The sequence below is a fragment of the Bubalus kerabau genome, chromosome 4 (genome assembly GCF_029407905.1).
Source record: "Bubalus kerabau isolate K-KA32 ecotype Philippines breed swamp buffalo chromosome 4, PCC_UOA_SB_1v2, whole genome shotgun sequence".
Classification (NCBI taxonomy): Eukaryota; Metazoa; Chordata; class Mammalia; order Artiodactyla; family Bovidae; genus Bubalus; species Bubalus kerabau.
This window is the reverse complement of record NC_073627.1, coordinates 7,858,471-7,994,751: the sequence shown is the minus strand read 5'-3', so window position 1 is coordinate 7,994,751 and position 136,281 is coordinate 7,858,471. Positions and strand designations below refer to the sequence as shown.

At 52.0% G+C, this 136,281-nt stretch overlaps 9 protein-coding genes and 6 non-coding genes across 33 annotated transcripts in view; 5 read left to right on the top strand and 10 right to left on the bottom strand.

The window, feature by feature from the left end:
- The window catches only part of JPT1 (Jupiter microtubule associated homolog 1), a 13,596-nt gene extending 5,415 nt beyond the window's left edge, over nt 1-8,181 (top strand). Inside the window, exons 2-7 of one of the 3 annotated variants that reach the window (XM_055575108.1) lie at nt 956-1,098; nt 1,430-1,527; nt 3,160-3,178; nt 4,797-4,845; nt 7,381-7,475; nt 7,914-8,035. In XM_055575108.1, the coding sequence (XP_055431083.1) occupies nt 956-1,098; nt 1,430-1,527; nt 3,160-3,178; nt 4,797-4,845; nt 7,381-7,441 (370 nt within the window). In that variant the 3' untranslated portion in view covers nt 7,442-7,475; nt 7,914-8,035. Of the gene's footprint in view, nt 1-955; nt 1,099-1,429; nt 1,528-3,159; nt 3,179-4,796; nt 4,846-7,380; nt 7,476-7,913 lie in introns of all 3 variants that reach the window. The other 2 variants (XM_055575105.1, XM_055575106.1) reach the window with 2 other exon arrangements.
- Nucleotides 8,182-11,292: 3,111 nt separating this feature from the next.
- NT5C (5', 3'-nucleotidase, cytosolic) lies at nt 11,293-13,293 on the top strand. Of its 3 annotated transcripts, none has more exons than XM_055575097.1 (5): nt 11,293-11,841; nt 12,124-12,224; nt 12,304-12,364; nt 12,709-12,823; nt 12,935-13,293. In XM_055575097.1, exons 1-5 carry the CDS (start codon nt 11,557-11,559, stop codon nt 13,114-13,116), a joined length of 744 nt encoding a protein of 247 aa, XP_055431072.1. In that variant the 5' UTR covers nt 11,293-11,556; the 3' UTR covers nt 13,117-13,293. The 3 variants fall into 3 exon arrangements, with proteins under 3 accessions (XP_055431072.1, XP_055431075.1, XP_055431074.1); XM_055575100.1 differs by having other exon boundaries at nt 11,293-11,748; nt 12,935-13,292; XM_055575099.1 differs by having other exon boundaries at nt 11,293-11,748; nt 12,301-12,364; nt 12,935-13,292.
- Nucleotides 11,738-31,525, bottom strand: ARMC7 (armadillo repeat containing 7). 5 transcript variants are annotated; one of them, XM_055575103.1, is made up of 4 exons: nt 28,459-31,525; nt 28,236-28,379; nt 24,843-24,886; nt 22,015-24,533 (listed from the first exon to the last, which is right to left on the bottom strand). In XM_055575103.1, the coding sequence occupies exons 1-3, from the start codon at nt 28,547-28,549 to the stop codon at nt 24,852-24,854; spliced, it is 270 nt and encodes an 89-aa protein (XP_055431078.1). In that variant the 5' UTR covers nt 28,550-31,525; the 3' UTR covers nt 22,015-24,533; nt 24,843-24,851. The 5 variants fall into 5 exon arrangements, 4 of the variants coding, with proteins under 4 accessions (XP_055431079.1, XP_055431076.1, XP_055431077.1 ...); XR_008712807.1 differs by lacking the exons at nt 22,015-24,533; nt 24,843-24,886 and adding exons at nt 26,634-26,976; nt 27,247-27,425; XM_055575104.1 differs by lacking the exons at nt 22,015-24,533; nt 24,843-24,886 and adding an exon at nt 11,738-11,877.
- Nucleotides 31,526-31,534: 9 nt separating this feature from the next.
- Nucleotides 31,535-47,031, bottom strand: SLC16A5 (solute carrier family 16 member 5). 10 transcript variants are annotated; one of them, XM_055575094.1, is made up of 7 exons: nt 45,496-45,608; nt 45,217-45,370; nt 44,660-44,708; nt 41,295-41,541; nt 38,011-38,154; nt 34,159-34,968; nt 31,536-32,833 (listed from the first exon to the last, which is right to left on the bottom strand). In XM_055575094.1, exons 4-7 carry the CDS (start codon nt 41,491-41,493, stop codon nt 32,586-32,588), a joined length of 1,401 nt encoding a protein of 466 aa, XP_055431069.1. In that variant the 5' UTR covers nt 41,494-41,541; nt 44,660-44,708; nt 45,217-45,370; nt 45,496-45,608; the 3' UTR covers nt 31,536-32,585. The 10 variants fall into 10 exon arrangements, with proteins under 10 accessions (XP_055431070.1, XP_055431071.1, XP_055431069.1 ...); XM_055575090.1 differs by lacking the exons at nt 44,660-44,708; nt 45,496-45,608 and adding an exon at nt 46,920-47,031; XM_055575088.1 differs by lacking the exons at nt 44,660-44,708; nt 45,496-45,608 and adding an exon at nt 46,580-46,694.
- A 16,363-nt stretch (nt 47,032-63,394) lies between these two features.
- On the bottom strand, nt 63,395-71,031 carry LOC129650777 (E3 ubiquitin-protein ligase TRIM47-like). Its single transcript, XM_055579583.1, has 8 exons — nt 70,960-71,031; nt 69,589-69,631; nt 68,639-69,306; nt 65,946-66,041; nt 65,511-65,744; nt 65,112-65,274; nt 64,828-64,890; nt 63,395-63,954 (listed from the first exon to the last, which is right to left on the bottom strand). The coding sequence occupies exons 1-8, from the start codon at nt 71,029-71,031 to the stop codon at nt 63,395-63,397; spliced, it is 1,899 nt and encodes a 632-aa protein (XP_055435558.1).
- A 3,548-nt stretch (nt 71,032-74,579) lies between these two features.
- Nucleotides 74,580-74,652, bottom strand: TRNAG-UCC (transfer RNA glycine (anticodon UCC)). The gene has a single exon. It is a non-coding gene; the product is annotated as a tRNA-Gly (tRNA).
- A 1,234-nt stretch (nt 74,653-75,886) lies between these two features.
- Nucleotides 75,887-90,608, bottom strand: KCTD2 (potassium channel tetramerization domain containing 2). The gene is made up of 6 exons (XM_055575084.1): nt 90,132-90,608; nt 88,352-88,460; nt 86,108-86,199; nt 81,390-81,485; nt 79,879-80,004; nt 75,887-78,504 (listed from the first exon to the last, which is right to left on the bottom strand). The coding sequence occupies exons 1-6, from the start codon at nt 90,471-90,473 to the stop codon at nt 78,475-78,477; spliced, it is 795 nt and encodes a 264-aa protein (XP_055431059.1). The 5' UTR covers nt 90,474-90,608; the 3' UTR covers nt 75,887-78,474.
- Nucleotides 90,609-90,680: 72 nt separating this feature from the next.
- ATP5PD (ATP synthase peripheral stalk subunit d) lies at nt 90,681-95,492 on the top strand. The gene is made up of 6 exons (XM_055575085.1): nt 90,681-90,810; nt 92,222-92,352; nt 92,628-92,724; nt 94,147-94,218; nt 95,080-95,142; nt 95,293-95,492. The coding sequence occupies exons 2-6, from the start codon at nt 92,231-92,233 to the stop codon at nt 95,422-95,424; spliced, it is 486 nt and encodes a 161-aa protein (XP_055431060.1). The 5' UTR covers nt 90,681-90,810; nt 92,222-92,230; the 3' UTR covers nt 95,425-95,492.
- Nucleotides 95,493-99,439: 3,947 nt separating this feature from the next.
- Nucleotides 99,440-99,512, bottom strand: TRNAR-CCU (transfer RNA arginine (anticodon CCU)). Its single transcript has one exon. It is a non-coding gene; the product is annotated as a tRNA-Arg (tRNA).
- A 471-nt stretch (nt 99,513-99,983) lies between these two features.
- Nucleotides 99,984-100,056, top strand: TRNAR-UCG (transfer RNA arginine (anticodon UCG)). The gene has a single exon. It is a non-coding gene; the product is annotated as a tRNA-Arg (tRNA).
- Nucleotides 100,057-100,382: 326 nt separating this feature from the next.
- On the top strand, nt 100,383-100,455 carry TRNAR-CCU (transfer RNA arginine (anticodon CCU)). The gene has a single exon. It is a non-coding gene; the product is annotated as a tRNA-Arg (tRNA).
- A 413-nt stretch (nt 100,456-100,868) lies between these two features.
- On the bottom strand, nt 100,869-100,941 carry TRNAR-CCU (transfer RNA arginine (anticodon CCU)). The gene has a single exon. It is a non-coding gene; the product is annotated as a tRNA-Arg (tRNA).
- Nucleotides 100,942-107,503: 6,562 nt separating this feature from the next.
- Nucleotides 107,504-114,581, bottom strand: MRPL58 (mitochondrial ribosomal protein L58). Of its 2 annotated transcripts, XM_055575082.1 has the most exons (6): nt 114,319-114,577; nt 111,502-111,538; nt 109,356-109,415; nt 108,308-108,390; nt 108,046-108,215; nt 107,504-107,821 (listed from the first exon to the last, which is right to left on the bottom strand). In XM_055575082.1, exons 1-6 carry the CDS (start codon nt 114,502-114,504, stop codon nt 107,737-107,739), a joined length of 621 nt encoding a protein of 206 aa, XP_055431057.1. In that variant the 5' UTR covers nt 114,505-114,577; the 3' UTR covers nt 107,504-107,736. The 2 variants fall into 2 exon arrangements, with proteins under 2 accessions (XP_055431057.1, XP_055431058.1); XM_055575083.1 differs by lacking the exon at nt 109,356-109,415 and having other exon boundaries at nt 114,319-114,581.
- A 1,968-nt stretch (nt 114,582-116,549) lies between these two features.
- CDR2L (cerebellar degeneration related protein 2 like) lies at nt 116,550-130,166 on the bottom strand. Its single transcript, XM_055575081.1, has 5 exons — nt 129,676-130,166; nt 124,050-124,162; nt 123,583-123,731; nt 121,931-122,095; nt 116,550-120,867 (listed from the first exon to the last, which is right to left on the bottom strand). The coding sequence occupies exons 1-5, from the start codon at nt 129,752-129,754 to the stop codon at nt 119,979-119,981; spliced, it is 1,395 nt and encodes a 464-aa protein (XP_055431056.1). The 5' UTR covers nt 129,755-130,166; the 3' UTR covers nt 116,550-119,978.
- A 4,770-nt stretch (nt 130,167-134,936) lies between these two features.
- Nucleotides 134,937-135,009, bottom strand: TRNAG-CCC (transfer RNA glycine (anticodon CCC)). The gene has a single exon. It is a non-coding gene; the product is annotated as a tRNA-Gly (tRNA).
- Between the last annotated feature and the right edge of the window lie 1,272 nt (nt 135,010-136,281).

The following is a 136,281-nucleotide window of genomic DNA, read 5'->3' as shown; positions in this document are numbered from 1 at the left end:
TTTTTCCTATCCTTTCAAATATAAGGAGCTGAGTTTACAAATGACAACTGGATTTATCTGGAAACTTGAATGAAACGGACATCTTCCTAGAGAAATGTTTCTTACTCAAAATGACTTAAGAAATAGAAAAATAGACCACTCCCATCACCATAAAGGAACTGAGTCTATGGTTAGGACATCTTCCCATGAAACCATCTCCATTTTCTATGTTTTGAGTAGTGACAGGACAAATGAGTGTTTTCATGGAGGGGACAAATTGGTCAACCTGTGTCCAGAAGATCTGGAAATGGGCAAGTGCCATATTTCCCTGTCAAACACAAGAGCTGTATAGATGGTGTCTAGAGGTTCATGGGTGTAGAGCATGTCACGGTTAACACTTAACTCTTGATTGACTCTCCTTGTGACTGGTCACTCACGATGCTTAGTGAGAATAGTGAGGTGCGCGTGTATAAACAGGGCTTATGAATGATGCTGAGACGGGAGAGACGATTACGAGCTTTCCTTGGGCTTCTAAATTGGTCAAGTTTATTTTTATATGTATTTTCTTCCATTTAAACATTTTTGTTGGAAATAAAAATGGAAACTTTTTTTTAAAATAAATAACAAGATGTGCTTCTAAACTTCTTTGCAAATGTGTCCAGCTGGGCCCAGCAGACAGGATCCATTAGGCTCAGGCCTTTTCCTAAAAGGGGATGCCAACCAGCCTGCTGCTGGTGCTTTAGGACTGTTTCAGCTGCCTGGTGCGGTGCACAACCTCACCACCTTAAGGTCCATCGTTGAATTTATACCACGTTGGAATCAATTCCTATTTTCCCATTAACAGTTCTCTTTTGTGTGTGTGTGGGGGGGGTTGTGGAATGAATGGGTGGGGGAAGTGCAATGAAAGGTGTTTGAAAACATGTACCAGGAAACGTCTTGATCTGATCTGAAACTGACATTTCACCATCATTTCTAGGGTTTTGCGGCCTCCTGGCGGTGGATCCAATTTTTCATTAGGTTTTGATGAACCAACAGAACAGCCTGTGAGGAGGAACAAAATGGCCTCCAGCATCTTTGGGACACCTGAGGAGAATCCCCCTTCCTGGGCCAAGTCGGCAGGTACTGCTAGTCTCTGTGATCAGTAGTCAAGGGGTGGACCCAGCAGGACCACTGCAGCTGGTTTTGTGCTGCTGAGTAACATCTAGCTTAATCATGGGAAACAACAATTAAAGCTTGTCGTGGGAGGAGAGACGGGGGAGATGCTGGGAGTCGGTGTGGTGGCCAAGAACAAGGGGAGCCGTCAGGCTGGCTTATGTGGCCCCTCAGCGTTTTACTAGCCATCACTCCCTGACCCTGTTGGCTCGTGTTGTCATGTGACGCAAACACATTAAATAGTGGCGTGCTTTAGGTCTTTCCCTGGTATTCCTCATGAAAGTATATTTTGATTCAGGTGCCAAGTCTAGTGGGGGCAGGGAAGATTCTGAGTCATCTGGACCCCAGAGAAGGAATTCTTCTGAAGCGAACTCGGGAGACTTCTTAGATCTGAAGGTCAGTGCAGCAATACAGGGGACACGGGCTGTGAGGTTTATGCCCTTTAGAAATGAAATCTCACATCACCCCCCACCCTTCCTCTGCTGTACTAAGACTTGCCATTGGAGTTTTGGGGTTTGTTTTTTGTTTTTGCCTTAACCACTAAATTTTTATTGAATTTTTATTATAACATCAAAAAATACAATATTAGTAAATGGAAATACAGAGTAAAGAGAAAACAGCATAAATGGGGAGGGGTGGGGAGGTGGGGCAGGGGTAAGGAGGCCACTGACAGGGGCATAAGCATTGTTCTTAGTCATCACTTTCCTGTAACTTCCATGAATCTTTCCCATCCATCATCATCAATATCACTCCAGCAACATAGCAAAGGGCATCTGTCTATCCTAACTCTCTAAAGGCTTTGCTTATGATCTCAATTCCTGGAGTTAATACCCAGGACAAAGAGCCTCTATTAAATTATTTATCCAATCATCCCTGAACTTTTTCTCCCACTAGGTTTTTATCAACTGGAGTTTTATTATGTAGAGAGGTAATTAGGGAAGGGACTGACTGTACTGCTGATGGAAGGTTGATAGAGTAGATCAGTAAAATGAGTTCATGTGACCTTGGTCTGTTCATGTGTCTCTGCTACCAGTTGGGTTAGTGTTTATCCTTCAGTAGTGATTTTTGAAACCGCATCACTCGCACTTCCTGTGTATCTCACACATAGTAGGATATCTGAGCTCAAGGATGTTTCAGTTGTTGGCACATGTTGCCTGTTGTTTTGAGCTGAACTGCAGGAGTCTGTCGGAGAAGGCAATGGCACCCCACTCCAGTACTCTTGCCTGGAAAATCCCATGGATGGAGGAGCCTGGCAGGCTGCAGTCCATGGGGTCGCTAGAGTCGGACATGACTGAGCTTTCACTTTTCACTTTCAAGCATTGGAGAAGGAAATGGCAACCCACTCCAGTGTTCTTGCCTGGAGAATCCCAGGGACGGGGAAGCCTGGTGGGCTGCCGTCTATGGGGTCGCACAGAGTCAGACACGTCTGAAGTGACTTAGCAGCAGCAGCAGCAGCAGGAGGCTGTAGCACGGTGTTACCATCGGTAGTCTGCAGCTGAGCACGGCCCCTAGGCCCCAGGTGCGTGTCTGGAAAGCCTGGTGGGATGTCCCCGAGTGGGGACCTCAGGGCACATGGAGACGGCAGCCGCCTGAATGAGGGGAGACCGGTAGAAGGGCTTTGGAATTGATGAAGGCCCTTCAACAGCTAGATTAGGAAGAAAGGAAAGGGGGTGGAAAGATAGGTTTACCAGTTTCCCGTTCTGATATAAGCTCCTCTGAAATGCCAACTGATATTAGGTCATGAACGTCAGTGTTAAGGTTTTTTGACCATGTTACTAGCACTGGGGCAATTTATCCAGTAGCATTTTTGGGGTTTTTTTGGTCCAGTAGCGTTTTTGTGTCGCATTGTTCCAAGTTGAATAAAGGCTGCTTATTGTAAAGGGCACCTTGACCTTGAACTTGACTACATCAAAACAAAATTTGACATCTGTCTTCAGACAGACAGTAGCTTCTCTGAACTATGATTGTTTTATTTGTGTGTGGCCAAATTAAAATCTGAAGTAAATTTTTAACTTTTTTCTTTGCCAGGGAGAAGGTGATGTTCATGGTGAGTATGTCTGAAAAAAGTATGCCAGTTTCTGGCTCTGTAAATGTTAGAATAGACTGGAATTTTGACTCAAGTCATGTCCTGGGGAAAGAGGCTGGCTGGAGAGTGAACCTGGCTGAGGCCCAGGGGCCAGCGTCCATCCTCTAAGGGGAGAGGAAAGCAAAACGGAAGCTAGCAAGCACGGCCAGCAGCGAGAACAAGGCTGGAAACCTCCCAAAGCTTTCAGAACAGACGGATGTCAATCAGGTTGGTATTTGTTACACTCAGTGAGAGCTTCTTAGTAACCGTCTCTGGCATCGCAAGCTCAGACCTCAGCATTAAATTTACAGTTTGATTTTCTACTGAGGTGCTTACTCAGCAAGACACCGGTAACCCTGTGATCTTGTGAATGATGACTTTAGCGGGCAGGTGTAAATTTTCAGTTAGCATCCACATCATCAAATTATAAGTGGAAAAGAGCTGTAATCATTTAATCATTTAAAATCTTTGAAGTATTTATTGGCACTTCTTTAACAAGTGCCAGAGAATCGCTGGTGCCTGTGATGTGAGGTTTACGTGTGTTTGGCCTGCAGCCGTCAGGTTGAAGGGGACCCGACGACATGCAGCCGGCCCGGGACGAAGCCGCTCCTGCAAGGCTTTTTTCTGCCATTACAGTTGGCGAGTCAGTCTTCCAGGAAAACAGAAATTCCTGTTCGGTTGTCTCGTTGTCTCTCGCTGGGCGTGAGGGGAGGAGAATCTTCTGAACCGTTGTGAACTTTACCTGGGTTTTCCTTCCGCAGACAGATTGCTTCTTATTGGACTGAAGGTGTATTGGTTTTTGTTTCTGTCTAGCTTATTCCATTTTAAAAGATTGTTCTGGAGGTTCAAAGAAAAAAAAAAATCTAGACTTTTTGATTCCGCTGCTTTTTGTATTCAGAAATACTTCCAATGTCAGACCTTATTTAGCAAGAATAATAAGTTATCTTTTTTAAAATATAATTTTATTTATTTTTGGCTATGTTGGGTCTTGGTTGCTGCACAGGTTTTTATCTGGTTTCAGGGGGAGACTGTTGTCTAGTTGAGGTGATCAGGCTGCTCATTGCGGTAGCTTCTTGTTTTGGAGCTCAGTAGTTGTGAGCTCTCAATTTGGAGCTCTCTTGTTTGGGCTCAATAGTTATGGCACGGGCTTAGTTGTTCCACATTGTGTGGGATCTTCCCCGACCAGGGATCAGAGCCTTGTCTCCTCTTTACCACTGAGCCACCAGGGAGGCCCAAGAAGCAGCTAATCTTTATTCACTAATTTTGATCAATGAATAGAATTACAAATTTGGGGAGCCCAGAGCAGTATGTGAGAGCCTCAAGTTATGAAAATACATGTTATTTGTCCTGCTAATAATGAATTCTCTCAGCCTCTCCTTTGGAGTTGGCCTGCCTTCACACCTTGAGGGTGTACTATGCTTTGTTTGCTGAATAAAACTCTTGAGCTGTAACTGAAAAAAAAAGAAAAAGTTCTCTCCCCCACCCCCAGCTCAGTGTTACAGGTCCTTCAGGTGAGTAGCACAGCAAGTTGAACAGTATGACAAGTCCTTCGTCAGTTTGGCACCTGATTATTCTCTCTCCTGACTGCTGCTACTTTTAGCTCGTCTGCCAGAAAATGACAAGGGGCATGACGATTCAGACCATGTCTGGTGAGTAAAAATCAACCCCAGTTCTGTCGGCAACTTCACTGCAAGGCCGATCAGTTCTGCTCAGTTAAATCAGATCTTGCTTGGATATACTGCCTTCATCTTTTGGATAATTAAACACAGGAATGTCTATACTGAGGACTTTGGAAATCTTGAAGAAAGAGGGAGAAGGTCCAGGAAGCTTGGGCAGAAGTCCTTACTTGCCTTCGGGCAAGTCTGTTGTGTTTTCTAGAGGTTCTAGTTTTGTGATCCTTAGATATCTGAGTCGTTTTTTTCTCTTCTGACATTGCTGTCTGATCAGTTACCTTACTGGTATGCCAGAGAAGACAGACAAGTAAGGAGTATATATGATATATATTATGGCAGAAGCCATAATTTTGTTTAAAAAAACAAAAACATCTTTTAAATTATTGGATTCAGTAGACAAAAGATCTCTGTCAAGTCCCATAGAAGTTTCTAAAGCCTTTACTCTCAATTCCTATACTTATCACAGACTCAAGGAAGTAACAAGCCAGCCTCCATCTTCTCTGGCCAGAGTATTTCTGACTGGACAAATGAGCATATAGGGTAAGGCCTGCGGTTATGTAGTCTCCATGGGTGCTTTTTTCCCTCCCTTTTCTCTCTTGGCTTCTTGTTCCCCAGTTGTGAAAGACAGAGCGGCTCCGTTCATAATGATAAAGGCAACCGTGAGATTGGTAGGAATGAGCTTGTTTATCTAAAAATCATTTTATGGAAATCAGCTACCCTGCAGGGTAACATTGGTGTCCGTCTGAAGGGTTCCTCAGCTGGGTGGCCCGGATGGTGGAGAATTCAGTTGGATCCTGTCCAGTGGGGAGGCTGTGTCCTTGCAGCAGAAATGAAACAGCTTGGATTGATATGCTGGTTCAGGCAGAGTTCGTGGTCTGTATTAGTCTATCTTGGATGGCTTTAAAACATGGGCTCTTGGGTTTTGTTTGTATTTGCAGTAGATTGGACATACTTCCCTGGGTTATTTAAGGGCGCCTGTCTGAGGACTTGGGCACTGTGTGGTGATGCATTTCGTCCTGTCTCTTGTGCAACAGGAAGCTAAGGGCTAACCCTTTCTCGCCAAGCTTTGGTTCATAACTGAGTGCGATCATCCTGGAAAGCGCATACTACATTTTTACCTGTAGTTGAATAGTATAGAACATTATACGCCTTAGAAGTCAGTTCTATTAAACAGTCCAAAAATACATGAAATGAAATGTTTAAAGCAGCAGTAGCATACTTCTGAGATGTTATGTTTCTGACCTGAGACTTCCTCCTTGAACTTCTCTGTTTCAGTCGGCTGAGTGAAAACTTAGTACAAGTGGATCTTTAATGTTCAGTCTGACGAGGAACTTTTTTTTTAATGAGTAATTTTTTTGGAGTTAGTACTTTGCGTTGGTGTCTAATATGAGTGCTTACAAAATTCTTACATAGCATATGTCATAACCAGTATTTCTGCTTTGCTGCTCCAGGGTTTTGGAACTTCTAATCTAGGAGGAAATAAATGTCTTTAAACCTTAAGGTAGTTTTTCTTCCAATTCTTATAAATATCTTACATTTTTATACTAAAGGTGCCTCTGTGTGATTATTGCAAGGTAGGTGTTAGAATATGCAACAGAATTTAAGATTTAACACTGAAATGAAGAGAGCTGGCTTTTTTTTTTTTAATTAAAAATAAGTCTGACATGCCTTAAACTATTAAACTCTTCATAAAAATTACCTTTTGCAGAAAATAACGCATTTTTTTTCTTTTGCAATCACTCTTGAATCTGAATCCGTGGCAACAACCTGGTTAAGGATTCCTATATGCTGGTTGAGGATTTCACAAGTCAGTCTGGGAATCAGTCAAGCAGTATCTAGGACTGGATGTGTTGGATGATAATAACACTGGTTCTTAAGACTTTAATGAGGAAAGGGCAGGGTTGATATGATGGGAGTAACTGGATTAAGATAATGAACCATCAGTGGGTTGGGTGGAGTCTTTAATAAATGTCTGTACAGCTGGTTATTATATGGTTTTTAAAAAGTCAGCCTCACTCGTTAATCATGGATATGTTAATATATGACAGAATTAAATAATATTTTTTCACCCATCACTTAGCAGATATAAAGGTGAGGTGGTTATCAAGTGGGGGAAGTGGGCAGATGTGAGGAGAGGATGCTCTGGCGTGGGCGGTAGAGTGGACCTGGGAAGGAGTGGACCTGGAAGGAGGCGCCCAGCCTCTGTTCACACTGAAGACGACCACGTGTGTCCCCTGGGCCCGTGTTCCAGAGTACACGCGTTGCGGTTTCAGAATGGTCAGACTGGTTTCACTTTTTGGCTGTCAGCAGAGGATTAATCATATATACTGTATTTATACTAGAAAGCAGTGAATTGAGCAAGATGAAGTGTGACCATGTGTATGTGGTTTAGTTGCTCAGTCGGGTCTGACTCTTGTGACCCCATAGACTGTAGCCCTCCCAGGCTCCTCTGTCCATGGGATTTCTCCGACAAGATTACTGGAGTGAAGTGGTTGCCATTTCCTCCTCCAGGGGAATCTTCTCGCCCCAGGGACTGAACCTGAGTCTCCTGCATTGCAGGCGGATTCTTTAGCACTGAGCCACCAGGGAAGCGCCTGACCATGTGTGTAAGTGGGGGTAAATTTCCAAAAGGTACAAGTTGATATCAGTTATGTTAAATACAATAAAAACAAGATCGTCTGTGATATGCTGGAAATAAAATACACAAAGCTTACGTAAAATAAATGGACTAGAGGAATGCACACTAGTAGTAGGGCCTCTGGAAATAGGGAGAGGAGACCCACCCAGAAGTGGAGTGGTGGACCTGGAGCTCATCTGTAATGTTCACACTTAAAACATTTATGTTGCCATGTATTTATGTAATTTAGGGGGACACGTGGCAGAACACTAACAGTGGCTGGTTCTGGATAGCGGCCACGTGCCAATTGTTTTTTTCTTTATAGCTCTAGGCATGGTTTGAACCATCCTCCAAAGCCCCTCCAAAAAGCTTAGACTCATCTTCACGGGGAATAGTTATTAGTCTTAATTTCATTCTGTTTTCCTAGAAAACGTGGACACAGACTTGCAGGCCAGCCTGGGGCAGAGCGAGGAGAAGCCTGTGCCCGCCGCCCCTGTGCCCAGCCCAGTGGCGCCGGCACCTGTGCCATCCCGGAGAAACCCCCCTGGCGGCAAGTCCAGCCTCGTCCTGGGTTAGCTCCGTCTGCCCCGAACTCTGTCGTTCTGTTCCTTTGTTTTTTCCATGCTTGTGAACTGCACAACTTGAGCCTGACTGTACATCTTTTGGATTTGTTTCATTAAAAAAGAAGCACTTTATGTACTGCTGTCTTTTTATTTTATTTTTATTTTTTGGAAGAACAGGTTCTCTGTCTGTCCTGATTCCTCTGGGTCTGTAGGCCTTGGCATGAGTGTTTTCTAGTAGTAGATTGGAGGGAAAGCTTTGTGACACTTAGTACCGTGTTTTTAAGAACAAACCATTTGGTTTCAAATGTGTTAGAGGATCTTTTGTACTGAGGTTTTTAAAACCCTTTTTTGGTCAGCTTTACTTGGGTTTACCAAGCCTGGATGGGACAGACCAGTGAACAGTCCACAGGCGCTGTCCCTTCAGGCCCCCAAGCAAAGTTGTCTTGATGCCGAAACCTACCTGGTGTTGCCCTGTCAGTGCCCTTTGCTAAAAAGCATCTTCCTGTGCCATACGGAGCGATAAAAGGCCTGCGCCCTATGCCTTGCCGCCTGCAAAGCAAAAAAAAGTAAAACAAAAAAATTGCCTTTTATTTCTGAACCTTAAGATATATTTAAGCCAGATACTTAACATGACGGGCTGAGCAAAGCCTGCTGCTCCCACGCAGAGGAAGGCTTGATGTTCACTCAGACTGATGAATTCCAGGTGGTGAAGCAGGGGCGGGGTCTTCATGGGGCAGGGACCCGCTGGGGGCAGTGCTCTTCTTAGATAACTTGAAGCTGTGTGCATGATGCTGGTGCTTGACCATGAAACGAAAGTCTCATCCTTAAAATGTGTGTTGTACTTCACAATCCTGGACTGTTGCTTAAAGTAAACGATGTACAAATTTTGAAACACTGTGTCCTGTGTCGTCTTTTTGAGATTGTTTCCGCAATTCTACCTGCTTAGTTGCTTTTTTCTTTGTTACTAACAATCCTGCTAGCCAATGATTTGATGAGCCCTTCGAATTAAAACAGAGGTAAGGAAGGCCTAGAGAGAAGTGGGCTTCTCTAAAGAAAACAGGTTTAAAGTCAGTGTGAGTTCAGAATGCCAAAATGAACATTAAGTAACATCTGGTAGTAAAAGACAGGAATAATACAGATACCTGGCTTCCAGAACAATTATTAGCCAGTACACTTTGGACTCCTCTACCACTTATCCTCCTTTGCTGGGTGATAACATTAACATTTTAAGTTCTCTCATGCCTACCGGATGCCTCTTCATGGTGGGTGATCAAAGAAGAGGGCTCCAAAGAAAAGGGTCATGTAGCCAGAAGGGGACAAGGTCATCTGAGTCCTGTCAAGTGATACAGGAGATTGGAGAAGGCACACTGGGTTCTAGGGAGAAGGTTCCAGATTGAGGTATTAAACGTCCAAACCGGGCACTGTCCGATGGCTTTCTCGGTGTACCTGTGCCGCTCATCGGCAGCGTTCCTTGGGCTTGTCATTTGGAAGCTCGATTCCTAACTTTAAGAGTTTTGGGTACTTCCTTGGTGGCCCAGTGGCTAAGACTCCATGCTTTTAAGGGGGCACTGGTTGGGGAACTAAGATCCTAGGGGCGTGCCCAAAAAGTTAAAAAAAAAAAAAAAATTTGAAACAGGTCACCTTTAGCCACCCCCCACCATGGTTGAAATGGCTTAAGCTTGGTGTGTAACCACCAGCTCATTTGACTTAATAAGCATCTCTTTGGGAAGAAAAAGGGTAATCATAGGTTGTGGGGGTGTTGTTTTTCTTCCTTATTATTTTGCAAAACGGGCAGCTGTGCTATACAATTTTTCCAGTTTCACTAAAACAGATTAATCCTACAAATAACCTGAGATAAGGTTTCTGTTGGAACTAAAGAGGCAGGAAACCTGCACCCTTCTCTCTCAGTAACTAGACAGACCTGGGAAAGACAGCTCCCTGATTTGTGTCAGAACTGTAACTTGGCTTTAGTTCTCTGCTATGAAGGTGAGTGCCTAGTCCAAAAGTGTTGTGAAGGAGCTCTGCCAGTCATTTTGGTACTAATACAGGTTTTTTAAATTCTTCATAAACATGTTTGCTAAGGGTGTTGAATTTTTCCCCTTAGAAAGCTTATGGTTTAGAAAGTGAAGTTGAACTTAAAATGATGATGGCAGAAGAGTCAGCATTTTGATGACAGTCTCGGTTTTTACACAGTTATGTGACTTAAGTGGCTTGGTATTTATTGCTAATACCTAGTCTCCTTCCTCGGAGAAGGCAATGGCACCCCACTCCAGTACTCTTGCCTGGAAAATCCCATGGACAGAGGAGCCTGGTGGGCTGCAGTCCTGGGGTTGCTAAGAGTCGGACATGACCACTGCGACTTGGCAGCAGCAGCAGCAGCAGTCTACTTCTTAAGTGTTTTAAAATTAGATCACCAGGCTTCCCTTCCTGATGCTTCTGTTCCATTTAGAAGTACTGGGGTGTTCAGACCCAATGGAACAGAAGCATCAGGAAGGGGAGGGGTGTTCAGGTGGGGAGCCACAGGAAGATGGGTCAGTCACTCAAATCTGAATCTAGTTTGTAGTAAATATATTTACATGTGAGCTTCCCTGGTGACTCAGATGGTAAAGAATCCGCCTGCAATGCGGGAGACTTGGGTTTGATCCTGGGTTGGGAAGATATCCTGGAGGAGGACATGGCAACTCACTCCAGTATTCTTGCCCAGAAAACCCCATGGACAGAAGAGCCTGGCGGGCTACAGTCGATAGGGTCGCAGAGTTGGACTCGACTGAGTAACTAAGCACAGCATATTTACATGAATTCAGGAAATAAATTACATGAAATCTACAAAAAATTGAGAGTCAACAGAAGTTAGCAGTGACCAGCATTTTCGCAGAGGAGGATATAACAGGAGGATTCTAGAGAAAAATCAATTCCACAGAAAGGATGGTCCCGATTACCTGAGCCTGGTGGAAAGTCACCTCTTCCAGGTAGAACAGGTTTGAAGTAGATGCTCCCATGTTTCAAGCCAACTCTGGTTTGTGAATTCATCTCTGAGGAGCTGTCCCAAGAGCCTGTTGTCTTCAGATTCACTCACTTCAGCTACTGGGAGTCCCCGAGTTTCTGGCCTTGGGTTGGTGCTGCCTTGACGCAGCGGGAGGAAGCTCTCCTCCTGTCCCCGCGGGGTGAGCAGGTGTGGGTTCTGAGAAAGCCGGAGCCGGCCCACAGGTTTAAGACGACGCTCCCCAGTATTCAGGACAGTCCAGGGGACCCCCGGAAGGTCTGGCCTAGTAACGTTTGGGGTGAGGGAGGGCGGCTGATGTCCACGCAGTCGCACCCTCAGACCAGAGGCGTGGCTCTGGCACCGCCACGCCCGGTCGCGGGCGCTGGGGAAGGCCCGGGGCTCCGGCAGGCGGGCGGGGCACCCGGGCGCCTAAGCAAATAGGCCCGGCCCCGCCCCGCTCGCCGCGGCTCCGGAAGCGGCCGGTTCCGCGTTTCCCCCGGGTCCCCTGCCTCGCGGCGCTGGCGATGAGGATGCCGGCGGGGCGCGCGCGGCCCGTGCGGGTGCTGGTGGACATGGACGGCGTGCTGGCGGACTTCGAGGCCGGCCTGCTGCGGGGCTTCCTCCAACGGTTCCCCGGGGAGCCGCACGTGCCGCTGGAGGAGCGCCGCGGCTTCTTCGCGAACGAGCAGTACCGGGCGCTGCGCCCGGACCTGGCGGTAGGGAGAGGGTGGACAGGAAGGGTGCGGCGCGAGGGGAGCGGGGAGCCCGGACCCCACAGGACATCCGGGGACGGGGGGCCTCTCCCCTGGGTCAGTACTGTCTCTGCTCCGTGTCCAGACACCTTCCTGTTTAAAATGAACAAAGCTCACTTCAGAATCCACACTTCACTTGGGACTAGACAGTCTGGGGGTTGGGGTTGTTTCCTTACTGCTAAACAAAATCCTCCACCCGGGACTCTGATTTGGGGACCAAAGACCCCCGGGAACCTCACCTGTGAGCCCTTGCTTGTGTGTGCGCGGGGGAGGTGTGTGTGTAGGGGGGAGGGGTTGAGGTCTGGAGCAGAGCCAGGATGGGAACGCTGTATCTTTCAGGACAAAGTAACCAGTGTGTATGAAGCCCCAGGCTTTTTCCTAGACTTGGAGCCCATCCCTGGAGCCTTGGAAGCCATGCGGGAGATGAATGACATGCAGGAGTGAGGAAGGGCGGCGAGGGAGTGGGGGCTGGGGGGCAGGGGCGGGCACCACCCGTCTAATCGTGCCCCCTCCCAGCAGCACCCAGGTCTTCATCTGCACAAGCCCTCTGATGAAGTACGACCACTGTGTGCAGGAGAAGGTGCGGCTGCCCCAGCGCTCCATGGGCAACCTTAGCTTCCTAAATTATGATTTTTTTAAAAGAAACCATCGGGGGACTTCACTAGCAGTTCAGAGATTAAGACTCTGTGCTGCCAATGCAAGGAGGCACGGGTTCAATCCCTGGTCGGTCAACTGAGATCCCGCATGCTGCATGGCCTAGCCAAAAAAAAAAAAAAAAACCCAACACACCAGCAGAAACACAGAAAATTGGGGGGGGGGGGGCAGTGGAGGGGGTATTTCACAAGCTGTAGACCCTCCCTCACACCTACTGGCCCTGAGTTCAGGGGCCCATCTTGCCCTACTGACCCTGTGCCCACCTCACAGTACCGCTGGGTGGAGAAGCACCTGGGACCCCAGTTTGTGGAGCGCATTATCTTGACGAGGGACAAGACAGTGATCTCGGGGGACCTACTCATTGATGACAAGGAGGTCATTCAAGGTGGGGAGCCTTTTTCCTTAGCAGTCTCCAGACATCTGGCCTGCTGGGATTAGGGGGAGGGAGTACAGATAACCAGATTAGGGACTTCGGGTTCTCTGCCTCCCTGCCCAGGCCACGAGGAGACCCCCAGCTGGGAGCACATCCTGTTCACCTGCTGCCACAACCAGCACCTGGCCCTGCCCCCGCCTCGGAGACGGCTGCGCTCCTGGAGCGACAACTGGAGGGAGATTATAGACAGCAAGCGGCGAGCCCTGCCTCCGGACCCCGACGGCCTGGGGCTTCCCCAACAATGAGGCCGGAGTAGGGCGAGGCAGACGGGCAGGGAAGCCGGGCAGAACCGAGTCCCCGTGCAGCCTTGAGGCGGTGACCCCTAAGCACCGCGCCGGCCAGAAACGCGCTGGGAGAACACACATCTTTTAAATAAAACGCTTTGGCTCGCTGCTCTCTTAAGGCCTTTTATTTGGGAAAGGGAAGAGTCGGGACTCTCCGGCGGGGGGAGGGGCGGGGGTGGGGGAGGATACAGGCCGATGAGGAGGTCTTCACCTCCCTCCCTCTGGGCTCCTTAGTCCATTAGTCCCATAATCCGCCCACCTCCACGTCCACCTGGACACCGTTCCTCTCGGAGCCGCCATTCCTTGGTCATGTAAGAGGTCAACCTTAAGGGGGGCCAGGACCTTCCCCTGCTCCCGAACCCCAGCTTTCCACGGGGACCCACACCCCTTCCCCCATGCTGAGCGGTGTCCACTGGACTCTAAGCCCTGCACTGTATGCCAGCAGCTGGTCCCCTCTCCCTTCAGCAGCCCTCTTGCATCCCCTAGGCCCGACTGAGCCCCAGACGTGCTTCCAGGCACAGCATCCCCCCTCACTAACCCTGATGGCAGAGAAGGCGGGCCAGGGCTTCCAAGCAGGGACCGTGGGGTGGGGAGGGGAGGAGACACCGCTCGAAGAGTCCGTGCCTGTCCTCTGACGTGTCATCACCCTCACGGCCACGGTAACAGTCACTGGGCTGGACTCTCAACAGCACGGGGCACGCTCTGGTCTTTGAGGCGCCCTACCGTGGTGTCTGGCTGACAGGTCTGTGCAGATCAACAGTTAAGCCAGAGAGTTAGGGCTAGCATCCGCCAGGCCAAACGCCCGGCTTGGAGACCTTGTGGGGCAGGTACCCAGCCTCCACAGACAGGGGCACAACACCGCCCTCAGCTTCCTGGAGCCGCAATATACTTTGAACAACAAGGCTTCTCATTTCTGCGTTTCAAAATGACTCCAGACACCTCTCTGTTAGGGGAGAATGCTTCCTTCCTCAAGCTCAGACAATTCTCCTAAGCTCCAGGCCCAGCTGTTCCTCAGGATAAACATCTTCTGCGAAGCCTCCGAGTCCAGGGACCGCGCTGCTTCCTCCTGGAGGGTAAGACCCGGCTGGGGTGGGGGGTGGGCCAGCACGAGGGCCTCTTTGGCAGCATCTTCAACTTCCCCGTCCACGCGTCTCAAGGCCTGGCTTCCTCACTCGTCTGGGGCCTTTCATCACAGTGCAAATACCTGCCGTGCCGAGAAAACGCACCTTGAAATGGGCCGAGCGCGCGCCGTTAGAGGACAGGGCGCCGCCTCTCCCTGAGCCCCAACCAGGGTTTCAGTTTCGTCCAGCGGGCATTGGGTCAGGACTGCTGGGGGCCCTCCGTCCTCGGCAGGGGGATCCCCAGGGCGGCATCCGCTCGCCAGCTGCGGGCCTCAGCCACCTGGCTGGGGGAGCAGAAGTCTTCCAGGAAGATCTGGGCCAGGTTTCGGAGCCGGGCGCTGGCCGACAGAGAGAAGCGCAGCATGCACTGGACCACGGGCCGGGCCGTCAGCTCGGGGTGGGGGCGCGCGCCGGGTGAGCCCAGGCCCATGAGCGCGGTCACGGCGGACAGTACAGTCTCCTCGCTGGGGCTGGACAGGCAGTTGATGATGAGGGGGACGCCCCCCGCCTGCAGGATGTGTTCCCTGTTGGCCCTGTCAGCGCAAAGGTTGCAGAGGCCGCCTGGGGAAGAACAAACGGACTCAGGCCTCAGCCATGGGCCTCCTCTGCCCTCTCCTCCCCAAGTCCCAGGGAAGGGCCAGGCCCCCGAGAAGCTGGCCTGGGGACAAGGGACCCGAAGCCCACCAAATCTCCAGCCCTCCCTTTCAAGGTTCCAGACAGGCCTGCCTGCCAAGGCCCAGCCTTCTGGAGGTGGACGCTGAACCTTGTCCCTCTCGGTCTGGCCACTTCAATGCTTTCCTGGGAACTCCCTGGTGGTCCAGGGTTAGGGCTCCACACATTCCCTGCTGAGGGCCTGGTTTGATCCCTGGCCGGGAAACTAAGATCCTACAAGATGTGTGGCATGACCACAATACATGTATGTGCGCGTGCACACACACACACACATATGCACACACATACATATACGCACACATATGTAAGGTGATTGTTTCAAGGTGTACATACATCAAAACGTATCAAGTTGCCCCCTTACGTAAAGTTTATCATGTCAGTTATACCGCAATAAAACTGTCAAGAAGGCAAAGTATAAACCACCTCAATCCTACCACCCATTTAATATTTGCTTTTCATCCCACAATATTTAAATGTGACTCCATATACTTGATAACAATGTGATCCTGTTTTCCTGTGAACACCTCTCCACACCAATAAATCTACAATCATTTAACACCCACGCAGTCCACCCTTTTACCATTTTATGGATACAACATAATTAAGAGGTTAAATATCATCCACCGCCACCACCCCCCCCCCCACCCCCAACCCATCACTGTTGCTAGGATTCTGGGGGATAAGAGAAAAAGACAGAGTGAAGAGACCTGTGGTTCTGGATGGAAGAACCCACCACCGCTCACGTAGTGTGGCCTGACCTGGTACTCTCCCGCCAGCCCAGAGCCCTGGGTGTGGGAAGCTGACTTCCTGTGGCTCCTGGGTGAGCTTCCTGCCGTCAGGGCACCCCCACCCTTGGGTTCCTACTCCAAACAGATGACCAGCTTCTAGCTCATTTGCATAACACGGCCGCCCAGCTCCGTGCAGCCAATGAGGAGTGACTGACAGCCCACCCACTTCCCCTGCGTCTCTAGAAACTGGCAGAGACTATGGCTTCTCGCAGCCTCAAACCCATCCCGGACGTCTTTCCCAGCAAGAGGGGACAGGCGCAGCAAGGTGGGGGGCAGGGCTGGCGAAGACCTCCTCCTCCTCCTCCTCCTCCTCCTCCTGGCTCAGCCACCTGCTCCTGAGCAGTACCTGGGTCAGTCTGGGTCCCGCTGAAGGGAAGCTTATAAAGGTTCCATCCACTCAACCTCTAGGGACTTCCCACTGCACCTGGAATAAAGTTCACACTCCCTTCTAGGATCTTCACATGTTGCCACCCTCTTTGTTTTTTTTTTTTCTGTTCTTTTTTCTTTTATTGGCCATGCCATGTGGCATGCAGGATCTTAAATGCCTAAGCTGAGATTGAACCGTGCCCCCCATGCAGTGGAAGCTCTAACCACGGGACCACCAGGGAAGTCCTGACACGCACTTGCTGGTAACCAGCACATCACTGCTCCCTGGACAGTGAGGTTTTCCTGGACCACCACATAAGCCACACCCTGCCATGTCCAGGCACTTCACTCATCACCTTGTTTCATTTTCTTCCCATACTTAGAACTTTTGAGGGATCACCATGGCTTTTTCTTGCTTGCTGACTGCTGAGCCCCACTAGAAGGATACACTCCCAGAGGTCAAGACCCAGGGTGTCTTATTCCCATCATGTCCGGGGTGCCTGGTCCAGGGTGTGCTCTACAAACATTTGTTAGAAGGATTGTAAAGCAGTGAGCAGCAGGAAACGGCCACACTGCAGATGGTTGGGAGGCTGGACAGGATGGCTCCCCGACACCCTGCCCACCTGGGACATCTGCAGTTCTGGGGTCTCACCGACAGGGGACCTCTGAGGGGCAGCCCCAGAAGGGGAGGCGCTGATGCAGGGTCCCTGCCCACCTCTCAGGTCACTCCAGTGGAGCCCTCAGCACAGCTTGGGGCCTACCTTCCCACCACCCTCCTTACTTGCGGTCTGTCCCCATCACTGGGCACCACACGGCATCATTCACCTCTGTATCTCAGGGGCTGCAACTGTGCCTTCTTGCTGGGCACAAACATGAAGGGCACATGACTGAGCCCCACAGAGCAAGAGTCACCACCACCCCCACTTGCAAGAAAGAAGCTGAGGCCACTGAGTAACTTGCTCAAAGTCTCAGAAAGTGGGGAGCCCGCTGCCACTCCCAGGATAAAGGGTGTCCCTGTAGAAGCCATGAGAACAACTAATCCTACCATGGGTGGAGACCAGGCTCAGCCAGGCGCGGGGACAAGTGGAAACGCCCCGGCAGGACCCCGGCTTCTCGAACACACTGGCACCATCTCTTCTGAGCTCCGAGTGGAGCTGCAGCCTCCTACCCACACTGCGGACTCAGCTCTGGCATGGGGGACGGGACTTATCTTTGCCCTCAAAGGTGATATGGTGAAAAGCCGAGTCACTCTTGGGCTGGTGAGTCATCATCGCGCCCAGGTGTGCCTGGGCAGGGCTCTGCCACTCGGGATAATCAGAGGGCATCTGCAGGAGAATAGGCACGGGAGGCGGTCTCCCAACAGCCAGCCCCACCTGCTCCCCGCTTACAGGCCTGGGAAGCCTCCAGGGATGGATCGAGGGCTGCCAGCGCTCACCGGCTGCCAGGTCCCACCCCAGGCAGCTCTTTAAGCCCCTTAGCCTTGCTGGCAGCGACCGTGGAAGATGAAAAAGAGCAGTCAAAGCCTGGAAAGAGAAGGGCTTCAGGGATAAGAAGGCTCAGCAGGAGCACCCGAGAAGGAGCCAAAAGACCCGCAAAGAGTGGAAGAGAAGCCTCAGCTGCTCTGAATTTTCCTCCGAGCCCACCTCTGCGCACTGGCCCTGAAGAACTAAGGAGGGTTGTAGAAAAAGAGCAACATGAAGCCTGGAAGCTTCCTAAAGAAGGCCCAATGACAGCAAACTGGTTAAAGAAAGTAGGGTACATCCATATGATGAAACATTATACAGTTCTAAAAATCACATTAAAAAAAAAAAGTGTAATGTGGGAAAATGCTTGCTATATAAGGTTAAGGAGGAAAAAAGAACACCAAATGTGTCATAAAATTGCAATTAAAAAAAAAAAGTCCAGGGAATTCCCTGACCGTCCAGTGCTCAGGACTCTGTGGCCTCACTGCTGTGGGCCCAGGTTTAATCCCGCTCGGGGAACTGAGACCCTGAAAACCAAGCAGTCCAGCCAAAAAAATAAAAAGGTCTAACAAGATGTTACCTCTTCTCAGAGCCTTCCTTGACCGCCCTAATCAGTCCCCCTCCCCAGAGGCCCTCTCCTCACCACCTTCGCTTCTTTTCTTCATACCAAAGAAGGGGAAAAAAAAGGAAAAAAGCAAAAGAAGAAAATATTCATAGATTCTGACAGAGAACTCATATCCAGGATATTTAAAGAACTCCTTCATATCAGTAAAAGATGAACAACACAATAAAAAAAAAGAATGAGCAAAAGACTTAGACAAACTGCACAAAAGGGCCAATATACGAAAATGTGCCCAATATTCCTTATTAGAGAAATGAAAATTAAAACCACAGCAAGAGGCCCCTATACACCTGTCATAATGGAAAACCAAGCAAGACAACAGTAAGTGCTGGCAGAGCTATCGGAACTCTCGTGGTGGTGAGGAGTGTACACGTCGTAATTACACTGGAAAACTATCTGGTAGCTTCTAATACAGTTGAACACACATCTACCGTGTGTGTGGGTGTGTGTGTATGTATGTACATGAATGCGCACGCAAACTCAGTCGTGTCCAACTCTTTGCGACCCCATGGACTGTAGCCCACCAGGCTCTTCTGTCCGTGGAATTTTCCAGGCAAGAATACTGGAGTGGGTTGCCATCTCCTTCTCCAAGGGATCTTCCTGACCCAGGGGTCAAACCCACAACTCCTGTGTCTCCTGCATTGGCAGGCAGATTCCTTACCACTGAGCTACCCACGAAGCCCATACATCTACCCAGTGACTCAGCAATTCCACTTCTACCCAGATCTGAGAAAAAAAGAGTACATACATATACCCTAAGAAATCTACCTGAGACAAATGAGTACCTGATGTATACAAGAAAACTTGTATAAAAATGATCATGACAGGCTTCCCTCGTGGCTCAGTGGTAAAGAATCTTCCCACCAATGCAGAAGACATGGGTTCAGTCCTGATCTGGGAAGACTCCACACGCTGGGGGGCAAATAAGCCCATGTGCCACAGCTACCGAGCCTGTGCTCTGGAGTGCGGAGCTGGAACTACTGAGCCCTCGAGCCGCAACTACCGAAGCCTGCATGCCCTGGAGCTCTGCAACCAAAGACACCACAGCAATGAGAAGCTCTCGCACGGCAACTCGAGTAGTCCCTGCTCAGAGCAACTAGAGAAAAGCCCAGGGAGCAACGAAGATCCAGCACAGCCACAAATAAATACTGCTGCTGCTAAGTCACCTCAGTCGTGTCCGACTCTGTGTGACCCCATAGACGGCAGCCCACCAGGCTGCCCCGTCCCTGGGATTCTCCAGGCAAGAACACTGGAGTGGGTTGCCATTTCCTTCTCCAGTGCATGAAAGTGAAAAGTGAAAGTGAAGTCGCTCAGTCGTGTCCGACTCCTAGCGGCCCCATGGACTGCAGCCCACCAGGCTCCTCCGTCCATGTGATTTTCCAGGTGAGAGTACTGGAGTGGGGTGCCATTGCCTTCTCCAACAAATAAATAAAATCTTTAAAATTATCGTAACAGCTTTACTCATAAAGGCTCTAAGGAAATAACTCAAAGCTCCACCAGTGGGATGACTGGAGGAACGACTTGTGGCCTATTCATACAAAGACAGGAGCTACTGATACTGCAATAATTTACATGGACCTCAGAAACATTATGTTCAGTGAAAAAAAACCAGAGACTCAACTCAAAGAAGCCTGAACCAGTCCACTTACATGAAGTTCAAGAACAGGCAAAACGAATCCATGGGGCTAAAGGTTAGAACAGTGGTTACCTCAGGGTGGAAGAGACTAACTGGCAGAGGGTATGAGGGATCCTTTCGGGGAGATGGTAATATTCTGTATCTTCATTTAAGTGCGGGTTACATAGATGTACATACACTTTAATGAACTTGAAAAATCATCAATCTGGGACTTCCCTGTGGTCCACTGGTTAAGAATCCACACTTTCACGGCAGGGGTCTCGGGTCTCAATCCCTGGTTGGGGAACTAAGATCCTCCATGCCGTGCGGTGCAGCCAAAAAAAAAAAAAAATCATCAAACTGACACGTAAACCGTGTGCTTCACTGTCTGCTGATCCCGCTGCAATTTAAAGGCTGGTTACCACGCAAAAAGGAGAACAAGTTCTGACTGGTGGATGAACGTGTTTTGGACAAACCAGGCAAGGCAGAGAGAAAGAGAACAAGGGGTAAAGGCAAGGCCCGTCTGGACGGGAGCCCCAGAAAGCCCCGGGAGAGGCAAAGGAGAACCTCCAGGTGCCACCTGGGAGGAGAAAGCTGGTGGCTCAGAGAGGTCAGGCAGGGGATCTCAAGTCACACAGCAAGCAGGGCATCGGTGCTGGGAGGGACAGGAGGGCCTAAGGACTGTCCTGGAGATCGAGGAAGGGCGTGCTGACGAGTGCTGAGCCTGCACCTGGAGCCCTGGAGGGCTGGGCAAGTCCTTGGAGACACTGGCTGGAGAGGTTGTGTCTGAGCACCTGCCCACCCCAGGGCACAGGGCTGGCCGCAGTCAATCCCAGGTCAAAATCTTCACTGTGGACTATTTGTTTCGGGGTTTAACTTTAGTATTGGGTTGGTCAAAATGTTCATAACATGTTATGTTTTCCATAGCATCTTTTTCTTTTTAGCTCTGCCTGGTCTTAGTTGTGGCATGTGGGATCTTCAGTTCTACAGTTGCATCATGTGAGAGCTTCAGTTCTTTAGTTGCAGCATGTGGAATCTAGTTCCCCAATCAGGGATCGAACCCTGGTACCCTGCATCTGGGAGCTCAGAGTCTTAGCCCCTGGACCACAGGCAAGTCCCATGTTTTCCATAACATCTTGTGGAAAAACCCAAATGAACTTTTTTGCCAACCTGATATCTTGAGTTGGTCTTCCCTGGTGGCACAGATGGTAAAGAATCTGCCTGCAATAGGAGAGACCTGGGTTCAATCCCTGGGTTGGGAAGATCCCCTGGAGAAGGGAATGGCAACCCACTTAGTATTCTTGCCTGGAGAATCCCAGGGACAAAGGAGCCTGGAGGGTTACAGTCCATGGGGACACAGAGTCAGACACAACTGAGCAACTAAGCATGCATACACACACACACATCTTAAAGAAAATCAGTCCTGAGTGTTCACTGGAAGGACTGATGCTAAAGCTGAAACTCCAATACTTTGGCCACCTGATGTGAAGGACTGACTCATTTAAAAAGACCCTGATGCTGGGAAAGATTGAGGGCAGGAGGAGAAGGGGATGACAGAGGATGAGATGGTTGGATGGCATCACCAACTCAATGGACATGAGTTTGAGTAAACTCCGGGAGTTGGTGTGGGACAGGGCGGCCTGGCATGCTGCAGTCCACGGGGTTGCAAAGAATTGGACACAATTGAACGACTGAACTGACTGATTCTCACACACACATTATCTTGAGAATGGTTCTCTCTTACATTTCAGGATGGACACTCAAGGGGTGAACAGCATACAGAGAAAGCTACTATTATGTGTAAGCAGGCAGCAGACAAATATACACATATGTACATGTTCACATCTGCTGATTCCATGAGAGGGGAACAGAGGGGAACCAACCAGGATGGTATTGAGACTTCTCTAAAAACACAGGGTGATACAGTTTTCACTTAAGTGATCTGTTTGGTATAATCTAAAAAAACAAAATTAAAAAAAAAAAAAATCATGGCCTTTTGCGGTTCTGACCTAGACTTCAATTCTAGAATTCTATTATACAGGGCCATTCCAGCAAGTGAGAAATGATATACAAATAAGCAGCACCGCCTTTGAGAGCAAAATGGAAGCAACCTAGCCGGCCATCCTCAGGGGCCCGCTAGACCGCAGTCCCACCACACTCAGGACATCCTGCAGTGCTTATCGGGCAGCTCTTTAAGGGCTGACACCGAACGTGTGCCAATAGGTGGCGCTAAATTTTTTTCCTGTTTTTTTTTTTTTTTTTTTTTTAAAGGGACTTCCCTGGTAGTCCAGTGGTTAAGATTCAGAGCTCCCAATGCAGGGGGCCCGTACTGGATCCCTGGTCAGGGAACTAGATCCCACATGCCACAACTAAGACCCAGCACAGCCAAATAAATTTAAAAAAAAGGCAGGGGGCGGGGAGGAGCGGAATACAGACATAGTATACTACAGGCATGTGTGAGACATACAATGTATACACAGTATACATACAAACACATACATATTTGTTTATAAATCCTGCAAATATCTCTGGGAGGATACACAAGAAACTGGCAACAATGGCTGCCTCCAGAAAAGGCTATAACTCTGTACCGGGTGAATGCATTATATATTCACACACATGAATAAAACAGACACACCCTGCCTGTGCCTAGACCGGAGAGGAAGCGGGCCGGGCAGAGGTGCCCGGATCGGCCTTCCCAGGTGGCGCGCGAGGGAGTGATGGGACGAGAACCTCGACTTCAGCTCTTTCCTGTAACTAGTGGCGGGCTGGGGAGGTTTTTTGTTTGTTTGTTTTTGTTTTTAAGCTGAAAGATGTGTGATCCTAGGACCCCAAAGCACCAATGAGAGAAGGAGGTTCCCCGGGGACCCCAGTGTTCCGCGGATGGAGCGAGGGCTCTGTGGTGGGCGGAGCTAGCTAAAAATCCCGGGAACGCCTCTGCAGATTCAAGTGAGCCGAGCAAGCAACTCCATTTCTCTAAGTTCATTTCTACTGAGCTTCTTCATCAGTAAAACGGGCAGAGAGGATTAGATAATGTTAAGACCCCTCTCTGGCACCCAGTAGACATGGACCAGGCAGGCCCCTGTTCACAGCCCCGGAGACTGGCCCAGGGCACACCTGCAACCCACACACACAGAAAGCGCAGGCACACACAGGCAGAGGTGAACAGTGAGAACGCACGTGCCCAAGGCACCTGCACTGAGCTAAAGGGCTGAGGCACAGCCAGCCATCCAGCGCCTCTGCACACTCTTTCCTGATTGAATTCTCTCCCTCTCAGAGGTGAACCCATTCCTGACTTGTAATAAACAGGACCTTTTATTTCCTGTGTGGCTTGTGGATCTTAGTTCTCCCATCAGGGATTGAACCTAGGCCATGAGAGTGAAAGCACCGAGTCCTAACCACTGGACCACCAGGGAGTTCTCAGTTCAGTTCAGTCGTGTCCGACTCTTTGAGACCCCATGAATCGCAGCACGCCAGGCCTCCCTGTCCATCACCAACTCCCGGAGTTCACTGAGACTCACATCCATCGAGTCAGTGATGCCATCCAGCCATCTCATCCTCTGTCGTCCCCTTCTCCTCCTGCCCCCAATCCCTCCCAGCATCAGAGTCTTTGCCAATGAGTCAACTCTTCGCATGAGGTGGCCAAAGTACTGGAGTTTCAGCTTTAGCATCATTCCTTCCAAAGAAATCCCAGGGCTGATCTCCTTCAGAATGGACTGGTTGGATCTCCTTGCAGTCCAAGGGACTCTCAAGAGTCTTCTCCAACACCACAGTTCAAAAGCATCAATTCTTCGGTGTTCAGCTTTCTTCACAGTCCAACTCTCACATCCATATATGACCACTGGAAAAACCATAGCCCTGACTAGACGGACCTTTGTTGGCAAAGTAATATCTCTGCTTTTCAATATGCTATCTAGGTTGGTCATAACTTTCCTTCCAAGGAGTAAGCGTCTTTTAATTTCACCATCTGCAGTGATTTTGGAGCCCCCAAAAATAAAGTCTGACACTGTTTCCACTGTTTCCCCATCTATTTCCCATGAAGTGATGGGACCAGATGCCATGATCTTAGTTTTCTGCATGTGGAGTTTTAAGCCAACTTTTTCACTCTCCTCTTTCTTCCAAATAATTTTTTTTTTTTAATCACAGATTCCCTGCTAAACACTGTAATTCAGTTCTGCCTTTTTGGACTTTATAGAAATGGAATCATGCTGTACATATTATTATGTGTCTAGCATCATGTGCTTAACATTATGTTTGCAAGATAATTGCATGGAGCTGTGCAGATTGTTCATTTACCTTGCTAAGTAGTATGAATATCCACAATATTGATCTTCATCCCAGTGTTGACTGTTTGCAGGCTGGGGCTATTACAGACAATACTGCTGGTGACATTTTTGCCTATGTGTCTACACGTGCCTGGACCTAGCGCTGTGAATGTAACTGCTGGATCAGGGGGCATGCCTCCCTTCAATTACACTAGATACTGTTTTCCAGAGGCGGCTCAGGAGTCATCCACCAGTCTTTTTCAGTACACCACCACCATCTGGTGGCAGCTACGAGTATTGCAGGAAGTAGAACACAGGAAAAAGGATTTAAGCTGAATTGTGGGAGGTGCCTCCTACTTGAACTCTGTTTTGGTAACAACTGTCAAGTATTCTGTGATATCCTAGGATTCAGTTTTCATGGAAGCAGAGAGTTATCTTCTGGCTTGTTTGCATCTCCACACAGCATCTAGAATGGTGCAGGTGTGCACACACAGCAGGTAAGACTGAGGATCAACCAGTGGTGCTTCAGGCCAATGCTCTCAAATTGATGCCAGAGCCTGACAGAGGTTTAATCTGGGGCATGAGCTCGGAATCCTTCACTCATTCGAGTGTTTACTGAGATCCTGGCTTTGGATCTGGTTCCTGATAATCCACCCACTTCCCATCCCGACCCAAGCAAGGGTGGCTCTGGCCTAACCAGTGCCCATTGCCCAAGGGTACGTCCTCCTAATACCGCTCCGACACCCATTGTGAGGCTAGGGGTCAACTTTCATACCTTTTTCTGTCACTCAGTGATGCTTTTCCAGAAGGAACAAATCCCTGGAAAAGATAGGTCATGAGACACTATCCCACTTCAGTCTCTGGGAAATGAGGGAACTGCTTACCCTCAAAGGGGTCTGGATAGCAGACCATGCAGCTGCAGGCACTTTAGCTCATTTAATTGCCAACAACTCTGTGAGGCAGGTATTGATCCTGCCCACCTGACTGACGATGGGAGAAGGGAAGTCATGTGTCCAGAGTTAAGTCGCAGAGTGAGGACTGGAACCCAGGCCTGCCTGACCCCAAAGCCCTGCTCCTACCAAACTCAATCTCTTCTGCACCAACAAACCAACACTCGGTTTGATTCTGCCAAACCGTGGCTGTGGGCAATCTTACCTAGTAGTTGTTCCAGAACCAGCCCCACTCAGGGCGCCAGCCCCAAGTCAGGGGCAGGACTCTGCGTGCGTGCACTCGCCTCATCCCCTCTTTCCAGGCCAAAAAGTCTGAGCAGTCAAGACAAACATAAGCAAAGCACTCTGACCTCATGGAGATCACAATCTCAGACCTGCCACCAGAGAGAAAAGACTCAAAGCTACAAAGCACAGCGCAGGATAACCACTGACAGTGTAGCGCCACAGATATTAACAGGAAAGGAAACAAAAGGAGTAACAAAATAGGCTTCTAAGCACCACTGGGACTTCCAATTTATGCACAATAAATAAAAAAGAAATTTCATCTGCAGAGGACCCCGTGGAGGGATTCTGTGCTAAGAAAGCTGTTGTTCCTGGGATTGGGGACCTTAGGAAGGAGGAGAAAAAGAGAAGGAAAAAGCGGTTGTGAAGAGGAAAACTGGTGATTAAGGATACGAATGATTCTAGACAAAGTGCCTTCACAGACACAACAGCTCTGCTCCCCACAGCAGTCCTGCGAGGCAGGCAAGGCTCAGATGAGGAAACGAAGCTCAGAAGAGATGTGACTCATCCACAAGGATCAGCTACAAAGTGAAGTGGGGACCGTGGACTCTGGGTCCAGGGCTCGGTCACCCACCCTGGGAGCCCCAAGCCCAGTGGGCTGGGATCTCAGAGGGCTCCTGTCTTGGGAAAGGTGCTTCCTGATCCTGTAAAAACTTGCCTTGGCTGACTGCTCTTTTTAGCAAAGTTTTCTGCCGAGTCGAGACCCTAGTGGTCCAGTGGTTAACACTGCCACTGCAGGGGGGCATAGGTTCGATCCTTGGTCAGGGAACTAAGACCCCGCATGGGAAGCACCCCTCCTCCACCTCCCAAAATAGCTTCAGTTGGAGGAGATATATCATGGCCTTTTACCATTTACCTCTGTGGTCATCCTCCCCAAAACCCATATCCCAGTCTAATAACGAGAAAAATGTCAGGCAAATCCCAACTGAAGGAAAAGCTACAAAATACCTGACCAGTACTCCTTAACACTGCCAAGGTCATTCACAAAAAGAAAAAGTCTAAAACGGGCACAGCCCAAAGGAGCCTAAATCTAACATAGTATCTTGGATGGAATCCTGAAACAGTAAAAGGTTATGAGGGAAAGACTGAGGAAATTGGAACAAAGTATGGCTTCAGTTAATAACAGGGGTGCCCAGGTGGCTCCGTGGTCAAGGATCTGCCTGCCAGTGCAGGAGGCGCAGGTTCGATCCCTGGGTCGGGAGGATCCCCTGGAGAGGGAAACGGCAACCCACTCCAGTCTTCTTGTCTGGGAAATCCCATGGACAGAGGAGTCTGGCAGGCTACAGCCCATGACGTTGCAGAGTTAGACAGGACTGTGGATATTGGCTTATTAATTGTAACAAGTGTACCATACTGATGTATGATGGTAATAATAAGGAAACTCGGTGTGCATACATAGAAACTCTGTATTACCTTCGCAATTTTTCTAAAACTGTTATAAAATACAAAGTTTATTTTAAAAGACAGCGAGAGATTGAGATCTAAGGAACTTAACAACCAGATTAAGAGCACGGATCCTGGTTTATACAGAACAACAACAAAAAATGTCCACTTGGGAACTATTAGAGAAGTCTGCCTAACTGGGTATTTGGTGACAACGGAATTATTAAGTTCATTTCCTATGAAGATAAGACTCCTTTCGCTGTGCAGAGAAACGTTCTTTTTTAAAGACACATGCTGCAAAAAGAATGTTGGTTTTGTTTGTTTTTTGCAGGACCTCAGTTCCCTAACCAGGGATGGAACCCGCCGCCCCTACAGAGGAATAGCAAAGTCCTAATTGTTGGACCACTAGGGAAGTCCCAGGAATGTTGGTTTGCCCTCAGAATAAACTCCAAACTCCCGCCCAATGCCTAGATCTGAGTCCCTGTAAACTGGTGCGAGGTGCTCTCTAATTTAGCAACACTAAATCCTTCTCTCTCATTTAGTACCGCTCTGGGCTTCACTCACCACAATGGTGCCACATCAGCCTTCCTTCTGGTTCCTCCTGCTCTGGGGTCTTGGCCCGGCCTGTGCCTTCCAGCCAGGGCCAAACCAGAAGTAGTCCCTTCCTTCCCTTGCTCTTCTTCATCAGCCTGTTTTCTTCAGCGCCTCAGCTTTTTTGTGTGTCAACCATGTGTCTCCCTCTGCTAGAATGTAAATTCCCTGAGGGCAAAGATCTTTTCCCAACTTGTTGGCCATCTCACCAGCATTTAGAACAATACTTTGCTCACACAGTACCCGCCCAACAAACACCTGTCGGGTGAATAATTCAATAGGTCTGAGACCAGAACAACCACAGGTGCCAAAAGCCCTTCCGAGTGAAAGCTATTTCTCTCGATGGTGAAACATAAGATAAAGAGGTTTTAAAAGAGTGCTCAACTTTTTTTTTTTCCCCCTCCAAGGGGCTTCAATCCATTCCCATTTATGATCTTACCTCTAACGGAGAGGGAAGGTAGACAGGTAGAAACGGTCCTGGGCATGGGTTCCAGGCCAGACTCAAGCCACCCGTGAACCTGTAGGCTGTGTGGGCCGCGGAGGCATTACAGACACTATGAAAGTCTGCCTTCGCTGCTGACAGACGGCCTAAGTAAGGCCCTGCTGCTGCGGCTAAGTCGCTTCAGTCGTGTCCCGACTCTGTGCGACCCCATAGACAGCAGCCCACCAGGCTCTACCGTCCCTGAGATTCTCCAGGCAAGAACACTGGAGTGGGCTGCCATTTCCTTCTCCAATGCGTGAAAGTGAAAAGTGAAAGTGAAGTCGCTCAGTCGCGACCGACTCCTGGCGACCCCATGGACTGTAGCCCACCAGGCTCCTCCATCCTTGGGATTTTCTAGGCAAGAGTACTGGAGTGGCTTGCCATTGCCTTCTCCAAGTAAAGCCCTAAGAGAGCCCTTTCCCAACAACTCACTTCTAACTCGTTACCTCATCAGGCACCTAGGAGACCGCCCCATCCTTACCAATAGCAAACTCCACCAGGGTCTCATTCTCTTCCGACAGCGAATCGAGGAATAAATCCAAGACCTGCAGCTGCCGCAGATACTGGTAGTTACCGGGGTCATAGGCGAAGTTGGCGAGGTTGGCCAGCACTTGCTCCTTGGCGTCTGCGATGGAGAAGCGGGCAGTGGCGCCAGGGCCGGAGTGACGGTCGCGGCCCCCTTGCCCCCACCCCGAGGCACTCACCTTGGCTCTGCGTCTGCTGGAATTCCGTGACCAGCGCCTGCAGGTACCCCAGCCGACCGACGTGGGGGTCTACCTTCGGCTTCTGGGCCATGGGCGGGCGGCCAGGGGCCCCGGGGAGCGGGCGGATGAGTGTGGACGGCGAGGCTGGGGAGCGGGGCGAGGACCCCACCTGGTTCCGCAGGGCCGGGGAGGGGAAACGAGTTCCTTTCCTGGCTCCAGGCTCTGCAGCAGCTTGCAGCTGAGACTGGGCTGTGGGAGGCGCGGTGGGGACTCAGGACCTCTTAGGAGATGGGACTGAACACCTAAGTCGGGGAGCAGGAGACAAGGACCCACCCTCGCGCCGTATGAAGGAGGGCCAGCGCCCAGCTGGGCGGGACGTTCAGCTGGGTTCCGGACTTCCGGGGGAAGCGGCACTTAGCCACGCCCAGAGGGCGAAAGGGGCGGGGCGATGAGGCATGGGGCGAGGGGCGGGGCCGTCGTTGAGCTCGGCGTGCCTGCGCTGCCGGCTTCCGGCGTTTTGTCTCCAGCAGGCGGCGATCAGCCTCTTGATGGAAGTGGTAACTGAAGCCTGCGGTTGTGTTGAGGCGAGCCCCTAGGGCCCTTAGGAGCTCAGAGGTGCCGGGGGTGGCCTGTGTGGAGGACTGTCGGGGTAGAAGCACCTTCAGATGCCCCCGCGCTTGGCGATGGGCCGCAGTCCCCGCCCCTCCACCCTCAAGGGACGCCGTGGAAACGCGAGCGTCTGCTCCTTGTGTCCCCTCTGTGGCTCTTCTGACACTACCTTCTGGTCGGCTCTTCCCAAAAGCCCAGTGAGGACTTCCCTGGTGGTTCAGTGCTTAAGACTCTGTGCTCCCAGTGGAGGGGACACGATTGGATCCCTGGTGGGGGAACTATGACCCTGTATGCCCGCGGCGAGGCCAGGATGAAAACAAATCAGCGAGCCTGGTATCCTCTGCTCCCCAGTCCCGAGCTGAGCCTGCCAGGTGGCGGGGCACACCCGGGGCAGCACCATCGGACCCGAGAAATACCACTTTAGTGGCTTTCTGGGTTGTGGGGAGCCCAGAATGCTGAAGCCCTTCTTTCTAGTCCTTTCTCAGAGTTTCTCAGGAAGGGGTCAGGCGACAGAGCACCAGGGAGAAAGGTGGCCCTCTTGGACTCCAGCGTGCTTGAAAATGTGGGGATGGAAGCGGCTTAGGCTGTGAGTTTCTGGAGGGCAAGGGCCTTGCGCAAGGACAAAGTGACTGCCACACTCCAACTTGCCACAGCCCCACTGGCAGCAGCCCCCACCTGGTGGGCTCGGGTGCCTGTGATCAGCCCCAGCCCTATGCACACACCTGGGGCTTGGGGACCTTGGCTGTTTCTTGCAGGGCAGTGACCCCAGGCCCCTCACCAGGCCCTTCACATTCTAAGGAGAGCTGATTCGACCTGGGGAAGTATATCTCAGCCCAAGGTGGCCAGGGGGCTTCTCTGCTCCTGTCTGGATAGAGCACTAAAGACCTAGGGACAGGATGGAAGTGGGCTCTACCCCACACTGGTCAGGAACTGCTCTAGACCCTCTCTAGAGGAATCCCAGGATCAGCCAAGTGTGGGTTCTGGAATCTGATGGGCCATCACATCCTCCATTACTTGTCCCCTCCTAAGGCTTTGGAAAAGACCCTGATGCTGAGAAAGATTGAAGGTAGGAGGAGAAGGGGATGACAGAGGATGAGATGGTTGGATGGCATCACCTACTCAATGGACATAAGTTAGAGCAAGCTCCAGGAATTGGGAGATGGACAGGGAAGCCTGGTGTGCTGCAGTCCATGGGGTCGCAGAGTTGGACACGACTGAGTGCCTGAATTGAACTGAATTAAGGCTTCTGAGGCCCTCACCTCTGTGAAGAATTCTTAAGTCCTTGGTTTTGTGACCAGGTCTTACTCCTCTCTGCCCAGTTCGTGACACACAGTAGCTCCTCAATATTTGTTGAAGGAATTCTGCCCAGAAATGATTGCCACTCTTGCCCAGGGTAGGGAGTGGGGGAGGGCAGGCAGAGGAGGTCAAAGTTCTCTATCCTAAATGTTTACTAATATCTTTTTTCCTTGAAAAGAAATCAGTTTTCAAGAATGGGCCTAAAAGGGGATGCATGTTTCAAAGCCATGTGGCTACTAGCACCAAAAGGATTCATCTAGGGACCTCCCTGGTGGTTAAGACTCTGCACTTCCATTGCAAGGGGTATGCATGGGTTTGGTCCTTGGTCCTTGGTCCTAGTCAGGGAATTTCAAGATCCCACATGCCATGCATGTAGTGCTTCAAAAAAAAAGTATCCACCCACCCACCAGCCCCAACTCTCTCCTTTTCCACTCAGTTAAGATGGAGGAGGCAGGACATGGTAAAGTGTGCCCAGCTGTGCATTCTCCCTTCAGTGTACAAGCTGTGGATGGTGACCAAGTGCAGACAGGATGGGGCGCAGGGAGGCAGTGGAGGGTCTTTAGGATCAGACTTTTCAGACTGGAAGAGACCTTAGCTTATCTAGGCCAACCTTCTCTGTTTTCTGCGTGCCCAGAGTCAAGGCAGCAAATTGTGGCCGTCAAACATCAATTCAGGTTCCGTCCCAGCTCAGACCCTTTTGCCTCACCTTTGTACTACGTTTTTGTTTTTTTTTTTTTTGCCATAAGGGGGCACTCGTGGGTCCTGGAAAAGACAATATCCAGAAGGGTGCTTACTCATGCCAGTTGGACTTGTGCTGGAGGGCTGGAGCAGGTCATAAAAAGAAAATCAGTTCTCTCCTGATAAGACTTTCTTGCTGAAACCGGTTGAGCTTGAATCAATAAACAAGGTCCAGGGTGGGAGTAGCCCTGAAGGCAGATGGGAGCAAACTTACTCCAGGCCTATTTTTCAGCTTCATTACTTCACAGGGTTTATAACCCGCTGCAGAAAATGTTTTTGTGTGTATAATTCAAACAAACAGTTTTTCTATTCCCTCGGTTGGGACAAGCCTGGGCTGATAACAGGCAGCTCCCAGGTGATGATGACCTCAGGGAAGGCACCAGCAAAAAGAATATTGTGTGTGTGTGTGTGTGTGCGGGGGGGGGGGGGGGGGGGTGGGGGGGGGTGGGGGGGTGGAGTTCTGACCTGCAGGCAGGATGCACAGGCCAATGGGGAGCAGGGGTGGCCTGGCGGGTGGCCCAGCTGGCTCCTTGCCGCAGGGTTGACGCCTCTGACACAGCAGGGAGAAAAGAATGACAGGAGAGGGGAGTGAAACAGCTTCTGTTGCGAAAGCAGCTCCATTTCACAGAGGTCTTGGGGCCCTGCCCAGCAACACTTCCTCCCCACATCTGATGGCTGGCTCCTCGCACCCAACACTAATCTTCCAGCTGAGATGCAGGGAGGGGCCAAGGAGGGAGGAGACCCTTGAGCAGACCCTGAGCGGGCAGGGGTCTCTCAGCCTTTTGTGATTCTAGGGCCCAAGCCAGGGCTCCCCTACAGTTCTCTGCACAGGGCCCCCACCCGACATTTAATCTGTCCACGCCCTGCATCCGGGCCCACACCTCCGCCTGGCCCTCTGTCACAACTCCTCTCCCGAGGCCCCTCTTGCCAAGGTTCCAGCATAGGGCCCGGCAACCTGTGCTGGGGGCAGCCCTTAGGGCACGGGCTGGGCCACCTGGGAAGAAGGGGGAGCAGGAGGGACTCGGAGGAGGGGCGAGCAGCTCTCTGGAACTGTCTGGAGGGTGATGGATAGAGATCACATGGGAGGCATCCAGGCTGGACTTGAGGGTCCAGTGTCTTGAGCTGTAGCAGCAGCAAATTAGGCAGGCAGCTGAGCCAAGCCGGTCACGACAGACCCGAGCTGGGCTCAGACCCACCTTCCTGGGCCCCAGGGGCTCTGGTGCCCAAGGGAAAAGTTAGGAGGACCTGCTCCTGGATTCTGCTTGTTGGAAGGAACCCTGAGTGTTTGGCGGCAAACCTCTGAGGTCCCAGCTCCTGGTTGAGTCCCATCCTGCAGGGCCGGGATGGCCTTCGGGTCAGGGCTGCTGGGTAGCCCTTCACCCCAGCCTCTGGCAAAGTAGCCAGACGTCCCCTTCCTGGGCTGAGGCAGGACTCGCTGACTTCAGGGCTCAGAAGCTGGTCACACAGGTGAGTGACCCCAGGGCTCAGACGCTGGTCACATACATGATCTCGACACGCAGCCGCTTCTCAGGACCATCCATGTCCTCTGCGGTGAGGCCCTGCTCCAGGGCAGCTTCTGGGACAGCTCCTTTGGCCTCAGCCCATGGGCCCTGCCGCTCCTTCTTGCCCAGGACACAGAAACTGCCACCCATGAAGAGGGCAGCCGAGATGAGGAAGAAACTTGACATGTAGAAAACGTAGCTGAAGTCGTTGGTGGTGTCCAGGAGGAGTCCTGGTGGCACAGAGAGCAAGTCAGGTCACTGCCCGGGAGTACCAGCTCCCCGCACCCCCTAAACCATGTGCACTGTGAGGGCAGGGGTTCTGTCCCAGCTGCCTCCCCAGCACTAGCTGGTACCTCGTTGGCATTCGTTAGGTATTTGTTGAATGAAAGGAAAGAGAAGCAAACCAGCCCTGGCCCGGGCAGCCAGTCCTCGGGCCGGAAGAGCACTTCAGGGCATGGCTCCTTCACCCTCAGTGGCAGGCGGCCAAGGACTCAAGGGCCAGTGGCGTCTGGGATATCTGTTCAGCCATGCCCTGGACCCTCGTCAGCTCTCCCTGCTCGTCAACCCTGGAGAACTCCCTTGAAAACTGGGCTCCCAGTGCCACACTCGGAAGGGGGGAGTCCCCGGCAGCTGACTGTGATAAGCACGCTGTCAGCTGTCCACCCCACCCCCAGCACCACAGGCTCCACCCCCCCCCGCTTTACTCTGAATGTCACACACTCAGCTTCCAGCACGGCCACTCCAGTGGGTCTCTGCTTCCATATCTGTTTGCTTCCCTTCCGGCACAAAATCACCACCATGATCACAAAGGTGCCTCTTTGCCCCAATCCTCGACTCTTCCACCAGAGGCTGAGCCCTGAGTGGGGGGGACCAGTGCTCCGTGTTCAGCCCTGCCCGCCCGGTGACTGGCACAGGGGGAGGGACAGTTACAGAGGTGTTCTCATCTGCGTTTTTGCAGATGACACTGTGGCTCACAGAAGGAACATGACTTGCCCAGGGCCCTCAGGCAGCAAGTTGGAGGAGTAGGATGTTACCCGCAGACATGACACGTACATGGCTTCTACCACATGCCAGGCTCTCTATGGACCTCTTTGCTGTATTACCTGTGATCCCCACAAACAAGCCTATGAGGTAGATTCTACTGTCATCCCCACTTTGCTGATAAGAGAACAGAGGCACAGGAGGAAAGACAAAGACCTGAGGTAGATCTGGTACCGAAAGCCTTATTTTTGACTGTTTATACCATAATCGCCAGCTGGGCTGTGGTCAGTCCCCCGAGGTGATTGAGAAAATCACAAATAGGGGCTTCCCTGGTGGCTCAGATAGTAAAGAATCTGCCCACAATGCGGGAGACCAGGGTTTAATTCCCGGGTTGGGAAGATCCCCTGGAGAAGGGCATAGCAACCTACTTCAGTATTCTTGCTGGGAAAATCCCACAGACAGAGGGGCCTGGCAGGCTTCAGTCCACGCAGTCACAAAGAGTCAGACACGACTGAAGCATGCACACACCCCGCCCAGGCCACCCCCTGCCTGCCCTCTCTTCCCAGGGCCTCACCAGCCAGCGGTGGGGAGATGAGGATGGAGATGCTCTCCAGGACGGTGAAGAGCCCCAGGGCGCTGGAGAACCGGTCCATGGGAACGATGTCCATAAGGACCTGGAAAAGCAGGGCACCGATGCCGCTCATGGACACGCTGTATGCCAGGCAGTAGCCCACAAGCACCCGGAAGTCGGCCGATGCCACGCACACCAGGTTGGTGAGCCCGTTGAGCAGGGCCGCCAGGCTGAACAGGTACTTGCGGTGGCCTGCAAACTCCCGGCGGCCCGCCACCAGCCCAGCCATGGGCCGCAGGAAGATGTTGCTAAAGCCGATGACGGAGATGAGCAGGGCTGCCTTTTGTTCGTCCATCCCGTGCCGAATGGCGTACGGGACCAGGAAGACGTGGGGCAGCGGGAAACCCAGGATCATCCAGACAACCCCCAGCGTGTATACACGGTAGCCCACGTTGTCCCGCAGGACGTCGAAGGCCAGGTGGCGCCGGATGGCCTGGCCACATGCCGCCGGGCAGCCTCGCGAGGGTCTCTTGGAAGGCGAGGGGAGGCCTTCTCTGGCCTCTGTGGTCACGCTGGCAGGCACGGGCCTCACGACGGCCCCGCAGACACAGCAGTGGAGAAGGACCCCGCCGAAGATGAGGAAGGTGCCTCGCCAGCCCAGGTCCTCCAGGAGGTAACGGGAGAGCAGCGGCCAGAGCGTGATGCCTAGGGAGACACCCGCTGAGGCCAGGGCGTTGGCCAGCACCTGCCAGCGGGTGAAGTACAGTCCCAGCACGGTGATGCTCGACTGGAAGCTGAAACACATGCCCAGGCCTGCAGAGGGAGAGGGGGGACCAGCTCCAGGGTGCACTCGGGGTGGGGACCCTGGGGTCACGTCCTGGGTCTGTCTGCCTTCTGCTCCAGCCCAGACCCACTTCTAGGCGCCCAGGGGTTTCAGATGGAATCAGCCCACCGCACCACCTCCCTGGAAGTATCTCCCCTCCCAAGGCTGCCGGGGGGCACACCTGTTCCCACGGGCAAGGCACCAGGGGATGTTCAAACACCTAAATCGGGTGAAGTCTCTTCCCTGCTTAACACCTTCCAGAGATTTCCCTTCACACGGAGGAAAAAAGCCAAAGTATTTACTATGCCCTGGAAGGCTCTACATGGTCTGGCCTCTGGCCACCTCTGGGTGCCATCTCAGGCCACTCACCACACAAAGCCCCATTGGTTTCTTTCTCTTCCTCTGGACACCAAGCTCCCACTTACTGGATGTGTGCATCTGCCGTTCTGTCTGCCTGAATACCCTTCCCCCAGAGTTGCTCTCCTAACAGCTCAAATGCCACTGCCCTCAACTACTCTGCGCACAGCTGAATGTACAGGAAAGCTCACTACCGCGCCCCGACCACCCGCCTGAGTGGCTCTCGGGCCTCCCACGGTGCCGCTGCAGTTCCATCGACCGTCTAGTCTCCCTCACTCTTAGGTGACCCCCCAAGCCTGCCTCTGTGCACCCCAACCCCTCTCCCATCACTCCCAGCTGACCAACTTTCCTTCCCATCGGTGGCAATGGACAGTCTGTGCTCCCAGACAAGGGCGACCCTCCACTTCCTCCCTGCACCCTGTCTGCTCAAGGCACGTCCCTCCAGCAACTTCCCTCTCCCAGCCACATCCATTTTCTCTTTACTATTAATAGATTATTCTCCTCCACTGTGATTTCTCCTGTGAAAACAAAACTCTCTCTTGACCCCAGTCTCTTCTGGATAACAGCCCATGTCTCTGCTCCCTTATATAAAAATTTCTTGGAAATCCTATCTCCACTGTTTTCAATTTCCTCCTTCCTGTTCTTTTTTTTTTTTTTTTTTTCCGGCCATATTGCATGGCTTGTGGGATCGCAGTTTCCCAACCAACTCGGGCCATGGCAGTGAAAGCCCAGAATCGTCCTAGGCCACCCGGCAACTTCCCTGTTGTTCTCTTTTGAACAAATCAGACTTTCATTCTTACCTCTGCTCCAGAATTCTCAAGGCTGCCGCCCTCCACATTACAAAGCCGCAGATGGAGTCTGATGCCTGCTCAATCTGATCCATCAGTGGCTTCACGGTGGTCCCTCCCTCTTCCTCCTCCTCCTCAAGCACTTTCCTCACTTTGTCAAGAAACCACTCTCCTGGTTCTCCTTCTACCTCTCTGTCACTTCTTCCTGCGCAGGCCGCAAACCACTGGAGTGTCCATGTCCTGGGCCCCAGACCCCAGTCCTTATCATCCCTCCTCCCTCGTTCCCTTAGTGACAGCAGGTGATAACCTCATCTCAAGACCTGAATCCCGGGGCTCTCAGGACTCCCCAGCTGGCCACTCCAGCTCAGGGCCAGACCAGGTGTGTCCAAACCTGAGCTTCTCACTCGCCCTTGAACCTGCTTTTCCCCTAGTGTCCCCATCGTAGTTAGCGGCCACTCCACTCTTCCACTCCACCATTGGTATCACCCTTGGCTCTTGGGTCACCCTGGTGTCCGTCTCTGTACCTCACCTGCAATCCTGAACGAGACCCCTTCCCATTGCCTCCATCATACCACCCTGGTTTAAGGTTGTAGCTGGCTCCTGGCTGGGTGATGACCATTCCCCTACCTGTTCTTCGCTCCCAGCCTAGCCCCCTGTGGTGTGCTCACAACACCACAGCTAGGGTACTGCCTGCATGCATGCCTGCTAAGTTGCTTCAGTCGTGTCCGACTCTTTGGGACCCTATGGACTGTAGCCCACCAGACTCCTCTGTCCATGGGTTTCTCCAGGTGAGAATACTGGAGTGGGTTGCTGTGCTCTCCTCCAGGGCACCTTCCCCACCCAGGGATCGAATCCACATCTCTTAATGTCTTCTGCACTGACAGGCAGGTTCTTTACCACTAGCACCACCTGGGAAGCCCCCAGGGTAGTACCTAGTTCTTCACAAATTGTGGCTGGATGACGTCTCTCTGCCCAAACCCCTTGTAGGGCTTCCCATCTCACTACAAAGCCTTTGAGGAACTAAACCCTATCTGGCCTGCTCCCCTGCAGCCACGCTGCCCCCGCCCCCCCACCTCCTTGACCTTTGTTCACGGGCTTCTACCCTATTGGGCTTCCCTGGTGGCTCAGCTGGTAAAGAATCCACCTGCAATGTGGGAGACCTGGGTCCGATCCCTGGGTTGGAAAGATCCCCTAGAGAAGGGGACGGCTACCCACTCCAGTATTCTGGCCTGGAGAATTTCATAGGCTATTCAGTCCTTGGAGTCGCAAAGAGTGGGACCCTTTCACTTCTACCCTATCCGCGTCCTCAGTGCTCCGAGAGCATTCCTGGGCCTTTGGTCTTGCTGCTCCTTCTGGAATGTTCTTCCCCGGGAGTCTGGTGGCAGATGCCTCACCTCCTTCTGGCCAAATGTCACCTTCTCTGCAAAGCCTTCCCTGACAGCTCTGCTGAAAGCAGCAAGCTGGGACTTCCCTGGTGGTCAGAGTTAAGACTCCATGCTTTCATTGCAGGGGGCGCGGGTTCCATCCCTGGTCCGGTAAGCAAGATCCGACAAGCCTCAGGCGCAGCCAAAAAAAAAAAAGCAGCAACCTCCCCTAACCCTGCTGTGTCTTTTGCACTGGCTGATTTAGTTATTCCACCTCTTTACTTGTCTAATCTCTGCCCAACTCCACCCGAACGAGGACACCATGGCATCAGCTGTCCTGTCTTCTCGGGCACTTGTCAGGATTGACCCTCGTTACTTATCTGTTCATTGTTCCTCTGCCTCGAGTGGCTGTGAGCAGCCCCAGGAGATTCAGAGCTTCGCCTGCCCTGTTCACCACGCCTGGCCCTTTTCAGTCTCGTACCCAGTACCTACCCAGTAACTCTCAAAATGAAATGACAGTCACCTGTGATGAATCCTGCCGTGAGGTAGAGCTGGCCGAGGGTGCGGCAAAAGGAGCCGGCCACCATGCCCAGGCTGGCCAGCACGCCGCCCAGCATCATCGTCACTCTGCAGCCAAAGCGTCCCACCAGGATACTACAGAGGGGGCCTGTGGGGAGGAGGCAGGCAGCAGGTGACAGCTGAATGACAAGGTCAGAGGGAGGGAGAGAATGGGCTTGGGAGGGGGTTCCAGGAGCAACTAGCAGGTGGCTTAAAGGCTTCCCTGGGGGCTCAGTGGTAAAGAATCCACCTGCCAATGCAGGAGACACGGGTTCGATCCCTGATCCAGGAAGATCCCACGTGCCATGGAGCAATGAAGCCCATGCACCACAACTACAGAGCAATGAATCTGTGCTCTACAGCCCGGGAGCCTCAACCACCAAAGCCAATGTACCCCGGAGCCTGTGGTCCGCGACAAGAGAAGCCACCGTGTTGAGAAGCCCGCACACAGATGCTAGAGAGGAGCCCCCACTCGCTACAACTAGAGAAAAGCCTGCAGAGCAACAAAGACAGCACAGCCAAAAGTAATAATAAATGCGTGCGTGCTGACTCAGTCGTGTCTGACTCTTTGCGACCCCATGGACTGTAGCCCGCCAGGCTCCTCTGTCCATGGGATTTTCCAGGCAAGAATACTGGAGTGGGCTAACATTTCCTCCTCCAGGGGATCTTCCTGACCCAGGGATTGAACCTCAATCTGCTGCGTCTCCTGCATTGGCAGGCGGATTTTTTACCACTGAACCACCCAGGGAAGCCCTCAATTAAAAAAAAAAAAAAGGCACAAACCAGAAGCCCTGGAACACACACACCTGGGTTCTGATCCCCACCCTGCTAAAGACTGGCTACAGGCCGAGCAAGGCCATTCCCTCTCCAGGCCTTGGTTTCCCCCTGCAGAGGCTGAGGGGTCAGGCTGGGTGATGTCTGAGCAGCTGTGAGGTGAGGTGCTGCAAATATTCAGTTTGACCCTGACCAGGATCCCCAGAGGTACAGACTAAGGCCCTTCACTGCACTGACCGGAGGCTGCATCCATCTGGGTGAAATCGTGACCTGGGTGGATGCCCCTCGCAGGGGTCGGTCTCAGCGGACCACAGTCCCAGGGCGGCTACATCACGGTGAGCACCTCCACTCCCTGTTCCCCTCTCCCCCACCCTCAGGAGGACTGGCTACAGCCCTCCCACCATCCTTCAACCTGTTCAGGGTGGGCAACCCGGGGCCTTGGGCTACCTTGCACCCCCTTGCTCCAGCCTCTGGAGAAAAGTATGTGGAGTACCTTCTCCCCTCCCCCATTCCCTCCAGCCACCACCAAAGTCTTGCATCACTAGATATTTGGCTTCTGGTGGAGAGGCCTGTCCTCCCCCACCTCTACCCTGAGCTGCTTTCTCATCAGTGCAGACCCAGAGTAGAAGTAAGCCAGTCCTGGCAGGCTGCTCCTTGACACCTCAGAGGGCCCCATTTGCCAAATACCGTGTCCCGCCCCACCCTACCCTGCCCTCCCAAATACACACCGTAAAGTTTCTCCAGAGTTAACTCTCCCAGAGCGCAGCCGAGAAAGTGTGTGTGCACACGCAATGTGAGTTTGGGTGCTTGGTGTGGAGAGAGGGTGTGTGGGTGTGAGCCAGTCTGAGTATGAGAGTAACAGAGGAAGTGAGCAGCCCATCCTCAGAGGTAATCAAGGAGAGGCAGCCACAGAGGGAGAGGCGAGGCTTTGAAATGGACATGACCGCTGACCCACACATCCTTCCCACCCCCAAACTTTGACCTGACTTTGGAAAGGTGACATTGGGGAAAGCCCTGAGTCATCGTGTGTGGGGCGGGGGCTGGGATGTGTGCCAGCTTAGCTGAGATAGCAGAGGGTGCTGGGGTGGGGCACTGGGAGGCAAATGTTCCCTCTGCATGGGCACGGTTTCTTCCCCAAACTCACTCTACAGCACGGGTAAGGCCTTGGATACTCCGTGCTGGCTTGTCTTCATCTCTAAAATGTGTGGGTTTGGGGGGTACTTAGGATCAAGGATACTTTCAAGTTAAAAATTTCCATAATACTCTGAATGAGCATGGACTAAAGGCGTGTGTGTGTGTATGTAAGACAGACCTATAGGAGTCCTGGGCTGACCAGAATGTTGGCATGCCTCCTGGGCGTGAGTCTAAAGCTGGCTGGGGAGCAGGGTCCCCACTGAATGCCTGGTTCCTAGTCACTGGCCCAGACTCTCCGGTTGCAGAAAAGGAACCATCTGAGATTCACACTACTGCCCATGCTTGCTGGCTGAAAGGCTGTGCGGTCTGAGCCAGGCCTGGCCTTGCTCCTTGCCCCAATCCCATGCCCCACGCAGCACGTTCAGGGGTCATGTCAGTGAAGGTGGCTTCTATCCCAGTCTGACTTCCCTCCCAGTGCCAGTGGAGGGTGGGGAGATGGATCACCTGAGACAGGCAAACAGGGGTGAGGAGAGCCCGGCGGGCTGTCAAGTTGAGCCCCCCCCAAGAGGTCACTGGCCATGGAGTCTCCCTGGACAGCTCACAGGAGTGGGGGGACAGGGCCGCGAGCCCAAGGCTATTGTGGAGAACCCACCCGGGCCCCTTCTCTTTCCCTGGGGTCAAGGTGAGCCCTTCCATCACTGGAGAAGCCAACCAGGAACTGAGGGGACTGCCCTCCATCTCCACAGCCCTCTGCTTCCTGGTGAGAGATGGGGTTCTTGCTCTGCCCCCCTCTTGCTCCTGGGGTCCTTCTCCAGCCCCCCGCTTCCTGTCCTGAAGCCCCGATGAGGGCTGTTTCTATTGCCCAAGCTCTCAGACCTGGCAGGACTCTGTGATCTTCTTTGCAACCCTGTGTGGGAGGTGGGCAGCCTGGGGCTGCTGGCTGTTTTCCCCAAATGGCAGAGGGAAAAACTGAGCTTCCGAGAGATCACCCCGCGGGAAGCCTCGCTGTTCTGTGGTGTGTGCCCCTGCACTCTTATGGTCTGGCTCGATCCTCCCATGCTCATCAGGAGGACCAGCTTTACATCTTGGGGGCCTCCCTGCCCTGTGCCCGTCCCCAGCCCAGTCCAGCTCAGCCCAGCCCCACAGGATCCTGGGCGGGGGAACTGGCCTGCTGAAATCAAGATGACATCCCAGGAATTCACGGCCACAGGTGAAACCTGTGGCCCCAGAGAGAGGGACCCAGGAGGCCGGAGAAGTTGTGGCTTCCTCTCTTCCTCCCGAGCTCCTTCTCATCCCTCCCCACACCCCAGCCCACGCCCAGTCCCTCCCCGCCCTGCTCACCCCCTGCGTGGAGCATGGCTGTCAGGATGGAGGGGAACCAGGAAGTCTCGCTGTTGCTGGCCTGGAACTCACGCTGCAGTTCGGTGAAGAAGATGCCGATGCACGTGGGGAAGCCCAGGGTGAGGCCCTGCGTTACCACGGAGGCCAGCAGCACCACCCAGGCCCAGCAGCCCTCGGAGCGCTCCAAGGCCTGGGACATCCTCGGCTACGAATGCTGTGGCCACAGCCTAACCGCTGCCCAGGTCGCCTGAGGAAGGGACAGAAGGGAGCTGCCGGCTGGCCCTGGCCCCTGCCGCCGCCCCTGGGCGGCTGGACCCGTCCTTTCCTCTTGCCCGGCACCAGGTACAGCAGAGGGACGCCGCCCCCTGGGAGGTGGCCAGAGGCCCACGTACTGGCCTTGGCATCGCCTTTCCCCTACTTCTCAGAGCCAGCCTGGCAGGAGGGACAGGAGGGGCCAGCAGGTGAACCATTGTGGGCCCGGGCGGGTGGGCCAAACGCTTTCTAGCTGTGCCGTCATCCAGGGGTCAGCAGGTGGGACTGCCCGGCCCAGCTGTGGCCGCGCGCCCGCGAGCGCGCCAGAACTGCCGGTAGACGGAGCAGCCGTCTGGAGCCGCTCAGTCCCGGTGCCACAGGCGCACAGTGACACCTCTCCAAACGTCCCGACCAGCCTTCCTGCTTCCAGAGCCCCGGGCACAGCCAGGCTCCCTGTCAGAGCTGCGGCGAGGGCCGCCGAGCAGGCAGCCGCTGCACAAAGCGCGCCACACCGCAGCGTCGGAGCGCGGAGCCCGAGTCTCCCTGCAGCGCTCCTGTCAAGGCGCTCACCGCCAAGAGGCCGCACACCGTCCCACAGAGGAGAGGCCTGTGCCCGAGGGGCTTCTCTGAGCACACCACACACCACACACACACACACAGACACACCACACCACACACACCACACACATACAGTACACATACACACACCACACACCACACACACAGACACACCACACCACACACACCACACACATACACACACCACACACCCAGCACACATACACACACCACACACCACACACACACCCAGCACACATACACACATACACCACACACACACCATACAACACATACCACACACACACCCCACACACCACATACCACACACAGCACACATACACACACCACACATACACACAGACACCATACACACACAACACATACCACACACATTGCACACATCACACACAACACACATACACACATTACACATACCACACACATCGCACACATCACATACAACACACACAACACACACACACTACACATACCACACGCACGCAGCACACATACACACAACACAGATACCACACACAGCACACACACACACATACACACCACACATACACACACGTAACACAACACACACAGCACACACACTGCACACATACACACACCACATATACCACACAATGCACACACAACAGATACCACACACACACACCACACCACACATACACACACATACATACCACACAATGCACACATAACACATACCACACATACATAGCACACATACCACATACACAACACACACATCACACACAACACAGACACACACACCACACAGCACAGACACATACCACACATACCACACACAACACACACACCATGCAACACACATACCACACACCACACAACTCACACATAACACACACCACACGTAACACACAGAAAACATAACACACAACACATACAACATACAGTCACACATGAATGTGTAGAAAGGTGCACAAGCACATACAAAGAATACAAACATATATAACACCCGTGCATACACAGTCACACAGGAATCAGTAGAAAGATACCCATTCACACAGATGGGTACAGTTATACACACAGACATGCACTTACGTAGGTACACACACAGACACATAGACACACACTATATAGACAGGCAGAGAGAAACACACAGGACCACCCAAGCACAGAGTTACATGCAGACCCACACTTACACACAGAAAAACCCAGAGACACATGGACACACATAGTCATGCGTTCAGGAGGGCACAGACATACACAGAGATACACATGCTCAGACGCACACACACGCAGAAGCACACCCACAGACACACTCAGGCAATCCCAGAGACAGACAGACACGTGCTACCCAGACAAACAGACACACACAAACAGGGCCACATGCTATGCAGACAAACGCACACCCCCTCGCATCCTTGGCTCAGTCCTACCTTGGTTCCTCGCCACCACCAGGGTCACTGCCCCCATCACAGAAGCTGCCTTATCCAGGCCTCGACGCTCAGCCCCCTCCCCAAATGCAAAGCCCTTTTCCAGTCCCCTCCATCCTGCCTCTTCCCCTGCTCCCTGGCCTGCAGGGGCCCCAACCTCACCCACGCCAGGCAGTGGGAGCAGTCTCGGTGAAACCAGCCATCCTGGGAGCTCCAGTTTTCACAGCCTCCCTCCTTTCTGCCCTAGGCCCTGAAGATCCATGGAAACTCAGGAAACTATCAGAAATACAAAACCCCTCTTCCTGCCCAGCCTGGCACCCCACACCTTCCCCCCAGGCCCTGGAGCTTCAACACAGCACCCAAGCTGGATCCAGCCTAACTGCCTCCTTCCTCGGCTCCAAGCCCTAGCCCTTCTCCAGCACAGGCCTCTTCCCTCCCCAGAGGACCCCCAGGGGCCCTGCCACGGTGAGTAGCCCATTCATCCTAGCCTGGGAGAGTGAGTGTGTGCGTGAGTGTGAGTGTGTGTGTGACCTTGAGTCCTGCGTGTGGGCTGGGAACACCTCCTGCCCTCCTGGCTCCTGCACGGGACACTGGCCCTAGAGATCCTCCAGCCCTGATTCTCCTGGCTCGGCCCCAAGCTTGGGGGCAAACCTCAGATCCTCCTCCAGCAAACTGGCTCTCGCCCCTACCAGGATTTCTCTTCCCTCAGCAAGTAGAAAGGCCACAGATGCCACCTGATCCCGCCTGTGAATGTCAAGTTTCCCCACCCTGCTCCAATGCTCACCCCTCCTCCACACACCCCGGCCCTTCCGTCTTCCTGGACCTGCCACTTTCCACCTTCCTCCCAGAAGGGTCATCAGCCTTCCCTCCAGCTGGTCCCTCACCACGGCGCCCCACCCCCGGCACCCCCATGCCCATTCCGAGCAGCAGGCTGTCTCTGACCAGAGGTGGCAGGGAGAAAGAAGACGGAAGAGGAGACACGTGGGGGCCCCCAAGCCCCTGCCCGGCTCTGGTCCTCTCTCCATCGCCCTTGCCTCTTGCCCCTCCATGCAGAGGCCTCTGGTGCCCTTATCAGCAATTACTCCTCTGAGCCTCCCCTCCAGTGAACTCTGTCCAGAATTCTGACCTTCACCCTGCACCTACCTTCCCTCGGAACCTTTCAGTGGAGCGTGTTTCTCCTCCCTCCAGGCCTCTGGGGACAATGAGAGCCCAGGAAACCCTAAGCACATTTATTCTCTCTTTACCCTGGCCTCCCTCTAGGAGCTGGCTTGCGGACTTCGGCCTTCTCCAAGGAGGCTGTGCCCTCCCATACAGCCCCCAGACAACTCCCAGGTCATGCGCAGAGCTTTTCTCTCCTGTTGGTCCTCCAGCACCCCCTCCCCGAGCCAGCTGGTCCCTCCTCAGGAACTTGGTTGCTGAGATTCCAAAATCCTCAGCCAGACAGAAGTCCAGTCGGTCCTTCAAGAATCAGCCCCAGAGGCATCTCCAGGAAGCTATGCTGACCCCCAACTCTAAGGCCCTTTCCTGTACTTTTCTCCTTAATAGTAGTTTTTACACCAAACTGGAGTGGATCCTTCAGTGCTTATCGCTGTCATCTGCATTTCTCCTCCCACTTCTACACTATGAGCAGGGAGGGACCTATTCACAGCTGCCCACCCAGCCTCCACCTGAGCACAAAAGGTAATATCAGTGTGACTCACCTGTGTTCCCTGGGGGGGCAGGCAAGCCCAGGAACAAGGGTGAGCTGGTTTCCAGGCAGGCAGGTCCATTCCAGAAGACTCAAGCAGAACGGAGCGGCTGTGTGGGCTCTGGTTCCGCCTCTGCCCCGGCAGAGAAGCCGTCTTCCCTTTGTACCTGGAACCAGGAGTCATGATCACCCCCTGGCATAGAGTTGGGGCAAGGAAGGAGACAGGGCTGGAGACGCTTCACTCTCACTTTCTGGGACTGGAGGTGAGCAGCTTGCCACGGGAGCTGCTGACCTCAGTCCTCAGGGACCTGCTGCCCAGAGAGAACGACCGTCTTCATGCCCAGGTGACCCAAAGCTGGCTGTGTGGATGGAAGTTTAGATGACATGTCCTGTCCTTCTCCCATGACACACACTGCCCGGTCTGTTTTTTAGGGCTTCCCATCTTATGCCAGGAGACTGGCCAGGCCCTCAGAATCCATCCCCGCCCCCCCCCGCCCCCGCCCGAGCTTGCAGGTACAAGCAAAAAAGGGCAGTGATGCTCTCACGCAGGGGTCTGGGGTTAGGGTCCTGGTGTGCAAGGGCCTCCCCCTGGACCTCTGCTCTCTTCTCCTGGCAGAAGAGCTGGTGAGAGGAAAACAAGGAACCATCAGCTTTACCAACAGCGGAAGGATGGCCAGACCCTGGAGACCCCCTCCCTCCCCAGGCTCCACACCAGGCAGGATGCCAGGCCTGAAGCCCAGGGCAGAGGACAGGCAGGAGTGAGATTCCTGCCCGAGAGGGGAGCAGTGCGAGCCAGCCTGAGCTTGGGGTGGACAAGCCCTCAAATTCCTGGACCTGGCAGGAGCCGGGGAAGGAAGAAGGCGGTTCCAGAGGTGGGCCAGCTGGAGCCGGTCACCCTCCTCCCTTTTCTGCCTCCAGAGGTGCCCCCACCATCCAGACAGGGGCCCCGGCTGACCACGGCCTGCAAGGGGGATGGGCGAGGCAGCAGAAACCTCATGACCTCTTGCCACCCTGGCACATTCCCTGCCGTCCGGATCAGTTTCCACAGGGCTTGCTTCCCACCCTCCCCCTCACGGCGGATCTCCTCTGGGTGGGGCTTCTGGGACGTCCAGGCGGCGTCCCCCGTGGAGGTTTCAGCCCAGGCCTTGGGTGGTGCCTGTCTCCTCACCCGCCAGGCCGTGGGGGTCCCCAGCCATTCCAGGCTGGAGCGGCCCGCGGGACGCGGACAAGGAGCTTTTCTGGATCCTCACCCCCAACCGGTTGGGAAAGGGCCCCGGAGGTCCCCGGCCGGGCGGGTCCGCGACGGCGCCCACGGGGACCCCGGCGAGGGAAGGCACCTCGGGGGCCATGGGGGGGGGCCCGGGGAGCCTGCTCACCGGCTCGCACGGGCCCGGCGGAGGGGCGGCTCCACTCCCGCCCAGTGCGCCTTCCTGCGGCCCAGCCCGCCCGCGGAGGAGGCGGCAGGACGCCGGGCGGCAGCGGGGACCGAGGGGCGGGCGCAGGGCGCGGGTGGGCGGGACCACCTTCGCGTCTCCTGGAGCCGGGCTGGAGGCCTCGGGACCAGGCCCGGGGGAGAGGGGAGGCGGGGGCAGGCACCCCTGCTTGCAACCTCGCCCCCTCCTCCGAGTGGTCCGGACCACTCCAGCAGCCCCGGCCCGGCTCCCGGCGCCTACGGGCCCATTGGTATGTAATTAACAAGTAATTGGTGTAGCCCACCTGCTCACTATCCAGCTTCTTGATTTTCCCGCTCTGATTCCAGGGCCCCAGGAATGGAAGGCAGAAAACTTGGGGTAAGAGACGGCACCTCCCAGCGGCAGTCGCGTGGGCGGCCAGGGTGCGGGATTCCTTCTTGGGAGGCTCTAACTTCCTCCCAGTGAAAACCTAGAGCTTTGAAGGCCACATCCAGGGGAGGCCGGGCAGGCAGCTGTCGAGGAGCAGAGAAGAGGGTGGACCCCCTCAGCCCTGGGAGCGGGTCAGAGGGCCCCCACCTCCTCTGCTCGCGCTCCTCTCCCACCTAGCCAAGCCTTGATATGTATTGTTTAAAATGTATAGTTAGTGCAAACCTACAGGAATCAAGATGGTGTGGTACTACTGGGTAGACGTATAGATCAGTGAAATAGAATTGAGAATAAGCCCTTACATTTACAGTCAAATAATTTTCCGTCAGGGTTCTGAGACAGTATAGGGTGGGAAGAAGAGTCTTTTCAGCAAACAGTGCTAGATAGCTGCATGTAAAAGAATGTGGTTGGATTGCTACCTCATACCGTTTAAAAAACAAAACACAACACTAAAACTATAAAAATTCTTAGAAGGAAGCAGAGCAGTAACTCTTCGTGGCCTTGGATCAGGCGATGGGTTCTTTTCGACACTACACCAAAAGCACAAGTGACAAGGGGAAAAAAAATCCACATAAATTGGATGGCATCAAAATTAAAAACGTTTGGACTTCCCTGACGGTCTAAGACTCTGTGCTTCCACTGTAGGAGCCATGGGTTGGATCCCTGGTCAAGGAACTAAGATCCCCGCATGCTGCATGGTGCAGCCCCCAAACTAAAAACCTTTGTGCTCTAAGGGACACCATCAGGAAAGTGAAGAGATAACTCTCAGAATGGGAGAAAATATTTGCAAATCATATATTTGATAAGGGACCTGCATTGAGAATGTATAAAGAACTCTCACAACTCAACCGTAAAAAGCCAAACAATTTTTACAAATACTTTTTACAAACAGTAAAAAGACAAATAATTCCATTAAAAATGGGTGAAATATATGAATAGATATTTCTCCAAAGAAGATATGCGAATGGACAACAAGCCCATTGAAAAAATACTCAACATTATTATTCATCAGGGAAAATGCAAACCAAACCCTCAATGAGATACCACTTCCCACCCACTGGGATAGCTTAACTTCTGGGTGAGTGAGGTAAGAGACACTGTATCGAGTTGTGAGTCATATCTTAGACATCTATGCCTGTGGTTCATTTTCTTGGCAACAGCCACAGTGCTGGGATTGCCTCTTACTTGGGGGATATTCATCCTAGCCTGAGGTTCCCTGGATACAAACCTTGGGAGGAGGGGATTAAGGTTTATCCCATGGTCCCAAAGGGATGGTCCCAGGCTTTGAGAGGTCCTGTGTGGGGGACAAAAGAGGGTCACACTCCAGGGTCTACACCATCTGGATACCCCTTATCTCAGCCTGGCCCAGTAGTGGGTGGCAGTGAGACAGGAGGGGAGGCGGGCAGGGCACAATCATTCCAAGTATTACACACACACGCACACACAAATTACGCAGCCGTTGAGAATGCAAAAAAACTACTTAGAACCCATTGGACCGAGATAGGGGAAGATTCAACTTCTCATAGACTTTGAGCCTCATTATGTGCTCATTGTAACAGGTTAGCATACGCTAAACGACACAGGTGTCAAGATAGTTCCAAAGCTGACCAAAACAATGGGTGGCGGCCCAATTCCTAGGAATCCCCGCCTCTACCCCAAAAGAGTTGGAATAATCCTCCTACCTGTTAGAAATCACCAACCTATAAAAATGAACAACCCATACACCAGAACCCCTCTCACCTTCTGAGAGGGACCTCTGTCTATAGAACGTGTATTTCTCTAAATAAGCTTGCTTCCGCTTTACTATGGCTTGTTTTCTGCACAAAGTCGAGGACTCTCACTTGGGACCCTGTCCCAGGAATCTCACCCGAAACCTGGAACTTGACTATACCTGCCCTGGGTACTCAGGACAGGCTGGGTGTAGCCCTCCACCCCGTTTGTGGGTACTCTGGCCCTACCAGGGACTCAGTGCCCAGGGACTTCCTGGAGACTCTTACCCTCTCTGGAAAAATCAAACTAGGTTTCCCAGGACCCCACTGTCCTCTGGGGAGCCCCATGCTAATCTTCGACCTCTGCTCAAGATAAGACTCAGAGATCTGTGGGCAAACCCCCTCCACCATCCCAGACTTTGGGTACTTCTTCAGAATAAAGCTCCCACCAGGTTGGGACATAGTCACTGTGGCTGCAGAGCTCAGAACTAGGGTCTGTGACTCCCACAGGTCATCCCTGCAGCCTTCCTCTGTGACTCTGACCCAAGGATTGGTCTGAGGGTGCAGCCTGGTCACCAGGCCCGGTTTTGTTGGAGCATATCACAGCTGTAAAATGAGGAGTGGGCAACCAGGGACTCAGAGAAGCAAACTGAGGCATCTGCTCAAAGAGAGAGGGAGGCAGCTGCTCAAAGTCATAAACCTTTAGGAATTAATTCTAAGTAGTCAGTAGTTGGGTTCCCTGGTGGCTCAGTGGTAAAGAATCCGCCTGCTAGTGCGAGAGACGTGGGTTGGATCCCTGGGTCAGGAAGATCCCCTGGAGAAGGAAATGGCAACTCACTCCAGTATTCTTGCCTGGAGAATCCCATGGACAGAAAAGCCTGGTGGGCTACAGTCTATGGGGGCACAAAGAGGCGGACACAACTTAGTGACTAAACAGTTAGGATTGAATAACGCAATTGCCACACATCACTAAGAATAACAACCACCATGTTCTGCTGCAGATCTGCCAACCCCGCCTGAGACCTTTGCATCTGCCCAGTTGTTCCGTTCCCTGAAACACTCTGTCCTGATGACCTTTTTTTTCAAATAACAAAAAACGTGGTCAGCCCTTGGTTGACTTGCATATGTCAGCTTAGAAGCCCCCTCCTCCAGGAAGGCCTCCCAGACCTCCCATGCTGAGGCCCTAATCCTGCTGAGTGTTGTGTGTCTCCCACACTTAAGTTCCCTGAGTCTTAGGGAACTTTCTTGCCCAGTTGATCAACGTTGCCCCAGCCCTTAACACAGGGTGTAGCATAGAATATAACAGTAAGGGTCACCATGTATGGAGGAGGTTCTAAGTACTGTTCAGATACTACCTTATTGGCTTGGTGAAGGAATGGAGTATTTCCCACCCCAAGTCAGTCCCTCATTCCAGGATCTCGGGATCCTTTAAAATATATATATATATTATCATTAAAAAAAATGTATATATAAGGCCACACTATGCACCACGGGGGATCTTAGTTCTCCAACCAGGTATCAAACCCATGTCCCCTGCTTTGGGAGTCTTAACCACTGGACCACCAGGGAAGTCCCTAAAAATATTTTACTTACTAGGCAGCTCCAGGATGGGATGCTGGTCCCTCTGCCCCTCTCTCCGGGTCTTGGCCTGTGCCCGTGACCCTGCGGTGTCCTTGGCATGGACAGAGTGCCCTCTGCTGGGTTAGTGGGAACAGTCCATCAGGCTCTTCTGGGCACTGCTGGCCCTGGGCCCCTGGGCACCTTCCTGTTCGCAGGCCCCTCCCCTACTCCACCAGCTCTGTCCCTTTTCTACCTTCTGCCTGTCACCCTCCTCTGCCTGCTTGCCTTCCTCTGCCAGGGCCTGTATCAACTTGTCAGTTGGCCCCAGAGGCCTGTGCCATGCCACCCAGATCGCTATTTCCCCCAAAGATCCTCCTAAACTTAAATCTGAGGGGCCAAGTCTGACCATAGCTGGAGACCTACTGTTGGGGTATCTAGTACCCCGGCCTCCCCTCCACTCCAGTCCCCTCACTCTGAGTCCTCTCTTCTCCAGCTTTCTCCTTCTCTCTCTCTCTCTCTTTTTTTTTTTTTTTGGCTGCACTGCAAGGCAGGTGGAACTTCCTTGACCAGGGATTGAACTTGTGCCCCCTGCAATGGGGACCCAGAGTCTTAACCCCTGCACCACCGGGGAAGTCCTCCTTTTGCCTTTCTTACCCAGAGTCTCTCCTCCACGCCACCCCCGTCTCTGGAGCTCCAAGCCGTTCTCCTTGAGATTTTCTCACTGTCACCGGAACTGAGCCTGTCCCTACACTGCCCACAGCAGCTTCCTCTTCAGACCAGGCCCTTCCTCTGTTCTCTGACTCCATCCCATGCAGGGCCTCCTTCCCTCCCCTTGGGTTTCATCTTCATATCCAGCTGAGCTTAATTCTACTGCCTCTTCCCTTTGAGATCTTGGTCAGATGTCTTATCTCTTCCTGAAGCTGGGGCCCCTTCAGGCCCACACAGCTCACACACTGAGCCTTGACAGCTCTCTCTCCTCAGCCTCTCTGCCTGAAATGGCAGAATCATCTTCCAAAACCCTCCCCACTTTGGGGACTTCCTTGTCTGCCCGGTGGTTAAGACTCTCTGCTTCCAACGCAGGGGGCCTGGGTTTGATCCCTAGTCAGGGAACTAAGATCCCACATGCCCCGTGGTGCAGCCGAAAAAAAAAAAAAGGCATCTCACTTTTCAGGGCTGCACTGGAAGGCCGTGCCGGCTTTGAGTTCACAGGACACTCTGCCAGCACCCTGGCAGGCTCTGTTCTGCACATTCGTATCCCAGTACTCCAGCCCACACGCCTGACAGCTTGCCCTGAGGATTCGCCTCCTAGCCCATTCCCACCCCACGTGCGTTTTTACGCTCAGATGTCACCCCTCGGGCCCTCACTTCACACCCAACACCCTTCCTCTTGGCCCCACTCAGCCTGGCCCTGGAGCCCATGGTTCTCCCCGCCCGGGCTGCCCTGATACGCTCAAAACTGTCCATTTAAAAACAAACTGGGTGGGGACTTCCCTGGTGGTCCGGTGGTGAAGAATCCGCCTCGCCTTGCGATGCAGGGGACATGATTTCAATTCCTGGTCAGGGAACTAAGATCCCACATGCTGCGTGCGGGTCAAGGAAGCCTGCTGAAGCCAAAACTAAATAAATAAATATTAAAAAAAAAAAAACAACCTGGATGGGAAGGGGAAGCGTCCCTGGTGGCTCAGTGGTAAAGAATCCACCTGCCAATTCAGGAGACATGGGTTCGATTTCTGGACAGGAAGATCCCACGTCCACAGAGCCTGTGCTTTCTGTAACAAGAGAAGCCACCGCAATGAGAAGCCCTCCTAGCACATGTAGAGAGTAGACCCCGCACAGCACAATGAGAGAAAAGCTCCTACAGCAGCAAAGACCCAGCACAGCCAAAATAAATAAATAAAATAAAAAAAAAACCAAACAGGGGGGACTTCCCTGGTGGTCCAGTAGTTGGGACTATGAGCTCCCAATGCATTCAGCCCAGGTTTGATCCCTGGTCAGTGAACTAGACCCAACATGATGCAGCTAAGACCCAGGGCGGTCAAAGAAACGGAAAAGATTCTGCAAGTAGTGTGGCAGCACAGCAAAAAAAAAAAAAAAAAAAAAAATGCCATTTCCCCGAAGGCCTGCCTCCCTCTGGGGTAGCCAGAGCACACCAGAACCAAGGGCCTGTTCTGGTTCCCCGTGGCCCGGCGGTCCCATCCCTTCCTTTGCTCCAGCCACATCCCTGCTTTCACGTCTCCCTGCTTTCCCATCGCTCTGGATAACCCCTACAGCTTGCAAGGAGGAAGGCCAAGTGACACCCCCTCTGGAACATCCTGGTGGCCCCAGGTAGGCGCAGCTTTCTGAGAACCTGGGGGAGCCGTCTGCTTCGGTATCTGCAGCGGCTGGAAGAGCACTGAGCCAAACACTCAGGAGGTGTTGTGTTGGTTTCCTGTGGCTGTCACACAAAGGACCACGAATGAGGGGCTGAGGGGGTGGTTCAGGGCGGGGATGGAAGGCCAAGGCAACAGAACTGTGTTCTCTCCACATGCTGGAGGCCAAAGGCCTGAGATCAAGATGCTTGGCAGGGTCAGCTCTCTCTGAAGGCTCTGAGAGGGAGTCCAGCCCATACCTCCCTCCCAAATGATCCTTGGCTTGCAGCTGCATCCCTCTACCTCTGTTCCGTCTTCTCTCTGTATCTGAATGTCTCCATGTCTCTGTTTTCTCTTCTTATGAGGACACTAGTCATTGGATTAGGGTCCACCGTACTCCAGTATATGTGTGTGTGCGCGCTCAGTCGTGTCCGACTCTTTGAAACCCCATGGACTGTAGCCCGCCAGGCTCCTCCGTCCGTGGGATTCTCCAGGCAAGAATACTGGAGTGGGTTGCCATTTCCTTCTCTGCCGGGAGCCAGCACGAGAGTCCCCACCCATAACAAGGTTATGTGGGAGAGTTCTGGTGGGCAAGGCGAGCCAGAACTCAAGGGGTGCCCCTCTGGGCCTGCCTGAGCGTCTACCCCCAAACCAGAGTCTGCCTACTTTACTGCTTTGTGCTCTCACCTACACCTCTGACTTTACGGGGGGGGGCTGTCCCCCACCACCTTTTCTCTGAAGGAAATCAACTTAGAGCTCTGGCTAATTAACCTCTTGGGCATAATAGGAGTGTTTAAATCCAAATCCCTCAGACAGCTCTCTAACTTGCCTGACAGGCTTACCCGGACTCCTACAGCTATGCATACGATTGTTTACAGTCTCCCAACCGTGAGAGGCATGGGGAGCTTAAGATATTTAAATAGTGTAGAGCCTTATAGTATAGAGAGTTAGAAATTGTCAGAATAGAACTAGTAGAAGATTTCATTGTTGAGCCAATGCTTGCTGCCAAGTTTCCACATCCCCTGTATTGTATCCTTGGAAGTGTATTAATTAATATAGTTGGTATGTAGAAAACATAAGTAGTGGCCTTGGTGTTAACAACTTTAGACCCTTAAGGTAATAAATTCTTTCCTTTGTTGTAAACCCACTGCACCTCTGCCTTATAGGAATGCAACTTTATCTAACACCTTCTGAGGATGGCGCCAAACTTTAAAATAATTACTCTTAGAGAAAATAGTCTTATGGTTGACAAACCTTTATCAGAGTCATAAAATGTTAACAGGCCTTCTGGCCGGAAGATGATGTAAATCACCTAAACCATTTGTATACGATAAGTTTGCAGAAAAGAAACCCTGGTTTCAAGGATCAAAGACTGCTGACTTTGCATGATTTCACACCCCCTATTATCCTCTATGTGCAACTTAGGGTATAAAAGCCCCTGTTGAAAATAAAGCTACGGGCCTTGCTCACCGAAGCTTGGTCTCCCCATGTCGTTCTTTCTCTCACCTTCTGGATGAATTCCCATCTGGAGTGTGGAGGCTCGTCAAGCCTACTAATTTTGCCTGGGCTTCTCAGGCCTGACTGGGGAGGCCTTAGTGTCTCCTCTCCTTCAGGAGCACGGGAGGACGCCTTCAGCCTACGTAAGTGACGCAAACTCCTTGTCTCGGAGTTTTATTGGTTTTCCACGTAAACCAAGTTATTCAGCCTCTTTTCTCCACTGAATTTTTTCACTGAGCTATCCCTATTTAACCACTCTTTATATCTCTAATTAATACTTAATTAAACTATTGCTATTCTAAATTGCCGACGCCGTCATCCTGAGGAAATCCCTGGATCCAACCGGGGCTGGACCCCGGTACTTCTCCAGGGATCGAACCCGTGTCTCTTGCCTTGGCAGGTGGATTCTTTACCATTGCGCCATGTGGGAGGCCCTCTACAGTATGACCCTCTGTTAACTAATGACATCTACAAAAACCTGTTTCTAGATAAAGTCACATCCTGAGGTTCTGCATGGACATGAACTTAGGGGAGATTCTATTCAACCCAGCTCAGGTGCCCAGTGGGCATTTGTGGCTTGATGGAGACACCCATCTTCAGGATGCAGCCCCAGGTCCACCTCCTCTGAGGGGTCTTCCCTCGTGTTCCTAGGCTGCCCTCTCCCCCTGACCCTTATTCTTCCCTTGGAAACTGTGGCTTTTTTTTTTTTTTTAAGCATTTCCTGCTAAATCTATCATTGCTGCTGGGCACAGATCTAGCAGAGAAATTTCAGATCGTCACGCAGGCAGGCTGTTGTGTGAGACTGGCATTCAAACAAGCTTGAGCCTCTCCTAAAATGAAACCAGAACAAAAATCTACTCTCCTCTTCATACCCGCCTCGGGCTCCCGCCCCCACCACTCCATAGCCTGACGCCTCCACTCCCTCTCCGCTCTCTAAGGCAAACTTCTGCCCCACTCACCATTCCCACCCCGTGAGCTCACATCCAATGAGCACGTCTAGTCCTGATCTGCCTGAAGCATCAGACCACACTGGTCCCGCCCTCCTTGAAATCAGCTCTTTCTTTGGTTTGTGGAACATCTCTCTCTCTTGGGCTTCCTCTCGTGTCTCTGGCCACCTGTGATGTTTGCTCTTGACCTTTGTTTCTGTTTGTGTGTTTGGATGCACTGAACAGCACATGGGATCGTACTTTCTCAACCAGTGTTCGAACCCACAACCCCTGCATTGGAAGCGTGGCATCTTAATCACTGGATCACCAGGGCAGTCCCTGCTCTGTCTTTTTTTTTCCTCTGAGGCATTTTATTTGTATACAGTCCATCCCTAGAAAAAGAATCCAAGGATTTTTTTCCCCTCCTGTATGTTTTCGTCTTGCTTCTTCATGGTCCACGATGCCAGCTGAGGTTGTCAGGACAATGTCAGGACAAATCGACAAGATGGGAGCAGGTTTTTCTGCTGTTCTTCTAGATCTCTGAGGTGCACATCAAATCTGGGGCTGATCACTCCACGCTTATTCAGCCTGCCGGTGAGGTTCACAACAACTTTCCCAGCCTGTGATCATCGATGATGTCAAATTCACCAACATAACCATGCTTCGTCATCGCAATTAGAAACCTGACGATGACTTTGGAGCACAGCCTAACAAGCACCTGGCGTTTGCTTCCCTTTTCGATATTGTTGATATGCTTGAGCGCATCAGTCAGGACATTCATGAGCACCATACTGGCAGCACAGAAAAATGGCAGAAAGAACTCTTTTTTAAAATGTTTATTCATTTATTTATTTTGGCTGTGCCGGGTCTTAGTTGCAGCATGCAGGATCTTCAGTTGCGGCACATAGGATCTAGGTTCCTGACCAGGGATCCAACCCAGGCACCCTACATAGGAAGTGCAGCATCTTAGCCACCGGGCCACCAGCGAAGTCCCTGCACTTGACCTTTGAATGGCAGAGGCCCCAGGCTCTGACCTTCACCCCCTCCTCTCCTCTCCTCACTCCCCAACTGTAGCTCCCACCACCACCTTTATACTGACCCCTCCACATGTTCTATGCTCAGCCGAGATATCCAACCTGGCACCTTCACTCGTGTGCCCCAGTGACCCTGAAGCCCAACATCAGCCAGAACTTGCCATTAACACCAGCATCCACTGCCCCTGGTGTGGCCACAAGGTCCCTCAAAGCCTGTCTCTTAGTTTATTCAGATTTTACATTACTGACAACAGAGCGTTGTAGGCACTTGGGCGTGATTGTTCTGAGTTCACAGGACAGTTGGCATCGATGCCATCTCCCTCTGGTCCAGCTACTAAGTTCTGGACATGTGAAACCCCTGTCTGGGGTGAGATGAGTGAAGAAGCACTTGCCTGGAATTCAAAATTTACAGGGACACCAGCAAAACACAGTAAACAAGATAAATAATAAGAACTTCCCTGGTGATCCAGTGGTTAAGAATCTGCTTGCCAACGCAGGGGAAACAGGTTCGACCCCTGGACCGGGAAGATCCCACATGCTGCAGGGCAGCTAAGCCCGAGTCTCCGCTGAGCACCAGGAGAAGCCGTCTCAATGAGAAGCCCGTGCACGGAATCTAGAGAGTAGCCCCCTGCTCGCTGCAACTAGAGAAAGCCTGTGTGCAGCAACGAAGCCCCAGCACAGCCAAAAATATAAATACAAAAATAATTCTTAAAATACATACATTATAATCTAGTAATAATTTAAAGGTAATATTTTTAGAAAATCAGACCAATAATGTATGGCCAGTGGGGACTTGCCTGGTGGTCCAGTGGTTAAGACTCCAAGCTCTCAATGCAGCAATGAGTTCGATCACTGGTCAGGGAACTAAGATCTCGTATGCCACACAGAGCAGCCTTTAAAAAAAAAAAAAGTACCAATGGAGTGGCCAATGGTTTCATGAGTAAAATTTTGTTGGAATCAGGGCTGGGACTAGTGCAAGCGGTATGTGGCAGGTAGTACAAGCAATGGGTCAGGTCATTAGAAATGCGTCCTTTTCCTTCTTCTAGGCCATGCTGCCCAGCTTGCAGGATCCTAGTTCCCTTATCAGAGACTGAACCTGTTCTTTGGCAGTGAAAGAGCAGAGTCCTAACCACTAGACTGCTAGGGAATTCCCAAAAGATGAGTCTTTATTTACAAATTTGATATTCTGTCCATCATAGATTTTTGCATTAATTTTGATTTGGTGAAATATTGCCTTAAATATTATTTATCTTGTTTCCTGAGTTTTTTGCCTCCTCCCCTTAAATCCTGAAGGATTCCCAAGTGGCTCAGTGGTAAAGAATCTGTTAGGTAGGTAGAATAGGGAAAAGGAGTCCAGAATGGCGGTGGCTGAAAGACACGGAAGGGAAAAGCCCGCGAAAATAGAACAAAGGAAGGTCCGAGGACGCGAGTGAGGACCTCAGGTAGAACAAACAGCACTCCTGGCTGGCCCAGTTTACACAGGACAGGCCCAGGGAGAGAAAAACTTATGCAAAGAGGAGTCAAAGCTCTCTCCCACGTGCTGGGGTGCTCTTCTCTTCGCGTCTTTGGATCGATGTGCCCTTACGCCTCAAAGTTGGGTTTTCCTGCTATCTTCTAAATAAAATAGAGCTGTAACACTGATTTGTCTAAGAGCTATAACACGGTGCTTTCGAGACCTGAGAGCTATAACACGGTCTATCCAAGACCCGAGAGCTGTGACATGCCAAGGGAGCTTTAATGTCCGTTATTCCAAATCTTTGTTGTGATGGGACAAAAACCGAGGAGCATACACTCTTGTGACAAATCCACCTGCCAATACAGGAGACATGGGTTCAATCCTTGGGTTGGGAAGATCCCCTGGAAAAGGAAATGGGAACCCACTCCAATACTCGTGCTGGAAAAATCTCATAGACAGAGAAACCTGGCGGGCTACAGTCCATGGGGTTGCAAAGAGTCGGACACGACTGAGCAACTGAGCCCACATGTGCGCACTTAAATGCCGAGGCCCTGGTGAGGGTCTCACTGGCTTCACCCTAGTCTTGGCTCTACCTGAAATGCACCATCTGGTCTGAGAAGCCCTGGGAGTTGTATAATCTTCAGAAAATACAAGTGATATCTCAATCCATGCCTTCCTACAGATCATCAAACAGAGGACAGAGAGGTCTGTGTCTCTCCCCTCACACACCTGCTGGAAGGCCCTCAGCCTCGAAGAATCTTCAGGCTAGAGGGGAGGTCGAGATGGAAACCAGGGAAGAATACAGGTCCTTTGCATCTATCTGGATGCAGTGGGCACATGGACCTGGCTTCAGGAGGGAGAAAAGGATGCAAAGGAAGAAGGAACCAGGTGAGCGGCCATTCCTGGGCCACTTGCACCCAGCCAGCCCAGCCTGACCCAGGAAAGGATCAAGGTGGCCTTCCACCCTCTGACCGCTGGAAGTGTTCCTTCAGTCCTTAGGTCAATATCAATTAAGCACTGGCTCAGATGGTAAAGAATCTGCCTGCAATGAAGGAGACCCAGGTTCAATCCCTGGGTCAGAAAGATTTCCTGGAGAATGGAATACACTCCAGTATTCTTGCCTGGAGAATCTCATGGACAGAGGAGTCTGGCGGGCTACAGTCCACGGGGTTGCAAAGAGTCAGACACAACTGAGTTACTTTCACACTTTCACATGTGGCAGGCATGTGCTAAGCAAGAAAGACCAACATGACATACCCAGCGTGCAGCTGGTCTGATGGAGAATTCCCACGTGAAACAAGGTGGGTGCCAGGAGGGATGCATGTAGAAAGTGATGGCAGGAGAAGGGAGAGCCCACCTGGCTTAGGGAGAAGAGGGTTTGCGAGTGGCTTCCTGGGGCAAAACATGTCTTAGTTCAGTTTTTTTTAAAGTGGCTCCTCGAATTTTTGTTTTTTGGCTGCACTGGGTCTTAGCTGCAGAATGCAGGACTTTTAGTTGCCTCATGTGGGATCTAGTTCATTGACCAGGGTTGGAACCTGGGTCCTCTGTATTAGGAGTTCAGAGTCTTAGCCATTGGACCACCAGAGAAGTCCCTCCTTCTCATCACTTGTTACTTTCTCCTCCTTAATCCTTAAGACTCATTTGAGGGACTTCCTCATTGGGGAACTAAGATCCCACCTGCTGTGGGGCTCAGCCAAAAAAAAAAGAAGTAATGAGGAGGAAGAATAAGGAAGCAGGTGAGGGTGGAAACATGATCCCAGCAGAGGGGATGGCTGGGGCAAAGGGCGGTAGGTGAGTCGAGTTGAAGAGTAGAATGGAGAGGGGGCTGGTGATGCAGTCCGTGAGAACCACTGGACACTGATGTTCAAGGCAAGGAGCTGAGGTGGGAGTGGGGATGGGATTGGGTCAGCAGGGAAGGCTGGAGACGGTTTAGCTCTTTATTTTTTATTTTTATATTTTATTTATTTTTGACTGTGCTGGGCCTCCGTTGCCGCGTGGGCTTTCCCCTAGTTACGGTGAACTAGGGCTACTTTGTTGTCATGCATGGGTTTCGCAGTGTGGTGGCTTCTCTTGTGCAGCATGGGTTCTAGCTGGCAGGCTTCAGTAGTTTCGGTTCCCAGGTTCTAGAGCCCAGGCTCAATAGTTGTGATGGATGGGCTTAGTTGCTCCATAGCTCTTGGGATCTTCCCTGACCAGGGATCGAACCTGTGTCTCCTGCACTGGCAGGTGGATTCTTTACCATTGAGCCACGAGGGAAGCCAGGCTTACCTCTGTAGAGCTGTAGGGTTTGTGCTTATGCGGGCTTAGGGGAGATGCTCCTGACAGCCGTCCTGTAGCTACAGCATTACAGGCAGGGCCTCTGCCAGAGGCTCCCACAAACGTCCCCTCCCTTCCACCTCCAGTCTGCGCACACCCTCTCATGGGGGAGGGAAGAGTTAAGATTCCTTGAGGCTCCTGCCAGCTGGTCCTGCTTCTTGCTGTCCTCACCCATGCGATGGGATGACGAGATGGACGGAAACCTCTGCTGATACCAGCATCCTTCAGCTCCATCCTTTCTCACCCTCCCACCCCATGAGTTTGGGTCAGACTTTCAGTAACATCCAGGAAGCAACATCTGTGACTTCGGCTGGGCTGCCACTTGCCACCCACCTCTAGAGGGAATCAGGGAAGGAGTTAAAGATAAAACAAAGCTGTAGGGCAGATGTGTAGGATGTAATATTATGTCACGTTACGTTTTGAAAGTAACTTTGGAAAATGCATGATAGTTGTGTCTTCAAGCTACAACATCTACATCTTTATAACAAAAGAAGACTGCAAGGAAATTCTCCAGGAGAGGTTATCTCTGCAGGGAGGTGGTAAGGATTATGGTAGGAATATCTTCTTAAAAAAAAAAAAAAATATATATATATATATATATATATCTTTGGCTGTGCTGGGTCTTTGTTGCTGCGCTTGGGCTTTCTCTAGTAGTGGAGATGGGGCGGGGCGGGGACGGGTTTACTGTTAGTTGTGGGGCAAGGGTTTCTCATTGTGGTGAATTCTTTTATTGCAGAACATGGTCTCTAGTGTGATCCGGCTCAATAGTTGCGGCTCACGCGCCCTGGAGTGCTTGGGCTCAGTAGCTGTGGTGCATGGCTTAGTTGTCCCTTGGAACATGGGGTTTTCCCAACCAGGGATGGAACCCGGTTCCTTGTGTTGGCAGGCAAATTCTTTACCACTAAGCCAAGAGAGAAGCCCCGGAATATTTTTTCTTTTGCGTTTCTATATTACCTAAATTTTCTACAATGAATGTGCCATTGGAGGGGCGGTGTAGCATAGTGACAGAAAAAGCAGACTGACTGGGTTTGAATCTGGCTCCGCAATTCATTTACCTTCATGATCTTGAACAAGGCACTTCTTACCCTCAGTTTCCTCCTGCACAGGGTGGGGGTTATTAGAATTAAATGAGCTCAGTTTTGCCATCAACATTTCATTTGCTATGAACAGGGCCCCTGGTGTGCAGTAGGCATTACGTGTTTGTTAAAAGGAAAATTACTTTTACCAAATATGCAAATATATTTTAAAAATTGCCCAAGTAATATAGGAACATAATCTTCTTGTGAGAAATGACACAGGAATTTTTTAAGTGAAATAACCCTTGGGGAAGATTAGTCTGTCTGGATTCGCATTAAAAAAAAAAAATTCGTTGTGTTAAGGCAGGAGCAGGAAGGCATGAGAAGAATGTGGGTGGCAGTCTAGGGACAGTGCCTTCCCTGGTCTCTTCATGGTCGGGGAAAGGCTGAGGCCAGGGCTCACCCATGTGGATTATGGAAGAGCTCTGGCTGATTCTGCACCTTGTATCACCCGCTATGATATATTCACCCAGGAGGCAAATGCTGAGCCAAGAACCCCAACATTTTGGTTTCCTGATGAGCCTCACTGACACGCAGGCCTGCCTGCTGTTTGGCTTTCTGAAATACTGGCGAGCATCTGATGACCCCCCCGCCCCCCACCCCCCGCCTGCAACCAGGACTACCATTGTGGATCCCCGGGGCTTACGAACTTGGGGAACTGTTTAGGTGGACAAGTAACATGCCTTTGATGTGGGTTTCACACCAGCGTGTGCCTGAGGGTATCAGGCTCCAGCATCACACACGTGAAGGCTCCTTCAGAGCCTGGAGGAGCTGATGAGGGAGGCCCCTCCATCGGCTCCCCCATGGGGAAGGACTCGTATCCATGCAGCTGGCTCTTGCTCTCTCCTTGGGTCACGCTTTTTACCTTCTCAGCATTTAAAAAATTTTTATTTGGCTGCAAGGGGCCCTAGTTGCAGCACCTTTGATCTTCGTCACGAAATCTTTAGTTGCTGCACATGGGTTCTAGTTTCCCAACCAGGGGTCAAACCTGGGCCCCCTGCATTGGGAGCTCAGAGTCTTAGCCACTGGACCACCAGGGAAGTCCCCCTCAGCCTTTCCTGACCTCAGTCCATGGGCTGATTTGGGGGAGTGGGGAGGCAAGATTTAAGCACTTTGGCATGCAAGCTTTCCCCCCAAAGGGAAAAGGTTTAGGTTTCATTTCTACCCATCCACACCAGTAGCACTGGTGAGGAATGGAAGTTACTGGACTGGAGCTGAGCAGAGCCTCCAGGGAGGAAGGTGAACAGAACCACAACCCAGGGTCAGAGCAGCCAAAGGGTGCCCCGCTCTGTGAGGCCATCCAAGTGCACCTTCCACCTGCCAGTCGGCCACCCTGCCAGGCCCCAGAGTGAGAAACAAGGGTCACTGATGTCTCTGGCGACAGGCCAGGCGGGGATGGAATTCAGGCACACCCTGTTTCTGGACCACGTTGCCCCAGGGAGTTTTCTCCCCCGTGACTGTCTCATTTCCTCTTCTGAGCCAATCATTAACCCTACCAGGGTTCCCCCCGCAAGAGAAGCCACAGGAACAAGTAACTGGTCGAGGCCGGAAATGTCCAGGCCGCTTCCCTGGAGGGGCCGAGAACAAGTCCCCGGTCACACAGCTGCCGTGGTCGGAGGGCAGGGCCCAGCCTCTCCCTGTGACTTCCACACGGTCTGGCTTGGCTGGGCAGGTCAGATGGAAGAGACCTGGATGTGAATGAAGCCCCTTGGCTTCCCGGCCGTGCTACCCAGGGGAGCTGTGTGCGGTGGGCTTAAGGCTGGGGGGCGGGGACAGCAGCTTCCAGGCACCACCCACCCGGAGAGCTTCAGTTCCACATCCTCCTCAGCTGCAAAACACCAGTCATGTGAGAAAAACTCTTGCTGGGCAGAGGAATGGGGGCCCCAGCCCCGCCTGGACCGAGGCCCTCAGCCTTTTGGGGAGGGAGGTCTGACACAGTCATGATTCCCCGGCTTAACTCCCTAGCCTCTAATTAAGCCAGTAACTCAGAACACCTCTACTCCCGCGGGTCAGGTGCCAGCTCTCCGTCTGGCCACCTGCGGAGGAGGAGTCACCTGGCCCAAGCCCCACCCACTCCTGGGCAACCTGAGACCCTCCGAAGGGGCTCAGGAGCTCACGGGTGGGGGAGGCCGAGCATCCTGGTCAGGAATCGCCCCCCTCTGGAGGCCACGGGGCTGTCCCCAGTCCCAGGGGGATCGCCAGCCTTCTCCCGTGACAATGGGGACAGGAGGATCGGCCTGTTTTCGGGGATCCCCAGGACGTCCCGGGACCCCTGGGTGGTCGTCGCTGATGAAGTCCAGGCAGCGAGTCGGGAGGCGGGTTCGCCCCCCGCCCCTCCACCCCGGGCCAGGGGACCCCGCGGGGCCAGCCCCCTTCCCCGGCGCGCCCCTCCCCGCGGGCGCAGCCAGCGCTCGAGTCCAGCTTTATTGGCCTAGGCCTCGGAGGGGCGCTGCTTGAGCGTGACCGAGGCGCCGCTGCTGACCATGACGGCGGGGTAGAGCGGCTCCAGGAAGGAGGCGAGGAAGCGGTAGAGGAGGCTCACGCCGCCCGCCACGCCGTAGAAGGAGAGGCAACCCGCCGCGCAGTCGAGCAACACGCCGAGCGTGCGGTGGTAGCCGCCGTGCAGCACCGTCTGCGTGTTGTTGTGCCACACGGAGAACTTGAGCGAGTCCCACTCCAGGCACCACGAGTAGGGGTTGCGGCCCAGCAGATAGACGATGTTGCGGCCCGGGCGGCCGCCGAGCGGGGGGCTGCGGCGGTAGGTGACACCCAGGCACACCCACGAGTTGGACACGTCGGCCTCCCAGTAGTGGCGGCCCTCGGCCAGGCCCCGCGAGCACAGCACCTGCGGCCACTGTTTGAAGCCCGGGAAGGGGCCGCCTGCCGCGAAGGGCTCCAGGAGGATGCCCAGGTTCAGCACCGAGTGGGTCTCCTTGAACAGGAAGAGCTCCTCGCTGGCCGTGGTGGGGTCGAAGTTCAGGTTGCAGTAACCTGGGCCGAGGGGGTATGGGAAAGGAGCTAGGGTCCGCAGGCCCGGGGGGCAGAGCGCTGGAGGTCTGGAGAGGGGAGGGCTGAAGCTCACAGCTTTGGCACAAAAGTCACCAAGTGCTTCCACCCCCAGCTCCCAAGAGTGGCCCCTCCATTCCCCTCTCTAAGTCTTCAACTCCAGCCCGCAGGGGTGGACACTGTCTGGCTGGGCGCTGTCCAAAGGCCTGCCTTCCTAGAGAGCTGGACAACCAAGAGTCCCCCTATCTGCCCTCCCCCACCAAACCCTAACAGGATCCCCTTTTCAGTTAGTGCAGGACACAAGACTGGGTGGGACTAAGGGAGCGTCAGGGGCTCCTGGAGGAGATCGCTCAGAAGGGGTCATCAGAGGGTTCATCAGCTGTGACCCTGGAGACCTCAGAGACATCACCGATGATTTCTTAGAGAGTCACTTGGTCCATCGCCCAGCCTGGGAGAGGGGCTGCAGGGACATTAACTGAAAAGGGAGACTGACTGTAGAAGGGCCATCCAAGCTGGCTTGGCTGAAGTCCAGCAGAGGTCGGCAGGCACCCAGCTGAGGGCAGAGGCTGAGCCACATCAGGGCCACAGAGGGCTGCAGAACCGGCCTCTGGGTGTTGGTCGAGGCCCTGCCACCCATGGGCGTGGGACAGGACAGCCTTCTCCCCTTCCTCTCAGGGCCGTGGAATCACAGGCCTTCTGAGGTCTCTAGTCCAGAGTACAAGGTCAGGGCAGGAGAGATCTGGCATCTTTCTGGAGCCTTGACCTGAATGGAGGTGGGGCTGGGTCGGCTGGGCAACCAAGGGCCCTGGTTCCTTTCCTTCCCACCCCTGGGGCTGGACCCCAGGACTGAGGACTCACACTTGAGAAGTATTTTCCTGTCCACATCCGGGGGCAGCACCTCATAGGAGTTCATCTTAATGCCTGGGGAAGATGGGGGCTTTGCTGAGGACACTTTCACAGCCCAGTGTCCTTCCAGAGAGAGGCATGGGCTTCCAGGAGGTTGAGTCACCTGGAGAAGGCGCACACAGACAGGCCGGGCTCTCTTACAAGTGTGCAGAATCCCAACTGCTGCCCTTGTGGCAGCCCATCCCCAGAAGGCAGGTGGGTCTCCAGTCGCCCCAGGCAAGCAGGTTCTAACTAACCCTTCAGGAGGAGCTGGTTGATGAAGCTGAGACCCATGTCCACCAGTCGGGTCCGGAGCTCCGCCAAGGTCTCTGGCAGCTGGAGGAAGCTCTGCTTCTCCTCGCAGTTGGTGCCCATCAGGGGCTCCACGCAGGCAGGGAAGTGCTTCAGCCTGGGCAACTCCTGCAGGCAGGGAGGGGCTGGCAGTACCACTTGTTAGCCAGGCCCCAAGCAGGGGCCCGGGGCTTAGCGGTTCCCCAGAACCAGGAGGCAGGCAGGAAAGCTGCCCATGTTCAAACCCAGACAGCTTGCTCCCCTCCTCCTGGCTTTTCAGACATCTGAGTTAGGGCTGTCAAAGCCCCTGCAGCCCAGTGGACGTTGCGATGGGCCTGGGCGGTGGGGGTAGGGAGGGGCCTTGCCTGCAGAAACTGCTGGTCGCTGCGGTTGGCAAGCAGGCTGCGGAGCCAGATGCTGTCCCCCTCCAGCTTCAGGAGCCGGTTGTGACTCTGCTGGATGGAGCCGCCCAGCTTCCCCAGGGCGGCAGCCTCCTCTTTCTCCACGAAATCCAGCACTTTCATCTGCATCTGTTTGATATCCTGGATGATCTCTGAGAAGCAGGCGTTCACCTCGTCCCGAGTCGTCTGGATCAATTTCTGGGGGCAGGGGCGGGGGGACAGAGAGGTGTCTTTGAGCCCCACCTCCTTACCCTACTTGTCAGGGCCCAGAGCTGGCCGAGGCATCACCTCTGTTTGCCTGGCCCCACACCATCCACTCCAAGCCCTTGAGAGGCCCCCTCAGCCTGAAGCAGGGCACTGGGGAAGCCTGGGCCGGAGGTGGTGATGGGCCAAGCTTACCGAGAGAAAAGCCACCTGGCCCCGGTGCTTTTGGCTGTCGGAGGTGATGATCAACATCTGGTTCTCCACGTTGGCCTGGACCTTCCGAACCTCGACCTGAGGTGAGAGGGTGAGGTGGAAGAGGAGTGGGCCGGTGATTCAGAGAGGTGCCTTAGCAGAAGCCCTCTGTGGGCAGTCCCACGTCAGAGCTCAGAAGAAACGCACTGTTCAGTTAAAAAAAAACCAACCCTTATTTAGCTGCATCAGCTGTTAGCTGCAGCACATAGATCTCTCCTTTCGGTACATGGACTCTCCAGCTGTGGCGTGTGGGACCTTCGTTCCCCAACCAGGGATTGAACCTGTGTCCCCTGCATTGCTGGGCAAATTCTTAACCACTGGACCACCAGGGAAGTCCCACCTCATGTTCTTAAGAGGTCTAAATGAGAATGAGGATGGGTAGGGCTGAAGGGTAGATGACCCAGGGACACCGCTCTATTTTTTTTGGCTATGAGGCATGTAGGATCTTAGTTCCCCAACTAGGGATTGAACCTATGCCCCCTGAAATGGAAGTGCAGAGTCCTAACCACTGGACCGCCAAGGAAGTCCCTCGGGGCCACTCTGCTCCTGTTCTCTCATTCCCTGAGACTCCCCATTCTTAGGAATCAGTTTCTCTGCTTCTGACAGCTGATGACCATAGGGTTCAGATCACAAGCAGCAGCTATGGAGGGGTTCAGTGATTTGAGAAGCCTTGGAGGGGGGCAGTGGGGTGAGCAGGGGTCGATCAGATGCGGAGCCCTTGGCTCCCTGGGTCAGTGCCGCCAGGTCCAGGCAGAACTGTGTCCCCAAGTCCTTCCACATAAGCCTCAGCTACCCCAGAGGCTCAGTGGTAAAGAATCTGCACAGGGAGACATTCAGGAGACTTGGGTTTGATCCCTGGGTCGGGAAAATCCCTTGGAGGAGGAAATGGCAACCCACTCCAGTATTCTTGTCTGAAAAATTTCAAGGACAGAGTCTGACAGGCTACAAAGAGAGTCAGATAGGACTGAGCGACTGAGCACAAGCACATCCCAGGGGCGGGCACTGTCATGATTCACAATCTACTGTGGGACAGTGGGATTCCAGGTACCTGCCTGTGAACTGTTGCTGACCCACAGCAAAAGAAGAAGCTTGTGCCAGGCTGTAAATCAACACATTTCTCCCTTTGTTGAGAAGGTCCTGCTGTGAAAAAAGTGTCAGCTGAACTCAACAGTGTGGTGAGTTGGCTTACATTCTGGCCCAAGCTTCTTTCTTGCAGGTGGCTACGTTGGAATAGCACAGTTCTAGAATATGCTTCCGGAGAAGGCAATGGCACCCCACTCCAGTACTTTTGCCTGGAAAATCCCATGGACGGAGGAGCCTGGTAGGCTACCGTCCATGGGGTCGCTGAGAGTCGGACACGACTGAGTGACTTCACTTTCACTTTTCACTTTCATGCATTGGAGAAGGAAATGGCAACCCACTCCAGTGTTCTTGCCTGGAGAATCCCAGGAACGGGGAGCCTGGTGGGCTGCCATCTATGGGGTCGCACAGAGTCGGACATGACTGAAGTGACTTAGCAGCAGCAGCAGAATATGCTTGATAGAATGTTTCAAATATAAGCACTCCATCGAAGAAAGAAATCCAAATGGAGAAAACATAATTTGAAAATAGAAAAAAAGGAAGGGATTCACCCAACCTGTTTGTATTTTGATATGTTACCTTTCAGCCATTCCTTTTTCTGTGCAAAAATTTTTTTAAATAGGATTCATCACAAATAACTTTGGGTCCTTTTTTTTTTAAAATAAAGAACTAACCATTTTATTAATTTTTTTTTTTTTGATTGCAGTGCACGGCATGAGGGATCTTCCCCAACCACGGATAAACCCATATTCCCCTAAGTGGAAGCAGAGTCTTAACCACTGGACCACCAGGGAAGTCCCTGGATCCTTATTCAATCAATCTGATAGCACTTTGTCATGTCTTGCCAGGACCCTCGTGAGCATCACTTTGGGTGGTTTAGTCGGCAAGTGGTGTCCAGCTCTTTGCGACCCCATGGACTGTAGCCTGCCAGGCTTCTCTGTCCGTGGGATTTTCCAGGCAAGAGTACTGGAGTGGGTTGTCATTTCGTTCTCCAGGGGATCTGCCTGACCCAGGAATCGAATCCAGGTCTCCTGCACTGCAGGCAGATTTTTTTTTTTTTTTACCGACTGAGCTACCAGGGAATTCTGAGCATCATTTTAATGGCTGGAGAAGGAAATGGCAACCCACTCCAGTATTCTTGCCTGGAGAACCCCACGGACAGAGGAGCATGGCAGGCTACAGTCTATGCGGTTGCAGAGTGTCAGACATGACTGAGAGACTAAGGACACTTTAATGGCTACAGTCCTTTCCTTCCTGGAAAGGTGTGCCTGGAACAGAGTCCTCTTGCTCCTCGGCCTCCCCTCCCCGCCCCTCCCCTCCGCCATCCACCCTCTTCCCTCCCCTCCCCATCCACCTCCTCCCCTCCCCCATCCACCTTCTCCCCTCCCCTCCCCCCTCCCTCCCCTCCCCATCAACCATCTACCCTCCCCCATCAACCATCTACCCTCCCCCTCCCCTCCCTTTCCCTCCCCCCATCCACCCACTTCCCCCTCCCCCTCCCCTCCCCCATCCCACCACCCCACTCCCCCATCCATCCGCTCCCCCCTTCCCCCCACCTCCTTGCGCGCGCGCTCCTCCTCCAGTGGGATGGTGTCGTGGTTCTTGTGCTCCTCCAGCAGGCAGGCCCCGCACACGCAGCAGCCCTCGGTGCGGCAGTACAGCCGCCGGAGCTTGCGGTGCTTGCGGCACAGCCGGCTCTTGAGGTCCCACACGGGCTCCAGCAGCTGGTGCCCATGGAACACCTGGTCCTCTAAGTGGCTGCGCAGGTGCTTCTCGCACAGGGAGGCCATGCACTGCAGGCACGACTTGATGGACTTGAGCTTCTCGGGGGCACAGAAGTCGCAGGGCACGTCCCTGGGCCCGGCCAGGCTCCGTGAGGACCCCAAGGTCTGGCCCTTGGCCTGGGTGAAACAGGTCACCATCTCCTCCAGGATGACATTCTTGCAGAGGCGAGGCCGTGTGGGGAAGCTCTCCCGGCACTGGGGGCAGTAGAGGGGCTCGCCCATGGTGGCCTGGTAGTCCCAGAAACCCTGGAGGCAGCTCATGCAGAAGTTGTGCCCGCAGGCGGTGGTGACCGGGTTGCGGAACACCTCCAGGCAAACGGGACAGAGGACTTGGTCCTCCAGCGTGCAGAGACTGCTGTCATTCATCAGGAACTGGCCTTGGGGAGCTCCTGAGAGCTTGGCAGTGGGCTGCAGGGCTGGGGCTTGGTCCTGGACTGGCCCTGGGAAGACGGGGCAAAGCCAGGTTGAAGCCAGGGCAGGAGTTGAGGGGCCTTTGAGGGGGACCCCTTTTCTTCTGTTGGAAACAGCTGGTCTGCCCACGGGGTACTGGGACTGTACCCACACAGGGGCATAAACTGAGGCTTGTGTTTTTGTCCCTGCCCGAATTCCTGGAACAAATCTTGGACAAGAAGGTGGATAGGCAGGAAGAAGTCACATGGCAACAAGGGAAACGAGCCGCTTCCCTGGCCCTTTGGGAGAAAGGTCAGCGCACAAGTACTTACGCGAAACTCTCTGCATGTCAAGGAGAGCCAGAGGCTTGCTGCCCTGTGGATGGAGGGAAGAGAACACTTGGGTGCTTAGGCCTGCGTTGGGGTGGGGGGCGCGAGGCCCCAGGTCACCAGCTACTGGGAGGACTCCCAGCCCAGTGCGCCCCAACCCCACCCCTTTACATCCCCCGGGATTGGACGACCACCTTCTCACCTTTCCCTTTGGCTACTGTTCTGTGGTCCCCCTATCGCGTTGGACCCCCTCCTTGAGACTGCCCACAGTTTTGCTCCTGATGTCACAATTCAAGCATGACCAGCCCCAGCCTTCTGCTTGTGATGTCAGCAGAGCAAAACAGACTCAAGAAAGGAAGGCGTGAAGATAAGTCAATAGTAAAACATGGTATTTCAGCTAATTAAAAAAAATACATCTTACAGTTGATTACTAACAATGTTGTGTGCCTGTTAACCATATATATTCATCTAGTCTTTAGTTTTAAAAGAAAACCAGCATGAAACATGTTTCTTCCTGAATGTCTTTATAGGACTATAAGGACTTTTAAAGCTTTTCATCATCATAGAAATTGACTGCAAATGCCTCCTAGAGTTTGAATAATGCTTTTGTGTGTGTGTGTGTGTGTGGGGAAGGACAGGGTAGTACCTGGAAAGGCTTCTCAGTGGCACTAGTGGTCAAGAACCCGCCTGCCAATGCAGGAGACATAGGAGACTTGAGTTGGATCCCTGGGTTGGGAAGATCCCCTGGAGAAGGGAACAGCTGGCCACTCCAGTACTCTTGCCTGGAGAATCCCATGAACAGAGGAGCCTGGCGGGTTACAGCCCATGGGGTCGCAAAGAGTAGGACGCAACTGAAGCGACTTAGCACACACGCAAATGTGCACATGGAAATCAACTTTTCTTTTAATATTTTCCAGGAAAATTTACTTCAGAAAAAAAGAAAGAGGTGCCACCGGACATGCTGCAGTGGTGAGGGGTCCTGCCCCTCCCAGGATATTCTTTGCTCCGGAACCTTCATCCCAGGAGACAGAGTCGCTGCTGCACCCAGGGCCCCCTGCAGTGGACGTGGGGGACTCAGTTTACTAAGCAGAGAAGGAAAGTGGCAACTAAGTGGCCGTGAGATCTTGGGCAAGTTGTTTCATCTCTTGGGACCTTGGTTCTCTGGTGAATCCACAGGGTTGTTGTAGAAGAGATCTCAAGGCTCATTCCTGGTTTGAAGTTGAGTGAGCCAAACATTATCCGACTGGTGATGCTCAAGATTGTTCTTTCCACTGTGGTTCTGACCCTCAGAAGGAAAAGATGGCTGAAGCTTAGGAGAGAGTCTCATCACTGCGACAGCTTCTTGTTCAGTGTTTGTTTCCCCAGCCTTCTCACCCAGCAGGATACGTGCCCTGAAGAGTTTGCAGTACGTCGCTCTTTCTGTTTTTGGGCCTCACCATGCAGCATGCAGGATCTTAGTTCCCCGGCCAACATGGAGCCTGTGTCCCCTGCAGTGGAAGCACTGAGTCTTAAATCACTGGACCACCAGGGAAGTCCCAATATGTTACTCTTTAAAAAAAAAAAAATTCATATTTATTTGACTGCTCCAGGTCTTAGTTATGGCCTGTGGGATCTAGTTCCCTGACCAGGGATTGAAACTGGGCCCTCTGCCTTGGGAGCGTCTTAGCCACTGGACCAGTGAAGTCCTCATCTTTACTTCTGAAGAATATCTTCACTTGTAATTCTACATTGGCAGCTTTCTTTTTAGTATTTTGGAGATTTAATTCCACTGTCTTTTAAAAAAATATATTTTTATTGTTACTTATTTTTTGGCCATGCTGCACAGAATATGGGACCTTAGTTCCTCCACCAGGGATCAAACCTTTCCCCACTGCATTGGAAGCATGGAGTCCTAACCACTGGGCTGCCAGGGAAGTCCCTTCCACTGTCTTCTGGTTTATATTTTTCTGTTGAGAAGTTGACTGTCAGTCTTATTGCCGCTTCTTTGAAGGGTAACCTTTTTCCCCGCTTCTGGTGACTTGTAAGATTTTCTCCAAATTTGTTTTCATTTCATTCTGTTATTTCTATGCTGTTGTTCAGTTGCTAAGTTGTGTTCCGCTCTTTGTGACCCCGTGGACTGCAGCACGCCAGGCTTCCCTGTCCTTCACTATCTCCTGGAGTTGGATGTGTGTTCTTATGTATCCTCCTTAGGATTTGTAGGGCTTCTTTTATTCGGCTGCCTTGGGTCTTAGTTGTGGCACATGGGATCTTTCGCTGCGGTGCAGACTCTCTAGTTGTGGCACTCGGGTGTTAGTAGTTGCAACATGCAACTTAGTTCCCCAACCAGGGAAATCTTAGTTTCCTATCAGGGATGGAACCCGAGTTCCCTGCATTGCAAGGCAGATTCTTAACCACTGGATTACAAAGTGCCTGTAGGGATTCTTGAATATGAGGCTGCCTTTAAGTATCTCCGAGGACCTTGATTACAGCTCAGCATCGCTACCCCTCTGCCTCTACCCAGGTTCCGATGAATACTCCCTTGGCCACTAGGCAGCTAGCTGCTTGGCTGTTTCCTCTCTGCCTCCAGAATTCCCCTCTCCCACTCAAGCAGTAGGACTCCAGGACTCAGCTTTTGTTGTCAGTGCTTCCGGTTGGATTCCTGGGTCGGGAAGATCCCCTGGAGAAGGGATAGGCTACCCATTCCAGAATTCTTGCCTGGAGAATCCCCATGGATAGAGGAGCCTGGCAGGCTACAGTCCACGAGGTTGCAAAGAGTCAGACACGACTGAACGACTAAGCCCAGCACAGCACATTTCCAGGCACAGAGTGGCCGCACAGCACAAGGCAGCAAAGAAGTGGACGTTTGCTGGAGCCCTGATAGAAGCGAGAGCTGGGCACTACGTCCCTTCTGCACCTGCCAACTACACCCTTCTCCAACTTCAGGGTCTCATTCAAGAACTCTGCGGCGTCTTCCAAACCCCCTCCCCTCTCCAATAAGTGCTTGTCGGCTATCTATCATAATTGCACAAAGGAGGGCATATTTTGAGGGTGTTTTGCCAACTGTGTAGACAGTGCGTGTGTGGAGCCTATTAGAATGAAATGTGAGTAGGAGCAATAGCCCAAGTTGAGACATAAAGCCATCCGAGATTACCCAAGGGAGCTTGCTCACAATTTTCTTACAAGAAAGCTGAGAAAAACGAAGTATTAGTCTTCTGTCCACTTTATGTGTTTTGCTAGAAATAACAGAAAACTAACCGGTTAAAAATACTCAAATTTAGATATGAGACTTAGATTTTTAAAAAAATATTTATTTGGCTGTCAGATCTTAGTTGTGACGCCCGGGCTCTTTTACTGCAGCACACATCCTCTAGTTGTGGTGGGTGGGCTTAGTTGCTCTGTGACATGTGGGATCTTAGTTCCCCGAACAGGGATCAAACCCATGTCACCTGCGTCGGAAGGTGGATTATTAACCATTGGGCCATCAGATTTCTGAGCTGCCAAATGTGACTTCTGACTTGGGGAAAATAAACAGAGAGGACATAAAGGCACAAAGGCAAGCCCACAAGGGCAAAAATATGACTCATGAGGGCAAAAGCTAGAATTGGTTAAACTGAATTAAATTTCCCCTAAGAATCTCTTGGAAAACCATGATCTTAATGAAAATATTTTTAAGAAATAATGAAATAGAAAAACAATTTAATTGCATTGTATAGAATTAAACTGACGTCACAGAGTAACAGTTCACTCCAGGGGAAAGCTTCATGGATGAGAATCCTTCTGCATGGTATGATTCTTATAAAAAATTTAGCTTTGGCCTGCCACCTGGGCTCATGACTGAGCAGATTCAGTGGAACTGAAGTGATCTGTAAACAGTGCCATATAGAGCCTCCAGCAAGTCCCAACAGGAGACTCACCATGCAGACTCCAGGGTTTCGGAATAGACCCATGACTCCTTTTACAGCGACTCTCCTTTTGAGGGCTTCCCAGGTGGATCAGTGGCAAAGAGTCTGCCTGTAATGCGGGAGACCCGGATTCCATCCCTGGGTCAGGAAGATCCTCTGGAGAAGGGCATGGCAACCCACCCAGTATTCTTGCCTGGAGAATTCCATTGACCAAGGAGCCTGGTGGGTACAAAGAGTCGGACACGACAGAGCGACTAATTCTTTTTTTTCTTTCTTCTCCTTTTGAGAAACAGTCCCTGCTCCCTCATCATGGGACTCAGGAGACCATATGATCTGAGTTGCCCATCAAAACCTACAAAGCTAATTTGAGGGGTAATTAACATAGCCCAGAAATAGATGTGACTGTCTCTCAGACCTTGGAACAATGACTGTTTGCACTGTTTTATGTTAGAGCTTAACAAGCGGATTCTTTACCACTGATCCACTTGGGAAGTCCTCAAAAGGAGAGTTGTGGCTTCCCTGGTGGCTCAGAGAGTAAAGTCTTCTGTCTGCAATATGGGAGACCTGGGTTCGATCCCTGGGTTGGGAAGATCCCCTGGAGAAGGAAATGGCAACCCACTCCAGTACTGCCTGGAGAATCCCATGGATAGAGGAGCCTGGTGGGCTGCAGTCCATGGGGTCTCAAAGAGTCCGACACGACTGAGAGACTTCACTTTCACTTTCATGTTAGGGGAGAGGGTAAGATTGTCTTTGTGTAAAGAGTAGCTGCATCTTGTCACATGGAGGCATAAAGTTATTCTTACCATTTTGTATGAAGTTCAAATATGCATAGAAGTGAGTTTATAGATACTGAGCAGCCCCGGCTGTTGTTCCTCTCAGTCCCAACTCACCCAGACTGCCGGGTGCTGCTGGGGCTGAGAAGCTGCTGTAAGGGACGTGCGAGGGAGCTGGAGGGAGAGAGGAGATGAGTCCCTTCCTGTTATCAGAGCAACCACAGCAATGCAGCTTCACTCTGGCAGCAATAGCTGGTCCCAGCAGTGCCGTGAGCCCCGTCAGCAGCATCCCTCGCAGGGCCCCTCCTTGACGGTACGCATTCTATGTATGTCTTTGCCATTCCCCAACCAGGGATCGAACCTGGACCCACTGCAGTGGAAGTGCAGAGTCTTAAGCACTGGACCACCAGGGAAGTCCCGCCTCAACGTATTTTTCATTCTTTTTAAAAATTTATTTTTGGCTGTGCTGGTTCTTCACTGCTGTGCAGGCTTTCTCTAGTTGGCGGTGAACGGGGGCTACTCTCTAGTTGTCGTGTGCGAGCTTCTCTCTGGCCTCTGCTATTGTGGAGCACGGGCTCAATAGGTGTGACCTGTTGGCTTAATTGCTGCTCCGCATGTGGAAATCTTCCTGGATCAGGGATCGAACCTGTGTCTCCTGCCTTGGCAGGTGGACTGTTTACTAATGAGCCATCATGGAAACCCTGCATCTTGACCTTTTAATAATGTCAACCTCTTTTCTTTGCTCCCCAGAATTGGGAACAAATGGGCTTCCCAGGTAGCTCAGTGGTAAAGAATCCACCTGCGATGCAGGAGACCTGGGTTTGATCTCTGGGTCGGGAAGATCCCCTGGAAGAACAAATGGCAACCCATTCTAGTTACTCTTGCCTGGGAAATCCCATGGACAGAGGAGCCTGGTGGGCTACAGTCCACGGGGTCACAGAGTCGGCCACAACTGAACAGGCACACACACTTGGGAACAGTAACTCTGTCCTGTGACCCCCACGGCTGTGACCCCCGAGTCCCCCAGGCCTTTTCCTTTCCCTCCCACTCACCACTGCTGCGGCCTCTTGTTGGAGCGGTTACAGCCACAGCCCTTCTCAGTGCTCTTCTGTGTATGCACCTCCTCCCCAGCTGTCAGCGCCCTGTAGGAGGGACGACCTAACTCCTTCAGAAGATCCCACATCCTGTCCGGTGACTTAGGGATCAACACTTAAACTTGTGTGACTGGATTCTCACCTCACGTTCTTCCTCATCCTCCTGGCAGAGAAAATGGGCACCCCATCACCTGTTCTCTTCCAGGAAGACTTTTTTCCCTTAAAGACCATCTCCTACTTCTCCCCATCTCCTTCCTGCTCTCCTGCAGGAAGCCCATCTGTCCCACCTTCTGTCCCTTGGCACTCTCTGGTCCTTTCAGATGCAGTGGAATGAAAGCCAGGAGAAAGAAGGTCCAGCCCCTTCCCTCCTCCCCGGCCCCACAGGCAGTCTTCGCAGCAGGAGAAAGGAGGACTCTGTAAGAAGCTCTGCTAGAAAAGGGTGCAGTGACATTCATCTCCTGAGGACAGTGTGAGAACCATCAAGGTTGAGTGACAGGACTCCAGGAGCTCTGAGTATTGGGAACCACACACCAGAGGTTTCAAGATTCAGAAGTCTGTTTCATGTCTTTATTGACAAGGGGGGGAAGGGTCACAGCATTTCAGACTTTATTCAAAGACACAAACGGCACCAAAGGGTGCCCACAAGTGACAGGCATGGTCCCTAAGGCCTGGCTCTAAGGCCATCCTGGAGGGTGTGGGTGACTTCTCAGCCCTTCCCCTCAGCATGTCTCCTCCTCCTCTATGCCTCACAGACACCCCTGAGATCAGTTAGAACTGTGCATAAACGAAGCCACTCCAGAGGAGGCTGGGCCCTGCTGGCCGGTGTCGCCCACGTGGTGGCCCTGGGCAGCAGGAGCGCGTGGGGCACTGCTCACGTGACCCCCCAGCCAATGGCCGGGCCTCTCTCTGGAGCGGTCAGCCGGGGTCTCCCCGAGGGAGCTGGCTTTCAGGAAAAAAATACCAACTTGGTTCACGAAGGGCTTGGGTAAAATACTTTCCCAGAAACCTTAAGAAACAATCCCTCTCAGATTCCGGGAGCGCTGAAACAACTGAGACTGCCGCTGGGTGGCCGGGGGAGGGAACCTGGGGAAAGGCGGCCCGCTGGTCCCTCCAAGCGCTCAGCGAGGGGCGCGCCAGTCTTCGCAGACTCCACAGCAGACCCGTGAGAAGCTTGATGAGAAAGACGTGTCCAGAGGGGCTGGCCCCCTCTGCCCTCCAGCCTCCTCGCTCCTGCTTGCTGGCTTGGGACCAGAGGCTGGTTTTCAGACGAGCCCCAGGCAAGCAGGTCTGCTTGGGCTTGAGGCCCTAGACGCCAAGGCTTGCCTCCTTTCAGTCTGACGGTGCTAATTCCCATTGACCAGAGCTCCTCACCCACCATCCTCTGGTTGACGGCAGCTTTTCCTTGACATGTTCAATTTTTTTTCCCCCGTGAAAGACGTCAGGATGGACACCTGCAACCATTCTGCAGGGGTAACTGTTTATTGTTGGTAGCAGTTCCTCTAACATTTTACAGCTGTAAGAATCCTGGGCACGGGCCAGACGTCCGTGGTGCCGACATGCACCGTTCACGCTGGGGTGTAGACACGGCGTGTCAGCAGGCACCCCGGACACACTTCTCCCCTACTCTACACACAGACGTGTGAGGGCAACATGAGGTTCCTGTCTGGGCAGGGGCCGGTCACAGGCTCAAAAGACACTTGGCACAGTCGATAGTCACTTTAAAGAAACCCTGACCCCAGAGCCATGCGGTGAGCAGCTGAGCTGGGGGGCAAAGGGAACCTCAGCTTAGAAGGAGCCACGGGCTTGAGGAATCTTTTATGAACAAAGCGCTCCCCACAGGCACCTCCCCTTCTCTGGACCACCTGCCATACTAGGAAAGTCACCCAGGGAAAAGCCAGGGTTCTCTGGCCCCTTTGAGCTCCATGACTGCTCACCAAGACTTGGAAGCTCAGACAGCAATCCAGTTACGAGCTCTGAGGCTTGGCTCCTGAGTCAAACAACGCTGGATCTTCGACCCCTCGGCCCCCACAGAAGGAAGTGGCGGTGAGGGCCAGGTCAGATGAGGGGGTCCTGGGCCCGTCCGGCAAATGCACATACACTACAGCGGATGGCAGGGGCTCACGACCACTGCCAAGGTCAGAAACCAAGAAGAGACACAAGTATCGCACTTTCGATCAAGGCATTTCTAAGAGACGACCACAAAAACACGCCACTTTTGATACTACAGACTACGTTTGGCAACTTTGAGAGAAAACGGCTGTCTCCACCCCAAGGCATCAGAGGGTCCAAAATCCCTTTATCCTTGGCCCCAGTTTGCAAAGTCAGGCAAGGAAGACGGGCCAACGGAGGGCAGGCAAAGGCTGCAGAAGCAGTTACACCAGCTACCTACAGGGCCCCTGAGTCTGTCTGTCTGACTCCGCGTAGGATACGGCCTGCCTTGAACCTCTTCTTGGGGAGGTGGTGAGCTATGTGGGGCGGGGGGTGGGGTGCCAGCTGCTGGAGAGAAATGAGGCAAGCCGAACATGGGGCAGCTGGTGGCCTGAATCCAGAGCTGCGACACCCTCCCATCCTCAAAGAGGCTTTGTTCATAGGAATGTGGGGGTGCTCTGGCGACTCTATCCCTCACCGAAACCTCAATTCAACAGCCTAAACCAGACTCCTCTGCGTCTGCTGCGGTAGTCTGGGGTGTGTGGGAGAGAAAGGTGGCGTGATGAAGCGGCTGCCCGTGTCCAACAGGGCACACTCAGGTGAAAACGTGGCACAGCTCAGGACAACCCTCTTGCGTGCGCTCCAGCTTCCAGGAGTACAGCATCTGCAAGGACCTAGGGCTTCCTCCTCCCCGCCCCATCCCGAGACAAGCTCCACCTGGGAACCCAGCCCAGTGCTCTTGGAGAGGTTTGTTACAACACCGGCTAAGAAAAGAAAAGCAGGTTTCTGAGAAGGCATTGTGCAGCTGAAAGTGGCATCTGTCTTCGGGTTCCTGTGGATGGGGGTGGGGCTCCTTTGGTTTTGACCAGAACTCTTCTCCACTGGGGGCCAGGCGTGGCTTGGCTTGGCAGTAGCTCGGTTACTGTACAGGAGCGAAACTGAACTTCACAGACGTGCTTGGCTGGGCGCGCTCGTCACTGAGGACTCGGGAGTTTACATCCGAGACCCTCTCTCCTGAAGAATCTGGAAGGGCAAGGCGGGGGAGACAGGCTTGGACTCTAGGTGTGCACTGCTTTTAGGTGGGGTGGCTTCCCAGCCCACTGAGGGAAGAGAAAGAGACCAGAGTCGCTTCTCACTGGACCCGGTGGAGCAGCAGCAGGACGACCCGTTACCCCGGGAAGCGAGGCAGCACCCCTGAAGCACTGCAGTGTGAAGACGCTGGGGCAGGGCTTGTGTGCTGCGGAGCCACCTCCCCCGAGCGGAAGGACACAGCCAGCTCACCACACGTGGTGGAGGACTACCGCAGGCGGAGGAGGATCACCCCCCCTGAGCGGAGGGACACAGGCCAGCTCACTACACGTGGTGGGGGACCACAGCACGCGGAGGACCACAGCACGCGGAGGACCACCTCACGCGGAGAAAGACCACTGCACACGGAGGAGGACCATCTCCCCTGAGCGGAGGAGGACCATCTCCCCTGAGCGCAGGGACAAGGCCAGCTCACTACACTTGGTGGAGAATCACCGCACAGGGAGGAGGACCACTGCACGCGGAGGAGGATCACCCCATGTGGAGGAGGATCACCTCCCCTGAGCGGAGGGACACAGGCTAGCTCACCACATGTGGTGGAGGCCCACTGCACAGGGAGGAGGACCACCTCCCCTGAGCGGAAGGGCACAGTCGAGCTCACCGCACAGGGAGGAGGACCACGTCCCCTGAGCGGAAGGACACATTCAGCTCACCGCAGGCGGAGGATCACCTCACACGGAGGAGGAGCACCTCACACGGAGGAGGAGCACCTCACACCGAGGAGGAGCACCTCACACCGAGGAGGATCACCACACACGGTGAAGGATCACCTCACATGGAGGAGGACAACCTGCCCTGAGCAGGACACAGGCCAGGCTCAGCACACACTGATGGCCGAGAAGCACTGTGGGTGTGTGTGAGGGGCACAGTGGAGGAAGGACAGAACAGTGTGCCACACGCTCCCAGTAACCTCAGGGAGCTGGGGTGCAGGGGGTGTCACAGAGGTAACCCAACACCTTTTCTCTTGAGAGAGACAGAACAATTTCAAACTATAAAGGCAGAATACTTCCAACTCTGAGTTTCAGAATTCTCACCTTATAGGAATCAGTGGCCATTAGCTTTTCTTTTTCACCGATTTGCAGAGCCTGGGAAAAGACTACCCTACTTTATTTCATGTGTCCTAAACTAAAAGCCTATGTCACTGCTTCAAAAATCCTGGTTTAAATGACATTAGTCAAAGGGCCAAAATGAAGGGGAAATGCAAAGCTGGCTTGAGAAGGAAGGGAAGAATCAGAGAGCAGCAGTTCAGGCGGGCCGAGCAGGGGCTGGGAGTACAGTCAGGGACAAACGCCGGGCAGGGCGGCTCACCTTCGCCTTCTCGCTCGGCTCGATGACAATGCCGTTGGTAGAATTATTTAGTTCTCTGGAGACAACACAGAGGAACTCTGCCTGATCCTCGTTCCCATAGTTATAGGAAGATCCGATGCTTATTAGCTGATCAAAAAAGAACACGGTCAACATACGAACAGGGATCTTAAAATATTTGCCACGTGAATCAAACCCTCTTCCTGACTGAGCTTTGTTTTGCTTCTCAAAGGACAAAGAATTCGCTGGGACTATCAAGGCCCCAGGGGATACATGGATCCCAGTTATTCACCCGAGCATCACTGACAAGGGTTTCCTGCTGTGGCCTGGCTTCCATTCCTGGCTGGGAACTAAGCCATGCAGCACAGCCACAAAATCAACCAACCGACCAAACAAAAAAACCACTAATTCTTAAAAAAACAAACAACTTTGTCTTTAAAATTTTATACCAGGGAAAAAATACTTCTGAAGTGGAAGTATGACATTTTGCAACCCACAGCTGGACAAGAATGAGGCGCACACAGAGTTGATCCTGCCGTGGAGACGACTGTGAGGAGTCACCCAGTACTGGTGCTGAAGACAGAGAAGCCTGTGTTTGGTCTACCATGTAATACTGTTAACCCAGTAACTGCCCTTTAAGGTAACTATATGGTTACAGTTCAGCTGACCTCTTAAACTCTATGTAGAAATAAGCATGATTCATTGAATTTATAATACTGTCGTTCGAGTCATGCTCAGCCTCCCTATGTGTTTTGAAGACAATAGATGAACAACTCTGCCATCTAATGGAAGAAAACCGTAAAATCCTGGATCTCAGATGCTTTGTTTCGATGCTGTGGTGGTGAGCACAAAGCTAAAGAACAGAAATCCACAGGCTGACCAGGAAGGACCTCGCCAGGCTCCAGCTCGTCTGAGCCCTTCATGCCATGCCTGCTCACCACGCCGTGTGAACAGGGAGGGTCACTGTTAAACCCTGGTCTTCTTCAGCTACTTATTCTAGGATGTGTCAACAAAGCACTTTTGAAAGGAATCCCTGAAGGGGAAAATCCCAAAGAGGCACTTTCAAGCCTAAAGAAGCTGGCTGGCTCCCTCTGGGCAGAATCACGCAGAAGTTCTGATACGAAGCCTGGAGACATGACACCATTCTCAGTTTCACCCAGCTCATCACATCCTATCATGCAGAGTCCACACTGAAGGGCTCTTTTCCCCTAGCCCTACCCGACTCCTAGGGTGATTAACTGGCTACAGATGGTGACAGAGTGTGGGCTCCTAGGCTGAGATACACCTTATGAAACATTGTTGTTTAGTTGCTAAGTCGTGTCTGACTCTTTTACGACCCCATGGACTGTCACACACCAGGCTCTTCTGTCCATGGGATTCTCCAGGCAAGAATACTTGAGTGGGTTGCCATTCTCTTCTCTAGGGGATCTTCCCAACCCAGGGATCTATGTCTCCTGCATTGGCAGGTGGATTCTTCACTACTGAGCCACCAGGGAAGCCCCAAGAAACATTACCTGTTCGAATTTCCAACCATCGGACATAGTGGATACCATCTGCGTGAGCTCCTCCTCTTGGCACTGCAGGACTCGGTACACGTGCTTCACGGGGCCCTGTGACAACCACACACAGGCTCTGAGCAACAGTTTCAAGGACACAACAGTTTGCAGCTGCCCTGGTGAAGCTCTTCAGAAGAATAAAGACTGGAAAGGCGTGTGCTTGGAATTTTTTTCTTGGCAGCCACCCACTACCCCCTTTCAAGTCACTCTGTAGTTTCTCAATAAAAACTTATCCAAAGAAAGAAAGAAAGAAAATACAGGGTCCAAGAACATGAATAAAACAAAATAATCTTGAACTTCAGAAGTATGAATTATGTGAGCGACCACGCTGATAAACTTATGACTTCATCTATTTCCAAAGGAGAAAACAGAGTAAAATTACTCAGGACAAAAAGGTCACATTTTCTTCTTCAGTCTTTATAGCTGATACACGTGCTGAGAATGATATCTTATATGGAAACACTTCATTAAACAGGGACTCGACAGTGTACAAATGTTCAGGCTGTTTTACCCGCTGCTGAAGCTACCTGAAACTGTTTCAGTGCCACACGGTCACATTCCTGTGACAGACAAGCGTATAATACAAAACACATACTTGGCCTTTGTCGGTGGTTCCTGGCACAGACCTCCGAAAAACTACTTCAACTCCAGAGCTGCAACAGTGTCTTCTGTATGCTAATTAGCTGGTCACAGAAAGACCCAGTGGGTTAGAGGGTTAGAACTTGTGGCCCCACCCCCTGACCATGGGGGAAGGAGGAGAGACCAGAGATTGAGTTCAATCACCAAAGGCCAATGATACAGACCACCTTTCCTACCAAATGAACCATCCTGAAGAACCCCTAAATGATGGGGTTCCGGGAGCTTCCAAGTTGGCAAACACATCCATGCGCTTGGTGGGGGGTAATGGATGCTGGGGACCACACAGGGATAGAGGACCCTTTAGGCCTTCACCCCATGAATCTCTGCATCTGGCTGTTCATTTATATCCTTCATAATAAACTATAGTAAGTATAGCATTTCCCGAGTTGCACCAATTATTCTAGTGAATTACTGAACATGAAGAAGGCATTGTGGGAACCCAGATCCCAACTAGCATCTGTGCCCCAGGAGTCTGACACTGACTCTGGGTGGTCGGTGTCAGGACAGAACCGAACTGTTGATCACCTGGAGGGTGTCAAAGATGAGAAAGGTCATGTGCTGGCCAGACTCACCTCTCTAAAACATAAGCTAGATCAGGAAGCCAAAAGGCTGAGCAACTGAGATGGATACCCCAGAGCCACAGCACGAAGGCCCCCACGCTTGACCTACGTCAACACTTGTGACCTGGCCCACAGGGAACGAGAAGCCGGTTGTGAGACGGCTAAGGTAGCTGCAGGGAAGCAGGCTCTCCAGATGTGTTCCTGTTCACAGGACAATTCCAGGCACACAGGACTCGTATTTAGCAGTCAGGAACCATCGGTGTTGGGTCCAAAGCTGCACACTTACTGCCCATCTGAGAGGGCGAGAGAACCAAACAGCAGCCCAGGTTCAGAACAACAACGCCCCGTCATGGAGCGAGGGTCAGTTACCTTCTATCGGATTTTAAGACAACCTGGACCATTTTCTTAAGAATGATGAAAACTTAGCCCATTTTAAAAAATGACGAGTTGGCTTCAGCTGTCTGGAAAATCAGAACAATTTGGGAAATAGTCGATGAACAAAAGTAGCTACTAAGTACCATGGGCTACAGGCCCCAAGTGCTGTACCCTTCTCTTCTAGTCTTCACTGCAGTCCTGGAAGGCAGGCGTTGGCTTCTTTCTAGACGGAGGACACTGGTGTTCAGGGCACAATATCTTGCCCAAGCAGTGTGGTGACTAAAGTGGACTAGAGGTAGAGCTGGGATATGAGCCCACATCTGCCCACATCTGCCTGACAACACTACAGTCTTTCTTGTATACTTTGTCCTTCTGAACGAGGTTCCATTCAATAAGGTGCTAAGATGAAAAAAAAGAAAATTCCTTCCATATAAAGTATAGGACAAATCTTGTGGCAGCTTCAATCGCCCCAGCTGCGCAGTGGGTCGCACAGAGTCGGACACGGCTGACGCGACGTAGCAGCAGCAGCAGCAGCTGCGCAGTGCAGGAACGACCAGGCGTTTCACACTGTAAGATGCACAGCATCACGAAGACCCGACAGTGGTCGCGCTGTCCAAGTCCCAGTTACCTGAGATGACCGTACTGCCTCTTCTTTACTCTCCTCTTCCCAAGTAAACCATCATCACTCTCAAATGCACCAAGATCCATCTCACAACAAAAAACGCTTCCGGGGATAGCGGAGTAACAGGATGGTGGCAGCCACTGAAGAGAAGCCAGGCCACTGAGAAAAAGTGGGGGAGGCCCTCTACATCCCGGGCTTTACACGACTGCCTGCCAGGCGCGTCTTCAACAAAGACAAGGTGAAGGAGATACCGAACTTGAGGAGACAGCCACAGAAACCCACACGCAGCCTTAAGGTGACGTGGACAAATGTAAAAGGGGACGTCTTTGAACGACATCAAACCCACTGCCCACCCAGAGTCCCACTAAATAAAGGGGACAGGTGCAAAGATCAGTTAACATCAAAAGGGTCTTGACATTCCTAGAATAAAAAAGCTTCCAGCTAGGTATAAATCCATGAGCCTCAAAATCGAAAAAACTAATTACTGTCATCAAATAAAAACCTCACAGCACTCTCAAGGAATTCACTGACGGCGAAGAACTGAGAGTGTTCAGGTGCCACGATGTGAATGGTTTCAAATTTTATACTTGATGGTACCATTAAAACTTATATTAAGCAATCAAAGGTTTGGTTTTTTTGTTTAATGTGAAAAACAGGATGGATGAGATTCGCAGAATGTCTAAGCTCTCACATATCTGTCAGAATGAAAGAAGCCACATAAATACACCGGGAGACGGCCAGATTGGTGACGCTAGATCATATTTCACATGGTAGCCTGCAAACCAACTATGAGCTCATCTCTGAACATTAAAAAGGAGCCTTTCATCCCAGGTTTCAGCACCAAAAAAAAAAAGCCTTTCAGCCACTGGCCTGATGGAGAAGAACTAAATGATTAGGCCTCCTTTCCACCTTTGCAAAGTGCTGGAGATAAAACGGAGAACAGACTTCATTATCATAGGGGTCAGGTGTTCATCCAGATAATTCCATTCAGAGCCACAAAAAAAATTGATTCATGAAGTCTAACACAGAACATGCAAGGAACAAGTTTTCTACTTTTGAAATTCTGTATACTCCTTGGAAGGAAAGTTATGACCAACCTAGATAGCATATTCAAAAGCAGAGACATTACTTTGCCAACAAAGGTTCATCTAGTCAAGGCTATGGTTTTTCCTGTGGTCATGTATGGATGCGAGAGTTGGACTGTGAAGAAGGCTGAGTGCCAAAGAATTGATGCTTTTGAACTGTGGTGTTGGAGAAGACTCTTGAGAGTCCCTTGGACTGCAAGGAGATCCAACCAGTCCATTCTGAAGGAGATCAGCCCTGGGATTTCTTTGGAAGGAATGATGCTAAAGCTGAAACTCCAGTACTTTGGCCACCTCATGCGAAGAGTTGATTCATTGGAAAAGACTCTGATGCTGGGAGGGATTGGGGGCAGGAGGAGAAGGGGACGACAGAGGATCAGATGGCTGGATGGCATCACTGACTCGGTGGACGTGAGTCTGAGTGAACTCTGGGAGTTGGTGATGGACAGGGAGGCCTGGCGTGCTGCGATTCATGGGGTCGCAAAGAGTCGGACACGACTGAGCGACTGATCTGATCTGATCTGATTGCGATAGATCTCAAGAAAGCAACCATCACCAGTATCTGATGGGAGAGGAGACAAGTCATGCTAGAGTTGGAATCTGTCCCATTAGTGCAGTTAAACCCTCTTAAAATAGCGGCCTGTTTTTCCTGCTAGACTTTAAGCTTCTTGAGGGCATGGCTCTCCTATCAGTCGGGGTCCCCAGGGCCTAACAGAAGTTATTGCTTGAGACTGATGATGGGTGATGTGCCACGAAACGAGCTAAGTGTGCCCCACTGCCTTCCCTGCTCTAACTACACAGCAAATTCGGTTGGATTTTTGTCACCAAATCTACTAAGAAAATCCAGACTTCCTAAAAGGAAGAGAAGCTTGATATTACTTTCTTAGAAGCGTGATTCACAAGCCATGTGTGAAGTCTATGCCATGCCAGTGTGTGTTAGCAGCTGGCTGTTGACACGGTCATAGGCTGAAGGCTGGTCCTCACAGAGAAGCAAGTTTACCTACCAGGTAAACAGGTAGACGCAAGGCCTCGCTCGCCCCCCACGTGGACACGGAGGGAGGCAGATGCTCTGCTGGAGAGAACAGGCTTTGAACCTCAAGTACGGCAACTCCTCCCACTGCCAGATGGCAAACAGCCACTATTTCCCGTTCTTCTAAGGGGACACAGGCCTGTTTCGTTCTCTTTGTGATTTCGCCTCTGTTTCCCTGTTCTGAACAAGTCTGGCGGAATATGTGCTGCCTGTCTGGCAGATGGACTGTATGCCACACGGAGACCTCCGGCTCACAGGGGAGACGCAGGGCTCTCAAACGGTACACTGTCCATTTCTGATCACCCCAGACATGGGGACAAAGACTGACACATGGGACATTTTCCCCTTAAGAGCTCAAAACCCATTACCTGTGAAGTTCTGTTCTCGTTGTCCCGTATTCTTTCCTTAACCAGTCGCACAAGAGATGCAATGTTGTAAAACTCCGCTTCCTCCAGCACGCCTAGAAGGAAGACCGACCTGTGGTCAGAGGTGTGTGAAGTCCCCAGAAAACAGCAGAAAGAGGCTGGAGAACACGTGCTTGCTAAGAACTGCATCTTTCACTGCAAGTCTAGTCTCCCTCCTGCAGCCTCGGGAACGCGCCTTTGCTGTTTGCTGGGTGTCTGTGACCTTTTCCCCAACGTCAGCGAGGCGGGCGCAAGGGTCTGCTCCGTCTACTGTTTCGCCCCTGCAGTTTCCCACCTGCCACCTTCCCTGGCTCTTCCTGCTCCTGCCCATCAGCTGCAGGACGCCTTAACCATATGTCACTCAGTTCCTGGAGCTAGTCCTGCTGGATAACTCCTGAGCTTGCAATTTCTACCCAGTTTGTCCTAAAAGTGACCAATGTCTCTCTGTTTAAGTGTAAATTTATGTGGACCAGTAAAGCAATTATCCTTCAATTTAAAATAAATAAAATTTTTTAAAAAGAAAAAAAAAATTTTGTGGGCCAAATTTAACAAGATGCTTATTATCTGAACAATGTAAAAAGCAGTCAATGAAAGAATCCTATGCACAGGACTTCCCTGGAAGTCCAGTCGTTAGGATTCGGTGCTTTCATGGCCAAGGGCCCAGGTTCAATCTCTGGTCAGGGAACTAAGATACTGCAAGCTGTGTGGCATGTCCAAAAAAAAAAAAAAAAAAAAAAAATCGCATGCTTAACAAAATCAAAGACCTGGGACAGGACAACTAAATGGGATGTGTGATCCTGGTCCAGGAAAAAAAGTTGCTATAAAGACTTTTGTTGAAACAATTGACAAAATTAGAATGTAAGCTATAGTTAAAGTCCTGAATTTGATAACTATATGGTGGTTACCTGAGAGAATGTCCTTGCTCTTGAGAAAGACTGTGAAGCACTAAGGGGTCAAGTCTGTAATCTAGACTCAAGAAGTTCAGAAATAAAACTGTGGAAAGGGGAGAGGAAGGAGGGGGGAGGAGAAGGAGAGAGATGAATGAATGATAATGCAAATATAACCCAAATTGTTGATTTTGGTGAATCTGGATAAAGGGAGTTCTTTGTACTATTCTTGCCCTTCAAAATCATTTTTTTTAAGGCATTAGAAAAGATGCTTAAGATTCTTCTTTTGAAGAAACAAAGACTACCCATGAGCTGGTAATTGCTGTGGATGGTGGGTGCACGGAATTTATTGTACCATTCCAGTTACTTTGTATGCATTTGAAATGTTAAGAAAAAAGGGGGGGGGCATTAAAAATAAAAAGGGAGACCGAGTCCTCTTTTGACTGGTTGTAACAGCAGTGTTCTTCAGCCGTTTCATTAGCGAGCACGGCCATTTCAGCTTTCTTATGCGGAGAATGCTCCCAGGTCAGGGTGCCCTGCATCAAGGGACAGGCTCCCATCTTCAACTGAATGTCTCAGTGAGACGAAGATAGCCTTTTAGAAAGACGTCTAGACCCACTTATAGTTCAAGTGCCCTACAAACCAAAAGGATGAGTCAACTAATGATGCCCCTGACAATGGGCTGGAGAATGAATTAGGTCAGATGCACAAATCTACAAGGAAGCATGAGACCAGTCTTAAAGAAATGAGGCCAAGCCTTCATTATTATTTCTTCTTCTTTTTTTTTTTACTGCTGCAAGTTCAAACTAAAATTGAAAGAATAAATACCTAAATGTCAGAGATTTGCTGTTTCGGGCTGTGGATATTCACTGCTAGTAATAAGTCAATGTAAAAAGAGGTCCTGATAATTTTGCAGGTCCAGAGAAAACTCTACCTCCAAAGCTGAGCTGTGTCTCTTCCTTCTCCCAAAGGAGGATGAGAACAATGGGGCTCCTCCAAGACCCTCTCAGACTAGAGGAGGTGACTGGAGACTCCCTGCTTATGTTTTAAAAGCTTTGTTTCCTGTGCACCTGAGCCTGCTAAAAATCTCAAAATTCAAATATCAGGACTTCCCTGGTGGTCCAGTGGCTAAGACTCCAAGCTCCCAATGCAGAGGGCACAGGTTCGATCCCTAGTAAGGGAACCAAGATCCCACATGTCACACAGCATAGCCCTCCCGCCACCAGAAAAAAAACCTGTGAAAAATACATTCCAATCTATTAAACAGCTTTAAAGATTTGACCTGAATTTTGAAGATGCCCAGCACAAACAGTGTCCTTACCTTCTTCTGCCAACTCCTTTGTAATGATGAGCTTCCCGTGGCGGAGGTAGTTTAGGATTGGACCAAAGTAGGTAGGGTCCCTGTCAATCAGATAGGCCCCCGTCTCGTCCTGCCAACCAAACACAAGGGTATCACTGTGGAGCTTTCATACTAAGTTAGGGCAGGGTCTCCACCTGTCTGTCACAATTCACAAGTGAGAGGGCAAGTTCGATTAGGTGTTTATCACTAACTACTGGCAAGAAGGCTAGCTTTAGGGGTTTTGTACTTCAAGATCATTTCTGGGAGGGTGTTGCAGATGTATAGTCATATTCATTATCTAGGCATTGACTTGAACTTCTAAAATTTTTACTCAGACACGATTACCAGTCTCTTCTCAGCCTTTTGGGTAAGATCAAGCGTAGATACAATTACCAACATTCTTCCTGTGGGATACTTGTTATAAAGAAACAGAGGAAGAAAATGCCATAGCTGCGTGATCTAAATTTCTGCTTGAGACAGACATTCTGACTTCTCTATTGTCCCTGAATCACATTCCTAATTCTAAGAAAACCTCTGTTTATTTGGCAGTGCTCCTGAGCTGAGGGCCAACGGCAGTGGGAGTCTGCGTTGGCAGTTGTAACTCACACACTCCAGATCTGTGCCCAGAGGAAGCTTGGCATGGCCGGGACTTGGCTCTGAGCAATTTTAATCCTACTCATCTTTACAGTAAAGGGAACAAGAAGAAACTGGCTTCTACTGCAACAAAGAAGATTCAGGACAGATAAAATCGTTCCTTTATAATAAGCAAGGTTTTGGAAAACTCCTTAAGTTAGGGCAGGACAGTTTGCCTTCAATCTGAGATTACAGGAGAGGTAGCAGATGAATAAAAGAAACTAACCAATGTTTACTTAACCCTTACTCTGCTGCAAGGGAACAGCTAAGTGCTACATGGGATACAGGCGATGCAGGCAACAGTCAATGCTTTTAAGTCAGAAATTAAAAGATGAACGTGTAAAGTTAAAAAAAACCAAACAGCTCAAACTGAAAATGGGTTAAGTGTCTTGTCACCTCTCAACTCTTTGGTTAGCAGCCATGCATCTTGCCCAACGGTACTCTTTGGGTTTCATTTTCCCTGGTCTTAATCCTTCAGCTTAGGTTTGCATTGGCAAAGGACAACCTCTTTCCTAGGAATGTATCTGAGCTCAAACCGGGACCTAAAACAGTGACAGTTACCAGATACGAGCCCAGAGACCAGGACCGCAGCAAAGAAGTGTGGGATCATGACAAGCGCTTCCTGCAACTGTCGAAGCCATCATCACACCCAGGCTTTCACCCAACTTGGCAGAGGGGTCCGAGCGGAAGTCTCAGAAAGCTAGCTACCTGGATGCCTTAGCTCGCCCTGACCCAATTCTGGATGCGTCTGCCACAGGCAATGAGGGTCTTGACGAGGAACCAGGGAAACGAGGAAGTCAGGGGAAAACTCAAGCAGACCTGAGGGGCTGGGATGAGGTGCAGAGAGGAAGGGGAGAAGGGGTGTGGAGCGGACGCTCGCGGGTGAGGGTAGGCACAGCGCGGGGAAGCAGCCGCTGAGAACGAAGGGTGCGGTCAGAGAGAAAGTCTGCGTGCGTCTGGGGCTGGGGCAGAAAAGCCCCCAGGGCTGGCTGGCTGGGAAAGACGAGGAGGAGGGGGTCCCGGCCCCAGGTGCCCTCCGGAGAGAAGCGCGTCGCAGGAAATCCGGGGACCAGCCTGGGAGGAACGAGGGGGTCCGAAGGCCGGGGGCGCGCCCGAGGGCGGGGCGCACCTTGTCCGAGTCCAGCTCCGGGTCCTCCTGGCAGCAGAGGCGGCAGAGAAAAGACTTGGGCTCCCGGCCTAGGGTCTGCCTGGTGGTCACGAAGTAGGTGCCGCCCACGTTCAGCCGGACCCAGCGGGCCGCGCCACCGCCCCCTGTCCGCTCCGGCGGCCCGGGACCCGGCTCCAGCGGCTGCGCGGCGGCGGCGGGGGGCGGGCGGCCGTGCCCGCGGGGCGTGGGGCCAGCGGGGCGAGGGCTGGGGGGCCCGCGGCCCGGGCCGCCTCCCTCGCCCAGCCCGCTCCCGCCGCCCCCTCCCAGCCCCGCCATGGCCGGGTCGAGCTGCAGCTCCGCCATCTTGGGCCGCCGCCGCCGCCGCCGCCGCCGCTTGCTGCCCGCGCGCCGCCGGGCCGGCCCATCTCTCGGCAGGGAGAGCCGGGCCGGCCCATCGGCGGGGGTGGGGCCGCGGGAGAGGGACGGGAGCACCCCCAACCAGCGTCCGCGTCCCCGGGCTGTGGAGGCGCTACGCCCGCCCCCGGAGGCGGAACTTCCTGAATCAGCCCTCACCGCTATTCGCTGAACCGCAAGACAAGGCCTGCCCCTTTGGGTTTGGGGTTGGCTGAGGGGAGAGCTTCCGGTGACCCACTTCCGTTCTCTGCTGCTGTGGACTGCGGGCCGCCAGGGGTCGGTGAAGGTGAGTGGGCTTGGGGGGCTCTCACGTACCTGAACACAGTGGGTTTCTCTGCTCTGCTCCTGCATACCTCCGCTCGACCCTTGTCTCTCCTCTGCTTCGCGCGGCTGCTCTTTTGCGCCCTCTTCCTGTCCTCTCCCTCTAGCGCGAGGCCGCAGAGGCCAGTTTGTGGCCTCTTGACTTTTAGGGCTTCCAGTAACCTTTCTCTCGTCCAGCCTGACTCCAGCCTGGCGGCTTCAGGAGTCCGGTTTGGAGGCTGAGGAAACGTTGCCGGGACGTAGTTTTAGCCTGCTTGGTGACGCCAGCAGGCTGGAGGGCTGTGCGCTTCCCTTCTGAAGGTTCCAGCTTTCGAGCGTGTGGAGCTTTCAGAGCTTCTCTAGTGCAGGGTTCATTTTCCAATTCAGTAAATATTCACTGAGCACCTGCTGTGTTCAGCATCTGTTCTAGGCGCTGGGGATTCAGCAGTAAATAAAAGACAACAAACCCATTTACGAAGCTTCTGTGCTTGGAAAACTCTCAGCAAGGGCACTTACTCTATCTGGTGTATTTAAGGTCACCCGCCCCTCACCTCCACTCCAGGTAACATAAGCTGTCTTGAGAGTGAAAGGAAGAGGCAGATGTTGGACATGTGTCTTCTTTCTTTTAAGGCCCACATCTCCTTTGTGATCCACCCATAGTTTATAAAGATCTTTAACGGTTGTGACCACTTTCCGTGTTCTCTCACATTCACCTAATGTACTGAATACATTTTTTTTTTGAGTATTGCCAGTATACTCAGGGTATGTGCTAACACTGCAGGGGATCATCAGGCATGAATAAGGTGTGGGTAGAGAGCCCCTTAAGTTTGTAGTGCAAATTGGTGTGCGCAGTTATATTTGATATTTTTAACAGCCTCTTTTTGGCTAACAGGGCTTATTATCCCCATTTTTCAGGTGAGGAAATTTCGGTCCAGCGTCTGCTCTATTTAACTAAGCCTTGTTGAAATGTGAATATGTGTCAGGTTCTGTGCACTGGAGAATCAGTGAATAAAATGTAGGCTGAGTGGAAGTGTTTTTAAATTACTAACGTTTATGTAATGCATGAATATTGCTCTAGCAATATTTCCAAAGGTACATGGAGTGCAAACACTGGATAACTGGATTTTTTCTTTTTTTTGATAACTGGACTTCTAAGGATAAATTAGGAGATGGGGAAGAGAGGGTATAGCCATCTAGAATATATGCCAGGTTGTACACCTTGAATTTTAAAAACTAAAGTGTCCTCTTCTGATACTGTCATCCTAATTCCTTTAGTTGACAGATATACCCACTCATATGATGCTGATCTATTTCTTAAAACTTGAATACTTCTGTGATGCCCTTCAGAGGATTCTCTCCAAGAGCCCTGTTTTGATCTGACCTGTTGTATTTTCCAGGATCTCAAGATGGCTGGACGGAAACTTGCTCTAAAAACCATTGACTGGGTAGCTTTTGGGGAGATCATCCCTCGAAACCAGAAGGCCGTGGCTAACTCCTTGAAGTCCTGGAACGAGACCCTAACCTCCAGGTCAGTACCTTGCTGAGAGGGAGCCTCTGGACTTGTGATTTCATGTGGGAACAAAATATATGAATTCTGATGTTCTTCTGGCAGAAAGAAATTCATGCATTTTCTAAATACTAATGAATTATTATTATTATTTTTTTTTGCATTCCTATGATCTCCCTGCTAGGGAAGAGTGTGGCAATAGGTCCAGGCCATAGGAATGAAGAACAGGGAAATTGCTCTGTGAATTTCCTCTTGCTCGTGGAACAGTCCTAACTTTTGCTTTTCTGTGTGAGCAGGTTGGCTACTCTGCCTGAGAAGCCACCTGCCATCGACTGGGCTTACTACAGGGCCAACGTGGCAAAGGCTGGCTTGGTGGATGACTTTGAGAAGAAGGTGAGCCTTCAGGCAGCTAAAGCTCTGGTCTTGTTAACACGGCTGTGGGTGGGGGAGCAGGACCATGGACAGTTACATGGGATGACAGTGAGGAAAGAGAAGTGGTGTTAACACCCAGATCCCAAGGGAGGCTCAGGAGAGATGGGTGCGGCCAAAGGTCTTGTGATGACAGATTTAAATGGTAAGTAGGTGCGGAGAATTCAGGGCCTCCTCATTCAGCAGGTTTCTTACCTAAGAAAACGGTATAACAGAGTCTTAATCCGAGAGCCAGAGGGCTGTTGAGTTGGGTGTTTCTGCCTGGCTTCCTCTGCACTCCCCACCTATCTCCTTTTAAATCAAGCTGACATTTTCTCCTACTCTTTTACTGTTTTCCTCTGCTTTTTATTGTCCCTTGTAGCTCTGGTCTCTCGATCACCTATTTTTCTTCTTCTTTTTATAGCTTAGTTTTTGACTGTGCTGGGTCTCTGTTGCTGCGTGGGCTTTTCTCTGGTTGCAGTGAGCAGGGGTTCGCTCTCTAGTTATGGTGTGCAGGCTTCTTACTGTGGCGGCTTCCCTAGCTCTGGGGTGTGAGGGCTTCAGTACCTGCAGCACGTATGCTCAGTAGCTGTGGCTCCCTGGCTCTAGAGCACAGGCTCGATAGTTGTGGTGCCTGGGTTTAGTTGTCCACTGCTTGTGGGATCTTCCTAGATCAGGGATCGAACCTGTGTCCCCTGCATTGCCAGGTGGATTCTTTACTACTGAACCACCAGGGAAGCCCTCGCCCACCTATATTCTGATGTTAAATTTCATCATCCACGGTTTGCTTGTTCATTCAGCAAATAGTTACTGAGGGCCCACTCTGCTAGGAACAGCGCTCAGTGCCAGGGCCAAGACACTAAGGCGTCTTCTAGGGAGAAGGTCTCATCCATCTCTGTTATGCAAACATGACTTCTGCTACCTGTCCACTAGGGTTTCTTTTCACAGAGAAATCAGGGGACTTCCCTGGTGGTCCAGTGGTTTGGACTCCGCTTTTCCACTGCTAGGGGCACAGGTAACCATCCGTGGTCAGGGAACTAAGATCCTATGTGCTGTGTGGCACAGCCAAAATAAATAAAATTTTTAAAAAAGAGAGAAATCAGAATTACTTTAGAACTGCAGGGTTCTTTGAGGTCATCAGTCTGCCTCACTTTATCAAGTCAAGAAACTGAAGCTCATTGTAATGAGAGAATTGGCCAAGGTCTCCAGCTAGTGATGAGGCAGTAGAACCTTGAGCTCCCATTGCCAGTCTAATACTCTTTCCAGTAGAATGCCCCAGATGCCTGCTTGTACCGCCTGGAATGGAGAATGTGTTTTTATATGATCCATTACAATTAGCAGCTTTTGAGTCCTTTTGGGGGGACCCCTGGTGATATTAACAACAGTTTGTTATTCCTGTGTTTGTAGTTTAATGCCCTGAAGGTTCCTATACCAGAGGATAAATATACTGCCCAGGTGGATGCTGAAGAAAAAGAAGATGTAAGTAGTTGAGGCCCTTACTTATTCTAAAATTCTCTTAATTCCTGACAGTTCTGTGTCTTACTAGTAAGGTTAAGGTAGAGGGAATTTAAAGGATCGCTAAAAAGGGATGAAGTGTTAATGAATGCAGTAATACGGATGAACCTTAGGATTATTATGTGAGTGAAAGAATCCAGCAAAGGAGTACACACTGCATGACTGCACTGCTGGAAAACTATAAACAAACTCAGCTAAACCTCTGGTGACCAGCACATCAGTGGTTGCCTGGGGCTGGGGTGGAGGGGGTGATACGGTCTTCACTGTGGTGACGGTTCCGCAGGTGGATGCGTATATCAACCCCTATCAAGTAGTAGTCTTTAAATATGTGCGTTTTATTGTATGGCAGTTATACCTCAACATGACCATTAAAAACAATCAAGGAGCTGAAACTGGGCAGGAAAATTATACACAGTAGTGAGTAGTCAAATACCCCTTTGCTTTAAAGTACTAAAAGCCCAGTGTTGGAACCCAGGTGGCTCGACCAAGGAGAAGTCTGACTGGGTGATCAGTGGCTTGTCCTGGCCATTCGGCAGGCCTGGGTGATGCAGGTGTTTGTAGGTTGCCTAGGCGAATAACTCACTGAAGAACCCTGGGCCTGCCGCCTTAAGCTGGTTCTCCTGAACGGGTTTCTTTGTGGGTGTTGGGGAGAGCTGCAGTTTGCCCCCTAAAGCAGAATCCCCCAAGTAGTCAGAGGAGCCCACCTCCTCTCCATAGAGTGTGGGAAAGCAGTGGGGGCGGTCCGCGACTCCTCATATCTTGGGAGCCTCGGGGTCGGGAAGGTACAAGTTGGTTTCAAAACAGAATTTCTCCCTTCTCTTAAAGGTGAAAAGTTGTGCTGAGTTTTTGACTCACTCAAAGACCAGGATTCAGGAATATGAGAAAGAGGTAAGGATGAGCCTTGGCCTTTGCTTGTAATCCGTTTTCTCTCCTTTCACAGCCACGTGTCCTTCACCTAGCAGCAGTCACCTGCCTTGGATTCTTTTTTTGTATCTCTGCAACCCTTTTTATCTTGACACATTTCCCCTCTTTTTTCAGCTGGAGAAGATGAGGAACATAATTCCATTTGATCAGATGACCATTGAGGACTTGAATGAAGTCTTCCCAGAAACCAAATTAGACAAGAAGAAGTATCCCTACTGGCCTCACAGGCCAATTGAGACCTTATAGGCTCGAGTCCAGGAGACAGCTCTGGCCCTGGAATTATAAACTCTGGACATTAAAAGTAATTACATGGTGCTGTGTGTGTCTGCTCCTTTGTGGTTGAGATAATTAAAACTCTGGGGTGACCTCACTGGGAGCAGAGCTTTTGTTGAACTGGAAAGGTATGCCCACAGGTGTGTGTGGTTGTCTAATGGTGAGGATGTGTAGGAAGCAAATTACTGAGGCCCAGGGCTGTGGTGGTTGCTGTTGAGTAGCTCAGTCGTGTCCGACCCTCTGCGACCTCATGGACTGCAGCACATCCAGTTTCCCCGTCTTTCACTATCTCCGGGAGTTTGCTCAAATTCATATTCATTGAATCAGTGATGCCATCTAACCATCTCATCCTCTACCACCAGCTTCTCCACTTGCCTTCAGTCTTTCCCAGCATCAGGGTCTTTTCCATGAGTTGGCTCTTTGCATCAGGTGGCCAAAGTATTGGAGCTTCAGCATCAATCCTCCCAATAAATATTCTGGACTGATATCCTTTAGGATGGACTGGTTGGATCTCCTTGCAGTCCAAGGGACTCTCAAGAGTCCTCCAGCATCACAGTTCAAAAGCATCCATTCTTCGGCGCTCAGCCTTCCTTATGGTCCAATTCTCACATCCGTCCATGACTACTGGAAAAACCATGACTTAGTGACTAAACAATTATTATAGCAGGATTTATTTATTATTATAGCAGAATTCTTTGCAGGATGCCTGAGCAATGCCAGGAAATACAGGCAGTTTAAAGTAAGATGAGATGGTGGGGAAAGTTCTGTTGTCCTTGAAGTCAGAGGAGCTTGTATGCCTACTGCTTACACCTGCCCTTGACCATTTAATTGCTGGTTCTAGATTAATCTGCCATCTCCAGACTTTTCCTTTCCTCATTTACAAACATCAGGATTGTAATAAGAATGAAATGAGAGAATCTGGGAAGCTTCTCAGTAAGAAAGCAATCTAAGCAAAGGCATCCAACTTGATGTGGCTTAAATCCTGTTGGAAAAAACCTACTGAGGAAAAGACACACATTTCAACAATTTTGTGACATTTCTGCCAGAGATTGCAGATGTATGGGAGGAGATCAACAGTGGCTGATAACCCTCAAGGAAGTAATGTCTAAAAGGACATAAGCTGAATAGACCCTGGGGCCCCGTCACCCCTCATTTATAGGGCAGGGCCTGGGCTGAAGGTAAAATGTAACCGGGAGGCAAGGCGTGTTCCACTTAGAGCGGCTTCAGTCATGATCCATGACGTTCAGCAGTCAAGCTCCACAGAAGGCCTTTCATGCACAAAACAAGTACCACATGCTCCCTCCCCACCGCTGTGAATCATTGCATTGGCACCCAGCCATCCAGTTGAAGATCTAGGGATGCAGAAAGGTGAAAACAGGGAATCTTTTGGAGTGTGGTTAGAACCAGGAAGGGAAGAATGAATGAAAGGCCTGTGAAATTTTTGTGACAATGGGAGGGGAGTCCCTGGAATTTCCCTGGTTGTTCATGGTTAAGACCCCGCACTTCCACTGCAGGGAACGTGGGTTGGATCCGGGTTGGGGAACTAAGATCCCTTGCGGCAAGACCAAAAATTAATGGAGGGGTCCCTAGCATTTGAGGGAAGGCGTTGGAAGACTTACAGTAAGAAACAACAGTGAAAAACTAACATTATCTCAGTCCCAGGCATTTATGAAGCATGGCTGGAGTTGGGGGCGGGGGGGTGCACTTTGAGGTTTTATATCCTGAATTGTTTGAAGTTTTTGCATTGAGCATGCATTGATTTTACATGAAAAATTATCACTAGTAAAATAGGATTGTGCTGATCTGAAAGATCACTAGAGAGAGAGATGTACTTCCTACATGGCAACAGTTAAAGATAGAAATCAGCAAAACATAAGTAGCATAAACACAGAACCAAACACACTTAGGGTGATTACGAACCAGTAAATACCTCTATTAGAAGGGAAAGTTTCTAACTGGGTCAATTCAAAATCCAGGTACAAGCTGTTCATCCTTAAAAAGTTAGGACCTTTCTTGGAGGTTCAATGCTCAGGATTCAGTGCTTTCACTGCCCAGCAGGGTTCAATCCCTGGTCCAGGAGCTAAAGTCTTGGAGCCGAGGTGTGGCAAAAAAAAAAAAAAAAAAAAAGAGGGAGAGAGTTAAAAAATGGATAGATGGGCTATATCAAGGGTTTCAACTCCTTATTCTAAAAACTGGCATTGAAGAAAAAAACATGCATTTATCAAGTCTTAATTTAAACAAAAGTCAGGATAAACTAATAGACCTAGTTAATGACAAAAGTCCTTTACAAAGTATTCCAGTTAATAAATGTGGAAAGAAAAGTAACATTGGGAAAATTGCTATTTTGTAATCCCTAATGAAGTACAGTGACCCTTACACAAGTTGGAACTGATTGGGACCATTTATATGTGGTTTTTTTTTTTTTTTTTTAAGTACATACTACAGTACTACATCATCTGAGGTCAGTTGAACCTGCAGGTGCAGAGAGCAGAGTGTAAAGTTACTCAAGATTATTTGACTGAGGAGGGTCGGCAGCCCTAATCCCTAAATTGATCCAGGGTCAACTGTAGTTTATTCAGGCAAAGATCCTTCGTGGACCTGCTAGAGCCTCCATTCATGGTTTGGTCATTTCTTCCCTGAACCACAGTCTCTCCCTAAGAGGTCTCCCTGCCTGTACTCTCACCTGCCTCTAATTCCTTCTTAATATATATATATATATTGATTTACCGGAGAAGGCAATGGCACCCCACTCCAGTACTCTTGCTTGGAAAATCCCATGGATGGAGGAGCCTGTTAGGCTGCAATCCATTGGGGTCGCTAAGAGTCGGACACGACTGAGCGAGTTCACTTTCACTTTTCACTTTCACGCACTGGAGAAGGAAATGGCAACCCACTCCAGTGTTCTTGCCTGGAGAATCCCAGGGACGGGGGAGCCTGGTGGGCTGCGGTCTATGGGGTCGCACAGAGTCGGACACGACTGAAGTGACTTAGCATAGCATAGCATAGTTGATTTACAGTGTTGTCTTTAATTCATTCTTTAAGGTGCTGCCAAGGGGATCTTTTCAAAATGCAAATATAGTTATCTTATTCCTCTGCTTAAAACCCTCTGCCCACGAGATCAAATGCAATTTGCTTACTCCAGGGTCCTCTGGGTACTTTGTTCTCCTCCCCTGGTTGTGGCCATAGCAAGTTGCTACCTGCCCCTCTCACACCACCCTTACTATCAGACACTTGCTATTCCAGCTGGTAATCCTAGAAGCTTAGAAAGAGGCAGAGGACTCTAGAATACTCTGTTGAGTGCCAGCACAATCCTTTTTCATATTCTTTTCCATTATGATTTATCATAGGATATTGAATCTAGTTCCCTGTGCTAAGCAGGAAGACCTTGTTTATCTGTTAATCCCTTTTTAAACAGCGCTGCGATCACCCAATGCGAGCAGGGTCATCTTTTACCGTGGGATCTGGGTGCACACAAGCGACTGGCCGTTGTCGCCCCCACTGTCCAAGGAGCGCGCACACACAAGCTTCCTTGCGCCCCTTCTCGCCGCAGCACAGGGCACTGGCAGGCGCGCTCTCAAACGAAGGGCACGGAGCTGGTCAGCGCCCACCCCGACCCCGCCTGCCTGTCTCCAGCTGGGGGCTCCGGGGGGCAGGGAGGAACGAGGGGCGCTACTGCGTGGTCTGCTTTTAACTTCACAAAGATGGACTCGCACTGAACAAGCTCGCTTCTTTTGCACAGGGATTCGTAGCTGGCCGAGCCCGTTCGCCACGTGACTGTTTAGACGTCAACCCAGAGAGGCAACACGAAATGGGGAACCATTTGCCCTCATATCAGTCTACCTTTCAAAGGAGAGTCAGGCTCGATCAAAATGAAACGGCAAAGTGGAATCCACAAACACGAAAACGGTCTCAGAAGGAAGGAGAAAAACTTGCCGTCTGGGGGTCGTGAAGGGATGTAAAGGAAAGCATCCGGTGGTTTATCCACCCCCACCCCAGATGGGACTCGAACCCACAATCCCTGGCTTAGGAGGCCAGTGCCTTATCCATTAGGCCACTGGGGCTTCACGAAAACGGCGCCCGATCACATGTCTCTTGAACTATGACGCCGCAGGCCGGCGTAGTGACGTCAACCCGGAAATTCCCCGGTGCAAAGCCCAACTGGACACGAGCCCCAGGTGATGGAAGTAGCTGCGAGGAGAGAGTCCCGCGCTGTCTCCGCGCCTGAAACAAGGGCAATGGCTGGGTTTGGTTGCGGCGCAAGAGTGTCGCCCTCTTCTCAGGATTAAAGCGTTTCGACCACGAAGGGGCTCAAACGCTTAATCCGAAGTCAGACACACTACTTCTTGGGGCACGCTGCCTCCTCGCTAAGTGGGAGCCACCTGCGGCCGCCCCGGCGCTGGCGCAGAGTGTCTGTTGCTCTGCAGCCCCGAGGACGTGCCCTGGGGCCAAAAGCCCACGGTTTTCTCCCTCGGGCCAACGCCGCCTCCAGGAAGGTGCGCTCAACTATCTTCCCACGAATCAGTGGGCCCTGGGACCGCGTGGCCTAACGGATAAGGCGTCTGACTTCGGATCAGAAGATTGAGGGTTCGAGTCCCTTCGTGGTCGGCTTCGTTTTGGACGAGCAGCTCCTCCCGAGTTCAAAATGCGAACCCGCTTTCTTCATGATTTCATCCACCTGGTTCTGCTTCCTTCAGGCGTTCACTTTCCGCGCCCCTTGCCGTCCGGCATCGTCCTCAGTTTCGCCTCACCGTGAAGTTTTAACTTTTCGCGTGGCCCCGCGGCCGCGCCCCCCGCTTGTTCTGTAGGCCTCTCGGGCCCGGACCTGGTCCTCGGGGTCCGCGGTCCGGCCGGCGTCGTCGTAGGGCCGATTGAGGCCTGTGCGCGCGCCTGTGCGCGTTACTACGGACCACGTGGTCGGTCGTGGCCGTCGCGCCCCAGTGGCCTAATGGATAAGGCACTGGCCTCCTAAGCCAGGGATTGTGGGTTCGAGTCCCACCTGGGGTGGCGTCGGGGCGGGAGCGCTTTGGCCCCACGTTAGCTTTTGCGACCGCAGAGCACGAGCCTCCGAGGTTGCAGCCTAGGGATCTGGGGACTCAGGGGCGCCCCACCCGCGTGCTCTCAGCTCGCCTTCTGCTGTGCAGCTGACCCGGACCTCGTTTGCAATCAAACAGTCGGCGCGTCCCGGCCCGGGACTCAGTGTCCCTCACCCCCTCTTCCCGCCCTGGTGACCTCGCATCCTTCCTCCCGCCTTGTCCGCTCGGCCTGTTCGCTGTCCAAAAGTCAGTGGCCTCCAGGTCCCTGCTTTGGGATCTAGCCGGTTTTCCATCCGCGGACCGGAGCCCAGTGTGTTCGGAGTCTTTCGAGCGGCGGAACTATTGGCACACGGATTCTAGAGTGCAAGGACCAAAAAGGTGCTTTACCCCAGGTGGGACTCGAACCCACAATCCCTGGCTTAGGAGGCCAGTGCCTTATCCATTAGGCCACTGGGGCCTGCGGCTCGATTTTGCGACATCTCTGCCTCTAGTAGGCGGTCCGATCCCGGGCCTTACAAAGCACAGCTTAGCGAGGCAAACGCCCCGGGATGCGGTGCCCGGGCCGCGCCAAAGCGAGACCTTGGATGCTCACGGAAACCCGCGAGGAAGAAACATGGTGGGAAGTGAACTGCCGCCCCCGTTAGCCGCACCGGCAAGCACACGGGTGCTGGGAGGCCGGCGCTGATTCTGGACACCTAAGACTATGGATGGCGGGCGAAAGCTGAGGTTTGTAGGCATTTCCAAATTTTACCGTCATAGCTAAGTGTAGGAAGTGAACGAGAGCAAACTCGTCTCAAGCACGAGTCCTGAAACAAACAGTAACACTCTCCCCAATGTACAACCGGAAGGAACACATCCTTCCAGTCTTGATAGTAGAAATGTATACGTACGCAATTACAGAATAGAGCGAAAAGAAATGGATCACCCAACTAGACACTTTAATATCTTGTTTCTTTAGGACTGTTATACAAAAGGGAATACAAATACAGAAAAGCACATTTTAAAATGTTACACATGTTGAAAACCCACTACTAAAATCCATACCTATTGGAAAAATGTAAGGGAAGGAGAGTCAGCCCAGGGCAGTCAGTGTCTACTCCCCGCCTGTGCTTGCGTTGAGATCTTAGCTCTCAGGAACTTGGAGACGTTCTTTTTTCTTTCTCTCTCCCACTTACAGAATCTGCTCAAACCCATAATGCCAACAAGAAAGAGGAATGTACCCCACCTGGCTCCAGTCTCCTTCCTTAAGCCTGTCCTCCTTTCAGTTAACTAATTGCTCTGCTTGTTGAGGTGTAACATCCATGCAGTAAGGTGTACACATCTCAAGGTCATGGCTGCAGGAGATACAGAACTTTGCCAGTTCCCCTGAAGGCTCCCTTCTGCCTCCTCCCCACTGCCCCGGGGGAAATACTTTCCTGACTCTCAACGCCATAAGGCAGTTTTGCCTGACTTGAGCTTTGTATAAACGGAATCATACTCTTACAGTCTGACCTCTGTGGCTCATCACTGTGTCTGTGAGGTCCACCCATGTTCATTCTTTTGCCCTCATCTTTTTGTTGTTGCTGTTTTATTGGAGGATAATTGCTTTACAATGTTGTGTTGGTTTCTGCCATACATGGACATGAATCAGCCATAGGTATACATATATCCCCTCCTTCTGGAACCTCCCTCCTGCCCTCTACCCCATCCCACTCCTCTAGGTTGTCACAGGGCACCTGGTTGAGCTCCCTGTGTTACACAACAACTCCCCACTGGCTATCGATTTTATGAATGGTAATGTGTATGTTTCAACGCTACTCTCAATTCGTCCCACCCTCTCCTTCCTGCTCTGTGTCCACAAGTCTGTTTTTACATCTGTGTTTCTATTCCTGACCTGCAAATGGGTTCTTCAGTACCATTTTTCTAGATTTCATATATATGCGTTAGTATACAACATTTGGTTTTTTTACTTACTTCACTGTGTAACAGGCTCTGTTGTTGTTTTTGATGACGGGTCCTACCCCTGTTCTCCACTCTCTAGTGTCCCCTGGCCTAGTTTTGTTTTTCTTCACCTCTCTTTCCCCTCCTCTGTATTTTAAATGCTTTCGCAAGCCCCGTCACGAGCCACCAATGTCTTCTGAGAGCCTCACAGGCCCAGCCCCCAGGTCCAGATTCAAACCGTGAGGATGCTCGCTCTGGTTTCCCGCCGCTGTCATCTTACCAAGCATCTCCCTGCTTTGCTCCTCCACATCCCCAAGACACTGCTTGTTCCCTTCTGTCCTGCATCCCTGCTTCGACCTCACTCCCCAGCTCCCGCTTCACTCCCTGTCCTGGGCATCACCATGTTGGCATTCCTCCTCAGGCCCCACAAAGCGGCTCCTCCCAGGCAAAACCATACCCATCATCCAACCAGCCTCCCAAGCCTGCTCCCTTGGTGACTTTCCTGTCTCAGAGCACCACCCCCTTGTCACACACCAGCTCTCACTCCAATCAGTCAACTTTCTGTCCTCCGAACCCTCTTGCATCCGCGGGTTTCTTTCCATCACTGCTGCCACTGGCCCGGTTCCAGGATGGGTCCCTAACTGCTCACTGGATCTGTCCACTGAGTTGTGCCCACTTCCCTGCAGTCTTTTTTTCTCATCCAATCCCAGTCAGATTAATCTTCCCCTGACAGCCTCTATAGGGGTAGAGGCCAAACATCTTAGGTGTCACATTGAAGGTTTTTCTAGACCTGGCTCCCACTCAAGGTGGCAGACGTGTCTTCCACAGCGCCTCACCCCCTGGGTTCCAGCCAAACTGGGCTATTAATCATGGCTAAAGTTCCCTGGGTACAGGCTCAGTGCCACTAATGACTACCACCCTGCCACCCTACTAGAGGTCGGCACTAACATCCCTAGTTTGTAGAGGGGCCGTGGGATCACAAAGATTTGCACATGACTTAGCCACTCAGTTCAGTTCAGTTCAGTTGCTCAGTCGTGTCTGACTCTTTGGAACTCCATGGACTGCAGCACACCAGGCCTCCCTGTCCATCACCAACTCCTGGCGTTTACTCAAATTCATGTCCATTGAGTCAGTGATGCCATCCAACCATCTCATCCTCTGTCATCCCCTTCTCCTCCTGCCTTCAATCTTTCCCAGCATCAGGGTCTTTTCAAATGAGTCAACTCTTTGCATCAGGTGGCCAAAGTATTGGAGTTTCAGCTTCAGCATCAGTCCTTCCAATGAACATTCAGGACTGATTTCCTTTAGAATGGACTGGTTGGATCTCCTTGCAGTCCAAGGGACTCTCAAAAGTCTTCTCCAACACTACAGTTCAAAAGCATCAGTTCTTTGGTGCTCAGCTTTCTTTATAGTCCAACTCTCACATCCATACATGACTACTGGAAAAACCATAGCTTTGACTAGATGGATCTTTGTTGGCAAAGTAATGTCTCTGCTTTTCAATATGCTGTCTAGGTTGGTTATAGCTTTCCTTCCAAGGAGCAAGCATCTTTTAATTTCATGGCTGCAGTCACCATCTGCAGTGATTTTGCACCGCGCCCCCCGCCCCCCCCCGGAAAAAGTCTGTCACCATTTCCACTGTTTCCCCATCGATTTGCCATGAAGTGATGGGACCAGATGCCATGATCTTAGTTTTCTGAATGTTGAGCTTTAAGCCAGCTTTTTCACTCTCCTCTTTCACTTTCATCAAAAGGCTCTTTAGTTCTTCACTTTCTGCCATAAGGGTGGTGTCATCTGCATATCTGAGGTTATTGATATTTCTCCCAGCAATCTTGATTCCAGCTTGTGCTTCCTCCAGCCCAGCATTTCTCATGATGTACTCTGTGTGTAATTTAAATAAGCAGGGTGACAATATACAGCCTTGACATACTCCTTTCCTTATTTGGTACCAGTCTGCTGTTCCATGTCCAGTTCCAACTGTTGCTTCCTGACCTGCATACATATTTCTCAAGAGGCAGGTCAGGTGGTCTGGTATTCCCATCTCTTTCAGAATGTTCCACATTTTGTTGTGATCCACACAAAGGCTTTGATATAGTCAATAAAGCAGAAGTAGATGTTTTTCTGGAACTCTCTTGCTTTTTCGATGATCCAGCGGATGTTGGCAATTTGATCTCTGGTTCCTCTGCCTTTTCTAAATCCGGCTTGGACATCTGGAAGTTCACGGTTCACATACTGTTGAAGCCTGGCTTGGAGAATTTTGAGCATTACTTTACTAGTGTGTGAGATGAGTGCAATTGTGCACTAGTTTGAGCATTCTTTGGCATTGCCTTTCTTTGGGATTGGAATGAAAACTGACCTTTTCTAGTCCCATGGCCACTGCTGAGTTTTCCAAATTTGCTGGCATATTGAGTGCAGCACTTTCACAGCATCATCTTTTAGGATTTGAAATAGCTCAGCTGGAATTTCATCACCTCCTCTAGCTTTGTTCGTAGTGATGCTTCCTAAGGCCCACTTGACTTCACATTCCAGGATGTCTGGCTCTAGGTCAGTGATCACACCATCGTGGTTATCTGGGTCATGAAGATCTTTTTTGTATAGTTCTTCTGTGTATTCTTGCCACGTTTTCTTAATATCTTCTGCTTCTGTTAGGTCCATACCATTTCTGTCCTTTATTGTGCCCATCTTTGCATGAATGTTCCCTTGGTATCTTTTATTTTCTTGAAGAGGTCTCTAGTCTTTCCCATTCTATTGTTTTTCTATATTTCTTTGCACTGATCACTGAGGAAGGCTTTCTTATCTCCTTGCTATTCTTTGGAACTTGACATTCAAATGGGTTTATCTTTCCTTTTCTCCTTTGCCTTTCACTTCTCTTCTTTTCTCAGCTATTTGTAAGGCCTCCTCAGACAGCCATTTTGCCTTTCTGTGTTTCTTTTTCTTGGGGATGGTCTTGATCCCTGTCTCCTGTACAATGTCACGAACTTCCCCGTCCATAGTACTTCAGGCACTGTATCAACTCTAATCCCTTGAATCTATTTCTCACTTCCACTGTATAATCGTAAAGGATTTGATTTAGGTCATACATGAATGGTCTAGTGGTTTTCCCTACTTCCTTCAATTTAAGTCTGAATTTGGCAATAAGGGGGTCATGATCTGAGTCAGCTCCTGGTCTTGTTTTTGCTGACTGTATAGAGCTTCTCCATCTTTGGCTGCAAAGAATATAATCAGTCTGATTTCAGTGTTGACCATCTGGTGATGTCCATGTGTAGAGTCTTCTCTTGTGTTGTTGGAAGAGGGTGTTTGCTATGACCAGTGCATTCTCTTGGCAAAACTCGATAGGCCTTTGCCCTGCTTCATTCGGTACTCCAAGGCCAAATGTGCCTGTTACTCCAGGTATTTCTTGACTTCCTACTTCTGCACTGAACAGCAATAAAAGCTAAGGTTCAGAGAGGCTGAGTAGTTTCCCGGAGGCCTCACAGCTGGGAGTGGTGCTCGTCAGGAGCTGACCCCGGGGCAGCTGGCTTCACGGCCCATTCTCTCCATGTGATGGTTCACTGTCCCCACTGCAGGCAGGGCCCTCGGCCACCACTGGAGTCTCCAGGTGATAAGCTTCTTCCTGTGCTCACATGGCCAGCCCTTCCCCTCCATCAGGCCCATCTGAAGCACCTCAAGTACATCTTCACTGACCCTCCCGCTGGAACCAGTTACTCCCCCAAATTATTTAGACCTTCCTTGTGTTATGTTTTAGGTCATGTTACCCTAACAAGAATCCATTTTGCTTCTCAGCTTTTATCATTCTGATTGAACGTGAGTTCTCTGGGAGAAAGGACATTTGTTCACTGTTGATTCCTCAGGACCTTACCCGGTGCCTGGTATTCAGTGTTTGTTGAATTAATGAACCAAAGAATGTTGCACTTCCTCATATATGAGCCTCAGCTCCCTACTGGGCTCCGCGTCTCTTAACCCCGTTCTCCACGTTGCAATTTCATAAGTCATTTATCACTGACTCCCCCCGTTTACAGTCACATGAATGATGAGGTTCACATGAAGTGTACATATTACTACAGTTCTCGATCTTGCATATAGAGCATCACAGTGCAGTCAACTGTCAAAGGAATAAACTAGATCAAAATAACAGAGAACGTCTTGAGAATCCATACAAGTCTGAGTAATCTGCAGTTGGTGTACTGAACCAGGTGCTTTCCCATACAATAGGATCTCAAGAACCTCTTTCCAGTCCCAACTCTTTTTAAAAAAAATTTTGGCCATATCACATGACGCGTGGGATCTTAGTTCCCTGAAGTGCAAGTCGCTCAGTCGTGTGTCTGACTCTTTGCGACCCCATGGAATTCTCCAGTCCATGGAATATAATCCATGGAATTCTCCAGGCCAGAATACTGGAGTGGGTAGCCTTTCCCTTCTTTAGGGGATCTTCCCAACCCAGGGATCGAACCCAGGTCTCCCGCATTGTGGGCGGATTCTTTACCAGGTGACCTACCTTAGTTCCCTGACTAGGGAATCAAACCCACACCCCTCTACAGTAGAAGCTCAGAGTCTTAACTGTTGGACCCCCAGCAAAGTCCCCCAACTCATTTTTTTCCTATCTCCAAAACCCCACAGCCTGCAGTAGCACCTAACACACGACACTCCTTCCCACTCAAGGCCCTCAGTGGCTCCCTAGTATCCTCGTGTCTTAGAACCTAAACTTCTCTACTTCAACTCCAGACTCTTCACCGTGAACTTATCTCCCTCTCCAGACTCACCTCCAAAAGGTCCCACACAGATCCCCATTCGATGGATTCCTTCTCAGCTCCGCCAACCCAGCCTGCTCTCTGGTCTCCTTTATTCACACCGTTCCCTTCACCTGGCATGTCCTCCTGGCTCTCTCCTGATCAACATTCCACACCCGTCTCCAGGCCCAGCTCTGATGCCCACCCACCTGGCTCAGCCCTTCTGCCCTTGTGTTCCTGAGGGCTGACCCCACAATTCACCCCTCTGGACTGTACAGTCAGTGCTGGTCAATAATTATCAGGCAGATTTCAACTGAGAGAAAAGGTAGGAATTCTGTCCTGACACATTCTGAATGAGAAGGGGAAGCCCGCTGAGTTTAGAATTTTATTGCAACTAATACAGTATATGGATAACGAAGGTGTGACAACATGTGATCGCCTCTAAAGACCTTGCGACCAGGGCCTACAACCCTCACTCCTGATGGACCTTCTTGCGACGGTTCCGATGTAAGAGACGAGCACTGACATGAACAGACACCCGTCTCCTGGTGTCCAAGCCGACTGGGTGCCCTGGAGAGGGCCTCTGCTGGCTCGAGGGGGTGCTTTCAGTCCACATCGACCCTCCTGCTCGTCTTGATGGCAGAGTTTATTCTCTTTTTTCGGAGTCTTTCGCGATTCATGTTTTCTATCCTGAAAACAAAGAAGAACATGGTTACGCCCAGATGCCCAATCAGAGCTTCTCAAGGTGGCGAGAGGACCTGGCACCAAAGCAGCAGGTGCCAGGCCGGGGCCTCCACTTGAGGTCTGTCTGCCCGCTGGCCAGTCTTAGGCCTCTCCCGCCTCCTTTCTTCCCTGTGTGGCCCCCTCACCCACATGAATCTGTTTACAGAAGCTGGGGGCATGTTCTGAAGGACCTGAGTTTCTGAAGTGCAGCATCTTCTTTGGACGGCTCCGTGGCTGGCTGGCTGGCCTCGGCAATCATGTCTCGAATCTTCTGGAGGCAATCTGCCAGGTTTCGGAACTGATAGCGGCTGCATTCAGACGTGAGGATCAGCTCTCCCGCCCTGTTGATCTTATTTTTGTGCTGCGGAGGACAAAGGCAAAACCAGAATTCTGCAAAGAAGAGTTTTTGAAGTGACTTAGGGGTTATGGGGAGAGCAGGGGCTGGTGGTTTACCTTGAGAGCCATCTTCTGCCGCACGGGCTCTGCGATCCAGTCGGCGCTCGCCAGGTGGAACCTGACTTCAGCCTTGGAGTTCACTGTCGATAAAGGGAGGGAGCGCGGGTCGCTGAGATGCTCAGCACCCTCAGCATCAGGGTAGCTGGTGACCACCGGACTCTGAACCACAGGGAGGTGAGACGCCCACCCAAGCGACGCTCCTCTCCTGTGTGAACTTGGGGAGACTAACTTGGCCATGGAATGAGCCTGCCAGGACAGTGAGGTGCTTCTGGACAAAAGTAAACTTCCAGGACTTCCCAGGTGGTCCAGGGTTAAGACTCTAAGCTCCCAAGGCAGGGGGCCCAGGCTTGATCCCAGGTCGGGGAACTAGATCCCATAGGCCACAACTGAGACCTGGCACAACCAAATAAATAAATATTTTAAAAAATACAAATAAACTTCCAGGTAAGTGGATAACCAACCAGGACCTACTGTACAGCACAGGGAACTCTGATAGAGTCGAGTCTGGGAGAGAATGGATACATGGATATGTATGGCTGAGTCTCTTTGCTGTGCAACTGAAACTATCAAACATTATTAATCGGCTATGGGGTCGCAAAGAGTCGGAAACGACTGAGCGACTGATCTGATTTGATCTGATACTCCAATATAAAGTTAAACAACAAACAAAAGAACCCAAACTTCCAGGAATAAAATGACCAGTGGTCTCTTTCTCTCACAGTTTACTGGGTTCGGACAAGAATGCGGCGGGGGAGGGGGCGTGAGTCCCACAAGAAAGAAGGAACCTGTTCTGGGAGCTGGCTGCCAACTCACACTGTGCAGTCCCTTTGTTCAGACTCCCAGACCAACCCCAGGCCTGGCAACCCGCAGCTGGGAGTCCGAGGACCAGACCACATTCAAAAGAATAAAGGAGGTTATTATATAAACCGGCAGTATTTAAGCTTCTGGAAAAAAAAAAAAAATCCCTTTATTTCCACATGAACGTAAACAGAATCCTCAAGCCCATCTCTCAGCTAAGTGCTAAAGAAAACAAGGCACCTTGTACCTTTGTTAACGTTCTGGCCCCCAGGACCACTGCTCCGACAGTAAGATATCGTCAAGCGATCTGAAAACCAGAACACACATCATCACGGTGATTTCCCCAAGGCCAGAGACAGCAGCGGATGTAAAATTACGACCCAGGTTGTCCACTCCTGGTCTAGCACACTCCACGGGATCTGACTGCCCTCGCCTTTTGCTGTTTGTTTTAAAGCAAGCACTCTTTCAAAAGCCCAAACGGAGGGACAAACTGAATTTCAGTTGTATTTCAAAATGCGGTGGTCGTGGACGCGCCGGCTGGCAGGTGTTCCACGCACATCCCCGGGCTGAGTCTGCGTCAGTGGGTGAGAACACCTGCTGGGTGAATGAGCACTCCACTTGCAGCTGGGAGTGCCGTCTTCTAACACCAGCTCAGCACAGGCTGACTCTGTGACCCCAGCAAAGCCTCGCTGCTTCCCTGTGTCTTGGTTTTGTTTTGAATCTGTAAACTGAGGTTGCTTCCTTCTACTTTTTTTTTCCTCCCTTTAGCCACAAATTTTATTGTTTCAATGGGCTTCCCTGGCGGCTCAGACTGTAACCAATCTGCCTGCAGTGCAGGAGACCCAGGTTCAATCCTTGGGTGTGGAAGATCACTTGGAGAAGGGCATGGCAACCCACTCCAGTATTCTTGTCTGGAGAATCCCATGGACAGAGGAGCCTGGCGGGCTACAGTCCATGAGGTCCCAAAGAATTGGACCCAACTGAGCAACTAAGACTTTATTGTTTGAGTATTTGCAACTATTATTCTATACACCAATTTTCATTTCTTATAGAACTCTATATTCCATATTGCCAGGTCACTTCACTCTCCATTTTATGCCACATTCCCATCGGGAAGTATCTCCCGGATCACAGTCCGCCTGTGTGTTGCTGTCGTTCAGTTACTAAGTCATGTTTGACTTTTTGCGACCCCATGGACTGTAGCCCACCAGGCTCCTCTGTCCGGGGGATTTCCCAGGCAAGAATACTGGAGTGGGTTGCCATTTCCTTCTCCATTCCTTCTACTTTTATAATTCATGAAAAGCAGTCTCATAGTGTCTGAGGAGAGCCGGGGAGGCATGGCAGTGGGCAAGTTTCAGGAGGGTGGGCTACAGGGGCTCAAGGGGCACTGTGGCCCCGTGCTTGTGGGGAGCGGGCCTCAGTGGGAGTGGGGACATCTCCAGACAGCTTCTGAGAGGTTTTCCGCCCTTTGAAAAAAATCAAATGAACTTATTTTTCCCAACAGGTGATGAATGCCTGTGGTTCTGTGTGTGTGTGTGGGGCGCCTCATCAGTGTCTGCAGAGGCCTGGGACCCGCTCAGAGGCAGGTGAGGAGGAAACGGTGACTGGCCATTCCCGCTGCCTGCCCGTCCGCCCAGGCTGTCAGGAGACGGGCTCTGTTGTCCCTGGTTCTCTGCCTCCTCCCACCACAGGGCACCAGTGCCAGCTTCAAACTACCGAGCGGCAGCAGGCCGCCAGCCCCTCTGCTTTAGACTGTGGCCACCTGGCCTCCTTGTTGAGGGATCATCTTGAGCCGGCGCCTTTGGCTGCTCTCCTTTCACTGTCTGTGGGTGCCAGAAACTCTTTGACTCTCAAGGGGCCTGCTTGTTTCTTTACAGACCACATCTTAGGCTTGATGGCACAAAACTTTGAAGTTATGCAAATGGTTCAAAGGGAGAAGTCCCCACTCCTGTTTCCCAGACACCAAGTTCCCAAATTTGTCTCCACTCCCCCCTCGGGGCACCCCTGTATCCAGTGCCCTCCACATCCTTCAGATCTGTGTGGACATCCAGAAACATGTGCCTCAGATAGATATTATATAAGTAAGGCACAAACGGCATCTCACTGTAGAGACGCTTCTGTACCTGACTTTTTTCAGAAAGTGACCAGTTAGCCTAGTGTAGACTGTTCCAGGTCCCCAGCCCATCGAGAGCTCTCCGCGTGTGCTGGGGGCTGCCCAGAGCTCTGGGGGGGCTGCCTCATCACTTTCTGTTTCCTTCCTCTTCTCAACAATGCTGCAAGGACTCCCCTTCTGCACCCTCAAAGATGGCTTCTTTACTTTCACTGGGCTGGGGAGGAATGTGTGACGGGGGAGGAAACGATCGGGTGTTTTTCTGTGAAACAAAACCACTCACCTACGGGAATGTCATCGTTGCCTTGCTTTGCGTCGCCCTGTAATGAAACATACACAGTGTCAGGTGAATATTAGCTGCTGAGCGACTCCCAACTGGTCCAGAGAGACAAAAAGGAAACGATGTAAAGCTACAACGTGAATACAATACAGCTATTTTCAGGTCCCCAGCTAAATCGTGTCGAGATGACAGAAAAAGCTTCCCCAAGCTCCAGAGGTACCGCCTCACAAACACTCCTCCAGGAAACGGGACTGACTTTTCCAGCCCTCCCTGCCGCCTGCCCTGCACCCCAGCCGGCTCAGCTAGGGATGGCACCATCAGCAGAAGGAGGGAAGGGGCTACAGTACATCAGCACCAGGGAGACTCCGAGAAACACCCTCTGCCCACCCCGGGAGGCCCCTTCAACAGTGACCACCAGCACAGGGGCCCTGAGGGTTTGTGTTAAGCTGAACTACTCACTCCAGGACCTCCCGCCTCCACGCCTCTCCCAAGTTGTTCCTCTGTGGCCTTAAATCCTCCAGTCCACAGGCCCAGCGCGAACATCACCCACTCGGAGGCTCTTCTGGCCTCCCAGGCTCGAAGGCACTTCACTTGTCCCTGCTGTCCTTCATCCCTTTTCATCTTAGAATTATCTGGCGGTGAAATCCTCAACGTACTATACGTTGGCAGCGCTGGAGACCCAGGGCGGCGCCCTCCTTCACGCACGCTCTTCCCTCTTCTGAGCTGGCCTCTCCAGTTCCCTCTCACCTCCCCGTGACTTTCTTCACTCTCCTCTGCTTGCTCTTTGCAAACTTTAAACACTGAAATGTCCCTGAGAGCCTTCGTCTTCTCTCTCTCACTCTTTCCCTAGAACATTCCACCCATCTCCTTTGAAAATGTCATCCTTGGTGATATTTCTGGCTCAAACTCAAACCTCTTTCTCCAACCCCACATCCGCAGAGCCCACTGCTATTTGATGTCTCCTCTCAGGCGCCTAACTGATGCCTCAAACCTCCGGCCTCCTCAAAGAAGACTTCCCTTCCTGACAACCGTAAGCAGCTCCCTGGCTCTCATGTCAAAGCCCTTCAGTCGAGTCATTACTTCACACTCTCTGACATGTTTTCCTCATTTATTTACTGTCTGCTTCTGTTGGAACGTAAGCTTCATGAGGTGGAAACCAGTTTATTGTGGTTGTATCTGCAATGCTTGCAACAGTTTCTGACAGTTGGTGCACAAGAAACTTTTTGTTGAGTGAAAGAAAGGACAAACGACTGTGACTGTCACTCTCTCATCTCAATTAACGGCAACTCAGTCTTTACATTGCTCAGGGCCCAGACTTCAGTTCCTCTCTTATTTCACACTTGTAGAAAATCCATTAGAACTTCTGTAGGCTTTCCCTTTAAAACTTATCTAGAACCTGACAAGTCTCATGACTCCTATTGCTTCCACCCTGCTTATCATCTTTTTTTTTCCTTCATTGGGTCTTAGTTGTGGCATGTGGGATCTGTTAATAGTTCTCTGACCAGGGATCAAACCTGGGCCCCTGCACTGGGAGTGCAGTGTCTGAGCCACTGGACCACCAGGGAAGTCCCCCTGCTTATCATCTGTTGCCTGTATTACTGCGATCTCCTCACTGGTCTCCTGTTCCTGCCGTGTTGCAGTTTATTCTCTACAAGAGTGATCTTTGTAAAACTAATTAGGCTCATTCCACTCTTCTGCCTCCATCACATTCAGAGTAAAGCTAAGGCCCATGAGCCCTATAAACAGACCTCCCCTCTCCCCTCTCTTTAGTTTCCTCTCTGACTCCCCTGGCCCACACTGGCCTGCCTGCTGTTCCTTGAACCAGATGAACATGCTACCCCTTGAGAGGGTGACACCTGCTGGTCCCCCCACAAGGAAAGCTCCTCTTCTCATGGCTTCCTGCCTTGTTTCCTCCAGGTCCTTACTCCAGCATCACTTTCTCAGAGGCCTCCTCAGACAATCCTCCTTAAAACTGTAACCCCCCCAAAACAAACAAACAAACAACACCTGTAACCCCACCCCCGACCTTAGCACTTCTTCCTTCTGGGCTTTATTTTCTCCAAAGTACGTGTCATATACTCTATATTACTGCTTTTATTTGTGTTGGTCTCCCTTCATTAGCAGATAAGCATCAGCATTTTTGTGTTTTGGTCACTACTCTATCCCCATGCATAGCACAGTGTACACAGCATGCTTTCAACACAAGTTTGTTGAATGAGACAGAACGCTCTCTTCCAGTCCTGCAGGTGGAAACTTAGTGGACCGGGTGCGTCCTCATTTTTCTGCCCCGGGCCCTGATACAGCGCCTGCACACAGCGAGCAGCCTAAGGAAGCGAACCAGAAGCCCTGTTTCCTCGGGCGTGCTGGAGGCCGGGGACCGCGTAACTCGAAAAAAGGCTCCCAAAGAGAGCTACTTGGCAGCTTCCTGCCTTAACTGTCCGCCTTGGAGGGCAGTTTTCCCCGAGGACAAGAATGTGAGTCTGAGGAACGGGAAATGAAGACGGAAACGTGGGCGGTTTTCCCTGAGGATAAGAATCTGGGCCTGAGGGACGGCGAATGGACGAGGAAACGCTAGTGGTCTTGGAAGAAGCGGAGCCAGTATGCTCTCCCGGCGCCCGCACACCGCAAGCGACATCGGGTGCTGCCATCCGCCCCAACCCCGCGGGTGCTCGGGCAACCGGCCTCGGCTCGCGGGCACCGCGGCGTCTGAGCGCGTCCGCCCCCAGACCAGCCGCTCGCCTCGCGCGTGGGGCCCTGGCTCCCCGGCGTCGCCCGGCGGAGTCCAGGAAACGCCCCTTCAGGCCGGCCCTCCTGGCTCACCGGGACCCTCCAGGCGGTGTCCGCGCCCCGCGATTCCGGGTACAGCTTGTCCAGGCTGTAGGCGCTCCGGAATTCGGTGCCCTCTACTTGTCTGTGCAGAGCCCGGTGACAGCAGCGTGTGGGCGGCGGCAGCAGCCAGGCCTCGGCTCGGCTCAGACCCCAGCGCAGGCACCTGGCGGCCGCCATGTTCGGCCCTCGGGGCCGCTTCCGGTGTGTTCTTCCTCTCGCGGTCCGCGGGCCCGCGCTTCCCTCGGGACTTTGGTTCCGCTTGGCTTAAGAAAACGAAGATCATGGCATCTGGTCCCATCACTTTATGGGAAATAGATGGGGAAACAGTGGAAACAGTGTCAGCCTTTTTTTGGGGGGGGGGGGGAGGGGGTGGGCTGGGCTCCAAAATCACTGCAGATGGTGACTGCAGCCATGAAATTAAAAGACACTTACTCCTTGGAAGGAAAGTTATGACCAACGTAGATAGCATATTCAAAAGCAGAGACATTACTTTGCCAACAAAGGTCCATCTAGTCAAGACTATGGTTTTTCCAGTGGTCATGTATGGATGTGAGAGTTGGACTGTTAAGAAAGCTGAGCACCGAAGAATTGATGCTTTTGAACTGTGGTGTTGGAGAAGACTCTTGAGAGTCCCTTGGACTGCAAGGAGATCCAACCAGTCCACTCTAAAGGAGATCAGTCCTGGGTGTTCTTTGGAAGGAATGATGCTGAAGCTGAGACTCCAGTATTTTGGCCACCTCATGCGAAGAGTTGACTCCTTGGAAAAGACTCTGATGCTGGGAGGGATTGGGGGCAGGAGGAGAAGGGGATGACAGAGGATGAGATGGCTGGATGGCATCACCGACTCCATGGATGTGAGTTTGAGTGAACTCCGGGAGTTGGTGATGGACAGGGAGGCCTGGCGTGCTGCGATTCATGGGGTCGAAAAGAGTCGGACACGACTGAGCGACTGAATTGAACTGAACTGAGGCTTTGAACGCCTGCCGTTGGCAGGAATCGAGAATGCCCAGCGTTTCCCTCATGAGAAGCCTGTTAGAGGCTTCCTTAGTCCTGGAAGCCCCTGAGCATAGCTGCCGCGGTGGAGAAGACGTTGGCAAGCTCTCAAGGCAGCCTCCTGGTGAAAAGAACCCCAGACACACCACTTCTCTCCCCTTTAGTCTGTGCCCTCCCGGACCACACTTCCCCCAAATCTTACAGCATCAACGAGGCCTGCCCAGGTTCATATCCACCCCCTTTACTCTTTTATCCACTTTATTCTACACCCCCCCACCTTTTCACATCTTTCAATCTTATTTTTCTTATTTTTCTGTTGCCTATTTCCCAGCCAGAATGCAATAACCTCTAGGAGGGCAGTGGCTCACTCTTGGATCTCCAGTACCCAGAACCTGGCGCGTCACAGGTACTCAAAAAAGATACTGATAAAAGGAATTCTCTGGAAAGGTGTTTTTGAAAGTTGAGTTCCGCCAATGGTGAGTTTTAGTAACTTCAGGTTCATTCACAAGGTAGCCTAAAAGCAGATCCCCGCGGAGCCCCTGTGAAGAAGGCTCAGCATGACAGACACCAGGTGGGACAAGAGGCGGGCAGGTCCAGAAAGAAATATTTTAAAAAGTGGGCAGTCTCCTCCCACCCCACCTCCACCCTCTCCGACTCCCAGGATCTGTGGAGCAAGATGGCTGTTTCTTCTAGCCAGAAGATAAGAGGAGGATGGGGAAATAGGTACAGATTCAGACAGCTACAGATAGGCTAAGTAGAACTCTTTAGAGAACCGTTAAAAGATGAACTCCAAAACTGAGAGGTTCTTACTCTGAGAAAGGTTTAAAACAGAGCTAGCAGTGTTTGGAAACAGTTAAAGGTTAGCTCAGTTGCTTTGCTGAGAGGCAGAGAGGTAAAAGGAAAACAGAGCTCAGTAAATGTTGGTGATTATTAGTAACACTAATGGTTGTTTCTTAATAGCAGGTTCTATTTTTAGGAAGAACATAATTACCTAGAAAAACATGCCCCTAGGAGCTGTTTGAAATAGGAGATTTCATCAAGTCAAGGCTTTATCATTTTTGCCTCACTAATAAAGGCAAATTCTTTTGGAGGGAAAAAAAAAAAGAAATACTTCCCAAGCACTGGCTTTGTAAACCCAAACTAGGAAGGGAATGGCACTTGACATGTGCCTTTGGGGCTCTAGGCTTTAAGGGGAGTCTCCTGGGACCCTCCCTGCCTGACTTAGTCCCAAGACCTCAGAGTGAACAGAGGTGTCTCCATGGTGACTGGGAAAAGCTGCTCAGGGAGGTAAAGCCAGGGACTCACCCAGGCTGATGGCTCAGGGATTATGAATAATGAACGCACCATCCCGTGGCATCATTGCTCTAAGGCTGGGCTCCAGCTCTGTGCCTGACCCAGAATGATAGGAAAAGGAAACTGGAGGTTTCCATGGCCCCAAATAAACACAGCCTGCTCGGGCCATCTGCTGGCCTGGATTCTGGGAGAGGAGGGGGGTACCAGAGAGAATGGAATGAGCTACCCTGGGGTGGAGAGAAGAGCAGCTGGCAAGCTCCTTTTACCTGCTGTTGCCATGAACCCTCCAGAATTGAGGCCCTTTTGGGAGAAAACAGGGCTGAGAGGTGCCACCTGTTCTCTTAAAAGGGTGATGCTGAAGGTGGAGGCCAGCCTTCTTCCCTTCTCTGGTTCTCCATAGGCTGAAAGGGTGCTTCAGGAAGGACGTGCGTAGGGATGAGAAGAGGGGAAGATAAGGGACCATCAAGCCATTCCTGGAAGCCAAGAAACTTGCTGACACCAGCCCTTCTCTATAGCTGTGATTTGGGGTACCACTCTCATGTAGGGGTCCACAGGATTTTCCTTTCTTCTCGTTTTGAGTGCCCTAGGGGCTTCCCTGGTGGCTCAGACGGTAAAGAATCTGCCTGCAGTGTGGGAGACCCAGGTTGGATCCCTGGGTCGGGAAGATCCCCTGGAGAAGGGAATGGCCACCCACCTCCAGTATTCTTGCCTAGAAAACCCCAGGGACAGAGGAGCCTGGCAGGCTACAGTCCTTGGGGTTGCAAAGAGTCGAACACGACTGAGTGGCTAACTCTCACTAGGTCAGTCTGGCCTTTAGAACTCAGCATTGTGTGGAGACAGGGAACATGCAGTATCGCATAATCGCATACTGGAATTAATCAGGTCTGGGTTCGACTGTTCCTATGTGACTTTGAGTTACTGACTTAACCTCTGAGTCTCGGGATCAGATCCACGTCAGAGGTTGTATTGCTGCCTGGGAAGGTGGCTGAGGGTAAGGGTGATTTAAAAGGCCTGGCTGGATACAGGCCCCAGTTTCCTTTGCTTCTCAGGTCTGATGGCTTTAGGAGTCACACGACATCTTCTCTGGCCCACTGGAGACAAGTCACAGCAGGACTGGAAGATCCCACAGCCGCTTGCATGCTTTAAAAACCCCCTTGCTATTCAGATAATGTAAAAAACTTCTTGCCAGTTTGGGACCCAGCTCTGGGCTCCCCACACCACAGTCCTCACCTCCCGGGTTCAAGGAAAGTTGCTCCTGGATCATTCTGGAATGTGGGGGGAGACGGGGGTTGGTGGGAGGTCCCTGAGCATACCCTCACTGAAGACTGGACGCTTTTCCACGTGGGATTGGGATCCACAAAGCTGATTGAATTTTTGGGAAGTGGAGATTGGAGAAGGGTGCAAGAAACGGACTCCTCCAAAGATTCAGGAGCATCTTCATTGACTTCTGGTTACCCGGGCTGTTGGCAGGTGTGGGTCGGCAGGGAGGGAGTTGCAAAATCAGTACAGTGAGGAGAGTCTACCCCATGGGGCACCTGGCAAGGCAACACTTCTGGCATGGCTGGCACTCAACAAATATGGAAACTTCCAAGAGTCTGCTGTTTGGCTGCCAATCATAAGGGAGTGAAGTCAGGATGTGCCCCCCGCCTGTGTGATGGGAGGCTGGTGCAGGAGATGCTCAGACAGGACCACTTGGCTCCAGAGCCATTTCTGCTTTTAGAATACTGGTGCGGGTTTGGTTTTTTTTTTTTATTAAAGAAGAGAATAAAGCATTTGTAAATATATTTCTCTCATGTATACTTCAAAGATGACGCTGGTCGGCAGCTACAGAAGTGGGGAGCAAAGAGGCAGGAGCCGTTCCCCCACCTGTCCTGTCCCACCCCACCCCCTCCACCCTAGATGACAGAAACACACGGAGGGCTGGGAGCTGTCTGGCTCCAAAGGACGAAAGCTTCCAATATGTGTGAACGGAAGGACCAGCTGACAGGTCTCATCACAGTGCCGCCCGGAGAGCAGGGTGGTGCCTCCAGGGAGGCTTGTTAAGAAAACCCTTTAGAAACAGATAAGGCATGAAGGTTCCCCACTGGGCTCCCAGCACAGAGGCCAGGGCCACTGACTTCCCTCCTCCAATCCCTAGGGTCTCAGGATGGGCGGTAGAAGGAACGGGGAGCCCTGAAGGGCAAGCTGGGGATCTGGGCCTCTCTTAGCTGAAGCTGGATCTTCTGAAGCCTTAACATAAGATAAAGTCCCTGACCCTCCTGGGTCCTCAAAAGCCCCCCCACAAAGCTGAGTGGTTACAAGCAGGCATTTTATGGGAAGGAGGAGACACGTTCCCCATCTAGTCCCATTTCAGTACTGCCCAGGGTGGGGTAAGCATCCTGGGGGGAGGGCGCAGTAAAGGGGGGCAGGGGAGGATGCTGGGACCATGGGCTGGTGGCACATGCCCAGGACATTCTGGGGGTGGCACTCATGACCTGTGGTGGGGTGGGCCTGGTGGTGGGGAGCGTGGGGGTGAATGAGACACATTGTGGTCCCTGAGATGGGGACAGGCAGAGGCCAAGCTCAGTGAGTCAGAGGAGGCGTGCAGAGATGGGAGCTCCCATCTCCTGGACCCCTGGAAGGCTTGATACCCAGAAGGCATTTCTGCGGCTGGAACCCAGGGAGGCTGGCTCTGAGTTGATTGGCTACAGATCTGCGGTGGGCTGAGGGTGTCCAGGGACAAGCCCGCCCTCACCAGGACTGGCATTGAGGGTCGCTCAGGCCTGGCTCAGGCTTTCTGCTCTGCCTGGCAGGGGCCATCTCTGACCTGGTCAGGACCCTTGAGGCAGGGCAGCTGGTGCGAAGGGAATGACAGCGTGTCACAGCTGGGGAGAAGCAGTGGGTGGTCTGGGAAACCCCTAGAACCTGCAACAGCTGGCTCTGGGGTCCCCCTTCAAGTGTTTCCAGTTGTGGCGAGGGGGGTCAAGGAGAACTTGCCTTGCAAAAAAATCTCTCAGGAAAACCAGCGTTGGAAAAAAAAAGTCAACGGGTCCAGAATGGCTTTCAGAAGCTTGGCCACAAATCTGAGAGCAAGGCCTGGGGGCAGGGGACAGGGCTGGGAGAGCTGAGAATCCCCAGGGGAGTAGGGACGTTTGGCTTGCAATCTGTGGGCTGCGCCTGGGGACTGGCGCAGGTGATGGAGGATCCTGGGACGCAAGGAAGGCCTCCATCATCAGCAGAGAGTGGATTTCCCCCACGTGCTCCCTGGGTCAGAGGACAACCTCCCTCAGGGGTGTATTGCTGCTAAAAGGGCTCCCTCACTCACCAGAGGCTGAAGGGCCCAGGTTCAAGGGACCCCCACTGGCCTGACCCAGGGGGAGAAACCGTCACTTGCTGCTGTGCGTCTTGACTTTGGTGGCGTTGATGTCGGCCTTGGTCTTCTGGATCCTGGAGAAGATCTCCTTGAAGAGCGCCTTGTACTCGGGCTGGCTCTGTTCCAGCCGCTTGTCCACGGCCTCCACGTGCTGGCTGAGGCTCTTCTCCGCCTTGGCCTCCCCCAGGCCCTCCTCACCAGCCCGCAGGTCCCTCCACGAGCTGTCCCGGGAGATGGGCCGCGAGGTCTGCACCCCCGCGTGCCGCACCCCGGCCCCGTGCTGCCGGCACTTGCTCAGCAGCTCTTCGTATTTCTCCAGCAGCGCGTGGTACTGCTCGTCCACCTCGCGCAGGATGGACATGCCCCGCTTGCGCACGCTGTTGGCGTGCAGCGTGAGGTTGCCCGCATGCCGGCTGGCCGGGTCTTTGGCCACGATGGCGTTGAGCGCCGTGTCGCTGCAGCTCTTGCGCACGGCGTGGCCCGGGGAGGCGGCCGGAGAAGAGACCCCATCCTGGGGGCCTGAGTCGTCGCCGCTGCCTGGCTGGGGGTCGTCGGCTTCGGGCGCCTGGGTGAGGGGCGCCAAAAGGGCCTCGGCCAGGTGGTCCTCCCGGCCCAGCAGGTAGGTCTTGGCTTGCTTCATCTGCTGTAGCTCCAGCAGCTCGGCCTCCAGCTCCTGCACGCGGAAGCGGCAGCCCTCCATCTCGCACAGCTGCCGCTCCAGCTCCGAGTACTCCTGGAGCACCGCTGCGTACTCGCGCTCCGCCCGCTCCTTGCGCTGCCGCTCCTGGCTCACCTGGGAGCGCAGCACGCCCACCAAGGTCTGCAGCCGTTCGTTCTCCTGCTCCAGGGGACGCGGGCCCAGCTCCAGGGAGGAGCTGTGCAGGCGGAAGGCATCTTCACACCTGGGAAGGGGCAGGGGCAGGTGGGCAGATGGTGAGGGAGCGCGCAGGCCAGGCCCTTGGAGCCCAGCTGCATCTCTCTGCCCCACTGGGCTACATGCTCTGCCCACTAGAGTCACTCCTGCGCCTTCTTCCCCGGCTCTCTGCCCTGGGAGCTTGCCCTTCGCTTCAGCCAGGTGTCCTGGCTTTCTCTTGGGTTCAGCCGATGGGAGCTACCGGCAGGAGTTCCAGGGGGTAGGAGCAGAGAGAGGTTGCAGGGAATGTCTCTCCCTGGGCTTCCTCCCTGGTTACTGCGGGGCAGGCAGGAAGCCTGCTCCATGCCCTCTGGGTTCCAGTATCCTCCCTTCTCCTGGTCCCTTTAGGTCTCAGGATGGTATCAGCTCTTGACTACTGCAACCCGAGGGGGTAGCATGTCCGCCTAGTTTCCCCACACCTTGCCCACACCTCTTTATTGATCTGTCCTCAATTACCCTGGGAGGGGTGCTGTCTGTCTCTTGCCAGGAACTTTATTGAAACACCATTAAATCCACGGTGTGTATTCGTCTTTAAAAAAAAAAACATTGGCCGTGACGAGTCTTGGATCGTCAATCTTTATTGCAGCATGCAAGATCTTTAGTTGTGGCGTGTGAGATCTAGTTCCCTGAAGGTGGATCGAATCCAAGCCCCCTGAATTGTGAGCGTGGAGTCTTAGCCACTGGACCACCACCAAAGTCCCCCACCGTGTAAGTCATCCCAATTCAAAAGGCTTAATGGGAACTGAAAGGGACAGTGGTTCATCCCTCCTGACTTCTGACTTACTAAGCAGGTGACCTCGGAGTCTCAATTTCCTCTTCTGAGTAGCGGGGATGATAAACCACACCTCACCGTATTGCCATGAGAATTAAGTCACTGAGCAGCGTGGTGGGCACGTGGCCAGGGCTCGCAGTGCCAGCTGCTGACTGTTAGCTCCACGACCTGCCTCGGCAATAGCCCAGAGGATGCAACGACCCTCCTCCCACCTGCTGCCCGGCGCCCACCCTGCCTTCCCCTCACCCCGTGGAGACGGGCCCAGCGCGACCTCACCTACCGGGGGCTGGTGCACAGCTCCTTGAGGCAGGGGAAGGTGTGGATGGTGCGCCTGCGTTCGCGCTTCTCCCGCCGCACGCGCAGCTGCTCCAGGTCCCGTAGCTGCTCCACCTGAGCCTGCAGCTCCTCCACCTGGGTCTGCAGGCGCTCAATGGTCTCTGTCAGCCTGGGGTGGAGTGGGGCACACACGGATGGGAGGGACGCTCAGGGGACAGGGCCAGCCCTCCTCACCGCAGCCCTGGGGGGCTTGGGGCTGGGGCCGGACAGGCAACCTTGAGCCACACTGCCTGGGGCTGAGGTCAGACAAGGAATTCCTTGGGCAGCCAAGGACCCACGCTTCTGCTCCACCTCCCAGGCTGAGCCCACACTTCTCCATGTTTCCTCCCTCCGTTTCTTTCTTTTTTAATGTATCTACTTATTTATTTAAATTTACTCATTTATTACGTACTTATTTACTTATTTGGCTGTGCCAGGTATTAGTTGCAGCACACAGAATCTTTGATCTTGGTCTCGGCATGTGGAATCTTTAGTTATCAGCTGTGGGATCTAGTTCCCTGGCCAGGGATCAAAACTGGGCCCCCTGCATTGGAAGCGAGGAGTCTTAGCCACTGGATCACCAGAAGGCTCTTTTCTTTCTTTTCTTTTTTAAAGATTTTTACTTTATTTAATTGGGCTTCCCTGGTAGCTCAGCTGGTAAAGAATCCACCTGCAATGTGGGAGACCTGGGTTTGATCCCTGGATTGGGAAGATCCCTTGGAGAAGGGAACGGCTACCCACACCAGTATTCTGGCCTGGAAAATTCCATGGGCTGTATAGTCCATGGGGTCGAAAAGAGTTGGACAAGACTGAGCAACTTTCACTCTCACTTAATTAATTTATATTTATTTTGGGGCCATACGATGTGCAAAATCTTAGTTCCCTGATCTGGGATCAAACCTGTATCTCCTGCAGTGGAAGTGCAAAGTCTTAACCACTGGACCACTTGGGAAGCCCTGTCTCCTCAGTTCCTTGTACACCCTTCTATCACTTATCACTTTGCACTGCAATAAAATATTCACGTACCTGCCTTCCCTCCCAGAGGGCGGGACAGTGTCTTTGCATCCCCATCACTATATTTTCCCTAAAACAGAGCCTGGACTATAGTTGGTGCTTAAAGACGGGTTGTGGCCGGAATGTTCAGTTCAGTTCAGTTCATTTCAGTCGCTCAGTCGTGTTGGACTCTTTGAGACCCCATGAATCGAAGCACGCCAGGCCTCCCTGTCCATCACCAACTCCCGGAGTTCACTCAGACTCACGTCCATCGAGTCAGTGATGCCATCCAGCCATCTCATTCTCTGTCATCCCCTTCTCCTCCTGCCCCCAATCCCTCCCAGCATCAGAGTCTTTTCCAATGAGTCAACTCTTCGCATGAGGTGGCCAAAGTCCTGGAGTTTCAGCTTTAGCATCATTCCTTCCCAAGAAGGAATGTTAAACCAGCCCAAATCAATGAGGGCAAAGTCACTACCATCCCAGGTTCCCAGACCTGGGCTTTTGGGAGAAGGAACTGAGTCACACCCACTGGCACACACACACACACACACACACACACACCCAGCCCTGGGGCCTCCCCCTTACCATCCCACACCCAAGTTCCCAGCTCCACCCGGCCCTCACCCGTGGATCTTCTGCTGGGCCACCTTACTCTCCAGCACCAGCTTTTGATTGGTCAGCTCCAGGTCTCGGGCCGCCAGGTCCAGCTGCTCGTACACTTTGGCGTGCTGTTCATTCACGTGCCGCAGCGTGTCCAGCTGTTTGGTCAGGTACTGGGGGGTGGGGGTAGGGGTGGGATAGTTACCTTTCAGAACTGGGTTGGGGAAAATGTCTCTGCCTGGGCCCTCCTCCCACTTTCAGGAACAGGTGTGCTTTGGGGTATTCGTCTGCAGCAGAGGGAGGGGGTCGAGCTGGTGGTTCAACGGGGCTGCCTGGGACAGTTGTGCAGGTTGTGGACTGCACAAGGCTTTTGGGTCAAGGCTGGGTCTGCTAAGATGGGGTACCTTTTCCTAAGCTGCACACAGGTACACACAGACTAAGGGGCCCTCAATGGGCTGGGGAGCATGTATAGGGCCCAGGGGGCCCCTCACCTCGATCTCCTGCACTTGCTCCTCGTTAGTGGAGTACATCTGCTGTAGAGACTCCTCTAGCTCCTTGTTCCTCTCCAGCAGTGTCTTCCCCAGCTCTGCGGCCAAATGCAAGTCTGGTGGGGAGAGGGCAGAGGGTGGGAGGAGCATGAGCAACTGAGAATGGAGTCAGAAGACCCCTCCCATTCCTGTTCTGAACATTCACTCTGGGCTGAGCCTTGGGGACCTGGAGAGAACCAGGACCCAGGGGCCGCCTCTGGGGAGACTCTAAGCCTGGAAGGAGATGTAAGCCATGAGGAGACCTGTGCATTGGCCTGGAATGCCCTCTCCCCAGACACTCCCAGCGTTCCTCTCTCTGTGCCCTCAAGTCTGTGCTTTAATGTCACCTCCTCCAGGAAGCCTTTCTCAAACACTGATTCAAAATTGCACCCTCCCCCACCCCCACGCCCTCCCTGCTTCATTTTTCTCCTTAGCTCCTACCGCTATCTAACTTACCCAACAATTTGCTCATTAACTTGCTCCTGCCCCTTGACAGGAGCTTACAGGGTAGGGATTTTGCCTGTTTCAGTCACTGATACCCTGAGGACTTAGAACAATACCCGGCACAGAGCAGGTGAATAATAAATCTTTTTTGAAAGAACAAGTGAGTGGAATGTGATAAGAGCATCAGCATACAGAGGGGCAAAGTGCCCTGGGAGATAGGGAAGGGAGAGTTCACCGCGCGGATGGTGGGAATCTCAGACAAGGAGCAGCTTTGGAGGTGGGCTTGGAAGGACGACCTGAGCTCACTGAAGAGGGGAGGGGGTGGAAGGGTTTGCTGGCTATTAGAACTGGACTAGGCTTCAAAGCCTGGTCTGTCTTTAGGGGGCTCTGTGGTGGAGAGGAGCGGGGGTTAGAAGGAAGTGGCAGGTGCAAGAATCCCTAAAAATTATCTCAAGTGGGTCTGGAGTTGGGTGAGGGTATCATGACATTTGGAGTGGATGTTCCCACATATATATGCCTAACTCCTTTCAGACACAAAGGGTAATGAATAAGATAATGAAGAAGGACCTACTGTACGCCACAGGTGCACGCGTGCTAAGTCGCTTCAGTTGTGTCCGACTCTTGGTGATCCTATGGACTGTAGCCCACCAGGCTCCTCTGTCCAAGGGATTCTCCAGGCAAGAATACTGGAGTGGGTTGCCATTTCCTTCTCCAGGGAATCTTCCCCATCCAGGGACCAAACCTGCACCACCTTATGTCTCCTGCATTGGTAGGCGGGTTCTTTACCACTAATGCCACCTGGGAAGCCCATAGCACAGGTGAGTCTACTTAATACTTTGTACTGACCTATATGGGAAGAGAATCTAAAAAAAGAGTAGATATATATCTAACTGATTCACTTTGCCGTAGAGCAGAAACTAACACAACACTGCAAATCAACTCTACTCCAATAAATTTTTTTAAAAAAAGAAGCAAAGAGTAGTATATTTATATATATATTATTCACTTATATTTAAATATGTATTTATAAGGGAAGCTAAGAATCACATTGTAGTCTCAAAGAGGAGGGCAGGTCAATTTCTGCTGTGTGCTTGGTGGAAATTCAGCAGGACCAACGACCCCTGGTTCATGATGAGGGAGGCATACCAGCTCCCTTTTCTCTGTAATGAGATGGTGAGCATTTGGCTCATCCACAAACCCTTTCAAATAACTCAGGTATAAATGGAAAAACAGAAGGTGACACTCAATACAGGTTTTTTGTTTTTTGTTTTTTTTTTGCCTTGGGAACTGGGTCAGGTGGTCTGCAATGGGGCCATTTCTACTGATGCTGTCTCCTGCCTTGGCTTCGGGGGACAGGCTCTGTGGAGGACCTGCATGAAACCCCTGAAACTTAAGCGAGTTTCAGGGCCTTCAGTCACAGTCAGGGCCAAGAACAACTGCACTTTATGCTTTTTCTTCCAGGTGAGCATCTGAGCTGGGTATGTATTCCTACCACCAGCGGGGTGGGCTGGGGTGGCTGCAAGTCACACTATAACCTGGGGATGTTGAAGGCAGCGAATGTGACCAGAGCCGCCTAGTGATTCCAAGGAAGGGGAGGAAGAGAACACAGTGGAAGTAGTTTGGGGTGGGGGAGAATCTCAGGGACTCTTTCAGGGAACTTGGATCACAGTGGAAGCTAAGCTGGTCAGAGCTTCCAGGAGGGATCACGAGAGAAGTCTACAAGCTTCAGGGCAGGGGACTGAGTGGAGCCAAGTGCTGGGGAAAGGACCCAGCTAGATGAGGGCTGGGGATGACTCTGGGGAGGGTGCAGACCCCAGACCAGAGTGGAAGGGGGGCCTAGGAGTGGGGGAACAGAGGAGCTGGCTAAGCTGCAAGTGGAATCTGGAGTAATAAGCAGCCTGCCATGGCCAGAATAATGGTTACACTGGACCATTACTGGGAGGTAATGGGTCTGAACTGGCATCTCCCCTGCCTGGACCTAAGTTTTCTGGGGTCTCCTGCAGTGGGCTCTGAATGCCAGTCAAGGTGTTGCCTGAGAGCAATGCCCCAGAACCCGAGAGACAATGGCTGGGAGCCAGGGGATGTCTTTGAAAGGAAACCCTGAAATCACACTGCCCCTCCTGATTGGGGTCAGCATGGAGCCCCCTAGACTCGGGAGAAGAAAGACAGGAAAAGGACAGAGGGCAGACACCAGGAAGAAAAGACAAAGATAAAAGGGACGGGAGGAGGCCAGCCACCACCTGGCAGGGTGGCAGGGGTCTGTTCACAACCTTCAGGGCACCAATGTCAGGAACTCTGGGTCTGCGGAATTGGGGTCCGCTTACCTTCCTCCCCTTGCCATGTCAGAGCTTGGCCCGGAGGCTGAGACTCAAGGTCAGGAGCCCAAGACTTCAAATGTGTGACTCAGCAGCCATCTCTCAGTCCAGAAAGAGGTACCCACAGGGCCAGGCACACCTGGTCCAAGGTGGGGGAAGGAGGCAGGCAGAGAGAGTGCCAGCGCCTAATAATTAATGGCTTTTTCTATTTTCACGGGTGCTTATGGCAGAGGGCAGAGGGGGCACAGCGAGAACTGAGGGCCTTGTTTGTCCCCACTGCCTCCCTCCACTAGGACAGAACAACGTCAAAGTCAAACAGGAGCTTGATGGCGAAGCATCTGAAAGTAAATTTGGGGCCCATCTTCAGCGGGGATGGAGCTGGCTGAGAAAAACCACGTCCTGGGATGCTCAGAGGCAGCGAGGGGGAGCTGGGCAGGAGAGAGTTTGGGCACTGGGTGAGGGGAAGGGGGAAGCAACAGGCACCCGATCCCCCATGTGGTTGGCCTCTGGCCCAAGTTCACCCCACCATCCGGTGCTTCATGCCTGCCCCACAGGGGTGGTGTTGCAGTAGCTGTGCCTGGGCCTTCCTCCAACCCCACCCTGACACTCGGGATAATTCCCACTTCCAGGTGCAGTCTTTTCACATCACTCTGTGCCTTAGTACACATACTGTCTCCACTAGACCACTGGCCTTCCTTCCTCTGCCGGGGCGGTAGGGGTTTGGGGGTGTGGCTGTTCCCCCACCAGCTCCGAAGGGGTGCAAAAATCTTGTGCATCTCGAAGCAGAGGGCCCTCAAGTCTGTTCTCATTGTCTGCAGGGCTCACTGCTGCAGAGCCCCTGTAGCTCACTCACAAGTGCTAGTCTGATCCCATTCCTGCCTCCTCAGCTGGGCTGTGGAGACTCCGGAGGGTGGAGATCAAGTCCCCAGGCTCGGCCCTGCACCTGGCCCTTGGCAAGTAGAGGCTGGGGTTTTGGTCGAAAGCTCTCGTTTCTTCTGAGACTGTCTCTGGTTTCCCTCCTTGCTGCTGGGATCCAGCTGCTACTCAGGCCATGAGGCTAGGCCGACTGCTGCAGACCAGCAAGGCCAGAAAAGCAGGGGCCTGTGGGGCCCATTCCTGACCCTGGCCCCAGAGCCTGGCTGCCCGGCCACCCTGGGATCTGGGCATCCCTCCCTCTCCGGATGCAGCACATCTGCCAGCCTTTCTCCCTGGCTCCTTCCTCCCACATCTGGGCTGGGCATGGTGCCAGAGCCTTCTTCAGGGGCGCGGGAATGGAATGAGACAGCAATGACATTAGCATCTGCCTCCGAGGAGGCCATCTTCCCAGGCACTCAGCTTCCAATCTTTCCTTCCAGGCCCATCTCTTCCATGAAGCCCTCTCATTGCATCCTGCCGTCCCCACTCAGTTACAAGCCCAACTTCCCCTACCCGGGTGAACCAAGGAGGCCAAGGCTAGGACTGCTCCCAGCTCCCAGGATGGCGTCTGACACAGTGGAGCCTGATAGGTGTTTGTGTAATGTGAGGTTTTGGGAGTAGTTGGCCCAGGGTTGGGGAAGGAGGTATTGCAGCCAGGATCGGGCATTTCACTCCAGGCAGGGAGGCTGAGGGTAGAGGCAGGGTCCAGCCCAGAACCCCCAGTCCCACCCTGGTCCCCCAGAGGCTCCAATTAACCCACAGCCCGGAGCACAAGCGCAGAGCCTGATCTACCAGCAAATCTGGCCACGTGGGGTTGTGGGTCAGGGCTGAAACAAAAAGGCTCCAGGATGGGGGTAGATGCCTCGCACAGGGGCAAAGGCAGATATCTGGGCCCCAGAGCTGGAGACCCAGAGCGGAGGCTGTCGGCCTACACCCAGACTGTCCACACCCACCCGGCTTGCTAGGTGACTATGGTCACTTCTAGGATACACTTCCTAGCCCCTCCAATTCTGACCTTCCCAAAAGGAGGCACTTTGGGGAAGGGAGGGTGGATTGGACTCCAGCAGGCCTTGGCCCTGACCCTCTCAAGCCTTCTCCTCCTTCCTGTCCTAACAGCCCCGCCCCCTCCTCGGAGTGATGTCACCCCGGCCACCTCACCAACCCCCTTCCAGTCGCCCTCTTTGCCCTCAGATGGGAGTGACGGAAACGTGGCTCCCTCTTTACTCAGGCTCTGATCTGGGGCACTGCTCAGAATTCCCAAATCCGACCTGCTCCAGACCTTGCGCCATTTGGGAGAAGGCCAGCAGGGGAAGGGCTGCAGGGACTCCTCCCTCCAGAAGGCGGGTTGGACTCCTAGTTGTCTCCGCTGTCTTCATCCGCAAGATGCCCGCACCCTCATCACCTCCCCCGGGGGAAGGGAAGGGAGCTGGGGAAACTTTCTAGGAGTCTGTGAGCTCCAGAATCCTGGCAGGGAAGGGTGCCGCTGGATTCAGAATGGGATTAACTTCCTCCCCTCACCTCTCCCCACACACAACCCCACTCAGCAAAACAGAACCAACAAGCCGCCTCCTGGCCTCCAAAGACTTCCAGTTAGCATTTTCAGACCCCCTCAACCATACCCGGGGCTCCTGGGCAGTTCCTGCCTCTCAGATGAGGTGGGTGAACTGGGTGATGTCCACCCCTGTTGTTTAGGTAAAGAAGACCGCTCCCCCGACTTTTGCAGGTCTCCACCGGTCTGGTTCCGCTTTTCCGGGGCAGGCCACCGTCTCTCCACGTCCCCATTCTCCAGACGCATCTCCCCTCCGAGTCTGGCACGCCAGATGCAGTCCGGCCCTCCCAGGGGTGACACCTCCCAACAATGGAGAAGGGGACAGGGGTCGCGGGGCGCACCCCGCTTTCCCGCTCCCTGCGCTCACCCTGCTCCAGGTCCTGCTGGTCGTACCAGGGCTCCTCTTCCTCTGTCGTGAAGTCCTCCATCCTGGCGGCCCTCCGCATGGCCCCGCAGGCGGCGGGTGGCGGGCGGGCGCTGCGGCGGCGCGGCTCAGGGCCGGGGCGCGGGGCCCGGGACAATGCGGCGGAGGCGGGCCGAGCCTCCCGCGTCGCGGACTCGGGCTGCAGTGCCCCCGCCCGCGCCACGCCCCCTCGCCATCGGCCGCCGGCCGGACGCCCACGCGGGGCTGGCTCGCTGCCGCGGGCCGGCCGGGCCGGGGTCTTGCAGAGCGGGGCGCACCGGGCGGCAGCTGCACAAAGGGTGGAGGGGCGGGGACGGCGGGCGGGAAGGCGACAAGGAGGCTCCCGGCCCGACCGGCAGGTCTGGGGCGCTAGGAGCGCGCGGGTGCCGCGGCGGGCGCCCCCAGCCCGGCTCCTGCCCGCGATGCCCCCGGCCCGCCCGGCGACACCCGGAGCCGCCGCTGCATCTTGGCGGTGTCCGCCCCGCGCTTCCCTAGCAGCCCGCTCCGAGGGGTGGAGCCAGAAGCCGAAGGCCAATCAGGAGATGTATGCAAAATATGAGGCGGGGCCGAGGGCGGGATCTCCGCGATGAGGCGGTCGGGCTGTTGCTGAACCAACCCTCCCCTTCTAGTCTCACTCCAGTTTCACTCAATGTGTGAAATCGTTTTATGATGTTTACCTACTGTTGTCTCTCTCTCTCCCTGTAGATCTCCTAACAGCAACGATCTTGTCTCTCGTTCTCAGCTGGCTCTTCAGTACCTAGAGCAGGCTGAACCATTGCTACCTTCCATGAACACTCTTGGAATGAATGAAAATTAATTTAAAATTACCTTTAGGAAATTGTGTTTAAATGCCTGTGGCCTGAAACCTCACGCTAGGAGTGATGAACTTTGACTGTTACCCGCATTTTGGGTCTTTCCCTTTAAGATCCCGTTTCCCTCTACTTGAGATCCATATCTTACGCCCAATTACACTGCTTACGCCGTATATAGTGTCACCTCTCCGAACATTCTTTCCTTAAAGCAGTTTTCAGAATCAAGTATACATGTAACTCATTTTTTATTAGGACCTGCCACGCGCTGGTACTATTAAAGCACCCTGTCCATAACCCACTCTAAATACATGTGGCAAATACATCCGACAAAGGGCTTGTATCTGGAACAGAGAAAGAACACCTGCAAATTCACAAGAAAGCTCAGTGGAAAAGTGCATAAAAGACTTGACCAAGCACTTCATAAATGACCCAATAAACATGTGACAAGGCATTGAACTTCTTTAGAAGAATCAAGGAGGCACCATTGTTTCTGTAACAAACTACTCCAAATTTAGTCACTTCAAACAACACGAATTTATTATCTTACAGTTCCGCAAGTTAGAAGATTGACATGGCTCTCGATGACTAATATCTAGTTATCTGCAAGGCTTTGTTCCCATCTGGAGGCTCCAGGCAAGCATCTCTTTCCTTGCTGCTCCCACCTTCTAGAGGCTGCCCACATTCCATGGCCCATAGTCACCCTTTTCCATCTTGAAATCCACCAACAGAAAATGACCTTTCTCATGCTGGATGACTCTGACATCTTTGGCCTCTTTCTTCCACTTTAAAGACCCTTGTGTGTACACTGGAACCACCTGAATAATCCAGCATAATCTGCCTCATCTCAAGATCCTTGATTTAACCACATCTGCAAAATACCTTTTGCTAGGTGAAGTAACATATTCAAAGATTCTGGTGATTAGAATGTGGGCATATTGGGGTGTGTGTCATAATTCCATTTACATAAAGTTCAAAATTGGCAAAACAAATCTAATCAGGATAATATTTGGCCTTGGGGAGACATGTGGGGGAACACTAGGGGCTGGAAGTGTTTTATTTTTTGATCTGGGTGTTGGTTACACACAGGTGTGTTCATTTGTAAAATCACTTACGATACATGCATTTCTCTGAATATGTTATATTTTAATAGAATAGTTTACTCAAGAAGAAAAAAAAATCCTATGGCCGAAAACCAGTCAGTTTCTGTCCTTCTGTAGCATGCATTCTAGCAGGGATAAATAAATGTGCTATGAAGGAAATTAACAGGGTCAAAGACACTAAGGCAGAAAAAGCTGGACATACATCAGAAACTAAAGGAAGCCCAGCATAACTGGAGTGGAGTGGATAGAAGAGAAATGAACTGGAGTTAGTGCCATGGGAAAGAACTGGGGATTTTATTTTGTTCCCAATAGACAAAGAGACCCAATAAAATGCTTTTCATTTCCAATTGTGAAATATCACTGGCAATTTTGGAGCATGGATTGGAGGAAAGCAAGAGTGGAAGCAACATGGGACTTCCCTGGCAGTCCAGTGGTTAGGACTCCACACTTCCACTGCAGGGAGCACAGGTTCAATTTCTGGTCAGAGAATTAAGATTCCACAAGCCAAGGGACCAAAAAAAAAAAAAAGAAAAAGAAATAAAGAGTAGAAGCAAGAAGATCAGTTTAGAGGCTTTTGTGATCATGTAGGGCACGTTTGACGGCAGTGGAGATGGAACGAGATGAGAAATATTTAAGCTAAAGAAGGCTGAGAGCCAAAAAGTTGATGCTTTTGCATTGTGATGCTGGAGAAGACTCTTCAGAATCCCTTGTACTGTAAGGAGGTCAAACCAGTCAATTCTAGAGGAAATCAACCCTGAATATTCACTGGAAGGGCTAATGTTGAAGCTCCAATACTTTGGCCACCTGATGGGAAGACCGACTCTTTGGAAAAGACTGATGTTGGGAAAGATTGAAGGCAGGAGAAGAGGGCAACAGAGAATAAGATGGTTGGATTCATCACGGACTCAATGGACATGAGTTTGAGCAAACTCCAGGAGATAGTGAAGGTCAGGGAAGCCTGGTGAGCTGCAGTCTATGGGGTCTCAAAGAGTAAGACACCACTTAGCGACTGAACAACAACAACAAAGATATACAGGTGAATTGACTGAAAAATCGGAAAGATGCCTTAAATGTGTGGCTGTAATAACTGGGCAATGGTGATGCCATTTATTGAGATGGGGACAAAATGAGTCTAAGGGACAAAGAGGTTGGGGGGCTGAGATCCAGAAGGGACTGGGCAGCACACCCAAACCACCAAATCCCCTTCCATTTGTTCATTTCTTCATTCTTCAGCCTGTGGACATGTACCCACAGGAGCTAGGGAGTTTAAGGAGTCCCCAGAGAAAAGCAGGGGCAAAGGGCTGGGGGCCAGGACCTGGGCAGTGAGGATGCTAGCAATGAAAAGCAAACCCATCAACCTGAAAATTCACCCCAACCTGCAGTTAAGAATGCTTTCTGTGAGGACTTAGAACAGGGGTCCCTCACCCTCTGGGATCTAATACCTGGTGATTTTAGGTGGAGCTGATGTAAGAATAATAGAAATAAAGTGCACAATAAATGCAATGTACTTGAATCATCCAAAATCACAGCCCCACCCCCCCCAATCCTGGCTGGTGGATAAATTGTCTTCTATGAAACCGGCCCCTGGTGCCAAAAAGGTTGGAGACCACTGACTTAGCAGACCCCCATGTTTGCAAACATCCAGCTCAGAGGTCATCACTCAATTCTGGACCTTTACCACACTGACCACATCCTCAGCATGACCCAAATACGCTCCCTTCCTGGAGCCACTCACTCCCTGCCCCAGCCACGGAAGCATCGCCTGGCAGGGATAAATAAGCTTGCCACAAAGGCTGGATTCTTTTGCTGCCTGAGCACTGGGCAGAGTGATTCAGGCTGGAGCCCCTAGATCTCAGGAGGCTGGTGCGGGAGGTGAGCTAGAGCTGGGCAACCAACTCTTCCAGGTTGGTGGGGTCTCCTTGTCCTGCCTGCACGGGACCGAGGGTAGAGGCTGGGGTGACTGGGGTGGAGTGCCTGCTACATGCCAGGCCTGTGCTGGGCCCTTTGCCTGGATTGGTTGGCTCCTTGGCCAGTGGGGCCACTCCCAGTGCCTTCAGGGCAGACAGTTTTAATACTTTCAAAACTATTCCAGGAGGAAGAAAATCAGATCTGCCTTTGAAGAAGGAAATTTCTCAGCCTCCCTGAGCTACCAAGACAACAAGCCCTGGATTCAATCCACTTCAGGCCTCTTCTCAAAGCAGGGTAGAGAGTCAAGCCCAGCGGTTGGAAGTAGCAACGACCCGACCTTGGTAATCCCCAGAACACTCATCAGTGGGTCAGGCAGACCTGTTTCGTGGTGCTCCTTCTCTGGAGCATCAAGACTCCGCGCTGATGGTCAGAGCCTTGGCAGCTTCGATATCCCCCCCCGCCACCCACCGCCCCCCAACTTTGGGTACCGTGATTCCTCTGGGGGAATCAGTTTCACACTGACCAGGCACGCTTACCGAGCTCGCACCCGAGCTCCTGGGAAATGCAGCCCGGATCCTGGGCCTGGAACCCGAGCACAGATACAGAACCCCGGGGTAGCTAGGATCCGGACTTGACGGAACCGCCCTCCGGCAGAGTGCCCCCCGAGCCCAGCCCATCGGAAGTGACGGCGCATGCGCAGGCCGCGCTGACGTTGGAGGGTCCCGGCGCTCCCGGTTTTACGAGTACGCTGGGGCAGGGGCCGGATGCCAAGCCCGCACCTCTGGGCCCTCGGGGTATCCACCGACCCCACACGCTGCGCATCTAGGGTGCTCCCACCCCTGCAGGCCTCTCTACGCTCCCTGTCCCCAGACCCGTCATTCCAGCGCTGGGCTTAACGTTGCACTGAAAGACTTCACCCTTTCTCTCCCTTCCAGCGGCCTGAGGTCAGGCCCTGGCGGGGTAAGGCGCTCAGTAATACATTGGATGAGAGGGGTCATCCGGGGTCCACCCCCACCTTCCCCCCTCCACCATCTGAGTGTGTTCCAGACAACGGTCTGTTCTGAAAGAGGAGATATGTTAGTCTCATGAGTCCTTGTGGTCAGGAAGTGCTCCTGTGTGTCTGCCTCAAATCCCTACAGTTAATCCCTGCCGTCAGCAGTGACCTTTAGGATCCTGCTGCGCGGCTGTTCTCCAGGGGCGTCATTCTTACTCCTTCAATACTTCCTTCTGGGGTTGTTGGGAGGGCCCTGAGTTAACACAGACCAAATGCTTAGAACAGTGACTGGGCCAGGGGAGCACTATTCAGTATTTGTTCTTAGGATGATTATTATTGTCACTTTTGGGGGGCTGTTGTGAGTCTTAGTTGCGGCACGCAGGATCTTTAGTTGTGGCTTGTGGGATCTAGTTCCCTGACCAGGGATTGAACCTGGGATCCCTGCATTGGGAGCACAGAGTCTTAGCCACTGGACCATCAGGGAAGTCCCTACTGTAACGTTTTTACCTGAGAATCCACTCTTTGCCCATCACTACCCCTCTTCTGGCAGGGCCCCTGATGGGGGCTGGGGAGACAGTCCAGGGCCTTACCTTCTTGGTGGGGGGTCAAGGGGTCAGTTCAGGCCTGCAGTCAAGGCCTGAGACGTGGGCCTGAGAGAACTGGCTGTCTAGGCTCCCATTGCAGCACTGGTCCCCCTACATGGAATCCATTTATCTCCCAGCAGACTGAGAGCTCCTTGAGGGCAAGGACTCCAGCTGGCACATAGCAGATGCCTGATGAAGGAACAAATGAGTGCTCTAAAGCCAGTGGCAGGGGACTTCCCCGGCAGTCCAGTGGCTAAGACTCGAGCTCCCAATGCAGGGGGCCTGGGTTTGAACCATGGACAGGGAACTAGATCCCACAGCCATAATGAAGATTGAAGATCTAAGACCCGGCATGGCTGAAATAAAACAAAGACAGTGGCAGAATCATATTCTCTGACCCTCCTTCTTTATCCATCTCCACTCCAGAACACTTGCACCACTTCAAAGACTTGTGTGTGCATGCTACGTCACTTCAGTCATGTCAAGTTCTTTGTGACCCTATGGACTGTAGCCCATGAGGCTCCTGTGTCCATGGGATCCTCCAGGCAAGGATACTGGAGTGAGTTGCCATGCCCTCCTCTAGGGGATTTTTGCCCACCCAGGAATTGAACCCCTGTCTCTTAACATCTCCTGCAATGGCAGGCAGGTTCTTTACCACTAATGCCAGCTGGCAAGCTCTGAAATGCTCTCAAAGGAACTAAAAACTGAATCTGAGAAGCAGTTGGTGGAAATGTACCTTTCCTATTGATTGAAGTGGATTACCAAAGTGGCTCCATCTTCTGTGATCACCTAGGAGTTTTCTTCACTTGGTTCTCTGTGTGCTAGGCCTGTGCTGGATGCTGGGAATACAAAGAACAAGATAGAGCTGGCCCCCGCCCTCATGAAGCTTGCATTTCAGTAGGAGACATAAATCAAGCAAAAAGGCAAAAACACTGAAGATGGTGGTGAAAATTTTAGGACGCACACTGAGGGTGAAATAGCAACATCTGGGGATGAGAAGTTGCTCAGGAAGAGTTTCCTTTGGCAGTGGGGTTTGAGCTGTGCAGCCTGTGAGGATCCTGATCAGGGTCAAACCCATGCCACCTGCAGTGGAAGCACAGAGTCTTGATCACTGGGCCACCAGCAAAGCCCCTGGGAAAGGAGATGGGACCCTGAAGCATGAGAAGGGCAGC

Excerpts from the sequence above, each read along its gene's own strand:
- MRPL58 (XM_055575082.1), bottom strand. The coding sequence starts at position 114,504 with ATGGCGGCCGCCAGGTGCCTGCGCTGGGGTCTGAGCCGAGCCGAGGCC. Across the intron at positions 109,416-111,501 it reads CAACGATGACATTCCCGTAG|ATCGCTTGACGATATCTTAC; the intron begins GTGAGTGGTTTT and ends TCTGGTTTTCAG. Across the intron at positions 108,391-109,355 it reads GGGCCAGAACGTTAACAAAG|TGAACTCCAAGGCTGAAGTC; the intron begins GTACAAGGTGCC and ends CTTTATCGACAG.
- KCTD2 (XM_055575084.1), bottom strand. The coding sequence starts at position 90,473 with ATGGCGGAGCTGCAGCTCGACCCGGCCATGGCGGGGCTGGGAGGGGGC. Across the intron at positions 86,200-88,351 it reads AAAGGAGTTGGCAGAAGAAG|GCGTGCTGGAGGAAGCGGAG; the intron begins GTAAGGACACTG and ends TCTTCCTTCTAG. Across the intron at positions 80,005-81,389 it reads ATGGTTGGAAATTCGAACAG|CTAATAAGCATCGGATCTTC; the intron begins GTAATGTTTCTT and ends TTTTTTGATCAG.
- ARMC7 (XM_055575101.1), bottom strand. The coding sequence starts at position 28,549 with ATGGCCCAGAAGCCGAAGGTAGACCCCCACGTCGGTCGGCTGGGGTAC. Across the intron at positions 28,380-28,458 it reads CCAGCAGACGCAGAGCCAAG|ACGCCAAGGAGCAAGTGCTG; the intron begins GTGAGTGCCTCG and ends TCTCCATCGCAG. Across the intron at positions 14,838-28,235 it reads CCTGGTGGAGTTTGCTATTG|GCGGCCTCTGCAACCTTTGC; the intron begins GTAAGGATGGGG and ends GTTCTTCCCCAG.
- NT5C (XM_055575097.1), top strand. The coding sequence starts at position 11,557 with ATGAGGATGCCGGCGGGGCGCGCGCGGCCCGTGCGGGTGCTGGTGGAC. Across the intron at positions 11,842-12,123 it reads ACGGGGGGCCTCTCCCCTGG|GACAAAGTAACCAGTGTGTA; the intron begins GTCAGTACTGTC and ends TGTATCTTTCAG. Across the intron at positions 12,365-12,708 it reads ACCACTGTGTGCAGGAGAAG|TACCGCTGGGTGGAGAAGCA; the intron begins GTGCGGCTGCCC and ends CCCACCTCACAG.
- LOC129650777 (XM_055579583.1), bottom strand. The coding sequence starts at position 71,031 with ATGCTGCATGGTGAGGCCCAAAAACAGAAAGAGCGACGTACTGCAAAC. Across the intron at positions 66,042-68,638 it reads AGGAGCGCGCGCGCAAGGAG|GTCGAGGTTCGGAAGGTCCA; the intron begins GTGGGGGGAAGG and ends CTCTCACCTCAG. Across the intron at positions 65,275-65,510 it reads GCGACCAGCAGTTTCTGCAG|GAGTTGCCCAGGCTGAAGCA; the intron begins GCAAGGCCCCTC and ends CCCTGCCTGCAG.
- CDR2L (XM_055575081.1), bottom strand. The coding sequence starts at position 129,754 with ATGCGGAGGGCCGCCAGGATGGAGGACTTCACGACAGAGGAAGAGGAG. Across the intron at positions 124,163-129,675 it reads CCAGCAGGACCTGGAGCAGG|ACTTGCATTTGGCCGCAGAG; the intron begins GTGAGCGCAGGG and ends TCTCCCCACCAG. Across the intron at positions 120,868-121,930 it reads GAGCTGTGCACCAGCCCCCG|GTGTGAAGATGCCTTCCGCC; the intron begins GTAGGTGAGGTC and ends GCCCCTTCCCAG.
- ATP5PD (XM_055575085.1), top strand. The coding sequence starts at position 92,231 with ATGGCTGGACGGAAACTTGCTCTAAAAACCATTGACTGGGTAGCTTTT. Across the intron at positions 92,353-92,627 it reads AACGAGACCCTAACCTCCAG|GTTGGCTACTCTGCCTGAGA; the intron begins GTCAGTACCTTG and ends CTGTGTGAGCAG. Across the intron at positions 92,725-94,146 it reads TGGATGACTTTGAGAAGAAG|TTTAATGCCCTGAAGGTTCC; the intron begins GTGAGCCTTCAG and ends CTGTGTTTGTAG.
- SLC16A5 (XM_055575090.1), bottom strand. The coding sequence starts at position 41,493 with ATGTCCCAGGCCTTGGAGCGCTCCGAGGGCTGCTGGGCCTGGGTGGTG. Across the intron at positions 38,155-41,294 it reads AGCCATGCTCCACGCAGGGG|GCCCCCTCTGTAGTATCCTG; the intron begins GTGAGCAGGGCG and ends TCCTCCCCACAG. Across the intron at positions 34,969-38,010 it reads CACGGCAGGATTCATCACAG|GCCTGGGCATGTGTTTCAGC; the intron begins GTGACTGTCATT and ends CTCCCTCTGCAG.